The 141,474-nt window shown below is 46.3% G+C and overlaps 3 protein-coding genes, 2 long non-coding RNA genes and 1 pseudogene across 16 annotated transcripts; 4 read left to right on the plus strand and 2 right to left on the minus strand.

Moving 5' to 3' along the window:
• Positions 1-1,551: 1,551 nt before the first annotated feature.
• LOC129136882 (uncharacterized) lies at positions 1,552-4,458 on the minus strand. The gene is made up of 3 exons (XR_008538921.2): positions 4,211-4,458; positions 1,712-1,780; positions 1,552-1,621 (listed from the first exon to the last, which is right to left on the minus strand). It is a non-coding gene; the product is annotated as an uncharacterized LOC129136882 (long non-coding RNA).
• On the plus strand, positions 1,607-18,545 carry PROZ (protein Z, vitamin K dependent plasma glycoprotein). 8 transcript variants are annotated; one of them, XM_063792371.1, is made up of 12 exons: positions 1,607-2,073; positions 4,003-4,193; positions 4,662-4,727; positions 5,473-5,636; positions 7,232-7,256; positions 7,543-7,644; positions 8,699-8,812; positions 10,245-10,376; positions 10,785-10,852; positions 16,132-16,249; positions 17,753-17,884; positions 18,075-18,545. In XM_063792371.1, the coding sequence occupies exons 2-12, from the start codon at positions 4,124-4,126 to the stop codon at positions 18,188-18,190; spliced, it is 1,107 nt and encodes a 368-aa protein (XP_063648441.1). In that variant the 5' UTR covers positions 1,607-2,073; positions 4,003-4,123; the 3' UTR covers positions 18,191-18,545. The 8 variants fall into 8 exon arrangements, with proteins under 8 accessions (XP_063648441.1, XP_063648438.1, XP_054521594.1 ...); XM_063792368.1 differs by having other exon boundaries at positions 1,685-1,804; positions 1,993-2,073; positions 17,753-18,545; XM_063792370.1 differs by lacking the exon at positions 4,662-4,727 and having other exon boundaries at positions 1,753-2,073; positions 17,753-18,545.
• A 5,240-nt stretch (positions 18,546-23,785) lies between these two features.
• Positions 23,786-54,514, minus strand: PCID2 (PCI domain containing 2). Its single transcript, NM_001246477.1, is given in 14 exon segments — positions 23,786-24,463; positions 25,141-25,264; positions 26,093-26,218; positions 26,334-26,407; positions 27,305-27,405; positions 30,531-30,672; positions 31,669-31,744; positions 37,337-37,440; positions 41,520-41,574; positions 42,632-42,673; positions 43,625-43,690; positions 44,638-44,711; positions 46,932-47,021; positions 54,429-54,514. Coding segments are annotated over 14 exon segments (1,194 nt in total). The 5' UTR covers positions 54,459-54,514; the 3' UTR covers positions 23,786-24,373.
• Positions 54,515-54,907: 393 nt separating this feature from the next.
• CUL4A (cullin 4A) lies at positions 54,908-113,177 on the plus strand. Of its 5 annotated transcripts, none has more exons than XM_003314218.6 (20): positions 54,908-55,012; positions 56,378-56,493; positions 66,841-66,944; positions 75,919-75,988; positions 77,401-77,474; positions 80,953-81,115; positions 81,642-81,731; positions 82,872-82,954; positions 84,636-84,703; positions 87,246-87,364; positions 90,777-90,969; positions 92,217-92,321; positions 92,758-92,868; positions 92,961-93,046; positions 93,768-93,875; positions 101,034-101,147; positions 102,638-102,743; positions 102,895-103,067; positions 108,552-108,704; positions 112,119-113,177. In XM_003314218.6, the coding sequence occupies exons 3-20, from the start codon at positions 66,877-66,879 to the stop codon at positions 112,212-112,214; spliced, it is 1,980 nt and encodes a 659-aa protein (XP_003314266.1). In that variant the 5' UTR covers positions 54,908-55,012; positions 56,378-56,493; positions 66,841-66,876; the 3' UTR covers positions 112,215-113,177. The 5 variants fall into 5 exon arrangements, with proteins under 5 accessions (XP_003314266.1, XP_024204163.1, XP_024204165.1 ...); XM_003314217.6 differs by lacking the exon at positions 54,908-55,012 and adding an exon at positions 55,974-56,180; XM_024348395.3 differs by lacking the exons at positions 54,908-55,012; positions 92,217-92,321; positions 92,758-92,868; ... (5 more) ...; positions 108,552-108,704; positions 112,119-113,177 and adding exons at positions 55,947-56,180; positions 91,417-92,197.
• LOC134808170 (uncharacterized) lies at positions 93,882-100,950 on the plus strand. The gene is made up of 2 exons (XR_010150588.1): positions 93,882-94,494; positions 95,221-100,950. It is a non-coding gene; the product is annotated as an uncharacterized LOC134808170 (long non-coding RNA).
• A 12,795-nt stretch (positions 113,178-125,972) lies between the features above and the next one.
• Positions 125,973-129,586, plus strand: LOC112205230 (L-lactate dehydrogenase B chain-like; annotated as a pseudogene).
• Positions 129,587-141,474: the final 11,888 nt, after the last annotated feature.

A 141,474-nucleotide genomic window follows, 5' to 3' on the forward strand; every position in this document is an offset into this window, starting at 1 on the left:
AGACAGGTGGAAAAAAGAGAAACATGTCCAGATAGTGTCTTCCACATAATGGTCTCCCAAGCTCTGAGGAAGCCCAATGAGTTGAACAATTTCTCATAAGCTTGCGGGTCCCTGTCAGTGCTTCTGAGATGCTAAAAACGCCAGGCTGCGGGCTGCGTCACCATGTGTCTCCTCTTTAATTTCTTCAGGAGCTCCAGGTGATAAGCTGCCACCTCCATCCACAATGTGGACATCAGAGGATGCAGCATGCTGTGGTTTGAATGTGTCCCTATAGTGCACGTGTTGGAAACTTAATCCCAACGCAACAGTGTTGAGAGGTGGGACCTTTAAGACGCATTCATCGTCAGAGCCCGCGTGAATGAATTGATACCACTATTGTAGGAGTGGGTTCGTTATTTTGGAATAAAAGGATGAGTTTGGCCCCCTTCCTCTCTCCCCTTTCTCTCTCTCTCTCTCTCTCTCTCTCACGCGCATCCACCTTCCACCATGGGATGACTCAGCAAGAAGGCCCTCGCCAGATGGGGGCCCCTGGACCTTTGATGTCCCAGCCTCCAGAACTGTAAGAAATAAATTTCTGTTCTTTATAAATTACCCAGTCTCAGATATCCTGTTACAGCACCACAAAGTGGACTAGACCACACTCTACTCTGTGAATCTAAGACGCACCATTATTGATGAACCTGAAAGAAAGAGCATATACCCAAATTAGCTGTGGGTCAACTCAGCCTGGAGGCAAGAGGGGGAAGCTCAGATAATCTAAACCACAGGCCAGCCAGGAACCAGCTTTGCAATACGTTTACACTATTCACATGGGCTCCCAAAACTCACACAAAAAAATGTATTTAAAGGGATTGCAAAGTGGCAGTGCCCCCAGGGGGCAACATAAAGCACAACCCCTTTCAGGAAGAACTCGGCCTTGTCCAGGCTGACATTAGAACATTGGCTGTAGGGAACAGGCCAATTCAGAGATGTTGAAATCTAAAACATAGGTCCCAGAGTTGATTGAACAGGTATTTAAATAGGGACTGCGGCAAGATCTAAGTATTCAATGACCAGGTTCTCCATAGGCTGCTCATTTCAGGTTCCACACAAAGTTGTGGGGTCAGTTGATTTAAGCTGGGGACCCCCACAGAGGACACCCCAACATCTGAAGGACACGACAAAGACCCCAAAGGAAGGAAGATTCTCCTCAGGTATACAGAAGGAAAGTAAACCAGTCAATGGAAAAAGTGTCCCAATGTTGGTTGGTTTGTTTTTCAGAACAGAAGAGGGTGACAGAAGAACGATTATTCATATGAGAGATGAGGAAGATGAGTAGAACGAGGTGAATCTTAATGTTTGGACAATTTATTATTGTAGAATTGTTGGTCCAAAGGTGGTATCTTTGAGAAGACAGGTGAGAAAATTAAATCACCACATACAACACGGTCAGTCCACGTACAACACGGTCAGTCACAGCTGTGGCCTCGATGTTGATGCCTTCCTGTATTAGTCTGTTCTAATGCTGCTATGAAGAAATACTTGAGACTAGGTAACTTATAAAGAAAAGTGGTTTAATGAACTCACAGTTCCACATGGCTGGGGAGGCCTCAGGAAACATAATCATGGCAAGCAGGCACCTCTTCACAGGGTGGCAGGAGAGAGAAAATGCGTGTCAATCACAGGGGGAAGCCCCTTATAAAATCATCAGATCTCATGAGAATGCACTCACCATCACAAGAACAGCAGGGGGGAAACCACCTCCATGATTCAATCACCTCCACCTGGTCCTGCCCTTGACCTGTGGGGATTATTACAATTCAAGGTGAGATTTGGTTGGGGACACAGAGCCAAACCATATAATCCCCCAAAACTCACGTTGAAACCTAACCCCCTGTGCAATAGTACTAGGAGGTGGGGCCTCTGGGAGGCACTCTGCCTTCATGGATGGATGACTGCCCTCCCAAAAGAGGCTCCAGGGAGCACCCACATTCCTCCCTTCCACCATCCAAGGACACGTCTATGAATCATGGGCCGTCACCAGACACTGAGTCTACTGGAGCCTTGATCTTGGACTTCCCATCCTCCAGAACTGTGAGCACTACGTTTCTGTTTATCGTAAATTACCCACTCTAAGGTGTTTTGTTACAGCAGCCCCAACAGACTAAAATGGTCCATGAGGGAAGAGGTTGTAGCTCAGATACCCATGTCAGGCATATAGGATGTGCTTAATTAACACTTATTGATCAAATGTGTATGTCCCTGTCTGCTTTTCCATTTTTAGGCAGCTATTGATGGTTTTTAAACTATCCAGCAGAAGTATTTTTAATGTAAATTTCCATGTGGGAATACATTTTCACACAAAAAAAGGCACCTTTTCTTAAGTGAAGGCCACGTAGATTGCCAGGCTGGTGCAATTCACCCAAGATCTATCCTATACAATCAACTTCCGGCTTTCAAATTATTTTAACTCACTCACTAAAGATAAACTTTATTTTCTTTTCCCAGCTTTTTAAAGCAAACTTCACAACTTCAGTGTATTTGCGGGCATGCCCTCTTAATCAAGGGTGTCAGCTTCTTAGTTTTCTTCTGTTCCCACTTTAACAAAATTGTATTTAGAATCCTTTCATTGAGTTTTGCCACCTTTGAGTGTCATTCAATCGAACAATATCTATATGCTGACAATGCTGTCCTTTCATCTGTTACCACCTGAATCTCCACTGTGAGTCCCAGCTTCTCGGATGCCCACTCCTGTCTCCACCTGGACATCCCACAGACACCTCAAATTTGCCAAACCTCGCTTCCCTCTGCCCTTCTGGAGCTTGGCCGTCTCAGCACACGCACTGCCATCCTCCCAATCGCTCAGCCCAAACCTTGGAGCCATGCTGCCCGACACAATTCATCATGAATCCCATCAGCTTTCCCTTCCTGAAGCATCCAGACTGCAAACGTGCTTCCTGCTGCATGGCTGCACCCTCGCCCCCTCCTGGACTAGCCGGCAGCCTCCCTTTTGACTTCTCTGGAATGTTCTGTTCTCTACACAGCAGCCCAGTGATCCCTTCAGAGCACAAATCTTTCCATGTCAATTCCTGTTCCCTCCAATATCTTCCCAACACAGTGAAAATGAAACACCAGGTTCTTACCTCAGGCTTCAAGGGCTGATATGGTTTGGCTGTGTCCCCACCAAAATCTTATCTTGAATTGTAATCCCCATAGTCCCCACGTGTCCTGGGAGGGACCCGGTGGGAGGTAATTGAATCATGGGGGTGGTTTCCACCATGCTGCTCTTGGGATAGTGAGTGAGTCTCAAGAGATTTGATGGTTTTATAAGGATCTGGCATTTCCCCTGCTTGCAGTCATTCTCTCTGCTGCCACCCTGTGAAGAGGTGCCTTCTGCCATAATTATAAGTTTCCTGAGGCCTCCCCAGCCATGTGGAACTGGGAGTCAACTAAACCTCTTTTCTTAAATGACCCAGTCTTGGCTATTTCTTCATAACAGTGTAAGAAGGGACTAATACACAGGGCCTACATCTGAAAGCAGCAAACTACAACCCTGGGGCCAAATCTGCCCCTTAATAGCTCTTATAAATAAAGCTTTATTGGCACACAGCCAAGTGTTCATTCATGATTGTCTATGCTGCCTCTGCTACAATGGTGCTGAGCTGTAGTGACAGACACTATTTGGCCCTTCCCCGCTTTCTCCCTCCTCCCTCCCTCCCTTCCTTTTCTCCCCTTCCTTCTTTCAATCCTCCTGCTTTCCCTCCCTCACTCCCTCCTTTCTCTTTCCCTCGTTCTTTTCTGTGTATTCCACACACACCTAGAATGTAAGCTGCATGTGACTTTGTCTGTCCCGCCCAGTGCTGTGTCCCCAGGGCCTGTCTCACCTCCATTGACCACACACGGGCATGGGTGCCACCTTCCACCTTGCACCCGCTGCCTTTACCTTCTGTTCTCTGTCTCCCTAAATATCTCCCAGGGTCCTCTGAGCCTTCACCGTTCATTTCTCTGCCTGGCCTCAAACAGAAAACGTCAGGAGGGAAGCACACAGCTGCACAGGTCGTGCACCGAGACTCCTGCTGCCAGCACCTCCCCCAGCCTGGACTTTGGCTGTGTTTGTAGCCCTGTCCCAGCTCTCCGGGTGGGAATGGCAGGCTGCGTCCCTCTGCTCCAGGGCCTGGTCCTGGTCCTCGCCCTCCATCGTGCGGAGCCCTCAGGTAGGCATCTGGCTTACCTGTCTGTTGTGCCTGTGCTGTGTCTTTCTTGACTCGGTCCACGGTGGATTTGTAGATGAGGCTTTTTCCAGGAGCCAGAGGAGCCCTGAGTGCCCAGACTAGTCTTAATTCCCCTGAAAAAGCTGTTTGGATCTTTACCATTTGGTGACAAGTATTTGGGACATGATGGTGTCACTTGGGGTCCTCCCAAGAGATGCCCAAACAGAAAGAAGCCTGTGTGCAGGGGATTCAGCCGGGAAAGGTGGGGGAGAGGGGAGGGGGAAAGGCAGAGGAGTGGGGGGAGGCCTGGGTTGGGCATTGGACGAGGGGAGGGGGTGGGGCAGGCTGAGCCCAGACTGCAATGTGGGCAGAGAGAGCCTTGGCCAGGCCAGCCAGGAATGCCCAGTCTTGAGTCAGGAGACATAGCCAGGGAGCAGCCACCCTGCCTGCCTGCCACCCTTCTACCACCAGCCACTTCACTGAAGGAACGACATGGACTCCATTCTGACTCTGCCTGCACAGGCGTCCAGGAAAGCTGCAAGTCAAAACACCCAGCATCCCCGCTGGCCCCATGGTCTCCCGCTGGCCCCATGGTCTCCTGCCCTGAGAGGGTGATCCCCCCGCCCTGCCCTGCCCAGCACTTACCGTAGCCGGACTTAGCTGAGCCGCCCCTGCTGTAACCCTCAGCACCGAGAGAAAAGGAGGGAGGACGGGAAGGGCCTGGGCTTTGACCCTCCCGGAGAGGGAGAGAACATGCTTTGGGACCCTCAGGTGGGAAGAGGCTCCAGAGACCACTGCCGCGGGTCAACTCGTTTGCCTCCTCCTGGAAATCGCAGAGCCTGCTGCAATGTATACGTTTCTTCTTTATGTGTTTTATCAAGATGTTAAACGCTGCGCACAGAGGCAGCACAGGAGCTGATGGCTCTTGGTCCCCAGTTCTCAGTACGGTGACCTCTGACCCCAGCTCGGCCTTCCTTCGCACTCAGACCCAAAACCCAGTTGGAGCCCTCCCTCCTCCACTTTCCTGACCGAGGCCCGTGGCCTCTCTGCAGAACCTTAGTGTATCCGCACTGATCCTGGGGCTGGTCCATTCGCCCAGAGGATGAAGTGCTTGCCTACCTCAGGGGAGGGAGTAGCGGGGTGGCCCTGAGGCCCTCGCAGGCTGAGAGCCTGTGGGACGGACGGGGCTGGGGCTGGCGGCCGGCCGGGGAGGAAGCCAGGCAGCTCTGGAAAGCAGGGCCCTCGGTGCTCCCAGTCACCTGCCTTCTTGTCTCGTCTGTAGTATTTCTCCCGGCCTCCAAAGCAAACGACGTTCTGGTGAGGTGGAAGCGTGCGGGCTCCTATCTTCTGGAAGAACTCTTTGAGGGAAACTTGGAAAAAGAATGTTATGAAGAAATCTGTGTCTATGAAGAAGCAAGAGAAGTGTTTGAAAATGAAGTAGTCACTGTATGTACCCCCACCACAAACCACAGGCCTCCTCATTATTTATACTTCTGCTGGCCCAGGGAGCATCATTTCTCAGAGATTAAGCTTAATTAATTAGCCTATTTACTTACTGATGAGGTTGACACAATCCCAGTTTTACAGATGAGGAAACAATTTAGAGAATCGACTTAATCCACCCTTCCCTACAGCAGTGAGTGGGGCTGGAAGTCAGCTCAGAGCCCACTGGACTCATTTCTTCAGGTCAGGCAAGGCCCACACACTGATCAGACACCCAGCATACACGCCGCCCAGCCTGTGGTGGCTTTCAGAGAATTTCGTGCTTTTAATGGAGACTTAGTGGTTTCAATACCTTAAAAAAACTTGAAAACAGAAACGTCCTCTCTGGGATGCCACATAGGAAGAAAATCCTAATCCATGCTTGGGATTACATAAATGATTTTCTTCACATGTGACTGGGTGTGTGCTCTAAATAACACAAGTAACAATTTGCTATTTTATCTATTTATTTATTTATTTGTATTTTTTTGAGACGGAGTCTCACTCTGTCCCCCAGGCTGGAGTGCAGTGGTGTGATCTCAGCTCACTGCAAGCTCTGCTTCCCGGGTTCAAGTGATTCTCCTGCCTCAGCCTCCCAAGTAGCTGGGACTACAGGCACGCGCCACCACGCCTGGCTAATTTTTTTGTATTTTTAGTAGAGACGGGGTTTCACCATGTTGGCAGGATGGTCTCGATCTCTTGACCTTGCGATCCACCCGCCTCGGCCTCCCAGAGTGCTGGGATTACAGGCGTGAGCCACCGTTCCCAGCCTAAAGTTGATTCTTAATTAAATGTTGACCTGTTTCTCTAGTATAGTTAATGTTTTTAAAATTCTAGTTTCTTAAATACCTATCTATAAGAGAACTCTTATGAAATAGACCATTTTTAATATAACTCAGAGAAATCCCAAAGGCATGTGAAAAGTGTAAAAATTTTTCAAAGTATTTGGCCCTAAATTTCATTTTTCAAACTTCCTGGTAGAGAAAATTGTTTTTCATTTACTACTTAATGACATTATTCAAGTTGTTAGAAGTCCAAATACGATCTTGGGAGATACCATTTTTTATACATTTTCTTTCTAGGCTTCAAGTCTGAATAATTCTCCTAATTTTAGATACTCCTACCCCAAACTAAGCGTCCCCACTCCCTACACAGGTATATATCTTTAAAATTCAACTCGGTTTATAAAAAGTGAAAAGGTGATGTGACTTGTATATCATGTGCTTTTGTGGAGGGTGGCGTGGAGATTGGCCCTAGAAGGGAAGGGCCACGTTAGGGGCTGTGTGTGGTGGGTTTGTGCCACGTCATAGACTCTGGCCTTCCTCAAATAGGTGGTGGTAAGCACATGTTGAGTAATATATCTTACAGATACATTTAGTTACTATACATTTAACATAAACAAATAGGCTGTAAAACAGGAAAATTGTGCATTGTTTCAACCACTATTGTCCTATTAGGTGAATAAAATCAACATTTTCTTACCTTCAAGTTCATCTACAGGAAAGAATATAGAAAAACAAATATCCCATTTGTAACATTTTTATGTTTTAACTCTAAAGGATGAATTCTGGAGACGCTATAAGGGTAAGTGGTTTCCTTCGTCTCCTTGGAAGTATTAATTCCTCGGGATGAGGTGCGGGGTGGGCTTAGGACGCTTCACGACCCCAGCTCAGCGGATGCCGGGGTGGGCTTAGGACGCTTCACGACCCCAGCTCAGCGGATGCCGGGGTGGGCTTAGGACGCTTCACAACCCCAGCTCAGCGGATGCCGGGGTGGGCTTAGGACGCTTCATTACCCCAGCTCAGCGGATGCCGGGGTGGGCTTAGGACGCTTCATTACCCCAGCTCAGCGGATGCCGGGGTGGGCTTAGGACGCTTCACGACCCCAGCTCAGCGGATGCCAAACCTCTGGCTCCAGGACCCACGATGTCTCTCCAGGGAAGGGCGCAGCTCTGACTCTCCCCAAGGACCAGGTCAGGAAGCCCCCGGGCTCTGCCACCAGGGCCACAGGCAGTGCCTGGTTTGTCTTGCCCAGTGTCTGGGTAGTTTCTGGGCACTCTGGGACATGGGCCACAGGCCAGGAGGGCCCCCCCGAGCAGCTCCTCCAGCCGCCTGGCTCCTGGGCTCCTGGGAAGCCTCATGCTGCAGCAGGGTCAGAACTCGTCTCAAATTTTGGAAAGTCATGGCTCCCGAGGGAGGAGCTCTAGGTGGGCAACTGCAGAAGAGCATGGGACAGAAGTAACACAGATGGAGACCCACGGGGCTGGGGGAGGCCAGGGTAAGGACCCACCTGGGAATGAGTAAGCAAAGAGCTGCAGCCACCACCAGACAAGCACGGGGACAACTGGGCACAGAAGGAAGCGGGAGAGGCGGGGAAGGCCGGAGAAGGGCTGATGGGGCGGGACAGAGGGGACCGCGTGCGGACGAAGAAAGGGCGCCCAGCAGAGTGGGAGGCACTGGCAGCCAGGCCTTACATCCTGAGCGGGGAGCGTCCTGGGGGCCAGGCGATGGCATGGGGAGCAGCATGAGCAGGCTCAGTCGCCGTCCCTGCCACCCCCTGCCCCCCCGTCCTCCTCCTGCTCAGGTCCCCGTCCCTGCCACCCCCTGCCCCCCGGTCCTCCTCCTGCTCAGGTCCCCGTCCCTGCCATCCCCTGCCCCCCCATCCTCCTCCTGCTCAGGTCCCCGTCCCTGCCACCTCCCCACATCCTCCTCCTGCTCAGGTCCCCATCCCTGCTCCACTCTGTCCTCCTCCTGCTCAGGTCCCCGTCCCTGCCACCTCCCCCCATCCTCCTCCTGCTCAGGTCCCAGTCCCTGCCACCCCCTGCCCCCCCGTCCTCCTCCTGCTCAGGTCCCCATCCCTGCTCCACTCTGTCCTCCTCCTGCTCTGGTCCCTGTTCCTGTCACCCCACCCTCCTCCTGCTCAGGTGCTCAGGTCCCCATCCCTGCTGCCACCCCCCACTCCATCCTCCTCCTGCTCAGGTCCCCGTTCCTGTCACCACCACCCCAACCCCCATCCTCCTCCTGCAGGCGGCTCCCCGTGCATCTCCCAGCCCTGCCTCCACAATGGCTCTTGCCAGGACAGCATCTGGGGCTACACCTGCACCTGCTCCCCCGGCTATGAGGGCAGCAACTGCGAGCTGGGTGAGGCCCCGGCCGTCCCCTTCCCCCAAGGGCCTCCCTGGGCAGGTGGGCCTCACATCCTCGGCCAGAGTCCCAATGGGCCCCTCCTGGGGTGTAGCCACAAGGTGCCTGTGTGAACCGCGATTTGGCTCACCCCAGGGGATTCTTCTCATCCCAACCAGATTCTCCTCCAGAAACCACGCCGGGGGGCTGGCTGCATTCTGAGCTGCCCCTTCCAGACAGGCCCCCATACTTTTCATGGCAGGGGCCCCTCTCCTCCCCACCCCCACCTCAACCATTCACAATCTGCTCACAGGCTGGGGGGTCACACACAGGCGTCCTCAGTGCCAGACTCCCAGTGGGAGACTGCAGACAGGGAAGACGCAAAGCACATAAACAAATATCCTTAAATACCCGCCAAATGTCAGTGTCCATCATCGCCAACTACAGCAACAAGTGCGCTCTGTTCTCAGCACCACTGGTCAACTCGGAGCCCGTTTCTCTGGGGAAAACCTTCCTTCCAGCCCAGCCCTCTCCTCCGAAGTCCAGATTTCTGCTCCATCTGCCTCCTTGATGCCCCAGCTAATGCCTTCACAGACACCCCAAATTTACCACATACCAAAGGGGGCTTTGACCTTCACCCACCATGTGCCCCTTTCTTAATCTTCTCCCTCTTGGTGGAAAGCCCCCATCCCAGCTGCTCAGCCACCACCGATGTCACACTAACCCCCTCCCATCCCACGTCCCCTCCTTGAAGAAGCAGCAATTTAAAGGGAATAGCCAATGCAAGCCGGCAGACAAAACAGGCACGTGGATTACAGTCCATGTGGAAAAAGGACAAATAGAAGTGTCATCACTCACAGAGTCTTTTTTTTTTTTTAATTTTTATTTTATTTTTGAGATGGAGTCTCGCTCTGTCGCCAGGCTGGAGTGCAGTGACGCGATGTCAGCTCACTGCAACCTTTTGCCTCCTGGGTTCAAGTGATTCTCCTGCCTCAGCCTCCCGAGTAGCTGGGACTACAGGCGCGCGCCACCATGCCTGGCTAATTTTTGTATTTCTAGTAGAGATGGGGTTTCACCATGTTGGCCAGGCTGGGCTCGATCTCCTGACCTCGTGATCCACCCACCTCGGCCTCCCAAAGTGCTGGGATTACAGGCATGAGCCACCGCGCCCGGCCTCACTCACGGAGTCTTTGTTCTACATGCACATTCCTGAAATACGTACATGTGGGAAACACTGACACAGAGGACAACGATCTGAAGAGAATGAGAACACATGGACCAACACACCAGAACTCTTGTGTGCAAGGCTGTGATAAAATGAACATGGACCAACACACAGAACTGTGTGCAAGGCTGTGATAAAATGAACATGGACCAACAGAACTGTGTGCAAGGCTGTGATAAAATGACTATTCCCAAGCTAGCATTTCTGGTTTTTTTTCCTTTTCAGCTAAAAATGAATGTCACCCAGAGCGGACTGATGGGTGTCAACACTTCTGCCTCCCAGGACAGGAATCCTACACGTGCAGCTGTGCTCAGGGCTACAGGCTTGGTGAGGACCACAAACGGTGTGTGCCCCACGGTGAGTGCTCAGACCACAGCGGCCTCCAGCTTCCAATGCCAGCGACCCCGTCCACATCCTCCTTCCTTCTGTAGTACTGGGTGAAGCCCGCGGATCTGTGATAAGCAGTTGCCACGACTCCGAAGGTGGTCCGCGTCTCCACGCTGGAGCAATGGCCATGCTAGAAAGTGCAGTTTCTGTCACTAGTGCTTGCTCGGACCACTCTGAGCTAAACCATGAGTGCCGTGAGGGGTGGTTTAACTCCAGTCTGTGTGTCTGTGAATCACTGCACATTCATCAGCATTAAGGATAAGATTATAATGGTTAGTACCATAGATGGAATTATGCAACGGTTAACACCATAGACAGAGTCCGATATTCGCTGAGAAGGCGCTGATTTTCATTCTCATGTTGCTGCCGCAAATGCAGACCAGTGTGCCTGCGGGGTGCTGACCTCCGAGAAGCGTGCACCGGATCTACAGGACCTCCCGTGGCAGGTAACAGAGCGCTCTCTGCGTGCTTCAATTTATTGTTACGACTTTCACCTCACTTGTCATTTCCTAAATAGAAATGTTAACAACTAAGTGCATCGGGCATCCTGACTTTGATGGGCTACTGACTGCACTGACCAACCTCTATTCACACTTCCAACCATATTCTAATGCCGAGTTCGTAACTAATACAAAAGGACAGCATTATCTACAGCCCCCAAGACCTTTCCTCTGCAGTTCCAAACTGTTACCAATGTCATTTTCTCAGAACATAAGCATCTCAAAATCTCTGCTCTCGGCTGCTGGCCTGGCATTCTAGCTTTGTTACTTTGTTCACTAAATTTCTCTAGTTTGGCATTCATTTTTGTTCTCCTTTTCCCCTCCTTGGCTGGTTTAGAAGTTAACCATTCATTTGTTTTTGGTTTGTTTTTTTGAGATGGAGTCTCAATCTGTCACCCAGCCTGGAGTGCAGTGGTCCAGTCCCGGCTCACTGCAATCTCTGCCTCCTGGGCACAAGCGCTTTCCCTGCCTCCACCTCCTGAGTAGCTGGGATTACAGGAATGCGCCACCACGCCCGGCTGATTTTTATATTTTTAGTAGAGACAGGGTTTCGCCATGTTGGACAGGATGGTCTCAAACGCCTGACCTCAAGTGACCCACCCGCCTTGGCCTCCCAAAGTGCTGGGATTACAGGTGTGAGCCACCAGGCCTGGCCTCATCATTCACTTTCTGTTTACTTAATGGTCACTCTTGACACATAAACATCCATATTTAGCACAAGTAGTCAGCTATTTCTCCCTCCTCAGGCTAATTCCCAGCACCTCATTCTGGGTCCATTTGCTGTCTGGCCAGTATTTTATTCTTTTCTTGCTTTCTGTATATCTTCACAAAATAGATATTACGATTTTTGTTATTATGGTTTTATACCACCCACACTGGCTTTGATTTACTTACCTCATTTTCCACTTTCCTTGCCTTTCAGGCCTCTAACACAATTATCTCCTTCTGCCTGGGTATATCCTTCAGAACAGCCTTGTCCAATAGAAATGCAATGTAAACCACATAATTTAAAATTTTCTAGTAGCCACAATAATGTAAGTAAAAGCATGTGAAATTTTGATATTTTATTTAACCCAAATATGTGTCATTATTTCCCCATGTAATGAATATAAACATTATTGAGGTTATTTGCCTTTTTCCTTTACACTGAATCTTTGGAATCTGGTGTGAATTTACACTGAGGTGCAGCCCTCGTGTCCACAATGCTCCGTACCCGAGTGTGGCTGCCGTGTGGATGGCACAGCCTCAGGGGCCCCCCTTGTGAGTAATAAGCCCCTTCAGTTTCACCTGACTCTTACAAGACAGCTGTGCCCAGCCCACTCACTCTGGCAGTCGTGTGGACTGGCAGAGAACAGGATGGAGCTCAAGGACTTGAAGCCACCCAGCTCCAAGGTGGAAAGGAAGAAACCGAAGGGAGGCAAAGCAGACGGAGTGATAGAAGGCGGGGATGGAAGCGGGAATGGTCTATCACCAGCTTTGCAAACTTCCTCTCAATCTTTTATCACTTTTCCTGCCCAAGCTTTCTAAGACAGTTCTTCCTATTGCTGTCTGCCCCATGAGTGCGCTGAGGGTCGGTACTTGGGAGGCCCAGAGTGCAGTGGTCCTCCATAGGTAGGGACAGGGTCTGGCTCTACCACCTGCAGGCTGTCTCCAGCTTCCCAGCTTACCCAAGGGAAGACAGGGCGCGGTTCTAGTCTGCAACCGTAGCACTCATACCAGCAAGGCTAAGAGACATACAACCAGGGGGGAGGCATTCTCTAAACACAGCGGGTGTGTTTAAGACAGAGGACACTGACTTAGGCAGGCTACATACTATTAGATTTTTTACTTCAGTATTAGAAATTGTTCTGAAGTTATTTCACTGAATATATGGAATTTTCCTAAAACAAACTTTGAAAAGGAGAATGATTAAGTGACCTAGCAGGATATAGGGTTGAAGATTATCTTTAGAACTTCCTTGTTTCTTACATCCTAGGGAAGAGGTATTACTACAAGTCTGGCAGACTCTGATGGCGCAAGTGCCGTCTTCTCTCCAACTTGGTTTTATCCCCTTTAAAGTGAGGATCTCACCCCTAGAGTTGCAGTGAGGATTACAGATAATGTTCTTCACTTATGGTAGGTATTCAACAAGTGGCAGCTATTATTCATAAACACACGAGGAGTTCCAGGAACGACGCCACGGTAAAGTTGCAAAAACACTTTCTCACTTGGCTCAGCATTTTGCATTAGACGGTTGAAAACTGCAACACTTAACACTTCCAGAGCCAGTACCCGTGCTATGTGGGCACATGCTTTATTTCATTTAATCTTTCAAACAACTTCTCGTTTTCTCCTTTTGTATCCCTGGTAATATTATTTGCTCTAAAATCCCCTTTGTCTGATATTGATATAGACACTTTAGCTTTCCAATTATTAGTGTTAGCATGACTTATCTTTTTCCAATCTTCTACTTTTAACCTATTTGTATTTTTATAAAGTGCATGTTTAAAAAATAAATAAGGTACATGTTTTATAGGTAGTATATAATTGGCTTTCATTTTTATCCAGTGTGAAAAACCTCTGCCTTTTAATTGGGGTATTTAGGCCATTTTACATTTATTGTAATTGTTGATATGTTTATGGTTAAAGCTATCATCTTGCTATCTTTTATTTTTCTTATCTGTTCTTTTCCTCTTTTTCTGCCTTCTGTTAGATTAACTATATATTGTTATGATTCTGTTTTCTCTCCTTTGTTGGTTTATCATCTCTGGTTCTTTGTTGGCGGTTGCTTCACAGTTTGGAGAATACATCTTTACCCTATCACAGTCCACTCCACTTTCGCCGACGCCACATCCGCTCGCTGTAGCATGAGTCCTTACAGCAATCATGCCCCATTCCTCCCCTCCTGACCTGGGTGCTGGTTTTGGCATAGGTCTTACATCTACAGATGTTATAAATGCCACTCTATACTTCCATTATTTTTGTTTAAACAGTATCCTGTAAAGAAGTTTAAAGAATAAGGAAAAAAACCTTACATATATAGTGGAATGCGGATAAATATTTAATGGGATGTCATAACCTTTTCCAGTGTTCCTTGCTGCTTTGTGTAGATCCAAGCCTCCCTCTGGTATTGTTTTCCTCCTGCCTAAAGGGCCCCTTTGATATCTGCTGTGCTGTGAGGCGTCTGGGGAAGCAGCCTTCTTGCGTTTGTCTGGAGGAGTCTTTGTTCATCTTCATCTATGAAAGGCATTGCGTCTGGCGCAGAGCCCCAGGCTGGCAGCAGTCCTCTCCTCTCTGCACTTGGGCCTGCCCCACTGCCTTCCTGTCTGCCTCATGCCACAAGATGGCTCCCATCACCCTGCTGCTGTTCCTCACATGTCCTTACCTGTGGCACTTTTAAGATTTTAAATGCTTTTTAACTTTCTAAGATTTCCTCTATCATGGATTTTGAATTTAATTATACTGTGTATTGTTTTCATGTTTCTTGCACATAGGGTTTGTTGAGATTCTTGTATTTGTGGGCTACTAGCACTTGTCAAATTTGAAAAATATTTGGTCATAATTTTCTTTTTTTTTTTTTGAGACAGGGTCTCGCCCTATTGCCTGTGCTGGAGTGTAGTGGTGTGATCATGGCTCACTGCAGCCTCAACCTCCTGGGTTCAGGTGATCCTCCCACCTCAGCCTCTCGAGTAGCTGGGACCACAGGTGTGCACCACCACACACAGCTAATTTTTAAATTTCATGTAGAGATGGGGTCTTGCTATGTTGCTCAGGCTGGTCTCAAACTCCTGGGCTCAAGCAATCCTTCCACCTCAGCCTCCCAAAGTGCTGGGATTATAGGCGTGAGCCACCATGCCTGGCCCATTATTTTCAGATTTTTTTTTCTCTCCTCCTTCTCCCTGCTCTGTTTTGGGACTCTAATTACATGTATCTTAAGCTGTTTGAAATCCCATAGCTCAGAGATGGTCTGTTCATTTTTCAAAAATCTCCGTTCTCTCCGTGTTTTACTTTTGATAGTTTCTGTTGTGATGCCTTCAAGGTCATCAATCTGTTCTTCTGCAATGTCTAATCTGCCATTCATCCTGGCCGGTGGATGTTTAACCTCATACATTGTAGCTGTCATCCAAAAATTTAATTTAGGTTTTTAAAAGTACGTATTTTTGTCTCTACTTAACTTTTTGAACATTTGGACTACAGTTACAATCACTGTTTAATTGTCCTTGTCTACTAATATCTGTCAGTGCTGACTCAGTTTTGGGAGATTTTTCTTCTCATTATGGGTCACATTTTCCTGTTCGTATGCCGTAATGGATTTCCAGACATTGTGAATTTTATCCTGTTAGGTGCTGAATATTTTGTGCTCTATACATACACTTGGATATTGTCCTAGGACACAGTTAAGTTGGAAATACTTTCATCCTTTGGCACATTGCTCTTAAGATTTGTCAGTAGGACCAGGGCAGCGCTCAAGTCTAGAGCTAGTTATTCTGACTACTGAAGTGAAACCCTTCTATGCATCCTGCCCCGTGCCCCACTGAGTCAGGGATGTTTTAACTCAGCTGGTGGAAGCAATTGCTATTCCCAGCTTGTGCGAGTGTCTAGCACAGGTCCCTCTCACACTCTTGGGTGGTTCTTACCCAGCCATAATTAGTCTCCACGTACACGTGATCACCACTGCTCTGCTGAAAACTGCTAGGCATGTGGCCATCCTCCAGCATTCTCTACCAAGCTCTCTCCTCTGCTGGACTCTGTTCTGCAGGACTCTGTTCTGCAAACTCCAGCCACTGTGGCCTCCCTGGGCTCTCAGCTTTCTCTCTTCAATTTAGGGAGTCAGCGGGGCTCCAACTGAGATGCCCCGTCCTGCTCTACGCCATGGAAATTCTGGACAGTAGCTGAGACCGTTGTTTCTTGGGGATTACGATTCCTGAAAACCATCATTCCATAGATTTTGTCAATTTTTTGCTTCAGGTGGGAGGGTAAATCTGATCACTGTTACTTCACCTGGGCCGAAAGGGGAAGTGCCGGCCCCATTTAATCCCTAAGCAAATAAAAGCTTAGATTGTCAACAATTCGTTAACAATCCTGTAGCCATTTGAGTGCTGGGGCAAGAATCAAATACGGCTGTCTGCCTTTGGCTGTGGGCGGGGGGGGGGTCCATATCCCTATCCACCCTATCCAGTAGACTTTACTGCCCCTAATCCTGCAAATTGTCACCAGCTATTTATTGTCTGTTTTGATTTTTAAAGGTAAAGTTAACAAATTCCGAAGGAAAAGACTTCTGTGGTGGTGTTATAATCCGGGAAAATTTTGTACTGACAACAGCAAAATGTTCACTGTTACACAGGAATATTACTGTAAAAACATGTAAGTATTTTATCATGAGTTTTTATAAAACCACATTGGAAATACACTATCCTATGTAAGAATGAAATGAAAAATTTAAAACTGGACTGTTTCTAATGCAACATAGAACTGAATTTACTGTCAATAAAACTGAGATACTTATCAACTCAGGAAGCATATGTAAAATACCAGCAGAAGCCTGGGCCCAGGGACAGGCAAGTGCTAACTCACACTCAGCAAGGGAGGAAATCACAGCCTACATAAGGATGACTTCATTTCCCACTGAAATTGAGCAGTTGTGGCATAAGAGATGGATAATTGGCTAAAAATCGGAAGAATGGGGCTCGAATCCCCCAGCGGTTGAGACCTCAGGCTGAGGCAGTGGCCTTCTCATCGGCTTCTCTGTGCCTATTTCTTTTTTTTTTTTTTTGAGACAGAGTCTCACTCAATCCCTCAGGCTGGAGTGCAGTGGCATGATCCAGGCTCACTGCAACCTCTGCCTCCTGGGTTCAAGCGATTCTCATGCCTCAGCCTCCCAAGTAGCTGGGATTACAGGCGCCTGCCACCGTGGCCAGCTAATTTCTTTGTATTTTTGTAGAGATGGGGTTTCACCATGTTGGCCAGGCTGGTCTCGAACTCCTGACCACAGGTGATCCGCCTGCCTTGGCCTCCCAAAGGCTGGGATTACAGGCGTGAGTCACTGCACCCAGCCACGTGCCTATTTCCTTATCTGTCCAAACACACAATAGTTTCTACCCCATCGTGAGGCGGCAAAGTTCCATATTAACCTGTCAACATGCTCTATAATGACTCTGAAGAACCTCAAAATAAGTATGTTTTTACTCTTCATCCTTTTTTTTTTTTTCTTTGAGACAGAGTCTCACTCTGTCGCCAAGGCTGGAGTGCTGTGGCACGACCTCGGCTCACTGCAACCTCCACCTCCTGGTTTCAAGCGATTCTCCTGCCTCAGCCTCCCGAGTAGCTGGGACTACAGGCGTGCACCACCATATCCCACTAATTTTTTGTATTTTTAGTAGAAACGGGGTTTTGCTATGTTGGAAAAGCTGGTCTTTACTCCTGGCCTTAAGTGATCGACCTGCCTTGGCCTCCCAAAGCGCTGGGATTACAGATGTGAGCCACTGTGCCTGGCCCTTAAATATTTTTCAGTCAACAAAATAACGTGAAAACCACTTCTCAACAGCCAATGTTTGACTGGCCTGGAGAAGTTCCACATCACTGCTTCCTGCTTTTTAATCATTTCACCACACCCCACTGCACTCCAAAACAGAAGAACTAACCTTGACTGTTTTTAAAGGCTGTGGCACTTGGTTGCAATCGTGCAATCTGTGAGTGGCCTTTCTGTCCGCAGAAAGGCACAGTGTCCACACCACGGGGCAGTGAGCCTGTGGGTCCTCCAGGGCCGGTCTCTCCCTCCTCACGTGGCTCCCTGAGAAGCTCGTTTCTGAACATTATGTCCCCTTGAAAATCAGACTGTAAAGAACTGGCGATTGTTCATGATTTCAGATTTTAACAGAACGAGCCAAGACCCGCTGATGATCAAGATAACGCACGTCCATGTGCACATGCGGTACGACGCGGACTCGGAGGAGAATGACCTGTCACTGCTGGAGCTGGAGTGGCCCATCCAGTGCCCAGGTGCGGGGCTCCCCGTGTGCACCCCTGAGAAAGACTTCGCTGAGCACCTCCTCATCCCACGCACCAGGGGCCTCCTCAGCGGCTGGGCACGCAATGGCACTGACCTGGGCAACTCGCTGACCACGCGGCCTGTCACACTTGTGGAGGGGGAGGAGTGTGGGCAGGTCCTGAATGTGACTGTCACCACCAGGACCTACTGTGAGAGAAGCAGCGTGGCGGCCATGCACTGGATGGAGGGAAGTGTGGTCACCAGAGAACACAGAGGCTCCTGGTTCCTCACGGGGGTCCTGGGCTCGCAGCCAGTAGGAGGGGAGGCTCACATGGTCCTTGTCACCAAGGTCTCCAGGTACTCACTCTGGTTTAAACAGATCATGAACTAACTGAAACTCAGCTAGCCAGAATGAACAACACAACCGGAAGCGGGATTCCAAGCTGGCACTGCCACTGTGGAGGGCGCTGAAACTTCATCACACACTGAGAGGCCGTCACAGCCCCAGACCACCCGCTCGGCCCACGCAGCAGCAGAGCCGCTGTTTGCTGGGTTGTTTACCGAGCACTGTGACCTTTCTTTCCCTGGAACTCTTTATCTCAATAGAGACCTTAAAAGAAAACATGAGATACGTTAAATAATAAAATAAGATAATCTGTCAGTCATAAAGCAGCCTGGTTTCCAGAAATTCTTTCCTTCTCCAAGTCCAGTGTTCCCTGTGCTCAGGGAATAGCCACCCCAGCCTGCACACTGGTGAGTGTGTTCTGGTGCAGAAGCGACAACAATCTCCGGTTACAGCAGAAAGTGACCTCCTCTGTTGGTTTACCAATTGCCACTGTGACTGAGGACCATGGCTCAGTGCAGAAGCAGCCACTAGAAGCAGGTTGGCAATGGAGGAGAATGACCCTGTGGGTATCCCAGAGAGGCAGCATTAGAGGAAAGGGCCAGAGAGCATGAGAGAGGCTGAGGAGGAACGCCGGCGTCTCACGGGGTTGTGCACCCGCCCTTCTCTGGGAGGGTTCCCACGGAAGGTTCCGGGGCCCGAAGTCAGGTCTGAGCACTGAGACCCAGCTCTCTGCTCGTCCCACCAGGTGGCTCTTGGACAACTGTTCCACCTCTTCATGCCTCAGGGTCGCCCAGGGTAGAATCCCAGCACCTCACCAATGGGCTGATGGGCAGCTAGGGCAACGCCCAGCACTGTTGTGGCTGGAGTGTGTGTCCCTTCAAAACTCCAAAATTGGAACTTACCCCAAGATGATGATATGGGGAGGTGGGGCCCTTGGGAGGTGACTAGGCCATGAGGGCTCTGCCAGCCCCTTCCATCTCTTCTCCCATACGAGGACACTGCAGTGAGGTGCTACCCTGGAGACAGAGAGCCCTCAGCAGACACCAAATCTTCCGGCACCCAGATCTTGAACTTCCCAGCCCCCAGATCTGTGAGAAATGAGTTTCTGTTATCACCCAGTCCATGGTATTTTGTAGAACAGACCAGGACAGCACATGCTGAATCACAGTAAACACCTGCTGTCATGAAGGCTGCAGCTGCAATGCAAGTACCAAAGACAGAGCTGCAGTCCAGCCCCCAGTGAAACGTCCTTGGAGACTGGAGCTCCTAGCAGGGTCTGAATTTGCACGGAAATGGACAGAAATGGCATAAATGTTCACATTTTAACTCTGACTTAGTTAAGGAAGGGGCACAGCTGCTTCTCCACCAGTGTCCTTGAGTGACACAGAGCAGAGCATCGTTGAAGAGCAGAGAGGACTTTTAAAAAGAGGAATTAAAAATGTAGGTGGACAAATATTCTCTTGAGTTCAGAACAATTTACACATAACTTGGGTTTTTAAGCCTTACTGTTCTTCAGCACACTCTCTTTCATTTATGCTTTAACCCCAGAATTAAACTTTTCTCCAACCTGTAGATGAAATGGCCCATTTCTCTGAAAGGTCCTTGGCAAAAAGCAACACTGTAATTTAAGGCAAATTAATGGGGAAGGCAGTTTAAAATTCACTAGGGTGAATTTTAAAGTCTTAGTGAAGTTTGGTTGTATTATTCTCAAACTACAATAAGGTAAGTAAGTCACTGCTTTAAATGCCTACTAATGATTTTAAAATCAGCTAATGAACATGGCAGGCTTTCTTACATAATGCTGCAGAAATGTCTGCAATCTTGCTTCTGGTACTTCTATTACAAATTTGGATTTACTAGAGTGGAAGCCCTGCTTGAAAACTATTCCAGGCCAGGCGCAGTAGCTCACGCCCGTAATCCCAGCACTTTGGGAGGCTGAGGCGGGCGGATCACGAGGTCAGGAGTTCGAGACCAGCCTGACCAACATGGTGAAACTCCATCTCTACTAAAAATACAAAAAAAAAAAAAAATCTTTGCCAAGTGTGGTGGCTCACGCCTGTAATCCCAGCTACTCAGGAGGCTGAGGCAGGAGAATCACTTGAACCCGGGAGGCAGAGGTTGCAGTAAACCGAGATCATGCCACTGCACTCCAGCCTGGGCAACAGAGCGAGACTCCATCTCAAAACAAAAAACAAAACAAAACAAAAACCTATTTCAAACACAGCTGGGCAGAGGCAAAGCATATGAAGACCCTCCCTGCATAATGGTGAAATCTGTGAAATCAGGAACAATCAGAGAAAGCTACAGGCCCAGATTGTCAGCAGAGACATGAGGGGCCTTCAAAATGAAGTAACTACTCTACTGGCATTTAATGACATGCTTAGAAACTACACCATAAACAAATCTAACGAAACAGTAAAACTCAAGAAAAGGGAAGCTAGCTATGATGACTGTTTTTCTTGTTTTTTGAGACAGGGTCTCTGTCTGTCGCCCAAGGCTGGAGTGCAGGGCACGATCCTAGCTCATAGTGGGCTCAACTTCCTGGGCTCAATTGACCCTCCCACCTCAGCCTCCTGACTACAGGTGTGCACCACCATGCCCAGCTAATTTTTGCATTTTCTGCAGAGATGGATTTTGCCATATTGCCCAGGCTGGTCTCGAACTCCAGGGCTCAAGCAATCTACTGGCCTCAGCCTCCCAAAGTGCTGGTATCATAAATGTGAGCCACCACGTCCAGCCTGTGATGATGTTTTAAAAGGGCCAAACTAGTTCACACTTGGGCAGAGATTATTAAGTCCAATATTTGAATCCATGCAAACACACTGATACATGCCCATGTGTACGCCCGTGGACTTGAATGCTGCCATGCTGGACACAGGCCTTGACGCTGCGTCTCCACCCAAATTCCATCTTGCATTGTAATCCCCACGTGTGGAGAAGTGATTGGATCACGGGGGCGGTTCCCCCATGCTGTTCTCGTGATAGTGAGGGCGTCTAACGAGAGCTGATGGTTTTAAAAGTGGCAGTTTTGCTCATGCTCACTTCCCCTTCCGCCATGATTGTAAGTTTCCTGAGGCCCCCCGAGCCATGTGGAACTGTGAGTCCATTAAACCTCTTTCCTTTACATATTACCCAGTCTCGGGCAGTTCTTTATAGCAGCGTGAGAACGAACTGACAGAGGCCTGAACACCAAGAGGTAAACGTAAGGACACCTACACTGAGGTTGTTTCTTTCATCGCTAAGAATAACCATCCAATTACCTTAAAGTATCAATCCTTGACTTTAGGTGTCACTATGGACGGTTCAATACGTTACCCAGAAATGTTGACAAACCTGAGCTTTCCACCGCTATTACATCCAGAATGAAATTCAGGTATGCTGGCAGAAATTCCAATATTCAAATTACTGTAAGAAAATCATTTAAATCAAAAGTTGAAGGATGTTCAAGGCCCATGCAGAGCAGCAGGGAAGATCAGATTTCCGTACCCAACACTGCAAGAGAACGGGGCCCCACTGGACACATGGGTAGCTAGAAAACAGATGCAGCGCCCAAAGCCTCCGCCGGCATGAGTTTGCTCCGTGTCTGCCCCACAGGACATAGGAGGCACTTGTCACGACTGCCAGCGCTGAGGACCTTGCTGCTGCTGGGGAGCAGCTACGTAGGTCAAGAGGATCCTTGGCATGAACTCCACAGGCACAGGCGCTTGCCTTCGTGCATTCATCTCTCGTGTGTACGTGTGGCAGTCCACGGCTGGAATCCGGGTGTGACTTAGGAGAGCAGGGCATAAAAGAGATCTGGCTTCCCTGGCTCTACTGGGATCTGCGCTCCCAGAATCCAGCTCCCTACGTGTGGAGAGAAACAGGGGAGCCCACCCACAGCCCTGCTGAGCTCCAGGTGAGAGCCCGGGCCAATACGCGGGAATGAGTCACCTTCAAAGAGGCCCATTCGGGCCCCAGAAGAGCCCGCAAACTTCCCCGCCCAGCCCGGAAGAAACTGCAGACCTGCAGATGTAGGAGCGAGCTAAGGAGTGCTGCTGAAGCCCTGGGGCAGCTCCTGCATCCCGGGGAACCTGAGGAAGGAGCCACACAAAGTGAGTCCTGCGCTGCGCGGCCCGGAGAGAGAGAAAGAGGGATTCACACTTTGTAGAACAGCCTCTCCTTGAACAAGCAGCTTTCAAATGTAGTAACTTTGCAAAGATGAGCTCTTATAGTTTGTGTTCTTCTTTAGTAAATTTTTTATAAACGGGGAAATGTGCATACTCTGAAAAATGGCAGTGCTGGGGACTAAACTGTGTCCCCCAAATTTCTTACATTGAAGTCCTAGCCCCAATGTGACTGTATCTGGAGGTAAGGTGTTCAGGGGGTAACTAAGGCTAAATGTGGTCATAAGGGTGAGGTCCTAACCCGACAGAACTGTGGCCTTATAAGAGGAAGAGAGCCAGGTGTGGTAGCACATGCCTGTCATCCCAGCACTTTGGGAGGCCGAGGCGGGAGAATTGCTTTAGCCCAGGTGTTCCAGACCAGCCTGTGCAATACTAGCAAGACCCTGTCTCTACAAAAAATAAAAAAATTAGTTGGGTGTGGTGGCATGCACCTGTGGTCCCAGCTACTTGGGAGGCTGAGGAGGGAAGATCACTTGAGTCTCGGAGGTCGAGGCTGTAGTAAGCACTGACTGCACTGCCGCACTCCAGCCTGGGTGACAGAGCGAGGTCCTGTCTCAAAAAAGGAGGGAGAGAGTCATCTCTATGTGTACCATCTCTAGCACGGCAAGAATACCACCTTATTCTTAAGTGTGCAACTCAGAAGAGAGCCCTCCCCAGAAGCCGACCGTGCTGGCAACCCCATCTCAGTCAGACCTCCAGCCTCTAGAACTGTGAGGAAATACATTCCTGTTGCTTAAGCTGCCTGTGGTATTCTGTGATGGCAGCCCCAACAGCCCAATGTGAGTGGCCCAACTTAGCGACTGTCAACCTCGCCGTGGTGCCGAAGGGACGCACTCAGGGGCAGCCATGCCTCAGTGTCCACGCAGCCCTTCGGTTTCCACTCTCAGTGCAGCACTCGGTAAGCTACACGAGGTATTTACACTTTTATTTTTATTTATTTATTTTTTTGAGACAGAGTTTCGCTCTTGTTGCCCAGGCTGGAGTGCAATGGCATGATCTCGGCTCACTGCAACCTTTGCCTCCCGGGTTCAAGCGATTCTCCTGCCTCAGCCTCCTGAGTAGCTGGAATTACAGGTATGCACCACCACGCCCGGCTAATTTTGTATTTTTAGTAGAGACGGGGTTTCTCCATGTTGGTCAGGCTGGTCTCCAACTCTCAATCTCAGGTGATCTGCCTGCCTTGGCCTCCGAAAGTGCTGGGATTACAGGCGTGAGCCACTGCGCCCAGCATCTACACTTTATTATAAAATAAAATCAGCTTTGTGTTTGATTTTGCCTAAGTGGAGGCTTCTGAGTATGTTAAGGAAGGCTAGAGTGAGCCATAATGTTTAGTAGCAGGTGTATTAAATGTATTTTCAATTTAAGATGGTTTTTTAAAAGAAATTTTTTTTTTAACCAACAAAGCAAAGGCAAATAAAATAAGTTTATTGGGATGTAACCCCATCAAAAATTGAGGAGCATCCATACAGGCAAGCTATAAAATCTGGAAAACTTAAATCAAATTAAATTCTGCTTTTAAAAAGGTGCCTTAAGTTAACCAAGCATTTTGATAACACATTCAAATTTAATATATAAAAATAGATGTATCCTGGAAGATATAATGAAGAACATGCCATGTGTATAAATTCAGAATACCCTTTTTACACAAAGAACTACAAAAAGTTACAAAGACAGCCTTCAGGAACCACACTTAGGAAAAGTGAGCCGGAGCGGCCTTCACGCAAAGCCTCCTTCAAAGAAGTCTCACAAAGACTCCAGAACCAGCCGAGTTTGTGAAAAAGGAATTCCAGGTTTTCATCAGGCTGAAATTAGTTACAAATGAAGGAGATTAACTCAGGTGTGCTGAAAATCTCAGCCTCAGCATCCCTGGGAAAAGCGCCTCCAAGAGTTCCGGCTTCAGGGAGCCTTGTTGCAGTACCGGACCGGTCTCATCAGCACAACCAAAGTGGAAAGAAACAACTGCTCACTCGTCCTCGGGTCTCCGTGTACTTTCAACACACCGTGGACAGGGGAGGAAATGGGTTCTGCTTGCTGACCACCAGCTTCTGATGCTGATGCGATATGTAGCCTTTGACGTGTCCCTGCGGGACAGAAAGGGAGGAATGCGTTTACATTTTTGGATCTGAGTCATGTCAAAGATGCTGGGTGATCTAATTAATTTGGCATTAGCATTCTTCCCCAAGAGCGGCACAGTTCAGTTCAGCGGGAAGACAATGAGTAAAAATAAATACAATCAACCCTCTATATCCACGGTGGGTTTCATATCCATGAATCTAACCAACTGTGGACTGAAAATATTTGGGAAAAAAAATGCATCTGTGATGAACATGTACAGATGCTCTTCCCTTGCTGTGATTCCCTAAACAATACAGTACAACAGCTATCTACAGTGCACTGAGTATTTTAAGTAACCTAGAGATAATTTAAAGTATACAGCAGGACGTGCATAGCTCATATGCAAATACTACGTCCTATCAGTGACTGAAGCACCTGTGGATTTTGGTATCCGAGGGGGATCGGAGAATCGACAGATACCGAGGGATGTACCGCCAGTAAAGAATATGCAAACATACAAGAGTATCCGTCCCCTCGTGCTCCTAAGGCCCTGGTGAATGGTATTTCCTGGGCTAAAATTAGTTCTATCAAAAAAAAAGCAAAAGGCCTTTTAACAATTTTAACATCACCACACTGAAGCTTCAAATTCTGGGCTGAATCTTGCTGTGAGTAGCTGCTTAAATTAAAACCAGGACTCACACACCATGTATATCAAGTTAGCCAGAATACACTGAACTTCGTCAATGTCCACGTCCTCCACCTGCATGAACTTCAAGGCAACCAGAAAAGCATCCAGAGACAGCTGGTGTGTTTTCAGTAACAAATACCTGGAAGAGGGGAGGAGCAGGGCACTGTGGTTACCGACAGGATGCAATACTCCACAGCCAAGAAAAGGCACCTCTTAATAAGCCGGTGTTCTAAAGGAGTAAAAAAAATCCCACCTATTAGATAAACTCTAAACTACACTCTCAGAGCTATTAAATCTAATTTGACTTTTCAATCTTTAAAAAGTCACTAGTACAAATACAATTTTTAATTATTTTCTAAGTATTTCATTAAGGTTCGGTTTTTTTTTTCACATTTTAATCTCCCTGAAATCAGGAAGCACCTGACAATGGGCTGTGTCTCACAGACTCAGCGAAACAGGGTCCCTACTGCTTGTGACGTGCTACCCACAGCTCTATACAAAGTTGGCCTTTGCCTGAAGTTTACTGAACTGAGATCCTGCTGGGACGAGGCCTCAGAAGACGTGTGAGGAAAGGAATGATGATCTCTGCATCTGCCTTTGTGACAGGCAGGAGTGGCTGGGAGGGCTACTTGGTCAGCACTAAGGGAGGGGAGTGAGTGGTGAGTCCTGTGTGCTCTGATGAAATGTGGTACCGCGGCTCTCAGGGCTGATGTTCTCAAGTTGTCTTCTCACATAGAACCTGCTTACCTCCCCAACAAGTCCAGGCACAGCTTGTGCTACTCACGTGTCAAAGCGCAGGGTCCCCAGGAGGCAGTGGGCGGAGGCTTCATTTTATCCCACACAATGGAAGGAAGATAACGACCCCACCCACACGGTGGCCTGCTCTCTTAGCCTGCAACAGCCCTGGATGTCTGACTGCTCTGCCGAGAGCCACACTGGGAGCCCAATGTGCCGGGGAAACGCTTACACTTTCTTAAAGAGGTTCCTGTAGGTGATGATCTTCAGCTTCTCCAGGATGAGGAAGATTCCGCAGCGAATGAAGAAGGCCTCGTGCTTCGCCAGCGCCTCGTGCAGCAGCAGCAGGTTGCCCTCGCTGGTGAGGGGGGAGGCGCATCAGAAGGAGGGTGAGTTTCTCACACAGCGTGCACGTCAACTCTCATCAGGCTTGCATTTTTAAAACCCCAAACAGGAAGGATGGCATACTCTACCTCACAGCTCTGGTTACTTCCGCAAACTGCATCAGGTGATACTTTTTCAGGAGCTCCACAGTGGGCATGTGACCCTAAGAGTCAATTTTCCAGAATGAAAATGCTTTCATTTTTGACAAAATTGTCCTTGATAAATATTCATATCAAGGAATTAAGTTTTAAGAAAATTGCAACCTGAGTTTCTTAGAATGTCCATGGATTAAACACATCATAGTACACTAGGAAAACAATACAGGTCTAGAAATCAGAACACCTGGGTACAACACACTTTTGTCATTCCATGACACGTGACCTTGATCTTGACCTTCTCACATTTCTTTGAATTTCTATAACAGGAGAGTGATAACTGAAGAAATGCTAGTATAAGCATGAGATGTAGGCAACGGAAGTAGCTTCCAGAAGAATCAGCTAAGCATTTGAAACTGGCTGTCAGTTAAATGGGGTGAGAAGTGAGGAGGGCAAGGCCACAGCAGCGCTTCTCCATCACAATCCATTCAGAGCTACAGAAGCTTTAGCCACCTGTGTGCAATGCTTTTCTCATTAGTCAATTAACTTACCAGTTATTTCAAGTATCAAAAATACATTTTAGTAACTAAATGAAATACCCACAGAGAGGGTGAAATGACATTTTTCTTTCTTGGTGAATCCACTGCTTTTAACTTAGGTTTTAAGGGAGGAATACAAATGATACATACTTATTTTGTCACATGAACGTTAAACTCTTGAGTTAAATACTTTTAAGGGAAACAAGACACAGGGAGGGCTTTTCTAGAAGGACCTGGAGGCGTAAGGCATGAAGCTCTGTGTTTGGGCCACACACAATGCATGCTCCTTCTTTATTTTGGGGTGTGCTCATACACAGCTCAGGCTGTGATCAACTACAGACTGTCTGCTAGGTTTTAAAAAAACCTATCAGCTGTCAACTTTGTGAAAGCACCAGGATCTATAAACATGGAGTAACAATCACTCACCAATAGCATTTTTACTGGAAGCAAATAGATCAGAATCATCCTTTTGTTCTTCTGACTAGAACGGTGACAATGCTCAAAGGCAAATGACAGGTACTCCTCAGCTGCAAAGAAGGCAGAGCCAGCACGCGTGAGACCAACGCACCTGCTTCAGGCCCCTTCCTGCTCCATTTTCTACCACTATCTCCTGATTTAAAAGGCAAAAGCCCCCTCCCTTTATTATCTCAAAAAATATCATCCCAGTTTCATTTCTGTGATCAATGACTTTCCTTAAGTAAAATCCATACCCCAAATTCAACAGGAACTGCCTGGGAAGTCCTACTTAACAGAGGAAAACTGAAGAAAATGACTTTCACAGAGATTCTGATTTGCCTAAGGCCATCTGGCAAGCCATTATGATAACATTTTAAAAGTCTGACCCTGCTCAGATGATTTCTACATTCATGAAAAATATAAAGACATATTTAAAAATGTACCTCCACAATACATTTTAATCACCCATAATTAAACAATGAAAATAACTTAGTAAAACACCATCCTCCAGCTTAACATATAATTAGTGATCATATATCTTCCATTTTAAATGACCACATGCTTTAAAAAATTAACTTATTATTACTAACACACAACATATTAATTCTGTCCTGAGAGCAATATTAAAAAACAGATTTGAATTTAATAGATTTCAAAATACAAAAGTAATTCTATTTGTCAAGATTAATCCTACAAACTGCACGACAGGCCTGCAAAGAGTTCAGCCCATGCTAACAAGGAACTCTCAGAACAGGCAGGCAGGAGCTGAGCCTTGTCCTGAGGCTGGAAAGCTGAAGGGTCAGGGGTTTCTGGACAATGATTCCACATTCTCCCTAGGTGAAGAGAAGAGGCTTCGCTAAGGCTGAGTTTGGGTCAAGAATTAGGAAAGTGAGATGTTCCTGTTTATGTAAGTTCTTCCTGAACAGTGATATTAAGTCCCAAATATAAGAGAACAGAGATGCTCGGAGCTGCAGAGGCCCTCCCTTATGCAGAATGGGTCACCAGAAGCAGCAGGCCCTGGGGTCTGGGTCGAGGCCTAGGGAACCCACACTGAGACCACACACTGCCTCTGCTCCTAAACTATGTGGCCACATTGGCACAAAAAACATCCAGTCTTGCACAGTGAGCGTGAATGCTGTGGGGCCAGTGTCTCTTCCAAACCACAAAGCCATGACCCACGAGGAGCCCTGTGGGGCTGAGACCAAGGAACAAGGATTCACTGAGAGTCTGCAATATCCCACCAGCTGCCAGTTTGACTTTTGCAAACTAGCCTCTAAAAAGTGTACCTTTGCTACTGCCCAAGGTAATCTCAAATTCTCCTGGATGTACAAAAAATGCATTTTTTCTTTTTCTTTTTTTTTTTGAGATGGAGTCTCGCTCTGTCGCCAAGCTGGAGTGCAGTGGCGCGATCTCAGCTCACTGCAAGCTCCGCCTCCCGGGTTCACGTCATTCTCCTGCCTCAGCCTCCCAAGTAGCTGGGACTACAGGCACCCACGACCGTGCCCGGCTAATTTTTTGTATTTTTAGTAGAGACGGGGTTTCACCGTGGTCTCGATCTCCTGACCTTGTGATCCACCCACCTCAGCCTCCCAAAATGCTGGGATTACAGGCGTGAGCCACCGCACCCGGCCAAAAAATCCATTTTCTAATAGTTAATGCAAGCTGAGATTTTTCTGCTGTCTTTGAGGGAACCTAAGTCATTTTGCATCAAATAATATATTTCGGTTGGAGTCAAAAATCTCTAGGGGGTATAATCTCTGAAATTAATAAATTAATGAAAGTATACATACAACAACTGAGATACTCCAAATACTCTTTCTTACATAAATAATATAAAATCACAGGAAAGAAAATCACCACAATCTCTGCAGACATTTTATCCACTTAAATACAATCAGGGCTCTAGGAAGTCCTAGCAGTAAAATGGAAAACAAAATCTCTGCGAGCTACAAGGCAGAAGATCTATGGCCAGCGCTGGCTTTTTGGGGACACAGAATCACTCAGTAATCTCAGAGCATCACACTCTCATTGGCTTCCTATTTCTTTTACAGTCAAACGAAAGGGTTGGATGATACAGACTTAAACAAACTTTTTAGCCTAAAGATGTCAGAAACTATGACTATGTCGCATCAATATTAATAATAATTTCTGGCTATGTTAGGTATTCAAAAATACCACTTACTGAATCCTCAGAAGAAAAAAAATCAGTATCTTAATAAAATCCAATAGGATAGAATTTAAAAGCTTCTCTACCTTTATGCTTCATATTAAGAGAAAAAAAAAAGAGACAGATAAGAAAAGCCCTTCTTTAAAAGCCCTAGATCTACTAAAAACTGAAAGGAAATGAACAGTCAGTCCATACAAGCCCACAGAGTAAAAACTGTGAAAGGAAATGGTCTATACAAGCCTATAGAATAAAAAGCCAGAGCATCCTTATGAAAGGGCTATTATTTATCTTGCATTGCCTAAAGTTATGTTGCTTCATGTACTTGGGACTGTGTGCTCCACAAACAGCTGAAGAAGAGTTTAAAGTCTGGTTTGAGCACAAGAGAAGAGATCACCAAGAATGATGCCGTGACAGCCGATAAAAATTACAAAAAGAAGAAAAGACTAGTTTCCTGTTCTTGAGAAAGTTACCAACGTAAACTAATACAATAGTGTCAGGTGTGGCAGCGACACGCCGTGCGAGGCTGTTTAAACAGGAGCTCTGTGGTAGCGACACACTGCACGAGGCTGTTTAAACGAGAGCTCTGACACCAGGTCCAAGGGCATATCCCCTGCTTCTAAGTCATCTCCATGCGGGATTTGTAGGTCATGAAGTCAGTCGCTGAACTAAATGTTGTCCTAATCTCCATTTCCTATGTCAACATAACCAGCATCTATTACAGGGTCAAAAAGCAAATAAAGAAAACAATGATTTACATTCTATTCTGAGAACAGTCATGCTCAGTGAACTCAGAAACGATGTCTGTAATGCCTGTGAGACTCCAGCATGCACTTCAGAGACCCAGTGTGGATTAAGAATCTTCAATATAATTTCCATTTAATCAGCTTTAGTGTCAAATATGTATATATAACTTGGTCCACATTTAAAAATAAAATACAGTAATTGTGTTCTCTGAAACTATATTATTCAAAGTTGTTCAGAATGCAATGTCTTATTTAAAATACTGGGAAAAAAAGATTAGCAACATACCTTGCTTAAAATCGCTGTCAAACATAGCCTTGCGTCCAACGTAGTATTTGTATGTTACTCTCTGTGCAGTGCTGTAATCGTCTTTCAGGTTTGAGCTGTCAATTGCTCTAATTAGGGGTTTACATAAATGGAGTTTGTTGATCTATAATGAATAACAATCCATTTAAAATATTTAAAAACAACAAAAACAGGTGGCAAAACAAATTACTAAGCATGTCTCCTTAAAATGCAAATTACAAAACCTATTATATCATAAAAATTATTTATATAATAAAACCAAAACAGAGAGCAGCCAGCATGGATGGCATTCACCCTGGGAGGCTCTGCAAAGCCGTTCCAGGGGGCGCAGCCATGCAGGAGCCCATGCTAGTGGAGGCTCTGGGAAGCTGTTCCAGGGGGCGCAGCCCTGCAGTGGGAAGCCGTTCCAGGGGGCACAGCCCTGCAGGAGCCCGTGCTAGTGGAGGCTCTGGGAAGCCGTTCCAGGGGGCGCAGCCGTGCAGGAGCCTATGCTTGTGGAGGTTCTGGGAAGCCATTCCAGGGGGCGCAGCCCTGCAGGAGCCCGTGCTAGTGGACGCTCTGGGAAGCTGTTCCAGGGGACACAATCCTGCAGGAGCCTGTGCTTCCGCAGCACCGGCAGGAAGGTGGGGTGCTCTACAGGAGTGGAAGGCGCTGGACAGAAGGCACAAGTCCCAGCTGCTGACACGTGATGGGCTGCTCTTCACCTGACTGACTTTATGTGGCAATGGTTTCTTTATCCACCTATCCATCTATGTGCCTGCTTTTCCATAGTTAATTATGACCACAGAAGACAAAAGGCTCTGGAGTGAAACCGCCTGCACTGAAAGCCCAATTCCACCACACTGGGCCAGCTGCTTCACACACAGGGGCCTTCGTTTCCTCTGGGGCTGGGAGCGCTAACCTCAGAGGGCTGATTGTCAACAGGAAGACATTTGTAAAGCATTCAGAATAGTGCCTTGCACCTAGCAGGCATTCAACAAATGTTCGCTATTAGGACTAGGAATACGGTTATGATCATTTCACAAGCAACGCCAGGGAGGCTAGCTGATATATATGATATGTGGGAAGCCCAGGAGAATCGAAAATTGTAAAGACAGAAAGGATTCAAACAGAAGCGCACCTTGAAGTAGATTTTAAACAGCTGGTTCACCAGAAACAGCATGCCCCACTTCTTAGAGTCCTCTATACCAGCACGGCTATGGGGAAATAATTTTTTTTAAGTTACATAGGAAATAAAAATTTTATTTATAAATCACAAAATAAACTGCCTAAACAAATTAATATCTTGAGGTAAAGTCCCAAAGCTCAAGTCATATTCATATCAACTTATTCATATCAAGTCATATTCATCAAACAAAATAACATTATGAAAAAAGATGTCTTACCTGATGGGTAAAAATAAAAGAGAAAACAAACCAGGAAAATCCCAATTAACTACTTGAGTAACATCCTTCCTCCGCGGCACCAGCTAAAAACTGCCTCATTTGCAGCAACAATGTGTAAAAGTTAATTGTTATAAACCGTTTTTGAAAAATGGAAAAATAGGGCATGGTGGTGTGTGCCTGTAATCCCAGCCACTCAGGAGGCTGAGGCAGGAGAATCACTCGAACCCGGGCCAATGCACTTCAGCCTGGGTGACACAGCGTGACTCCGTCTCAAAAAACAAAAACAAAAGAAGAAAAGAAAAATGGAAAAATACTTCTCATCAGTACGACAAAACAAACCAGTAAAACACACAAAGAGGATGAGTCCCACCAAGGCAGACACAAAAAGTACACACTGTGGTCGTCCATTTACATGAAGTCACCGACAGGCAGGAAGCAACCCACAGTGGAACAAATCCAGACAGCAGAAAGGGCCTGCCCCACATGAGGGATGAGGGAAGTTTCCGGGGACAGGCAGGAAGCGACCCACAGTGGAACAAATCCAGACAGCAGTAAGGGCCTGCCCCACATGAGGGATGAGGGAAGTTTCCGGGGACAGGCAGGAAGCGACCCACAGTGGAACAAATCCAGACAGCAGAAAGGGCCTGCCCCACATGAGGGATGAGGGAAGTTTCCGGGGACAGGCAGGAAGCGACCCACAGTGGAACAAATCCAGACAGCAGAAAGGGCCTGCCCCACATGAGGGATGAGGGAAGTTTCTGGGGTGGCAATCATGTCCTATACCTCAGCAGCAAGCAGACAGATAATACTGTAGGTAGTTCACTGCATGCAAATTTTACCTCAAAAGACTGAAAAAACAGAAACTGAAGCACCTAGGGGAGGGTGTGCCTGGAAACAGTCACATGTTACACAACATTTCGGTCAACTACAGATGACCACATGTGAGATGGGGCCCTACAGAGTCTCACACTTGACCACATGTGAGATGGGGCCCTACAGAGTCTCACACTTGACCACATGTGAGATGGGGCCCTACAGAGTCTCACACTTGACCACATGTGAGATGGGGGCCTACAGAGTCTCACACTTGACCACATGTGAGATGGGGGCCTACAGAGTCTCACACTTGACCACATGTGAGATGGGGGCCTACAGAGTCTCACACTTGACCACATGTGAGATGGGGGCCTACAGAGTCTCACACTGTATTTTTACTGCATCTTTTCTGTGTTTAGATCTGTTTAGACACACAAATAATTCCCACTGTGTTTCAGTTGCCTACAGCATTTAGTGCAGCTCTTGCTCCTCGCAGCCTAGGACCCACAGGCTGCGCCACACAGCGGGGATGTGTAGTAGGCCACACCATCTCGGTTTACGAAGTACGCTCCGTGGTGATAACAAAATGATAAAATCACTCAAAGTCAAGGCACAAAAATACAAAAGTGCCCAGTACAGAAAACAAGCAGGTGGTTTACAAGCCACAGAACATAAAATTACTCTTAAAGACCAAAATGTGTCCATATAGAAACACTTAAAATAATGTAAAAATACAATTTTAAAATATCAAACCCTGTTTTATAACTGCCTGTGAGCTGCTCTAAGCAGGTCTATGACTTTTATCATTCCCTACGGGCATGACCTCAAACAAAAGTCTCTCAAGGTCTCGTTTTCCTCATCTGAAAACGGAGACAAATAATAATACTGTTCTATGACTTCAAAGAGCTATGGAAAAAACAAACAAAACACACAAGTACTCCGTAACTCACGTAAAACGCTACACGTATGGTAATATCGTAGCTGGTCTGGCACCAGGAATGATGACCTCTATTGGAGACTACGTGACAAAAGCAAACCCCAACGGGAAAGAGATGTCACTGGGGATCTGCCTCTGTCTTCTGAGTGTCCCCTCAGGGTGGAAATGCTGGGTCACATGGTAGCCCTACGTCCATCTTTGAGGAACTGTCTTCCCGTTTCTGCACAGCAGCTGCACTGTTTTTGTTCCCCTGGCAATGTGTACGAGGCTCCAGTCTCCCCGCATCCTCACTGGCGCTGCCCGTCTTTCTGATTACAGTCATCCCACTGGGTGTGGCCTGGCAGCTCTCAGAGGTTCTGATTTGCATTTCAAGTGACTGATGCATTAGTCATTGGTGACTAAGTCACTGGTGATTAATGACGTTGAGCATCTTTTCATGCACTTACTGGCCACTTGTGTATTTTGTTTGGAAGATTTTTCAAATTCTTTAAACATTTTAAAGAATTTGAATTGGATTGTCTTTTCACTGTTGAGTTGTAATAATTCTTTATATATTCTGGATATCAGGCCCTTATCAGATGTTATTATTTGCTAGGTTATGGTTGTTTTTTACTTTTTTGAGAATGTCCTTTGAAGTCTAAAGTTTTTAATTTTGGTGAAGTCCAATTTATTTTTTCCTTTGGTTGCTTATGCTTTTGTTGTCGTATCTGAGAAGCCACTGCCTAATCAAAGGTTGTGAAGATCACTGCTGTGCAAGAATATACGATCAAGCAAAATGTCAAGTATTCATTTAGGAAACACGGATTGAGCTCCTGGGGTGCAAGGAACGCTAGTGATGGAGAAGGCCCACGCCCTCACGCACTTCGCCATCAAATCGTTTGGTGAACGCAGTGAAAGAAATGTACAGTCTGCTATGAATGTTTATAAAAGGGAAATCTGATCCACCGTGAAGTCCAGCAGCGAGAGGCTTTAGAGAAGGCGGAAACCTTTAAATGAGTATAGACTGCCAGGAGTCGAGGAGAACCTTCCAGCAAAGGAAACGGCACCCATGGGAGGCCTCAGTGGGAAAGTGCCATGGCATAGGAAGGACTTTTCTACAGTCCAGCCTTGGTACGAAAGTTCTGAAGCGAGGCTGGGTAGGGAGGCCATGTTACCCCCACAGCACTATACATCTTGTAGGCTTGGCTGAACAGTTGCACAACTCAAACTCTGCTTATCTTCAGCAATAGGATGCCTGAGGTCAGAGGCTTCCCTCTTGGTTAAACCAGCTAAGACCAGCAGGATGCTAAGTGGAAGTCCACCTGGCCTTTGCGGGGCCTCCAACTTCATTACAACCTCATTTTCATGCTCCGTGACACTCCCACCAGTGCCACAGCGGCTGACAATCACCATGACAATGACGGGAAGATGCCATAAAAGGACAAAAAGATGGCAGTGCTTCAGCTCCCAGAAGTTCACCATCCATTTCCAGAAAAGCCATGAATATTCTTCCCCTTGCTTTCAATGTCCAACCCCTTCATTCAAGAAACCCTCTATTTCAATCCCCTCACCCCTCAGGAGTAGAGAAGTTGATTTGTGAGCCACACTCCTGCTTCTTCATTCCTTGGCCTTTACATACAGCTTGCTCTGCTCAACACTTACTTTCAGTTTCATGGATGGGATCTACAACACCCAAAAGGAAAAGTTCCCATCTTTTGAGGCTACGGAGTTTATTGGCAACAAACACAATGAGTGAAAAGAGAAGCTGGGCTACTGCTATGGTTTGGATGTGGTTTTTTGGCCACATCAAGCCTCATGTTAAAACCTGATCCCCGTTGTTGGAGGAGGAACCTAATGCGAGGTTTTTGGGTCATGGGGGTGGACCCCTCATGAATGGCTTGGTGCTGTCCTTGCCATAATGAATGAGTTCTCGCTCTGAGCTCCTGTGAGCGTTCCCAGACAGCTGGTTGTGGAAGAGCCTGGCGCCTCCCCTTCTATCTCCTGCCTCCTCTCTTGCCATGTAGTGGGCTGCTCTTCGTCTTTCAGCATGAGTGGAAGCAGCCTGAGGCCTCACCAGAAGCAGATACGAGCACCATGCTTCTTGTGCAACCTGCAGAACTGTGAGCCAAATAAACCTCTTTTCTTACATTCCCCAGCCTCAGGTATTCCCCTCTTTTCTTACATTCCCCAGCCTCAGGTATTCCCCTTTTCTTACATTCCCCAGCCTCAGGTATTCCTTTATAGCAACACAAGAGGACTAAAACAACTACTCTCTGGGAACAATAGTTTTTTGTTTATTTATATATGGATACCTTTGATAATCTTTCTTTGCTTTAAAATTTCCTAAATCTCATAAATAAATGTGATTATATAATTGGTGAAGAGATGGGAGTTTTAGAAGAAAAAATGGAAATTCTAAAGCAGAATCAGACGGAAAGTTGAGAATTTAAAAATAAATAATGGCAGAAAAGATCAGTCAACTTGTAAGCAGGTCAATACAAATTACCTAAAATGAAGGAGAGGAAAAAAAAAAAAGGATTGAGGCCAGGTGCAGTGGCTCACGCCTATAATCCCAGCACTTTGGGAGGCCGAGGAGGGTGGATCACTTGAGGTCAGAAATTCAAGACAAGCCTGGCCAACATGGTGAAACCCCATCTCTACTAAAAATACAAAAATTAGCCGGACGTGGTGGCATGCGCCTGTAATCCCAGCTATTCAGGAGGCTGAGACAGGAGAATGGCTTGAACCCAGGAGGCGGAGGTTGCAGTGAGCTGAGATGGCACCACTGCACTCCAGCCTGGGCGACAGAGCAAGAGTCTGTCTCAAAAAAAAAAAAAAGATTAAAAAATAAACAAAGACTAACAGCGGCCTGTGAGGGATAATATCATGCATTTCACACACATGCAGTTGAAATCCCAGAAAGAGAAGAGAAAAAATGGGGCCAAAAGTAGTTCAAGAATGTAAAACATTAAATTTTTAAAAACATCAACTTACAAATACAGGAAGCCCAATGAACCCTAAACAGGAGAAATTAAAGAAAAAAAAAAACCAACTATGCACATCAGAGCCAAATTACTGAATGCCAATGATAAAGAGAAAATCATAGCCAGAGGAAAAAGACCCATTCTATACAGGGAACGATGGCAAGGACTCATCAGAAGCAAAGGAAACCAGATGGAATGACATTTTTAAAGTGCCAAAAGGAAAAACTGTCAACCCACGAGACTCCATGTAGCAAATGGAGCCTTAAAAATGAAGGTGATCAGTGCTGCTTCCTCACTGGTAAAGAGAGAACATTTCTTAAAAAAAATAACGAGAGTTTCAGAAAAATGAAAGCTTAAAAGATTCACTGCCCTCAGACCCTCACCAAACGCAAATGTGGAAGAAAGTGCCTCAGGAAAGGGAAATGGCACTAGACGGAAACTGGTTCCTGCAGAGAGGAGCTCTAGGCATGGTCAAAGGTGGGCAAATGAAGACTCTTTTTTCCCTCAGCTCTTATTTCCTTTACAAAACAATCAACTTTTTAAAGCAAAAATAACAATGGTTGTGGGATTATAGCATGTGTAGAAATGAAATATGTGTCAACAATAAACACAGGCCAGAAAGGGTGAACGCTGCAATGAAAACACCACCAACAGCATCTGGTGGTCGGTCCTCAAGTCCTTACTCACGTGTCGCTGGCACAGACCCGGAAACAGCTCATCAGTAACTCTGCTGCTTTTTCCAACATGTCCCCAACTTTGCTTTTTCCTTTCTTTACCAACTGTTGATCTGCCTAATAAAATATAAGAACTTTTATTTCATTTTTCCGAAGCAAGATCTTGCTGTGTCGTCCAGGCTGGACTGCAGTGGCACAATCACACCTCACTGCAGCCTCAACCTCCTGGGCTCCACTGATCTTCCCATCTCAGCCTCCTGAGGAGCTGGAACCATGGAACCAGGTACTACCATGCCTGGCTAGTTTTGGGTTTTGTTTTTTTTTAATTTATTTTAATATTTTTTTCTTTTTTTTTTGTAGAGACAGGGTCTCACTTTGTTGCTCTGGCTGGTCCTGAACTTCTGACTCCAAGTAATCCTCCCATCCTGGCCTCCGGAAGTGTTGGGATTACAGGCATGACCCATTGTGCCCAGCCAAAACATTTATTTCTTGAAGCAAAAAATGGGTACAATTAAGACTCAAAGTCCCGAAAGATCCTGGAGAAATCAGCTAGCATGTACTATAATATTTTTAAAAATTGAGAAGTCTGTATTACTCCAATTATTTCACAAACCAAATCTTTCTTCAATTATTTCAAGTTAAGTCAGTCACCAATTTTTCAAACCTGCACTGCATATGTTCCTAAGCAACTAAGCTCTCTCTTACTTCAGTCCCTGAAGTTGGCTAGTCAAAACACTTGAAATAAAAACGTTGAACAAATATTAAAGTCATCACTGAGTTTGACTTTTCCCTCGCATTTGGGAGGATGGCCTTGGTTAAAGAAGAAAGAGTCTGTTTCTGCCACTTGTGTTCTCCACAAACCCGAGGCCTGCAACAGGCTTGCAGATGACCCACAGCTCAAACTATATTCACAACAACACTAAGCCATTATGGTCTTTTTTTACTGTATTAACGTTTGCACTGATGGTGCAAAAACAGCAATAGGTAAAATGCTGGAGTGCTCCCACCGGCACCAAACTACGCAAGTAATCACCACGTTCTTAAACACCAGACACTCTGCAATCAATCAATCAATCAACAAACCAGTAAAATTAGTTTCCTTTAAAAAATGTCCTCGATGAGCCAAGCACAGTGGTTCACACCTGTAATCCCAGCACTTTCGGGAGGCTGAGGTGGGAGAATCACTTGAGCCCAGGAGTTTGAGACCAGCCTGGGCAATATGGCAAGACTCTGTCTTAATTAAAAAAATTTAAATTAGCCCGGTAGCATGGTGTAGACCTGTAGTCCCAGCTACTCAGGAGGCTGAGGTGGGAGGCTTCAGCCCAGGAACTCAAGGCTGCAGTGAGCTATGACTGCACCATTGCACTTCAGCTTGGGTGACAGAGCAAGACCATCTCTAAATAAATAAATAAAATGTCCTTGATAATGCAGTAAATATGAATTTTCTTAAATCTTGGTCCTTGAGCACACGTTTTTTATATTCTTTGTGATGAAATGAAAAGCATACAGCACTTCTGTTGCACACGGGTGTCTCATGGCTGTTTACAGAAAAGCTCTGGGCAGCTGTCTGAGCTGTGAGCTGAACTAGCTGCTTCTTGCAGAACAGAAAACTGACAGGCAGACACAGCTACCCAGGCTTGGGCATCTGGCTGACCATATTCTCCAAAACGAATGGAACAAATCTGTCACTTACAGGCAAACAACTGATGGTACTCGTTGCCAATGACAACATTTGTGCTTTCAAGAAAAACCAGAATTCTGGAAAACTTTTATGAACTACTGTGAGCTTAGCAGCTTTTCCTTACTCCAAGGCTTTTCTGATGAGGCCCCTGGAGATGTTAAGGAAGGTAGGGGTTTGGGGGTTGGGTTTTTAACAGTGGTATATCAACACTTGGGAGGTGCTGCATGGCTCAGTAAGCCAATATACTCCAAATGGTCTGCTATGGTCTGAATGCTTGTGTCCCCTCCAAAACTCATGCTGAAATCCTAACCCTCAAAGTGACGGTGTTTGGAAGAGAGGCCTTTGGAAGGTGATGAGGTCATGAAGGTGAAGCTGTCATGAATGGGAAAGAGAGATCCCTTGCCCCATCTACCATGTGCAGACACAGCAAGATGCTATGAGCCAGGAAGCGGCCCTCTTCATCAGAAACTCAACTTGATCTGGACCTCCCTGACTTGATCTGGACCTCCCTGCCTCCAGAACTATGAGACATAAATGCTTGTTGGTTACAAGCCAACCCAGTTTATAGTATTTTCTTATAGCAGCCCAAATGGACTAAGACATGACTAACCCAAGATATTACGAAATCCATTCAGTGCTTTAGGCAAACCAGTGGATTTCAGTGTAAAGGTAGAAAAAGTTTATTGGTACACTTCAGAAGCCACATTGTAACTAACCTTTTAAAAAAAAAAAAAACTGCCTCTTGGAGTTTTCCTATATAGAGTCAAAGAATTATCTCAATGGTCTGGAAAGCCTATGAGAATATTCCTCTCTTTTCCATCTACAACTTTGTGATGTAGCCTTTCACCATCAGGCAGAGAAATACTTTACTCAAAACAGTGTACTGCAACAGAGTAAGTGCAGAAGCAGGCAAGGGGACCAGATTGCCTCTGCTGAACTAGACATCAAAGAGGTCAAAAGTGATGTGACACCACTTTTCTTAGTATTTTGTTTTGGAAATATAGTTATTTTTTATTTAAAAAGTCAGTTATGTTACATGTAAAAGGTTTATTATTGTTGCTTTAAAATGAATATTTTAAAATCTTTTCTAATTAAAATTTCTAATACAGTAAATATAAATAGATATAACAAAAATAAAAGCTCTCTGAGGTCTTCAGTATACTTTTCAGTTCTAAAATTTCCATTTGGTTCTTCTTTATATCGCCTATTTCCTTGTTGAGACTTTAAATGTTTTCATTTGTTTCAAGCATGTTCTAAATTGCTTGCTGAATCAAGAGGGCTGTTTAAAACTCTTGTCACATAATTCCAACATTTGTACAATCTCAGCCTTGGTGTCTTCTGCTGAATGTTTTTTCTCATTTGAAATCTCTGAAAGTTGAGATTTTCCTGGTAATCAGTGTCGATTAGATCCCGGACATTTGAGGCACTACCTGACGAGACTATGGACTTTATCTATCTTGTTTAGCAGGCCTCACCATGCAAGCAGAGAAACAGGTGCATCCCCTTAGCCACTGAGTCGGGGAGGTCTAGGTCCCCTGCTTAGCCTCTGACATCCACCTGGTGGGGAGGGGGACTAGCTCCTCATTACTGCTAGCCCAGGGTGGAGGTCCTGGGCCACCCCCAGCCCGCACCACTTTGCAGATGGGGCGGGACGGACCTGCTGACTTCTTTGCGCCTGGCACTGGAGTGAGGCAGTGACGGTCAGAGTTCTGTCTTGCTGGATTGGACTGTCTTCCCAGCCTCCTGGTTTCCTTGGGGCTTTTCGTCTCTGCCTGATGGTGAAAGGCTTCAGGTTTCTAACACGCCCAGTCCAGGACAGACAGGAGACAAAAAGGAAACCTGGAGACTCCCTACACGTGACTCTGAGCCCCATCCCCCTCTTCTCTCCACCTCCCATAGCCATGCCGGCCTGACAACTCCCAGGGTTTTAACTGTTTCTAGCAGGCACAATAGGGTGAAATCCATTGCATCCTGACTGGAACTGAAGTCAACAATCATTTCTAAAACTGTAAAGGGGTCGTCCTAAAACCAAAAGGTTGACAAATGCTGCTCCATAATGGGGACTTCCGTGGGTCCCCATGGGGACGTCGCCTCCATAAAACCCAGGATCTCCCTTCACCCCAGGGAAGCCCCCTCCTACTGCCCAAATCTATATGAAGCTGAATTCTTTTTGGCAGGGGAGCAGGCCACATCTTAAAGGTAGAAGAGATGCAGAATAGCTCATTTGTTGTTGTTCCACTCACTTCATAAAAATAACACATACCATAAATGGTTAACCACAAAATGGAACCTCTCCCTCTATCTGAACAGTGTGGAAATCTGAGCAAATGTTTATATAAATCTGTTGGTGTTAACCCAGAAAGAATAGTCAATATCTTTCTTTTGCTCCCTATACCAGACACATCTCAACTCCAATTTGCTCCTCAAAACTTCTGGGAAGAATGACATGAAATTAAACAACAGATAGTCACCAAGTTTTAGTTTTAAAACAATAATGACAGCAAATTAAACTTACATTATTGGCAAACACGCGAAGGTCAAGCGCTACTGCATACATGACAGGCAGAGCCCTGCAGGGCAAAAAAGTAAACAAGTGTGAGGGGCTACGTGGGCCAAGATTCCATCCCCAGAGGTGGGAAGAACACGGACACCCAGGGCTACTATCCAGAATGGAGTCCGCACTTATCCAAAACTCTGACAGTTGTCTGCTTCCTCACCTTCTGTCCAGGCAGGCTGCAGGCCTCAGACTTCCTGATCATCCTGGGGCCCCACAATGCGGTGCTCCACACCCCTGTCCCCAACCCTGTCAGAGGCCCCAGCCCTGCTTCAGTTCTGGGCTCCCAGGATACCCTCCTCCCCTCAGCTTCCCACCAGCATCCAAACGGCACCACTAAAAAAGAAGTGGTTTGATCAGATTTCCTAACAGGAACCAGAATATGTAATACACAAAATGTCACAAAACAACTTTTACAGCCAACTGGCAAAACTGGACTGTTTTCATGTGCAAGTTTTCACGTTAAAAGATAAAAGGGTGGCGGGAGGCAGAGGCTGCAGTGAGCCGAGACTGCGCCACTGCACTCCAGCCTCGGCGACTGAGCAAGACTCCTTCTCAAAAAAAAAAAAAAGATAAAAGGGCGGGTTTGTTTGCAAAAGGCCTTTGGTTATTTCAGTATAAACAAATTTCAGTATTAACCTATAGTTTGTTAATAAATCATAAAATTTAGTTTGGCAAGGCATTTAAAAATACCACCATTATTATGTATTAGAACACCCCAAATGAACTGTAGTTGGTCTACTTCTTTTATCTAAGGTTTAAAACCAAAAGTTCAAAATTGACAACTGAAGGAAAAAACAGTATTTAATAAATATCTGGGGAAATGGACATCTGAAATAAAAATAATACTATATTGACGTAGACACACTGCAAACAACGTGGCTGATCTACCATTTCAGTTTACTAGATTTGTAACTCCACTCATCTGTGTAGATATTACCATATGTCAACACACTGATTATCAAATATCCACATGGAAAATACAATACACATTTATTTAAAGCAAATTTGTAAAAAGATTCTGCTAAAAAAAATTGCCATTTGCTAATTCAGCTGTTTCTGTCCACACTTACCAGTTTTCTTCTTTGTGGGCCTGGAATGCTCGCAAGAATGATGTACTGTATTAAGGAAGATATGGCACACAAAGTTCAAATAATGCTACGGACGATAAAAGTAAAGAATAAGAATCTCAATTTTAAGCAATGTAGCTCACCCTTGAGCAGATTTATGTTGCAACAATAGTAAGTTCTTGAAGGAAAAAAGGTATAAGCTCACATTACAAATATCTGTATCTCATTAGGCTCAAGTATACTAAATACACTTATTTCATACATACTGTCTCCTAAATAAAAAAGACTTACAAGATTTTTTAAAATCAGCCCTTTCTGACATTTTATTTGGTTTCTCTGAGCCCAGATGATCATGAGTTATATTTAAGTGCTTTAGAATCTGTAGCATAAGGCTGATTTTATCAACTCTAGAATTCTTGAATTCTAAGGAGGCTGTGAGCAAATAGCCCAACTCTCTTCTGTGTATATTTAAACAAGGTGGTTAAAACGAAAAGACAAAATCTAGAGATACATACAAATCCTTAGCACACTCACTGACTCAGGCCATAACTAAAGATACCCTTTAAATGACTGAAGTATGAATTGGTTTGATTTAAGGTCTTCAGCTGCCACAATTCAATGCCGATGTACATCTGAGGCCACTCTTGTCCATCTCTGCCTGAATTCTGGATTTCTGATATTTCACCAACAGGACTTAACCAGTCCCTGTAAATATACTTACTACCTTACTAAAGGCAACAAAGCATTCTTCTTCTCAGCAGAGTAAGATCCTTCTTCCTAACTAGTGTTCTTCCTAAGTACTGCACGAGTCTTCAGATCCATGCTAAATTTAAGTACCCAAGTGAAAGAGCTGAAACGAGCTTCTGTTCCAAAACACTGTCATTCCTTTCTAACTGCAGAAATGAGCAACTGGCCCAGTGTTTCCGGGTCTCAAGTCCCAAGTAATCCACTGCATGTGTTCTATGCGGGACAGCTGCCATGAACGACAAAGGATATTGGACTATCACGGTCTGGCACTTGTATGCCTCTATGAAGTCATGATTCCCCACTGCGTAAGTGCACCTGGAGGAGAAACAGAAACATGCTGCCACACAATAAAAACCTAGCACTAGTTATGCAGCCCACACAGCTCACTTCACTGCACAAGTCCCAGTGGTCCTGGGATGAAAGGAGTGAAGGAAGAAACACACAAATGGCTGAACACAAACAGGTGAGGATAAGAGGAAGTCCCACAGTAAGCTTGGAGACTACTCTTTCAAGTCCCAGAAGGACCTAGCACCAGCAGGTTTATGAGTAACACATGTTGATAACATAGTATGACCCTTCCACTCTAGCAGGGGCTGACAATGACATTCAAACTAGATTCCCAGCTGGGTAATGTCAGTGTTAGTTCATCGCCAAATCTGGAACCTATCGCACACTGCACAGAGCTAGGAAATCACAGGTGCTTCGTACTACAAGGAACACGGTGGTGCCCCAACTCTTCCAAAGACCCTGTGGGGTTCACAGAACATTCCTGCTCACAGACCCCACACTGGTCCTGTAGCCCAGGCTGCTCTGAAAGACAGTAATCAAATCTCACATGGCTATAAGGACACAATCTTCTGCCTGAACTGATCCTTTAGAGATAAAACAGTAGATATGAAGTGTACATAAAAAGTAGCATTGTTTGCTTTGCTCAACTCTAGTTTCTTTCCCAGTAACGTAAAGAGCTTCAAAAACAGACATATTTCCACGAAAAGGGTAAGTGAACAGTTCGGCTCCAAACTCTACTAAAAAGACCACTAAGCAGGCACTCTGCTAAATACTGTGTGATGTTAAAAATAGCATTATATAACTGATGTTTACAGTTTTCACAGGCTTTACCAAACTGAAGTTACAAATGCACTTTCCCACTTTTTCAAAGTCAGTTATTCACTGCTTCAAGCATAAGATAATGCAAGATAAAATCCCCAGTTAATTCAGCAATTTCCAGATGTGTGTGTTTTTCTTCCTCCCCAACAGATTACCTTAAATGAGCTGCAAACATTTCATCATAAGGGGGTTCCAAGACTTGTTGACACTTCTCCTCTGGAGAGGCCATCTGATTTTAAAAAAGAAAAATAGCAAAAGTAAAATTAATAGGCACAGAAAGAATGCAACATATAGAAAGAGATTTAAACCTCTGTTTCAAGAGAATTTATGCTTTACAGTTCACAGTAACACTTTATATTTACCACTCTAAATAAAAGTTTCAGGCCGTGAGCACAGTGGCTCATGCCTGTAATCCCAGCACTTTGGGAGGGCGAGGTGGGCAGATCACTTGAGGCTAGAAGTTCAAGACCAGCCTGGCCAACATGGTGAAAGCCCGTCTCTACAAAAAAAATTACAAAAATTAGCTGGATGTGGTGGTACACGCTGGTAATCCTAGCTACTCAGGAGGCTGAGGCATGAGAATCGCTTGAACCTGGGTGGTGGAGGTTGCAGTAAGCCAAGATCGTGCCACTGCACTACAGCCTGGGTGACAGAGGGAGACTCTGTCTCATAAATAAATAAATAAATAAATAAATGGTTCATTACTTCAACAAATATTTATCAATATTTCAGGGGAACAAGAAGCCCATGAATATAATTTAGTCTCGCCTTCTGCAAGTCAGAAAATATTCTAGGCACTTTCATATACATTTTAGTATATTAGTATTCTTGACCAGTCAGTCAAGAAATACTTGTTAAGTAACTGTCATAGGTTTAGTAAGTGAGGTCTAATGAGTTACAGATGGTGCTATGTTAGGACTTGTTCTTCTCGGCTTCCTGCTGAGACCACCAGTCTCATCTCCTGGGCTAGTCTAGCTGACATTTCTTTCTAAGTTTTCCTTTCCTCCTAACAGTCAAATTTTAGATAATCTGAACATCTCAACAGGTGATGGTTAATTTTGCCAACTGACTAGCCATGGAGTCCCCAGACAATGTTATTTCTGGGAGTGTCTGTGAGGGTGTTTCTGGATGAGACTGGCAGTTGCACTAGTAGACTCAGGAAAGTAGATGGCCCTCCTCAGTGTGGACAGGCAATGGCCAATCTGATGAGGGCTTGAATAGAACAATGACCCTCAGTGTGGACGGGCAATGGCCAATCTGATGAGGGCTTGAATAGAACAAGAGGTCGAGGAAGAAAGAATTCCCTCCTTGTGTGGGATTTCTTGACCTCTACAATCACAGGACCCAGTTCCTCATACTAAATCTCTATAAATATTGATATATCCCACTGGCTTTGTTTCTCTGGAGAACCCAGACTAACACACAATGGATTATAAGCACACTGCGTTTTTTTGTTTTGTTTTGTTTTGTTTACAAAAGCAATGAGCCCATGCTGATATGGTGAGAGAGAAGAATGACAGTATCAGAAAAATCACCATTCTACAGTCCCTGGTGAATGAAACCACCGAAAGAAAGTTTACTGGGGAATTTTACAATGAAGGGATCCATCTCAGATTGCAAACAGGACAGCGTGTGTCCTCTCATGTCATACAATACAAAGCACAGGGCACCAGCCATGGGGTGTTCTGGCCAAGGCAAGCCTGAGTCTCATTGAGTCTCTAGCACTAACTCCTACTTAGAGCAATGGTTTTCAACACTGTCTACACATAGAATCACCTAGGTAACTTTATTAGAAAAACAAAAACAGGCCTGCTGCTACTTCAGAGACTGATTTACCTGGTCTGAGTTGCAAGTCTGTACACCACCAAACATAATCACCAATAGATAAGCCCATTTTTCTTCCAAAAGAAAAATGCTGCTTCCAGTAGGAACACACTCCAATATGATAAAGGGTGTCAATGAGGAAACAGGGCTTTACCAAATGTCCACAAGATTTTCTATAGAAAATACTGCCTCAACATCATCTACGCCACAGATGACATGGAAACTCCATGTACAACCCCAGGCTGGGCCTTGGCTTGCCAGCCTTTCTGACTAACAACTTAAATGGGAGACACCTGTGGTACATGACGTCTATGGGGCTTCGGGGACGCACAGGCCTAGACAGAATCTAAGCTCCACCGCCTCTCCACCATCTAACTTCTCTAAACCTCAGAGAGCTGTCTAGGAATCAAACACAAGGGCAGGAGGTCCACATCACCACAGTGTACGTACATAGTCAGTGCTCCACAAATGAATTGAAATTACATAAATCATAAAGAAACTTTAAAATTTGCAAATAAGAGTGACAATATTAGTTTTCTTCTTACTCAAACTCTACGCTTCTCTTAGGAAAGTGGTTACCCTGTAATTGTCTGCAGACACCTGTGTGCACAGCTCTTTCACCTACTTGAAGTCGTGGGTTTGCAACATGAGGATGTTTAAAAGACACCAACTCTGCACAAGATGCTCCATCTCTGCTGTCGATGGCTTCGTACACCTGAAACATTTGAAAGGGACACCTAAGTAGAAAATAAAATATTCTGTTCGAATAGAACCTACAACAATACACTGAATGCCACACAGGGGAAAATTCATTTTCCCCTACTTTGAAAGAAGACAGAACAATCAAAATGTAACAGATGGTCACTACTCTCTGCAGTGGGTAAACAACAATTTCATTTCAAAATAGGTTGTTCCTGGCTGGCTCAGGCCTGTAATCCCAGCACTTTGTGAGGCTGAGGAAGGATTGCTTGAGCCAGGAGTTCGAGACCATCCTGGACAACATAGCAAGACCCGTCTCTTTAAAACAGACCAAAAAAACAAAAACAAAAACAGATGTTCCTGAAGCAAAAAAACAGGTTAAGCAAATAAAAATAAGTCAGTGGTTTATCATGTAGCTCTTCATGAAGGTGAATTATTCTAATTTTACTCAATCACACTAATATATGTTTGAAAATCCAAATATACAGCTTATGAAAAAGAAATCAGTTTAAAAACCACATATATCCAAAATTCAAAAAGCTTCCACTCAACCTTAATATAAAATAAAAGGAAAATGGAAATAGCTAAATAGATGTCACATTCATACAATGCGATACTCGGCTGCTGTTAAAAAGAATAAAATAGATCTGTATGTAGTAACATGAGAAAATGTCCACAATATGATGATTAAATGAAAAAAAAAAGTTAACTGCAGGAAAACTGTATAACTTGATTTGGGAGAAAAAAGAAGAGAAAAATTACGTACAACATGCAGGCACAGGAAAGAATGCAGGGCCTGTACCATACCACACCAGCTGACTGCGCAGAACGTCGGGTGGAGACTAGGAGACCCGGGAGCCTTTTGCCCTATCTAGCGCCTGCCACAACAGACATTTTATAACTAGAAAACCAAATATGCTTTTAAATTATATTTACAAAAAAATTGCCGGGCACGGTGGCTCACGCCTGTAATCCCAGCACTTTGGGAGGCCGAGGCGGGCAGATCATGAGGTCAGGAGATCGAGACCCTCCTGGCTAACGCAATGAAATCCCATCTGTACTAAAAATACAAAAAAATTAGCCGGGTGTGGTGGTGGGCATCTGTAGTCCCAGGTACTCGGGAGGCTGAGGGAGGAGAATGGCGCGAACCCAGGAGGCGGAGCTTGCATGCAGTGAGCAGAAATCGCGTCACTGCACTCCAGCCTGGGCGACAGAGCAAGACTCCGTCTCAAAAAAAAAAAAAAAAAGGACATAAAAATTCTAACTAAGCAAAAAGGCAAGCACAAAGCTTTAGATACAGTATAATTTAACTATGATAAAATTAAATATTTACATTTTATGCTAACACAAGACTGACCGGGGATGTCATAACATGCATGTGCAAATGGCAAAAAAGCACAAGCAGATGAGATCCCTCTACACACCCACAAGAGTACTTACAACTAGGAAGGCTGATGACACCAAGTGTTGCCAGGAGCCTGAAGCAACTAGAAGGCTCACACATTGGTGATGGGGTAACTTGGGGTAAATTTTTAGAAAAAAATTGGTATTCTACTAAAGCAAGCAAACGCCTACTCTCTGACCCAGTAATCCTGTGCCCAGGTGTCCATACCCAGAAGAAAGGGAGGCACATGCCACCAGTTCAACACGCTGGAGCCCAACTCCTACTACCCCATTGTTCAACTCAGGGTATGACAGGGAGGCTGACACCACCTTCCTGAAGACTAACTTCCATGATAAGGAATTTCCCACCTGACTATTCCATACAACTACACATGCATTTACATTTTGAAACAGTAATCACACTGCCAGGAACTTACAACTAGAAACAGAAGGTATTTGTACTCGGCTACATGTCATCACAAAATACTGGACACAAACTAAATATCCATCCATAGAGACAGGCTGAATACTCTGTGAAACATCTATTTTAAGGCACACTATGCAACCATTTTTTGAAAATGAGGAAGATCTCTAGGAATTTACATGGAATAATTTCTAGGAAGATACAGTTAAGTGAAAAAAGCAAGTTGTAAAAGAGTATGTATAGAATGCTGCCTCTTGTATAAGAATGAAGGGAAACAAGAAAAATATGTGTGTTTATGTCTGTGTGTGTGTCACATGTACATCCCAAAAGGAAATACAGGATGGAGAAGGCAGAATCTAATGCAAATGATTATCTTTCTAGAGAGGGGGGTGGAATGAGGTGAGAGAGAGAAGGAAAGTTTCTGAGCACACCTTTAAATATAAGTTACTTACAACCCCATTCAAGAAATAAAACAGAAAGACAAACCTTAAAATTGAAACAAATAGAAAATACATACCTATATGAGTAACCTTTGAAAGCAGTAGTTTGTGGAATTTGACTGTCCTTATTCTAAGGACAAAAAGACTGCCAAAAACAAAAAAAAAATCCTGAATTTCAACATCACTGAGTAGAATGTTGTCGGTGGCACTAGGCCCTAATCCTGAACTGCTTGTGAGTGCAGTGGGTAGGGCGGTGTCGCCGGGACCACAGTCAGTGAGAAAGAGCAGCACTGGCACAGAGCAGGAGAAGGGAGAGTCCCATGGGATTTGGGTTGGAGGTGTAAGCAGGAACTTAACTTTATATTCAGCTGAAGCCATCTGAAGACTTGCAGGTTTTCTGCCTTCATAGGAAAACTACAGCCATTCAGAGGCAGCCCTCCTGCCCCAGTCCATGCAAGGTCACAGGCTGCTGCTCAACGTCACATCATAGCCTAGCTCCTGACATTTTCAAAGTCACAAATGGGTGCAAGACGATTTGGGCCCAAGTATTATGGAAACTAAGTTTCTCTTCATAGCCCTGGCCACAGGTTTAGGGATTTCATCTAAAAGGTAGACAGACGGATACTAAGATCCTCAGCTGTTTAGGGGAAAGGGTTAGGTTTCCTCTTTAAAATCACCATGCTACAGATCAGTATTTTGCAATTTACAACACTGCATTTGCCAATCATCATCAAGAAGCTGAAGGTGGCCCCAAGAAGACAACATTGGTATCTGCCCATCCTCTGCAGGAGGCTTTCCGGTGTCCCCTGCCCACGCCCTGCAAGAACTCACTGGTGCCCAGCTCCAAAGGGGCCTCCTCTGGCTCCCTCGAGACCATCTGACCAGGTGCAATGGAACAGCGCCCTCAAGGATGAGGGTGGCAACTGCCTTGGCCAGGCAGGCACACTGCGTCTTCCCCGTTTGCCCTCCCATCAGTAGTTGGCCCTGGGCTGGAAGGCAAAACAACCGATCCCACCCAGGTCTTGGTCTGCAAGTCCCCCAAGAAAACCATATTAGTCAGTTTAGCCCCAAAGAGGATATGCCTTCCAAAGTGGCCCTCCCTATGCCATGTGGGCAGGCCTAGCCACAGGAGCCCCAACAGACTCCAACCTTGCTCAACTAAGGCGCTTCTGGCTAGAAAGCGGTTCTGGAGCCTGCTGGCCAAGCCGTGCTCTCTTTGGTTCCACACAAACAGGAGGTTCAAGCTAAGAGTTCCCCACAGCCACCCCTGCTTATGGTTCCAGGCACTCCAGGCCCCGCACTGTGCGATCTCTTACACCACCCAGGGCCTTGCACTGGGCCCAGCCCCAGGAGCCTGAGAAGAGGAGTGTTCTGGTTAACATCAGTACTCTGGTGACCGGTCACACTTGAGCATGATGTTCTGATGTCGCCAAGGCCTCCAGAGCTCTCTGCAGAAGGAACCTATGGGTGACTGAAAGCTGAGAGTCCCAGACTTGGAGCAAGCACTGTGGAATGGAAGCATACTTCAATGACTAAACACAATGGGGACACAGTGGTCACGAAGGGATCAAACCCTGGAGTACAGACACCGGGGCCCTCCAAGTAGAGGCGGAGACCCCTGCTGGGGGGCACTCACTGGTAGCCCTCCTTTGCCTGTGACCTCCCAGGGTGGTCCCTGCACATATGCAGGGTGATGTCGCCACATCCTGGGCTCTGCTTGGCCACACCTACCTGGGCTGCACCCAGTGTCCCACGGGTGACCTGACCAGAGGAGGGCTCAGTGCCACAGGGCCTTGAGCCCAAGGAGGGCCCCAGCTTGCTTGGCAGGCATGAATGTGTCCCAAGGGTGGTCCTATCAATGCCCCTGCCTCAATGACTAAACTGTGAGAAGACTGGAGATGTGAAGAGGAAAAGCAGGGATGGCAACGGACGGTACCAGCAAGCCCTAAAGGTGCGACTGGCGCCGCAGTGGACACAGGACCCCTAGCAGCCCAGCCACCTGGCCAACTCTTAACAGCTCATGCTGCAGAGCCTTCAGCCCTCAATGGGACCACACAACCAGACTCCAAGTGAGCACCTTCTGAGCGGCACCCCCAGGCCTGGCTCACTAGGGGATGCTCCCTGGCTCTGGCCCCAGGAAGACTTCCTTGTGGTTGCTGCATGCCCCTCACGCCCTCCAGTCTGGTCCACAGGAGGTACCATCTACTCTTGGAACTCATAACTCTTTTAAAAATTCAAAATCATTACAGGTCATGAACCTCTGAAGTCACTTCTGAATAGTCAAACTTTCCAATTCCATAAACTCTTGAAAGACAATATGAAGAACTACTGAAGATTAAGGAGTAAAGTATCTAACTCAAAGCTGATTCCCTAAATAAAGGTGTTCACTACACCTGTAAAAAAGAGAGGTGTTCTTGGCAAAAGGAACATAATGAAGAAAATCTTTGGGACAAGAAAGATCATGGGGTGCCACAAGAAGATACCACTCCGCACCCAGCAGGATGGCCATAATAAAAAGAATGGAAAAAAACAAGCATTGACAAGAAAGTGAAGAAATTGCAACCCTCATACATTGCTGGTGAAAATGTAAAATGATGCAGCTAGCTGCTTTGGCATTTCTTTAACAAGTTAAACACAGAATTACCATATGACTCAGCAATTCCACTCTTAGGTATATGCCAAAAAGAATACAAAACCTGCGCATGAATGTTCACAGCAGCAGCACAATAGCCAAAAAGAGGAAACAACTGAAGTGGTCCATCAACTGATGAATGGATAAACAAAATACTCCATACAATGGAATATCATTGGCCATAAAAAAGAACGACACACTGACACATGCTCCAACATAGATGAACCCTGAAAACATTATGTAAGGAAAAGACACACAAAAGCCACATACTGAAATCACCAGAATCAGCAAATCCATACAGACAGAGTACATTAGCAGTTGACAAGGGCTCGGGAGGGAGGACCAGGGAGTGACTGCTTAATGCTTATGACATTTCCATTTGGGGTGACAAAAAATTCTGGATAATGGTGATGGTTGTGCAATATTGTGAATGTACTTAATTGTGTACTTTAAAATGGTTAAATGGTATATTTTAAGTTATGAGTACTTCGGTGGGGCAATGGTGCATTCAGCATAAGTGAAATAAACCTTCAGACTGGTGATGCCAAGTTAACAGGTAAACATGGACCAGATGATGTGCTAAAGCATTTGGACCTTTCCCTGGAGGAAACAGAGTCAATGAAGTTTTAGTAACAGAAGCAGATGCTCAACTCTTCTTCAATAAAATACCAGAACTATCATTTACTAAGTAAATGCATTTACTGTGAATTCATGGTCTTTTTAATTCTCACAACTTATGTGAAGCCTGTTTAGAGATGGAGAGTCACAGAAGTTAGATAACTTGTCATGGTCCCAGAATTAGTAAAAATGCCAGGATTTGGGCTGAAGTCTTATTGTCTTTAAAGTCTATGGTCTCTTTGCTGTGTTTCACTTGGAAAGGGCAAAGTAAAGGAAACCATCAACCAGTACCTGCAGCAGGGCGTCCTGGCTGGGGAGCATGTGGCAACAGATAAAGAAGGGATGGATCTGAGAGACTTCGGAGATACATCCAATTAGGTAAAGGACTATTTGCTGAGACTAAAGGAGGAGTCAATGATTTCCCCCAACTTCCTAGCTTTGATGAATGTGCAAATGATGGTTTTATTCCCAAAGAGATACAGTGACATTGGCACTTATGTTCCTATACAACAAATCAAACGTGTTACCATGTATAACCGGTTGCCATTCTGTATCGAAGAGGCACCTATTTTTTAAAAATATTCAAGAATCTGTTAATACATAAAACTTAGGTAACATGCCAGTTCAACCAGAAATATTTTCATCCATCAAAATTAGGAGGAAGCGGACTTTTTGCTGTCTCACCCCAGTGGCTACACTGCCCTTTGCGGAGAGGTAGGCATGCACATCTCCATAGAAGTCCATCCTGGGCCCAGCCCCTGTCTACTCTCTCTACTTGTTCCCTGGGTCACCCCTTCCCTTCTCAGTCTTTCCCATCATGTGACTACGAAGGAGTCTCAGGTTTGTATCTTTAACCCAAATCTGTCTGTTTAAACTTCAGTTTACACACATAGAGTAGAAGCTCGCTTATCAGTCTCACTTTAACTGACTTGACTTGGAAAAATGACTCTCTCCAATCCCTCCCTGAAATACACGAGCTGATGCCCAAGGCATGATGACGACTTTCAGCAAGTAGGCTTCACTCTAATACATCGCAAGCTTTTGCCAGCTAAGTTGTATGTGTTCTCATATCCAGATGTGTTTGTTCTCAAATCTATTTTTGCTACCCGAACCTGTTATGGTAGTTATGTACTTTTAAGCTCATCAATGAAATATGAATGCAAAAGGAAGCAGTTGTTTCTCTATAAGCTAAGTTGTATGTTTTTAAAAGGCTCACTTGAGTTTGTTAAAAAAATAATTAGGTATGGGGGAAAAATTGTAAAAGATTAAGAAAATTCTAAAGATAATCGTATCAAATTGGTTCTTAAATGCCTATATCCTTGTTTAACTTTAAATAAACTTATATTGGAAAATGTTAACTCTGCAAAAATTAGGCCAAAACAGACACAGCCTAAAGAAAAGGCCTTGGGCTTACATCAAAAGATTGGCAAGTATAGAACTTGAGGTAAGTGGTGTAAAAAAAAAATTGGCAAGTGAATGTATACTTTCATGTTTTAAGTTAAAAACATACATCCATTTTTTCGTGATTCCTGTTTTAACCAGTTTTCTCAATTAACCAAGCAACTGCTGGGCCCAATCATGTCAGACTTTTCAGCTATCAAGTACGTATCTTTACCCAGTTGTCAACAGACACCTCAAACTCAACATGCCCAAAACTTTATTTCTCCCTCCAAATCCACTCTATTCATCTTTTTCCCAGATTACAAGCCTGGGAATCATTCTTAACTCCTCCGTGTCCCTCAGCCCACCCATTCTTATTCACCATGTCCTGGTAATGTTTCCTTCAAATATTTTAAAAATCCATTCCCTATATTTCCTATCCCTGTTACCACAGTGCTGGTTCTGAAGACAGGCATAGTTTAGTGGAAAGAACATGCGTTGAATCTTTCCAAGTGTCCATCTTTTAACTGTGCTTCTGCTACTTACAAGCTGTTGAACAACATCTGTCACACGCATGTACCGAGCGATATGAAGTGTGCATTGTGCTCGGAGAGTGAAGGGCGTTAAACGACAGCGAGGACGAGGGGCACGAGCCCGGCCTGCAGCACGGCCACAGCCTCGCGCTTACTCCTCCATCGCCTCCTGGAGTCCCCGAATCCATCCTGCATCCTGCTGGGAAGCAGCGTCCATCCGACACAGCACCGCCCACAGCGGGCCCTCGGCGTGGCCCGCAGGCCCTTCGGACCGCCTGGGAGCGCGGCCACACATGCCAGCAAGTGAGGGCAGCGACCTGGGACCGCCGCGTCTACTTACACCGCGACGACTCCGCGATCCACGGACACCGCCCGGCCCCCACGGCGGCCCTGCAGGGGAGAACTCGGGCCGCCTTCCCGAGTCCCGGCCGCCGCTGTTCGGCTCGCGCGGCTGCCCGCCGGGGACCCGGACGGAGAAAGGGTGGCGAGGCGGGAAAGGAAAAGGCCTGAGGGTCCAAGGCAGGAGGGGACACACGGAGCACGCAGAGGGCCAACCACGCCGCCGCGCGCTCCCCGCCTAGGACCCACCTGCTGCAGGTACTGGTTAATGGTAATGTGCGCCATGGGAGCGCCGCCGAACGGAGAGCGCCACCCCCTACGCCTCAAGCGGGCCAGCTGGCGTCACTTCCGGCCCTCGGTCCGTCTGGGTCCTGGCGCCCCCGGCCCCGCCGCGGGTGCGCAGGTTGGTTCCGGAGGGAGAACCTGGGGACCGGCTCGGCGACGCGCTCGGGCTGAGGGGGCCCGGGGTCTTTCTGCCGGGGCCCCGTCCTCTCAGCCGGGACGCCAGCGGCTCTGATTGTGTGTTCGGGCCCGCCCGGGCTGAGGGGTTTGGGGTCCAGTGGCGAGGACAGCCCCACGGCTAAACTGCCTTTCACTGCGCTGACCCTTCGTCTGCCCCTTGTGAAAACCAGGCCGCGGAGGACCCTCCGCGCCTGGCTGGGCCGGGGCCTCGGGGCGCGCGCGCCCGAGGAGGGGGAGGGGGAGGGACATGGCGCGCGCTCCCGAGCTCTCATAAGGTGCCTCCGCCGCGCGCTCCCGAGCCTGCAGGAGTTAGGGCACGTCCCGGCGCGCACCCCTGAGCCCTCGAGGTGGTCTCACGCCCGGGGTGGGGGTGCCGAGCCCTCAGGAGGCGCGCGCTCCGGGGCCCTCAGGAGGGTGTCCCGGCTCCCGATCCCCTCAGGAGGGGTGCCCGTGGCACGCATCCCCAAGCCAGGAGGGGGTGCCCGGAGCCCTGGGGGCAGGGTCTCGGTGCGCCCCCCGGAGCCGGGGGTGAGGGTCCCGATCCCTCAGGACGGGAGTCCCGGCGCGCGCCCTCGAGCCAGAAGGGGGTGTCCGAATCTCTTAGGGGGTGTCCGATCCCTCAGGAGGGATTCCCGGCGCGCGTTCCTAAGCCCTCAGGAGTAGCCGGGCGCGGCGGCGGTTGGGCTCGGGCACGCGGGCGGGGCGGGGCGGGGCGCGCGAGGAGGACGGGGCGGAGGCCGCGCGGACCGGGGCGGGCGGAGCGGAGCTCGGCGGGCGGCGGCGCTCGGGGCGGGGCGCGGCGGTTCCGGCCCAGCCATGGCGGACGAGGCCCCGCGGAAGGGCAGCTTCTCGGCGCTCGTGGGCCGCACCAACGGCCTCACCAAGCCCGCGGCCCTGGCCGCCGCGCCCGCCAAGCCGGGGGGCGCGGGCGGCTCCAAGAAGCTGGTCATCAAGAACTTCCGAGGTGGGTGCGGCGGCCGGGTCGAGGGCCAGGCTCCCCGGGCGGGGACCCCACGAGACCCCGCCCGACTTGGGGGGAAGGCCCCGAGATCCGTGCGGGCCCCGGGAGCGGGGGCGCCGGGGCGCCGGCCGGGTCGGGGGAGGCTACGCGGGGCGCTTCGCGGCGCGCCCTGAGCCTCCCGCTCTCCCTCCGCCCTGCAGACAGACCCCGGCTGCCCGACAACTACACGCAGGACACGTGGCGGAAGCTGCACGAGGCGGTGCGGGCCGTGCAGAGCAGCACCTCCATCAGGTACAACCTCGAGGAGCTCTACCAGGTGAGGCGGCGGCCGGGGCTGGGGACGCCGCTCCTGCCCCGCGTGACGCAGACGCGGCCGGGCGGCCGCTCCGGGTGCCTCGCAGGCTGTCGCCGGGGAGCGGAAAGGCAGGGCGTTTGCCTCCACTGCAGGGCCGGGAGCCCCAGAGGCAACAAGTGGTTTTGTTTATTGCCGTGGTGGAATTTTTGTTTTCAGGCTTAAGCTGCTTAGAACGATATTTAAAGTTATCCCATTACGGAAGAGAAGGAGGTGTGTTTCTAGGAGCCACGTGACTCATATTTTGCAAGTATACGGCGAATTATTTTCTCGTTATATGTAAAACTCATGACTGTGTCACTTGCCACAGTAATAAGAGGGTCTTTTCTCTGTTGTGTTTTGTGATTAATGGTTGCCTTTAAGATACTCAAACAGATTTTGAAAAAATTCAAAATTCAAAAAAAGTGGTTTTGTTCTCTGTTGTGTTTTGTGATTACTGGTTGCCTTTAAGGTATTCAAACAGATTTGGTAGCATTTAATTCAAAGTGATGGTGTTCCGTTTCTGAAGTAACAAAAAAGTACATTTTACCGTACTTGGATATTTTATTTCTAAGCGACTTTTTTTTCTGGTGTCTTCTTTTTGTAAAGCAACATTCATTAAGTAGTCTCATATCTATATTTTAGGTCACGATGTGTCATACAATTATTTCTATTAAAAGGCTTGAATTAAAAAAACTTTTTTTCTGGGTATGCAAGTGACTGCATTGTAAAAATTATAAAAAATACAAAAAAGAAGACTTCAATCACCTATACTCCTAGCACCCAAAGAAAACTACTGTTGACAGTTTGGTGTACATACATCCATTCTTTGTCTGAAGTGTAAGTGGATGATGTTTTCTTACCAGCTTTGAGATAGAGTCTACGTATAATGTGCACTTCGGGAAGTTTTAACAGATGCGTGCAGTTATGTCACCGGCACCACGGTCAAGATGGAATCTTTCTTGGTAGAATGGTAGAATATTGCTACCACCCCCGAAATTGCCATGGCCACTTTTGCAGTCAGCCCTCTCCCCTGACTCCTAGCCCTTGGCGGTCCCCCATTTGCTTTCTGTTACTATATTTTGTGATTTCTAGAACCTTATCTAAATGCAGTCATGTATTTCATAGTCTTTTGTATCTGGCTTTCACTTAGGACAGTGCTTTTGAGATTCATGCACGCGCAGTGTGATTGTAATTTATTACCTAGTAGAATGGGTATACCACAGTTGTTTTATCCATTCACCAGTTAATGGACGTTTGGGTGTCCATGTTTGGGGTTTTTTGTTTGTTTGTTCTTTGAGACGGAGTTTCACTCTTGTGGCCCAGGCTGGAGTGCCATGGCACGATCTTGGCTCACTGCAACCTCCACCTCGCAGGTTCAAGCGATTCTCCTGCCTCAGCCTCCCGAGTCTCTGGGATTACAGGCACCTGCCACCACGCCTAGCTAATTTTTGTATTTTTAGTAGAGTCGGGGTTTTGCCATGTTGGGCAGGCTGGTCTCAAACTCCTGACCTCAGGTGATCCACCCACCTCGGTCTCTCAAAGTGCTGGGTTTACCAGCATAAGCCACCGCGCCTGGCCTTGGGTTGTTTTAAATAAAGCTGCTGTAAACATTTGTGAATAACCCTTTGTTTGGACATATATTCTTATTCCTCTCAGGTGAGTTCTGCTTACTTCTTTATCTTGAAGTAAGTTCTCAGGGTTATATGGAAAATGTATGTTTAACTTTGTACGAAATTTCTTGTTTTTGCAAGTGGCTGCCCCTTTTGCGTCTCTCCCAGCAGTGTATGGGAGTTCCAGTTCCACTCCGCCACCAGCGTGTGGTGTCCTCAGTCTGTAATTTTAGCTGTGCTTGTGGGTGTGTGGTGGAGTGTCATTGTGGTTTTAGTTTGCATTTCCCTCTGATGCTAAGCATCTTTGTATTTACTTGCCATTCTATGTATCTTCGTTGACGAAGTGTCTATTTAAATATTTTGCTCATTTTTATTGGGTTGGTTATTTTCTTGTTATTATTTGAGTTTATTATGTATTCTGGATACAAGTCCTGTATCAGATATTCGCCTTGCAAATACTTTCTGCCTAGTCTTCAACTTGTCTTTTGATTCTCTTAACTGTGCCATTTGAAGAGTAATCGTTTTAAGTTTTCAAGTCACATGTATCAGTTTGTTCTTCTATGGATTGTGCTTTTAGTATCCAAGAAATCTTGCTTAATCTGAGGTCACAAAGTTTTCTCTTATACTTTCTTCCAGACATTTTAGAGTTTTAGGTTTTACATCTAGGTCTACGATCTATGTAGAGTGAATTTTTGTATATATTGTGAAATACAAATCTAGAGTCAGAGTCGGGTGCAGTGGCTCATGCCTGTAATCCCAGCACTTTGGGAGGCCAAGGTGGGTGGATCGCCTGAGCGTCAGGAGTTTGAGACCAGCCTGGCCAACATGGTGAAACCCCATCTCTACTAAAAGTACAAAAAATTAGCCGGGCGTGGTGGCAGGCACCTGTAATCCCAGCTACTCGGGAGGCTTGAGGCCGGAGAATCGCTTGAACCCGGGAGGTGGAGGTTGCAGTGAGCTGAGGTTGTGCCACTGTACTCCAGCCTGAGCAACAGAGTGAGACTCCATTTCAAAAAAAAAACAAAGAAAAGTCTAGAGTCAGTGTTTTCCCTGCAAATGTCCAGTTGTTCAGTCTCTTTTCCCCTACTGAATTGCCTTTGCTCCTTTGTCAAAAACCACGTAGGAGTAGGTGGAGTGAGTTGTGAGATCGAGGTGTGTTGGCCCCCCAGCTTCATACATTTGCATAGGTTTCTGGCTATTCTTGGTCCCTTGTGTTTCCATGTGAATTTTAGAATCGGCCAATTTGTATAAGAAAGTGTGCTAAGATTTTGATTGACGGTATATAGAATCTACAGATCAATGTAGGAGAATTAAATTCTTAACAGTATTGAGAGTCTGGGCTCAGTGGCTCACACCTGTAATCCCAGCACTTTGGGGGGCTGAGGTGGCCTGATCGCTTGAGCCCAGGAGTTCGAGACCAGCCTAGGCAACATGGTGAAACCCCATCTCTACAAAAAATTTAAAAATTAGCCTAGTGGGGTGTTGCATGCCTGTAGTCCCAGCTACTCAGGGCCCCCACACCACAACCTGGAAGCTCTTCACGCAGGAAGCTGAGCAGTTGGGCCCTGTTTGTCTCCCATCTTTCTGAGATTCACTGTCTTTCATAGCCCAGTACTCAGTGCTTCGAAAACTGTTGCTTCGTATATTTTGCCTGATTTTGTGGTTATTTCAGGCAGAAAGTTAATACAGTTCTTGTACTGTGTCTTGACTAGAAACAAGAGTCCCACCTGAACTCTCAGAGGTCTTTGGTTTAATAAAATATGATACCTTACAGCTAAAGCTTCTTACTACTTTTTTCCTGGAGATTTGGCTGTCTGATATCTGCTGCCTCATTATTTTTACTTAAAATGGCGGAATTACTTTGCAACACCTTGTACACAGTGATATATCTTATAAAACAATCACTAGATATTATGAACAATGTTTGTAGGTGCCCTAGGTGTCTGTCTTGAAACCCTGAGAACTAGGAGTGCTTACCCCAAAATGACAGTCACTGGTTCCTCCTTGGAATGAGACATCGCAAATTCCAGGGGCATCTCTGGAGGTGCTGCCCCACCAGGGGATATGTGGAATCAGTTGATTCACTTACTTGTGATCATCTCTCCACGCACAGGTGGGCTTCTGGCCTCTCACACAGTCTGAAGCATGAGCTGCCTCAGATCTATTGGAAGCAAATGGGATAGAAATCTAAGAAAAGCAAATGTGAAATTACTGATGTCTGATCAAGCAGGCAATACATTTGACTTGGTGTTTCAAAATAAAGTCTCAGTTTTTGTATAGGTGGGGTGGTGTATACTTTGCCAAAGAATCTTATGTGAAAGGACCAATTCTCACCCAAGTTTGAAAGGTTTGGTTTCGTGTTTGGTTTTTGGTTTTGCTCACTCTCCCTCTATGTCTAAACACCTTAGGAGTCCTGTCACTTACACTGTTTGGGCCTCAGCTGGCCCGTTGTTTCTGTTTGTTACTTTGTTTTTATCATTTTCCTCCTGTAGTGTGTAGAGGAGAATGTTGTGAAGGCATGGATCTTTTCCATTGAACGACCTGAATTTCGGTCTGTAATAACTAACTCCTGAAGAAAGTGCATCTTCTGTGTCTTGTGTCTCTATGTTTTAGTCCTGCTTGTTGCTAAATGAGACAACAGAAAACTGAAGACTGCATTTCTAGAAAGGTTTCAGAGAAAGGCTGTGTTTTGATTTAGAACTGGTTTTTTTGTTTTTTGTTGCACAAAAACAAACCTCTCAGGCCCTTTAAAAAAAAAGAGAGAGAGAGGTGTGGCCTCCCTGTGTTGTCCAGGCTCCTTGGGAACTCCTGGACTCAAGCAGTCCTCCTGCCTTGGCCTCCCGAAGTGCTGGGATTCCAGGCGTGAGCCATTGCACCCGGCTGACATGCAAGTTCTGAGGAAAGCCAGGCTGTCTTTCTTGAGTCACGGAGTAGTTGTCTCCGTGACATGTTGATACCAGGTGATAATGGTCAGTGAAAGAGCGAGGTTAGTCCTTTGTATTAGGTGGCATCCTTCCCTCACACCCAAGCTGCAGGCCCAGCGGAGGAATGGGACCTCCACAGCCACACAGGTCTCTTCCTGTGTGGCTGTGAAGGTTGCTATATGACTCTGGAGGTAGCTATGTGACTATGGAGGTCTCATCCCGTGTGACTGTGGAGGTCGCTGTGTGACTGTGGAGGTCGCGTCCCATGTGGCTGTGGACATCTTGTCTGTGTGGCTGTGGAGGTTGCTGTGTGACTATGGAGGTCTCTATGTGACTATGGAGGTCTCGTCCTTTGTGGCTGTGGACGTCTTGTCTATGTGACTGTGGAGGTTGCTGTGTGACTGTGGAGGTTGCATCCTGTGTGACTGTGGAGGTCGCGTCCCGTGTGGCTGTGGAGGTCACTGTGTGACTATGGAGGTCACTATGTGACCATGGAAGTCGCGTTCCGTGTGGCTGTGGAGGTCGCTGTGTGACTATGGAGGTCTCTCTCGTCCGTGTGGCTATGGAGGTCTGTGTGGGAGTATGGAGGTCACATCCCGTGTGGCTGTGGAGGTCGCTGTGTGACTGTGGAGGTTGCTGTGTGACTATGGAGGTCACTATGTGACTATGGAGGTCGCTGTGTGACTGTGGAGGTCTCATCCATGTGGCTGTGGAGGTCTCTGTGACCATGGAGGTCACGTCCCATGTGGCCGTGGAGGTCGCTGTGTGACTATGGAGGTCGCGTCCCATGTGGCTGTGGAGGTCGCTGTGTGACCATGGAGGTTACTGTGTGACTATGGAGGTCGCTGTGTGACTATGGAGGTTGCTGTGTGACTATGGAGGTCTCGTCCATGTGGCCGTGGAGGTCTCTGTGTGACTATGGAGGTCGCATCCCGTGTGGCTGTGGAGGTCGCTGTGTGGCTATGGAGGTCGAGTCCCGTGTGGCTGTAGAGGTCGCTGTGTGACTATGGAGGTCTCGTCCATGTGGCTCTGAAGGTCGCTGTGTGGCTATGGAGGTCGAGTCCCGTGTGGCTGTAGAGGTCGCTGTGTGACTATGGAGGTCTCGTCTGTGTGGCTGTGGAGGTCGCTATGTGACTATGGAGGTTGCTGTGTGACTATGGAGGTCTCGTCCATGTGGCCGTGGAGGTCTCTGTGTGACTATGGAGGTCGCGTCCCATGGTCCCATGTGGCTGTGGAGGTCGTGTGTGACTATGGAGGTCTCGTCCACGTGGCTGTGGAGGTCTTTGTGTGACTATGGAGGTCATGTCCCATGTGGCTGTGGAGGTCTCTGTGTGACTATGGAGGTCGAGTCCCATGTGGCTGTAGAGGTCGCTGTGTGACTATGGAGGTCTCGTCTGTGTGGCTGTGGAGGTCGCTGTGTGACTATGGAGGTCATGTCCCATGTGGCTGTGGAGGTCTCTGTGTGACTATGGGGGTCACGTCCTGTGTGGCTGTGGAGGTCTCTGTGTGAGTATGGAGCTCATGTCCCATGTGACTGTGGAGGTCGCTGTGTGACTATGGAGGTCGCTGTGTGACTGTGGAGGTCTCGTCCATGTGGCTGTGGAGGTCTTTGTGTGACCATGGAGGTCACGTCCCGTGTGACTGTGGAGATCTCTGTGTGACTATGGAGGTCTCGTCCATGTGGCCGTGGAGGTCTCTGTGTGACTATGGAGGTCGCGTCCCGTGTGGCTGTGGAGGTCGCTGTGTGACTATGGAGGTCTCGTCTGTGTGGCTGTGGAGGTCGCTGTGTGACTATGGAGGTCGCGTCCCGTGTGGCTGTGGAGGTCGCTGTGTGACTATGGAGGTCTCGTCTGTGTGGCTGTGGAGGTCGCTGTGTGACTATGGAGGTCATGTCCCATGTGGCTGTGGAGGTCTCTGTATGACTATGGGGGTCACGTCCTGTGTGGCTGTGGAGGTCTCTGTGTGACTATGGAGGTTTCATCCATGTGGCTCTGAAGGTCTCTGTGTGATTATGGGGGTCACGTCCTGTGTGGCTGTGGAGGTCTCTGTGTGATTATGGAGCTCATGTCCCATGTGGCTGTGGAGGTCGCTGTGTGACTATGGAGGTCGCTGTGTGACTGTGGAGGTCTCGTCCATGTGGCTGTGGAGGTCTTTGTGTGACTATGGAGGTCACGTCCGTGTGGCTGTGGAGGTCTCTTTGTGACTATGGAGGTCACATCCCGTGTGACTGTGGAGATCTCTGTGTGACTATGGAGGTTTCATCCATGTGGCTCTGAAGGTCTCTGTGTGACTATGGAGGTTGCGTCCCATGTGGCTGTGGAGGTCGCTGTTTGACTATGGAGGTTTCATCCATGTGGCTCTGAAGGTCTCTGTGTGATTATGGGGGTCACGTCCTGTGTGGCTGTGGAGGTCTCTGTGTGATTATGGAGCTCATGTCCCATGTGGCTGTGGAGGTCGCTGTGTGACTATGGAGGTCGCTGTGTGACTGTGGAGGTCTCGTCCATGTGGCTGTGGAGGTCTTTGTGTGACTATGGAGGTCACGTCCGTGTGGCTGTGGAGGTCTCTTTGTGACTATGGAGGTCACATCCCGTGTGACTGTGGAGATCTCTGTGTGACTATGGAGGTTTCATCCATGTGGCTCTGAAGGTCTCTGTGTGACTATGGAGGTTGCGTCCCATGTGGCTGTGGAGGTCGCTGTTTGACTATGGAGGTCTCGTCCGTGTGGCTCTGGAGGTCGCGTGTGTGACTATGGAGGTCTCGTCCATGTGGCTGTGGCGGTCTCTATGTGACTATGGAGGTCTCGTCTGTGTGGCTATGGAGGTCTTTGGGTGACTATGGTGGTCACGTCCCATGGTCCCATGTGGCTGTGGAGGTCGTGTGTGACTATGGAGGTCTCGTCCACGTGGCTTTGGAGGTCTTCGTGTGACTATGGAGGTCACGTCGCATGTGGCTGTGGAGGTCGCTGTGTGACTATGGAGGTCTCATCTGTGACTATGGAGGTCTCATCTGTGTGGCTGTGGAGGTCTTTGTGTGACTATGGAGGTCACGTCCCATGTGGCTGTGGAGGTCTCTGTATGACTATGGAGGTCATGTCCCACAGCTCCATGGCCTTCCTTGTTCTGTCTTCCACATCTGAGAGCAGGGATTGCCCTTATCCGCAGTGAGCATTTTGTTTAAGTAGCAGTGAGTTCACTCCAGGCAATGCTTTGACACTATAAATAGACGTGTATTTGACATTCACACACGTGTCTGTTGAGCTAATACAGACAATCATTTGACGAACCTGCTAGTTAGGAAGTAGCTGTGATGTGAGAAGAGACAGTGCTGGGTGTAGATATACACCAAGTTTCCTCACTTGGCTGTTGATACAAGGAAAGCATCTTGATACTAATGGGAGTAGAATGCAAATGATACTTCTCTACCTCCGATCATTGGATTACATTCCTTTTCTCTGGGGTGAATCTTTAAAATGCTAATGGCCTGAGTGCACCAACATGAAGCGCACAGTACCATCTGATTAGTTGCTTTATGCATCCAGAGAGGGTATTTCTAAATCTCAAAGTATGATTGAGTGTCAAAAATCCATTTGGGGGAGGGGCAACTCCTGTGTTGTGCTGCTTCTGTAACAGCACAAAAAAGTCTTCCAGTATGTTCCTGCCAGCAAGGAGTTGGCAGGGCGGGGAGAAACAAAGGCTGTCGCCTTTCCAGTGATGAGTGCCTGTAATATGAAGCCGGGAGTCCTGACTCAGCACCTACAGCAAACCTGGGTTACCCAGGGCTTGCCATTTGTTTTGAGAGGTTCTTAAATTCTTCATTTTAAAAACAAAGTAAATTGCAGTATGACTCATATGAATAGTAAATGTGCACCAAATAGGACACATAGGAGGCAGAGTGGGTTATAAAATATTTAGTCATTTGCCACAACCAGGAAAAGATGGTTTTAAGGATATTGGTTCTTGGTCTAGGAATTAAAACATCCAGAAAATGGTCCTAAGTTACTGTTGATTTTTGCTGAAGAAAATACATTTTCTTCATGTGTTATATAAAAAACTTACTTTGTAATAATTATGTTTGTGGGATTCACTAATGTTTAACTACTGGAGCAAAACCTTTGTCGTAAAGTTCTCTTGGTTGTTTGAGGAGACAAAAGGATGGCAGATCTTTGACCAAATTATGAAGATATGGAATTCAAAGGGATGGAATTGAAGAGTTTGAGAAAGGAGTTAAAGTAAATACAGAATGTGGGTAGGAATTCCCTGTTTCTATAGTAAGACAAAATGTAGGGGGAAAGTTTGTATTTCTTTGTTATTATGCTGATAATAAGCTTGCTAGAAAACAGAATTATAATTATTCCACATCCTCTTTTGATCTTTGTAAATATGCATGTATTTTATATGGTAGTAATCACTGTATGTATTTAACTTTGGTTAATATGTAGCAGCTCTCCGATATTTAGTATTGGAATTATTAATACTTGTAAGTATTAGTAAAATGAATAGCTTTATAACTTTAATTTACCTTTTTTCCTAGGGGTATATTGTGTCCTAATTAAATTCAGATTATTTATCTAAAGTGTTTTTATTCTGTATATCCCCACATTTTTCGAACCCCACATTGGTTCAAAACTTGTTAGAAAAACCATATTTCTGTTTATAATATTTCATATTGGAATTGAATGAGTTTAAGTTTTTGTACCTAAGATTGGAAAGGAAATTTTATTAGAACTGGTAAGAATGTACAAGCATTGTTTCTTTGAGGTGGGTAAAAATATTGTGAGAAAAAATTTTCTGCTTCAAAAAATGGTGTCAACTGGGCACGGTGGCTCATGCCTGTAATCCCAGCACTGTGGGAGGCCGAGGCGGAAAAATCACCTGAGGTCAGGCGTTTGAGACCGGCCTGGCCAACATGGCGAAACCCCTCCTCTACTGAAAATACAAAAATTAACCTGTGCGTGGTGGCAGGCGCCTATAATCCCAGCTACTCGGGAGGCTGAGGCAGGAGAATCGCTTGAACCCGGGAGGTGGAGGTTGCAGTGAGCCAAGATCCTGCCATTGCACTCCAGCCTGGGTGACAGAGCAAGACTCCAACTCAAAAAAAAAAAGATTTCTTCTTGTATTAGGGATGTTCACAGAATAAAAAAGAAAGTTTATTAATTAAACAAACTGAAGTGAATTACACATCTAGCCTGCAGAAAAATAAATAGGAAACAATACAGTCTGGCCTGTGTCACCCAGAAAAAGCTCAGTTTGGACTGAATCACTGCCCTGGGGAGTGTGAGGGGAAGGCCCAGCCTGTTCTCCTTCCTGATGGGAAGGTGGTCACTGAGGGAAAAGATTTTCTTGGTTCTCTAGCCCTGATTTCACTTTGTAATCATCAAGGTGAACTTAAACACAAACACACTCCAGTGACCCCCACCTCAGACTGAGGAATCGGAGCACCCGGAAACAGGCCTGTGAGGATCAAACCTGTTGAGAAGTCCCAAGTGAGTGGGCACCATAGATGCTCAGGAGTGGTGCAGGCCAGCTGCCTGGGACCGGAGGTCCAGCAGGTGCAATGTGCCCACATTAACTGTTGTTACCTCTACCCCCATGCCAGCTATGACTGGACTGCAGTGTTCCAACGAGAAGTGCCCTAAACTTAGCCATAATAAATAATTTATTTGTAGATTCCTGAAGTACTGGGGTAGGGTGTGGGGTGCCTTTTTCTTATGATTACAGCTATGTTAACAGTAGGGTTTTTTTATGAACCAATCTGTTGTTCATACTGAAGAATTGATGTAGCCCTTTTGTTTGCAGGCTGTGGAAAATCTCTGTTCTCACAAAGTCTCCCCAATGCTCTACAAGCAACTGCGTCAGGCCTGTGAAGACCACGTCCAGGCACAGATCCTTCCGTTTAGAGAATATCCTTTTTTTGGTTCATAAAGTTTCTATTCATTATCTAAGTCTTTTAAAACTGAACATTATTATGATAAAGAACTAATGAGTATCCTTAATATTAAAACAACAGCTTTTAAAGTTCTCTTTTATTTGATAGGTTTGTAAGCGAAATTTACCATTTAAATTATTTTGCTGATTTGAATTAAAGGGAAACCGTGTTCATTTATTGGGTATGGTTGAAGTATTTAGGAAATGTTCTGAAAAATGTCTTCAAGTTTGAGTATCCTTTATTCTAATAAACACCATCTGCATTGGCTTTCTGTGATAGGCAACAAAGTCCCATCGACTTGGCGACTTATGGAGACACCCACTTATCAGCTCACAGTTGTGTCTGTCAGGAGGCCAGGCAGGATTCAGTGGATTCTATGCTCAGTCTCACGGGCAGAGTCAAGGTGTCAGCCAGGTTGGGGCCTCACCTGAGGTCTTTGCTAGCACGGGCAGGCAGTCGGCGGAAGCCAGTTCCTGTGGTAGTGGGACTGAGGGCCCTGCCTTCTGTCCCGTGTTGCTTGGTGTCACTCTCAGCTCCACATGCACAGGTCCTTGCCTCTCCTCTCACAGCACGACTCTTTTCTGCTTCTAGACCAGCAGGAGAATCTGCCTGTCTGACCTGCTGAGATAGGGCCTTATATGATGTAACCCGTAACCCAGTCAAGGAATGATGACCTTCGTATTCACAGCCTCGTTCACAGTTGGATGTGAGGCATCCTCCACGTGGGGACAGGGCAGGAGCATCTCAGAATTCTGCTGCCACACCAGCTGTGACTCAGACGTCTACAGGGGAGTCTCTGGGCTCCTTGGCATCCTATAGAAAATCCTTTAATCTGGACTCAATCTCATTTCCCAGCCTCCTCCCAGTACTGTAGCTGTCCATGTGTCTCATTGGGTAGGAATTAGAAAGTAGAGTTTATAATTGCAGAAAATCTACTTGTGGCTGTACTTTTCTAGGCCTCCGTTTCTTCATGTGTAAAATTAGGTGGTTTGTGTTTGCTTATTTCTAAGTGTTCTTCTAGTTCAAGGAAACTTCTGCTCCCCCATCTCCCTGATCTTGGGAAACTAAACCATTCTGAGTTCATTGGAAGGATCCTCAGGGAATCTGCAGCAGTTGGTGCTGCTGAAGTTGAAGCACGTGACAGGGAAGCTGAAATGCAGGGTGAGAGGTCTCTGTTTAGACAATCTCCACAGCACCCCGCACAGATGTGAGTGAAGTCAGTTCCAGCTCTGTTGTGCTGGCTTCTGTAAATACGCCTCTGCAGTGTTTTCCAGCAAAGCCCTTCCCTAAAGATCATGAGGTCGTTCAAGAGATCAGTGACCGCACACCACCTTTTGGAACCTGGCCAAAGTGCACCTTATCTCAGGAGGCGCCTGTGAGGGCGCACAGAAGCAGGCCCCGCCCCAGTGCCACGGCTCAGCAATGCGCTTCCAGGAACCTATGTTCCAGATGTTTCCATCCAAAAAGTGGCCTGACTCCTAGGCTTGGGGGAAGTCTTTAGCAGATGCCCAAGCCTTCTCCCAAAGACTTAGGCATTTATGAGAGTCAGTAGGCGATAATTGTTCCTACTCTAGTTGCTGTCCCAATTTACTTGAAAACGACTATTTGATTACCTGATCAAATGAATCTTTTGCCGGTTACTCCTACTCTGTGGGTTGACTAATGTGCCATCAGTTCACTCACTGCACAAGCACTTGCTTTCTACCTACTGCACTGGCACCGCAAAATGGAAAGTGACCCCCATGCCTGATTTCTACCCTCCAAGAAGTCGCAGGCTTATGGGAGAGGCAGGGGAATTACTGTATTTCCCTGGTGCAGTGGCAAAACTGTGATTACAAAAATTATCATTTGGTTCATTAAAGGCAAAAGAAAAAAAAACTACCATATTAAATGCCCTTATTAGTCATGAGACAAGATCTTGAGTTGAGAACTGTGCGTCAGGCCAGGAATGGTGGCATGTGAAGCATCTGGGGCAGAGCCTCCCAGAGGAGACCCTCCTGAAGGGATGGGGAGGATGCGCCCTCCTGTGGATGTGGCACCAGAAGCAGAGCGTGGAGGGTGCTCTGGAAACCCCGAGCAGCGGGCACAACTAGAACTCCAGAGACCTGGTGGCCCTTAGGCTGTGATGCTAAGTTGCAGATTGAATTTGAATCTTTGTGGATACTATCAAGGAGTCAGACTTCAGTCTGTGAGTATCCCAGAGTCCTCACAGGTTTTTTAAGCAAGAAACCAGAATTAGATTGTTCATGGAGGTCACTCTGGCAGAATGATGAGATAAGTTTACATATAGACCAGCACACCACAGCCTTCCATTGGGTCGGCACATGTTTTTAAGTATCTGTCATGTGCTAGGTATAATGCCAGGCCCTGGGAAAATAAATCTGAGCAGAATGGGATTCTGTCCCTTTGGAGCTTAAACCCGAATGGCAGTGGCAAAAGCATCAGGATAAGCATTTACGCAGTGCTGTGATAAGGGTTTTTTTTTTGTTTTTTTGTGTGTTTTTTATTTATTTATTTATTTTTGTGAGATGGAGTCTTGCTCTGTCACCCAGGCTAGAGTGCAGTGGCACGATCTCGGCTCACTGCACCTCTCCCTCCTGGGTTCAAGCCATTCTCCTGCCTCGGCCTTTCCAGTAGCTGGGATTACAGGCGCCCACCACCATGCCCGGCTAATTTTTGTATTTTTAGTAGAGATGGGGTTTCACCACATTGGCCAGGCTGGTCTGGAACTCCTGACCTCGTGATCTGCCTGCCTCAGCCTCCCAAAGTGCTGGGATTACAGGCGTGAGCCACCGCGTCTGGCCTGTGATAAGGGTTTTCAAAGGTTCAGATAAGCTCCTGGGACCTAAAGAAAGAGCAGCTAGCCCACCTGTGTAGGGGAGCATTGCAGGGGCGAAGCGATGTCTGGGCCATGTCCTAAAGGACGGATGAGGAAGTGGCAGGCGCTGTGGGATGCCAAGGTGGCACAGGCCAGGGAGCAGCGTGGGCAGCCTTGGCGCTGAGGAAGCTTACTGGGCAGAAGAGCCAGGTATGCTGCTGGGTGTGGGAGAGTTGACCACTGACAGGATCCCTAAAGGGGAAAATGAGAGGAAGGTGGATGCTGAATTGTGGAGGAGCCTTTGTTGAACCAAGAGGTTGAGGTTTATCTGAAGGTGGAGATTGAGCCAAGGTGTTCAGGCACAGCATGGCTGGGTTATGTTGGTAAGAAGTTAGTGTGCCTGTGTGTGTGCACTGTGGTGTGAGGGGTCACACCACAATGGTTTGACTGGGCAGCAAAACCACAGAGTGGAATGGTAGCATCCTGCCAGCAAACCTCTTACGGTTCAGAGGGAAAGGATCTGACTGCTGTGGAAGGATGAACCAGACACGGATTGAGGCAGGGAGGGTCTGTCGTGGTCATGTTGATTTGGAAGGAGGAGACACGGATTGAGGCGGGGAGGGTCTGTCGTTGTCACGTTGATTTGGAAGGAGGAGACACGGATTGAGGCGGGGAGGGTCTGTCATGGTCATGTTGATTTGGAAGGAGGTGAGAAGGCACTCAGGTAGAGATGCCTGTTGTGCATTTGGGGCTGGAGACACAGATCCAGTGGCTCCAGACATGGATGAGATGCCCAGGAAAAATGAGCAGAGTGGCCAGACACAGTGGCTCACGCCTCTAACCTTCGCACTGCATTTTGGGAGGCCAAGTTGGGAGGGTCAGTTGAGCCCAAGAGTTCAAGAGCAGCCTAGACAACAATTAGCCGGGTGTGTGGTTCACACCTGTGGTCCCAGCTACTCTGGAGGCTGAGGTGGGAGGATTGCACGAGCCCAAGGAGGCCAAGGCTGCAGTGAGCTGAGGTTGCGCCCCTGCACTCCACCTGAGCGGCAGAGCAAGACCCCCATCTCTAAAAAGAAAATGAGCAGAGCCATCAGAGGAGGTGGATGAGGGCTGGTGTCAGGAAGATGAGAGGAGAACCTGGAGAGTCATCTTGTGGGAATCGAGGGGTGAGTTTAATATGGCAGGTGGCTTAGTGACCAGTAAGTAGAGTCTGAAGGGATGATGAGACCAGGAAGTGGCTGGTTACTGTGATGAAGGCTTTTAGGCTACATTCGTACGTTAACCTAGTAAACATGGGGTGTTTCTGTCCAACTCAGCACTGTGCATTGGGGACCAGGGACAGGCATGAATGGCACGGGTCCTGCTCTCAAAAAGCTTGTTTTTGCTGGAAGAGAGTTCTGACCCAGCCCCGTCTCATATGGGGAAATGTTAATGTGATGGCAGGTGCTGAGATACTGTGTGGCAGGGAGTATTCCAAGGTCTGCAGATTCAGATTTCTTTTGCCTCTGGGATATTCCAGTACTTCAAGTAACTCTACTTTCTAAGATTTAAGTAATTTGTTGTTGTTGTTGTTTTGAGACGGAGTTTCGCTCTTAATTGCCCAGGCTAGAGTGCAATGGCGCAATCTTGGCTCACCGCAACAACCTCCACTCCTGGGTTCAAGCGATTCTCCTGTCTCAGCCTCCCGAGTAGCTGGGATTACAGGAATGCACCACCACGCCTGGCTAATTGTGTATTTTTAGTAGAAACGGGGTTTCTCCACGTTGGTCAGGCTGGTCTCGAATTTGCGATCTTGGATTATCTGCCTGCTTCGACCTCCCAAAGTGTTGGGATTACAGGCGTGAGCCACCATGCCCGGCCAGATTTAAGTAATGTTATGTACCGATTATATTTTGGTTGTATGCTGATATTAGGTTATAGATGAAACCCATCAGATGTGCAGGTAGAAAAAGGGCTTTTGTGGAATTGAGTCATTCACTACCATCTTCTTCGTTTACCACATCCGTTTTCTTGTCTCACATGTTTGATAAATTCTGCACTTAGCTGTCCGTTTCAAAATAGATACCTGCTCTTGGTGACGTCCCTTCCTCAAAATAAAGGCCATTTGTACCCATGCACTCATACACATGCTCAGCCACAGGCAGCTGCTGCAGAACCCACACCACATGCTGCAGGACCACGTGCCACCCAGCCAAGCTACGTAGGCAACAGGAGCTCTTCAAAAATGTCAAGCCCGCAGAGTGTGGTGGCTTACGCCTGTAATCCCAGCACTTTGGGAGGCCAAGGCGGGCGGATCACGAGGTCAGGAGATCGAGACCATCCTGGCTAACACGGTGAAACCCCGTCTCTACTGAAAATACAAAAAAATTAGCCGGGCGTGGTGGCGGGCACCTGTAGTCCCAGCTACTCGGGAGGCTGAGGCAGGAGAATGGCATGAACCTGGGAGGCAGATCTTGCAGTGAGCCGAGATCGCACCACTGCACTCCAGCCTGGGTGACAGAGCGAGACTCCATCTCAAAAAAAAAAAAAAAGTCAAGCCAACTGTCCTCAGAATCTAACCTGTAGATAACTATAGATGAAACTCACATTTTCCTTCCCCTGGTTCACCTTGACAGCATTGCAGCTCTGGTCAGCCACAGAATGCCAGGCAGTGGTGGACACCATGATAGCCGTGTGGTCAGAAGGGAAGGGCACGGGAGTGAGCTGGGAACCTTGGCTGTTGGGGAAGTTGCAAAGCTCCAGTTTCCTCTAAGTGTGCCTTTATGATCCGCACTGGCGACAGCAGGCTTTGTCTTTCCTTAGAAAGACTTTGTGCCTGTTCTCACTTGACCAGATATCGTGTACGGAGCACTTGCTGGCAGTAGGCCAAGCTCTGCACATTCATGAATTGCTTTGTCTCACAACACCCTGAACCGTAGGTACCTTTATTGACCATATTTTCCAGATGAAGAGACGAAAGCCCAAGAGAACCCTGTTAATGCTCGGCCAGATCAGAGGAGACAAAACAGCACCCCTGCCTTCATGGGTTGTGTGGATGAATGAGGGTCGGCCTAGGGCTGTCCCCTCACGGTCTGTCCGGTCTGTCGGTACAGGCAGCAGATGGGCCACTTGTTCCTGAAATTGCAGAAGCAGATAACCAAGTGTAGAAAATGTATGTATCCCTCTTCTACCCCAACAGAAGCACCGTCTTTTTGCTTTTTCTTTTTCTTTTTAGTTACAGATATGATAGGTAGGTTTTTTTCTATGGTGTAAGCATTTCTGCTGTTGGATTTTGTTTGCTGTTTGAAGACCTGCCTAACTCGTCTCAGTAGGCTGTATAAATCGTTTAATGAAGATTGGCCCTTTTCTGAAGTGAGAAAAAGGATGGTTGCTGAAGAACCTATCTCGAGAATACACTATTGACAGACTCACGGTGTCTGTGTGTCTCACATCCTGGAATTACTTGCACACCATTGTGGCTATGTGTTATATCCCACAATATGGACTTGATTTTGATGTTTAGAAGGCCAAAGCTTACTTAGTAAATGCCACACTGATTTTAGCTTACCATTTTGTAGTTTTTTCTGTGGGAAATAACAAATTATTGATTGAGGATCTATATTGATTTTACAGAGCTATTTTAGGGGAAGTATTTCTCATTTAATGAACACTTTACATTGGACTTTCCATCGTAACAAGACACTGCCCCAGGTGGAACTCTGTCTTCACAACACCTGAGCTGCCCAGTGGTGTCAGATTGACTGGCGTCAGTTTAACCCCATTAAGGTTAAAGGATCTGTGCACCCTCATCTGGAAGCAAAGCTCCGCCTTCGGCTGGTGTGGCCCGCCTGCCAGCAGAGAGACTTGCTGGGAGATCCAGGCCGCAGTTCCCGTTCAGCTCCTGGAGTCAGAGCTGCAGGATGGCTGTTGGGGGTCCTTGAAGCCTGTCCAGATGCACTTGGGACGGGTTTTTTTGTTTTGTCCAGACTGTTTCTGTAGATTCCTAATATAATGAGCCATTATAATTTTGAACAATTTGTAAAGAGTACTTCCAGAGGAACCTGTTAACCATTCAACCATTAGGTCTTTGCTGTAAGTGTCTATTTTTAATTTTCTGGCAGTGCTTCTGAGAATTCTGCAAAGCCTCAAGAAAAAATAGAGTAAGCTGTCTTAGCCAGGCCCCTGTAGCTTTGGTCACAGCACTTCCTGGTGTGACAAGGACTCAGACCCCCCGGGAGCCCTTGGCTATCCTCAGCACCGTTTATTCCTCCTCAGGCTCTGCCTGGCACCCTACCCTCCCTGGCACTCTTTCTTTGTCAGGCCACTCTTTGCCACCCTGAGACTCCAGCTCATGTCTGATTTGTGCATCCTACTTAACTGATGTGTTTTTCCTCCTCTCTGTGTGTGAGGATGTTGTCACCACCTCATGTTGGCTCTTGAGTGTGAAGTGTCTTGCTGCACGGCAGAAACAGACCTAGAGAAGTCCCTTGGTTTGGCCAGTATTGTGTTGCTGACAGGCGGTGGATCAAGAGTTAAAATGTAGGAAGTCCACGTTCTGTCCACTTTGACAAGCCATTTTCTTAATCTGTACAAAGGGAACAATGTCTGCACCACGAGGTTGGGGAGATTTTCAGTGAGAGTGGATGTGAAGAGTGTTTCGTAAACCATAAAGCAGTTTATTGTCATTTATGATTCTCAGCTTTGCATGAACCTGAGGGACACCAGACCACTTGCTCTAGGAGCCCATATTCTGGGTTCTTTGTCCTAAACTACTTTTTGGACCTTTTCCTAAAAATACACATTCTAAGAGTCAAGGTAAGAGTGTTCCTAATTTGGTGCATGGATGAGAGTTCATGTTAGTTTTCATTGAGGCTGGAAGTTAAACCTGAGCCATTTTCGTGTCCAGCTGCACTTTGCCACAGGCTGGGCACACTGGCTCATACCTGTAATCCTAGCACTTTGGGAGACTGAGGAGGATTACTTAAGACCACGTGTTCAAGACCAGCCTAGGAGTATAGTGAAGTGCCATCTCTTTTAATTTTTAAAAAATAGTCCTAGTGAGTCTTACCAGGCCAGTCACCATCTCCAGGAGCCCCCCTGTGGGAGTATGTTCAGTGTCTGCCCTTTGTGAAGTGGGGCCTTTTGTCCGGCCACCTACTCCCAGGGCACTTATGGCCTGAGTGTGTTTCTGCCGGCAGGGACTTGAAGGTGTCTGGCAGTGAAGGAAGGAGAGGATGAAGGGAGGCTGGAGAGGGAGTGGCGAGCGGCCAGAGGCAGGCGGGGCCGTGGGAAGGGAAAGCAGCACAGGCAAGCTGAGTGCACATTGGTGATGAGATACAGAGATCCATGATTGAACTTCTAGTGTATCTTAGCCCACTGGGGCTGCCATGACAAAACACCATAGAGTGTGGCTCATCAACAGCAGGAGTCTGTTGCTCACAGCTCTGGAGGCTGGAGGTCCAGGGTCAAGGCACTGGCAGATAGCATGTCTGGTGGGGCCCCGCTTCCTGGTCCATAGCCAGCACCTTCTCACTGCATCCTTATGTGGTGGAAGAGGCAGGGGAGCTCTCTGGGGTCTCTTTTGTAACCCCATTCTTGAGGCTTGTCCACTCTCATGACCTAATCACCTCCCAGAGGCCCTGCCTCCTAACACCATTACCGTAGAGTGAGAGCTTCAGCCTATGAATTTTGGGGGGACATGAACATTCAAGACTAATATTCTTTCAGTATTCCAGTTACTGAATGGTGTGTAGTATTCAGTGGAGAAGGTAGCTGAAATTAAGGGGTTAAAATTGTAATAATGGCCGGGTGCGGTGGCTCACGCCTGTAATCCCAGCACTTTGGGAGGCTGAGGCCAGTGGATCACAAGGTCAGGAGTTTGAGATCAGCCTGACCAACGTGGTGAAACCCCGTCTCTACTAAAAATACAAAAAATTAGCTGGGCGTGGTGGCACACGCCTGTAATCCCAGCTACTCAAGAGGCTGAGGCAGGAGAATCGCTTGAACCTGGGAGGCAGAGGCTGCACTGCTGAGCTAAGATCGTGCCACTGCACTCCAGCCTGGGCGACAGAGCGAGACTCCATCTCAAAAAAAAAAAAGGTAATAATTAAATTGGCCAGCGTTTTTAAAGTTTTCCTTAGCAGATCTGTACAGACTCACTAGATAGTGTTTTATTTTTAAAGAAGATTAACACGTGCTGGCAGGACCACTGCAGACAAATGGTAAGCTTGTTCACTTTTTCATCAAAACACGACCTCATCCATCTTCCCTCACCCACATGATTGAGAGCTGAGACATAGAAGTTCTGTTGAGGATTCTGTCTGTGTTCAGTGCTGTGGTTGAACAGCACAATGAGAAAAGCAGGGAAGGTGAACTCCTCAGCTCCTGTGAGAGGGCACCACTGACCCTCTTGGCCTTCAGGTCCACACTCACAGTCTGCAGTGGTGACAGGGTTCTTAGATGCCTGCATGGGTCTCTAAATGTCTCTTTAAGCACAATTTACTCCTCAGAATCTAGCCTGAATCCCAAGTCTTTGCTGCAGCTGCACAACCAGCGTCTTAGGCTTTGTAGATGTCTTGGCTTTGACTTGACGTCATGTATACATTTTTAGTGTGACCTGGCCGTTAATTACTTAAGTGAGAGGAAAGACCGTATTAATAGCTTTCCTAAGTAGGTTGAAATCTTCCGTTTTCTAAATGATATCAGTAGGAGACGATGGGTGTGTTTCTTTTCTGGGCCAGGTAGCTGGCAGCTGCTAGAGCTCGCTGAGGGTCTGTTGGGAAGGGTTTGGTGAGATGCGTTCACAAGTCTCCCCAGCCAGGTAGTGGGCTCGATGGTAGGAGCACAGGACAGGACCAGGGATCATCCTGCATCCCTCACTCTGCTCGCAACGCAGAGTCAGAGACACACGTCCAAGAGCCTCATCATGTAACAGGAACTCAGGTTTTAAAAGCTTAGTGCATCTCCCTAATCTAGTAAGAAGTAGCACATCAGTCAAAAAAATGACCAAATTTAGGCCGGGCGCGGTGGCTCACGCCTGTAATCCCAGCTCTTTGGGAGGCCGAGGCGGGCGGATCACGAGGTCAGTAGATCGAGACCATCCTGGCTAACACGGTGAAACCCCGTCTCTACTGAAAATACAAAAAAAAAAAAAAAATTAACCGGGTGGGGTGGCGGGCGCCTGTAGTCCCAGCTACTCGGGAGGCTGAGGCAGGAGAATGGTGTGAACCCAGGCGGCGGAGCTTGCATATTGCGCCACCGCACTCCAGCCTGGGCGACAGACCGAGACTCCGTCTCAAGAAAAAAAAAAGAAAAATGACCAAATTTAAAAGATATCCTTTAGGCCTTGGCTGAACACAGGATCTCTTTAAAAAAAAAAAAAGAAAGAAAAAAAGATACCATTTTAGGCTAAGTGCGTTAAAATTCCTACAGTCAGATTTACAATATTAAAGAGATGGAAATCACATACCAAGGGGACAAAATTAACTTTAGAAAAAAAAATCAAACATGAGGGCTGTGGTGGATAGGAAACAGCTGTTGGATTTGAGACAGCTAGCATGGAGTTAAAAGGCCTGATCTTTCACATTTTGCTAGTAGAATTCATAAGTAAATGGTTCTCCTTTCTGCTGGTCAGATCATGATCAGAAGCATCTTCCTGTTCTTGGACCGCACCTATGTGCTGCAGAACTCCACGCTGCCCTCCATCTGGTGAGTGTCCTCACAGCGCAGAGCTGCGTCTTCCCTGCGGCTGATGCTTTTCGTCCCGTTTGTGTCTTCCGCAGGCTAAGATGGTAAAGTGTGTGTGATTACTTGTGCCTTCCTTTCTTCAGCCAAAATCATTAACGTGAACGTAGGAGTCCAGGTGGGTCTTAGCCTTGAAACACCAGGTGTCTAGCCAGCAGCAAGGAGTGGAGCAGGAAGCTGGGACAGGCGGCTGACTTTGGTCATGAGGGTGAAGACAGAGGGTCTTGGTTTCTCTCTGACGACTGGAGGTTGAGCCTGGAGCAGCTCTTTCCAGTGCTGCAGTTGAAACTCTGAGAAAGACTGCCTGCTGCCCGTGGGGTCGCAGCCCTGAGGCTGTGCGTCCCCTGTGGAATGGCTTGCTCAGCCTCCCGGCCTCCTGAGCACATAGCACTCATCATCCGTCATCTTTCGGGGACTGTATACACTAGGGGTTCTGGGGCCTTTCCTCAGCAGCATTCACAGTCACTGACCCCTACATGTCCTCTGCTGACCCCTGTGTGTCCTCTGTGACCACCCCATGGTGCTGAGTCCTGTCGCCTCCTGCAAGCCGACTTTGGACAAAAGCTGTGTCCGGTCTCACCGTCTGATTTGTCTTGTTCTCTGTTAATGTAGTGTTTCATTCTTCTCACATTCATACATAAAAGTGATGTCATGCCTTCTCATGAGCTTTAAACCCAAGTTCTTTAAAATGTGCCTGCTTTTCCTACCCCACCCACTGGGCACGCTGACCCAAGGCAATGTGATTTCTGCTTTCGCCATGTAGAGATTGCTCTTGTCTGAGATGTCGGTGACCTGCCAGTTACCAAATCCAGCAAGCATTTTTGTCCTTATTTTATACAATATCTATACAATTTTGGACACCCTGTCCTTGTTGAAGCTCCCATTAATGCCATTTGCCCTTCTAACTTCCTCATGGAACTCCCACACATCTCCTAGCAGGCATCCATGTAGTCTACGAGAAGGCAAACGCTGCACAGAAAAGACAGCCTGTGTTCCAGGAAAGAATGGAGATGATAAAAGTGATCATAGCAGATTATTTAGCATTTGCTCTGTGCAAGGGACTGTTTCCTACTAATGTATTTAATCCCTAGAACAGCTCTGTGGCGTGGCCATTGTCACTCCTATTTTATACAAACTAAGGCACATAAGTTAAAATAACTTGCCCTACCTCAGTTGTCTGGCCCATAGTCTAAATGCTTTTCAAAAATAATAATAATTATTATTATTATTATTATTATTATTTTTAGAGACAGAGTCTCACTCTGTTACCCAGGCTGGAGTGCAGTGGCACAATCATAACTCACTGCAGCCTCAAACTCCTGGGCTCAAGCGATCTTCCTGCGTTGGCCTCCCCTGTAGCTGGGACTATAGGCACGCACCGCCACATTCGACTAACTTCTAAAAAATTTTTTGTAGTGCCAGGATCTTGCTATGTTGCCCAGGCTGGTCTCGAACCCCTGGCCTCAAGCGATCCTCCCACCTCAGCCTCCCAAAGTGCTGGAATTACAGGTGTGAACCACCATGCCCGACACTAAACTCTTAATTTATAAACATAGTTTATACCATAACTGTCATACAAACTATAAACATTGTTTATAAAATAGAATAAATGATACCACCTCCAGTCTACCACAAGAGGCTAAAAACCTGAACGTGAGCATCATTACAAGAAGAATCCTGGTTGAGGTGTGTGTGGGCAATGCATGGTGAGGAGATACTTTGTCCATCTCTGGGATGGGGAGGAGGGCTGAGGGTGAACCTTGGCCTGTGCTTTGAAGAATGAGCAAAGGTGCTCAGGCAGCTAAGAAAGAAAGAGTAGAAGGAAGCAGTAAGTTCAAAGCCGAGTATCTCCTGCTAGTGATGGCTAGGACGGCAGCATGACCAGAAGAAGCCTGTGTGGGGAGTGGGAGGTGGGGAGGGATAGAGCTGATGAGGGCCCTGAAGGGTTTTTCAGCTGAGGTTGATGTTTTAAAGAGAAGATCCCAGTGGCAGGGTAGAGAGTCACACAAGTGGAGACCTAAGCCTTCCTAAGCACTGGCTACCTGCCTGGCACTGCCCCAAGGGCTTCAGAGGCAGGAACTAATAACATTTGATCCCCATTTTAACAGTTCAGGAAGGAAAGGCACAGAGACATTAAGCTTCTCACCCAGGGTCACACAGCTAGCAAGTAGTAGGGCCAAGATTCAAACCCAGGCAGCTGCCTCGAGCCCACAAGTCTGGCCGCTGCACCTTCCTGCTCCAACTGTGGTGAAGTGCACAGAAGACCTGGTGTGCAGCACACCCGGGAGCAACAGGAGAGGCCCATGGTGATGTGGGCAGTCAAGGGAGGTGCACGTCTCCACCATTGAGGTGGCTCCCAGGGCCCTCTGCACACCTGTGTGGCACCCATCACTGCGGCTGCCGCCACCACTGCCACCATAATATTATTAATAATATTACTACCACCACCACCCGCCTACCACTGTTACTACTGCCACCACCACCACCACCATTACTGCTGCCACCACTACCTGCCCACCACCATTACTGTCACCACTACCTGCCCACCACCATTACTGCCACCACCACCACCACCATTACTGCTGCCACCACTACCTGCCCACCACTATTACTGCTGCTGCCACCACCAGTATTACTGTCACCGCCACCACCGCTATTACTGCTGCCACCACCACCACTATTACTATTACTGCCACCACCAGCACCACTCCTGCCCTGATGTGCCAATTCCAGATTTCTGGCTGGAGCCCAGCATCTGTATTTTTGGCCCCTCCTTAATGGAGTACTTGGCCACTGGGGACAGTAGGAGTGTTGAAGCAAAGCACAGAGCCCACAAGATGGGTTTTGTGGACAGCCACTGGCAGCTGAACCATCTTCCTAACATTCCTCAGGCCATGAGCTGAGGACTGCGATGAACTCTGAAAGCTGTGCGTCACCTTCTCTTCTCAGGGGAAAGCAGCAAACGTTTGGTAGGAGAGCTCCCGGGGCTTGGAGAAGGGAAGCTGCTGGGACGTGCTCAGCAGAGGACACTGGGAAGAGAGTGTACCCTGAGGGCTGTTGGAGACGGTGGTGGGAGGGGCAGGTGGGGCAGGCAGGGTCATGGTGCCCAACTGCCTGAGTGTCTCCCGTCGCTCAGCAGGAAGGTGGCGAGGACCCCGGGCTTCTGCCAGCAGCTTGTGTGATACCAGTTTTACTGTCAGTGGCATGCATGACCTAGCAGTGTCTCCAGGAACGTGGAGCAGCTCTGTTTAAGGAAGGAAATACAAGGCACGCTAGACTGGCCGAGAAACAGAAGTTTTTAAAAGGAATTCTTGGCACCTAGATGTAGAGAATTAGCAACTTCACATTTTTGGGATGATATTGAATAGCATAGCTGGAGATTCACCCATAACTTCTAAAAAGCGAAACTAAAATGTAGTCCTGTTTCTTACTGTCTATACAGGGATATGGGATTAGAACTGTTTAGAACCCATATTATTAGTGATAAAATGGTTCAGAGTAAAACCATTGATGGAATCCTACTGCTGATCGAGCGCGAGAGGAGCGGCGAGGCCGTGGACCGGAGCCTGTTGCGGAGCCTGCTGGGCATGCTGTCTGACCTGCAGGTGAGTGCTGCCTGTGCGGAAGATACCTGGGTACCTGCCCAGCTACTTGCACCAGAATAAATGGTTGTACCAAAGATGTTAAACAATGAAATCATAAAGGCATTTGTTGAAGATAGGAGAGTCTTTAAAATCCCTAGAAGGGGAATAGCGCTCAAGCTAACACCACACCAGGTGCCACAAAAGAGAAGATAGATCAGTATCACTACATAAAATGCACCTTTTTCATGGAAAATATAAACAGAGACAAAACCAGATGACACGCTGGGGGAAAATATTAGCAACACACACAAAAGACAAAGGGCGAAGTTCTTTAGAGCAATAGGACCCCAAGGCACTAGAGGAAGAGAGCAGAGGAGGGCCTGCCCGGCCGTTTTGGGAAGGACAGTGCAGCCGGCCGGCTGGGTGGCCACAGGCGCCTCCAAGTTCAGGTCATGGCAGCCTGCCCCGTCAGAAACTGGGATGTGTTAGCACTTGTGAAGATAGTTTCCTTTACTGAAATTGGTCAATAACTCTGCTCGTTTCTTAGGTGTATAAAGATTCATTTGAACTGAAATTTTTGGAAGAGACTAATTGCTTATATGCTGCCGAAGGCCAAAGGTTAATGCAGGAAAGAGAGGTGAGATGATGCGATGTTTCCGAATCCCCTGGCTTCGTTTCTGCAGATGAGCACCTAGGAGGACTTTCCTCATGTTTGCCTTTTCACACACATGCAAATGTTTCATTGAAAATCTTCTGAAAGCTGCAATCTTGCCAGAATCCCCAGTAATGAGCTTCGTTCTTAGTATACTAAGAATTTAGTTTATGTGAACTTAGAAACTATTGCACTCCCCCCACAAGTAAAAAGCTGTAAGATCATTTCTGAAATAATTAAAATAACTCAAATTTAAGCAAGATGATAAAAACATACATGAAAACTTAAAAATATAAATGTAAATGATAAAATTTTTCATTTGTGTGAAGCACTGCAAAAAATTTTCCCAAAAAAAAAGCTGTGCGAAAAAACATGTAGTAGTAATAGGAACCCAAAAAACTTAATCACCTTTCCAGATACCAGAGCAAAATCATAAAGGAACCTGCCCCATAGACTGTCACCCAAATGGTGCGTGCTGCTGCTAGAATGGACCCTAGCCATTGGTTCCTTCATTCTGGCTTTGGAGAGGAAGTTTCATGTCAGATACTGAGCCCAGCTGCAGCTACCCCAGCAGAGCCTCAGGCCTTTCCTGCACTGTCTTGGGAAACATGGGGGTACTTTGAGGTCCCCAGCAGAGCCTCAGGCCTTTCCCACATTGTCTTGGGAAACATGGGCGTACTTTGAAGTCTCCTGCAACCGTGTTGTTTGGTGTCCCCCAAATGAACAACCAACTTGTTGACTTGCTTTTGCTGACCCAGCTGTGCGGGACAGGGTTGCCATTTAGCACCTCACCCTCCTACCAAGTGAGGCTCAGCTCCCTGTGGGCCCTGGGGATGGGAGGAGGGTGTGCACATCCCCGAAACTTGGTGGTGAGCAGGGACGAAAGAGAAGTGCAGCCTGGGCCCTGTTGTAGGATGGATGTTAATATCAGGGTCCTTTCTCCATGTCCCCCCCACACACATTTCCGTCCTACCTCTCCCTCCCTGTTAATCTGTGTTAATATTTGGCTTGAATATGTATTCTGCTTTTTAAAAAAATTACATGTAAGGAAAACAAAATCTCAGTTTCTTGGATAGTGTCGACATTCTTTTTGTTACTGATACGTTTAATTGTTTTGTTTGTAAGGTTCCAGAATATCTTAACCATGTAAGTAAACGCTTAGAGGAAGAGGGAGACAGAGTAATCACTTACTTGGACCACAGCACACAGTAAGTACCGTTTGCTCGCTGAGCGTTCGTATCTTCACCGTGGCTGGAAGGTTCTCCTGGCTGGTTATTGAAATAAAGGGTGTCTTTGTCAATTCATTCAGTACTAAGAGTGTTTTTGCACCTAGCATATTTTACTTTGTTATTTGTCATTATTTGGCATTCACAAATTACAGTTTTTACCCAGTGCCTTGTCATGAGTTACGTCTAAACAGAGTAAATCTTGCTGAGATACTTGGCATCTTTGAGTTTTGAGACGGTCTATTTATGTTAATGGAGTATCACTGAATATTAGGTTATTTTGATTGTGCATTCTCTGTTACACATTTTATATCGCTTTAATTTTATTTATGGTGCTGTCACACAATTTTCTCTTTTCATCTTATGTTTTTTTCCTGCAAACCTGAGGTTGATGAGTAGCTAGGGAAACAAAAAGGGAGAGATTATGTGAGCGTGCGTGTCAGGCACAGAGTGTCCATATGATGGGAGGCAAGGACAGAGGCAGAGGGGACAGCAAGGGAGAGAAATGAAAATGATACAGTGTGCAGCTGGGCACGGTGTCTCACGCCTGTAATCCCAGCACTTTGGGAGGCTGAGGTGGGCAGATCACAAAGTCAGGAGATCGAGACCATCTTGACCAACATGGTGAAACCCCGTCTCTACTAACAATACAAAAAATTAGCCGGGCGTGGTGGCGGGAACCTATAGTCCCAGCTACTTGGGAGGCTGAGGCAGGAGAATGGCATGAGCCCGGGAGGCAGAGCTTGCAGTGAGCCGAGATCACGCCACTGCACTCCAGCCTGGGCGACAGAGCAAGACTCCGTCTCAAAAAAAAAAAAAAAAAGAAAGAAAATGATACAGTGTGCAGAACTGGACCCAGTAGGGAATGATAAAATGTACAGATGTGCAGAACAGGACTTGGTAGGACTCAGCAGAGAAAACAGGAGGAGAGATGAAAATGATACGGTGTGCAGAACTGGACTCAGTAAGGTACGGAAAGGGGCAGGATTATGACAGAATCCAGCACAAAAACAGAGAGGGTGCAGAAGAAGAGATTTGGTCACTTAGACGTGTGGAGTTGGAGGAGCCTGTGGGAAATCCAGGATCTCGAGCCAGGCCAGGGTGGCTCGGGGGCCATGTTGTGCTTCCTTCCAACTGGGAGCAGAAGAGCAGCCCCCGGGAGACTGGGAAGCAGCAGCCAGGGAAGTCCGGGGGAAATAGTGGAGAGAGCGGCAGCCACAGCGAAGCCCCACAACCAGGGTGTGCAGGTCACACACAGCTTCCCTGAGCCCTTTCTGCTCGTGTAGGAAGCAGAAGGCGGAATGTCGGCTCTGCCCTTCTCCGTAAGATGGTGCATTAAAACGTTCCTTATAAACTGGAAATGAAGGCTTGGGAAGATGGCTAAAATCAGCAATCCTTGGAATAACGCAGAAGCATCCCTGCTTCCCTGGGCCCGCCCGTGGGCCTGCTTGTGCTGTTCAGTAGGTGGTTTTTAGAAAGGGCTTCCTTCAGTGTCATTAGCAACAGGAGTCGTCGTCCGTTTGCATGAGGAAATGTTCTTAACCTTCCGTTTCTGATTGCCTCTAGACTGCATCTGTCATAGACAAATGCCCCCATCTTTTACAGAGAACCAGTCTCTTCTTTAAACTTTACTTCTAACGCTTATTCTTTTTACCTTATATAGGAAACCACTGATTGCTTGTGTGGAGAAACAGCTATTAGGAGAACATTTAACAGCAATTCTGCAGAAAGGTAGATTTCCTAACTCTTGTGCAAATTAAACTGAACAATTATCCTTAGTTCATTAGGAAAGTAAAGGGGGCATTACAAATAGCAATGTTAGGACGTTTGTTATTTTCATAAGACAGTCATTAAAAATCTTTTCTAATGAACATGTTAGCCATCCACGGGAGAAAAAAAAATCAGTAAGAGAAATAATGGAAGGCACCTAGTGGAACTACATTCACTGCTAAAACCCCAGTGGCAAGAAGGCCCGGCAGACCTTCTGTACCACACTCATGCTGAAACATGGGTGCAGTGAGCCTGTTGCAGCTCTCTGAGCAGACTCATTTCCTGTGTCCGGCCATTCTTCATGCACACTCGGATGTAGGGGACTCGGGGAGCTGTTCGGGCTGTTAGATTTTCGTGAGGCTTCCCTCACCTGCGGACTTCGTGCATCTTAGTGTCAGATGAACTACCGACTAGGTGGTCTGCTTAAGCAGAGTATACTTTTCTCCTGGTTTTCTGGAAGAGAAGAGCATGTGTTCTAGTGCTGACGGCGCGGCCTTCACGTCCGCTTCTCCCCAAGTGGTGGCAGTACCTGGCCACAGGAAGATGGCTTCTAGCAGCTTGCATCTTTAAAATTGATGCTGATGTCTTACCTCAATCTTTGTTTATTGCTGTTTTTTCTAGGCTTCAAAGTGTGCTAAATTCTGTGAAAATTACAATGAGCAGTCTAACCTTTGTAACACTTTAGTACTTACTGGGACATTTCACTGTTACCATTTGAAACAATGTTACCTTCTGAAAGTCATTTTAAATGTATTTGGAAAATACGAGACTTTTTTCAAGCCATTGGAAACCTTAAAGTTTAATTTTGAGAAGGCCCTAAATGGTATTCAAATATATTCTGCTTTGGGTTCTACATTGTCAGATAATAGTATTATGGCTAATGAGATACTTAAGTGAAACCAGAATAAAACCAAAAGGGAGGACAATTAACATGATTGAGCATCTCCTGTTACAAACAACTCCACTTGATGTGAATATCTTTTAAAACAATTCTGTGAAATCATTATCCCCATTCTACAAATAAGAAAACCAGGGCTTAAAACAGCCAGATGTTGGTGCCTGGAATCACATTGCTTGTGAGCTGAGAGTCACGGGTCCAATCTGGTTATGATGTTTCTGCTTATTCCACACTGAAACCTACACATCACCTATCCACCTAAAAACAAATGCATTCAGAATTTGTGTCAGGTGTTTTTATGAAAGGAGTCACTTTATAAGAAAAAAGGCCAGGCATAGTGGCCCATACCTGTGACATCAGCACTTTGGGAAGCCAAAGTATCACTTTGGATCACTTGAGCCCAAGAATTCACGACCAGCCTGGGCAACAAAGAGAGACCCTGTCTCTACCAAAAAAATAAAAATAAAAATTTTTTTTAAAGCCACAGGTGGTGCATGCCTAGGGTACCAGCTACTCAAGAGGATGAGGTGGGAGGATCACTTTGGCCCAGGGGGTTAAGGCTACAAAACTACAAAAACCTGGGTGACAAAGCAAGAGACCTGTCTCAAAAAAAAAAGAGAAAAAAGATTTCAAGTAAATAGTAGAAATTTGCATAAATTGTTCCAGTGCATACTTTGTTAAGCAAAATTATTTAAAGAAAATGGTAAATTATATATGTAAAAGCTTACCCTAAATTTTATTAGAAATATTTTAAAAATTAAAAAGATACTTTTGAATTCTTAAGACATGGGTTTTAGTAAAATAAAGTATAAAAAGTTTGTGTCAGTAGATCAGAATGTAATTGAGAGAAATAAACATTTGGAACTCTAGGTAAGGATTGTAATTATAGCCCCACCATGTGTTTGCACACAACTTGAAACCTCCTCGTTTGTGTGAACATCGTGCCCATTGTAGGCAGAATCTGAGACTTTGTGAATTGTATGACTGTTCACCATTTTATGCTTTAACCTGGCTGCCTCTCAGTAGTTATCATAAAGCAAGTATTTAGAAAATCTATGAGAGTTTTTCTAATTGAGGTATGGTTTTAGAAAACCGTTATAGATATTAAAAATCTAAAACACTGAAAACTTTTTTAAATGCTGTGTTAAACACTTCAAAATATCCGATGATGTTTTTCTCTTATAGTTTACTATAGGTGTGAATAAATTTAATCCACTATAAATTAGATTTGATAGCTTGTCCTTTTACATTGTCTGGCCGATGGACTAAATCAGAAGTAGATTGAGAACATGAACCTCCCAGGTTAAATAGTTGGTGTAAACTGGATTTTCTGACTTGCTAACTTAAGTGAAATAAGAGGGCTTCAATGACATGAAGAAGTAAATAATACATCTTCCAACATACTCAGAGAAAATGAGGTTCACCTAATAGGATCCATCTCAGATATTTAACCAGATCAACCTGCTCATGTAGAGGCAGCGATATGGAGACCCGCCCAATTTCTAAGCGGTGTATTGACGTTCTTATGGTGCACGCTGTATTCTAGTTGAGTTGTTGTTAATGCTGCCCATGCTGTACTCTGCTGACGTGTACTGCACATCTCAGGGCTCGACCACTTACTGGATGAGAACAGAGTGCCGGACCTTGCGCAGATGTACCAGCTGTTCAGCCGGGTGAGGGGCGGGCAGCAGGCGCTGCTGCAGCACTGGAGCGAGTACATCAAGGTACTGGCGGGGTTTTGAGGCCGCGGGCGTGGGCATTCCCTGCAGGGAGCAGAGCCCCTCCTGAGAACGCCTAGTGTGCCCTGGCAAAGGGAACTGGGCTGCTGGAGGGCCCGTCTGCATTTTCATCACAGATGATAGGGTGGACGGTAGGCTTCCATCTGCTTCCCAATCACCAGTGTGAATTTGCTTTTTAGGATAACACCAGCAGTGATTAGCACCATCAAGGTAGAAAGTATAACTTAAAGAACAACTGTTTTGCTCTTCTTCATCAGCATAAATATTGGTTTAATTCTAAATCATGATTTTTCCTAAAGTAATCATTTTTGTAAATCTGCTTGTCAGACATGATCTCCTCATGCCCTTTCCTCAGTGAGAAATATTATATATTTGGCATATCGGGTTGCTTTATAGACTTTATTTCTTAACGGTCCAAATTTAGGATTTATTACTTAAACTTTCACTTTCATGTTTCGAAAGCATTTCTTTGGCATCCCTAACAAGCCCAGTCCAACCCGTCGTAGAGTGGCTTCTTGGGCAGTACCCTGAGTTTTCACATGTCCTGCCCAGGAGAACGGCCCCTTGGTGCTGACATAGGACCTCCCTGAAGACTAGGGGCTCTCGGCCCAGGGCACCACCCCACCAAGGGGACATTTGTTGATGTCTGGAGACATTTGTGGCTGTCTGAACAGAGAGGGTGCTGCTTGCTTTGCTGGGCAGCACCAGGGGTGCTGCTGAATGCACAAGGCAGCCCTCACCACAAAGAATCACCTGCCCAGAGGGCCAGAGTTACCCAGCCCAAGAAACCTGCTGAAGACCCTCTAATGAGAAGCCATTCTCCAGATGCCCCTCACAGAAACAGGAGAACTGAGGCAGACATCAGGGCCCCTTCACAGATAGCTCGTGTTTTCAGGATGTGCCAGTTGCCTAGCATGAATTTTCCAGCTTAAATGGTGAACATTTAGCAAAAGTCTGTGTTTTTGCTTGCTGGTGACTATTCTTAAATCCCATAATGAAAAGATAAACAAAATTTCCAGAGAATTACGCTGAGAGGAAAAAAAGAAAAGCCAATCACAGATACTTAACATGTTATTGCATAACATTTTGGAAATGACAAAATTTAGAAATGGAGGATAGATGAAAAGTTACCAGGGTGCAGGGATGGGGCGGGGTGTGTGGTTATAAAAGGCCCCAGGAGGTAGCCTTCTGCGGGAACAGTCGGGGTTTTGGCCGAGGTCTAGATGTGCACACCCAGATGAGTTACGAGTAAACTGGGCCATGTGAAAAAGACTGGTGTGTTGTCAGTGTCAGAATCCCAGTTGAGATACTGTTGTGTAGTTTTGCAGACCGTTGCCATTGGAGGAAACTGTGGAAACAAAGATACTGGGATTGCTTTGCTATTTTTACTATTATGCAGATCTTTCATTATCTGAATAAAGATTTCCGTTAAATAAAAAAGATAAAGCTTACATGCTGCTTTCTGGAATAATCAGCCCTGAAGTCATGTATCAGTCCAGCTGTGGAAAGCCAGCACTCACAGCACCCCTCCCCACAAGGTCTCGTACAGTGATAGAACTGGAAGTTATAACTGAGTCACACTAAACTGGCCATAAAGCTACTGAAGATTTAGGTTTTTTGCCAGTGAGACAGTCTTCAGGGGATGGGAATGTGTGCTAAAAACTAGGAAAAGTTCACCTTTGCAGTTTCCAGTCTGGGTAATAAAAATCAGTGAGTGACCATCACCCCTGAGTGTCAGCAATAAGTAGTTATGCTGTAACAAAATAGTAGTTTATATTCAACTCCACATGCCGTTATCAAAATAAAGCTGGGCCTTGTAGTGTATGTGCATTATTTCAAAATGCAGTTAGCACCAAAGGGTGTAGAGTAAGAGGTAAGTCCCTCCCACACCTGCTAGCCACACACTGCCCCTCTCTGGGAGAGTCTGTGCCCTTTCTGTTGGCATCTTTTTTTTTTTTTTTTTTTTGAGGTGGAGTCTCACTCTGTCATCCAGGCTGGAGTGTAGTGGCGTGATCTCAGCTCACTGCAACCTCTGCCTCCTGGGTTCAAGCAGTTCCCTGCCTCAGCCTCCTGAGTAGCTGGGATTACAGGCTCCCGCCACCACACCTGGCCAATTTTTGTATTTTTAGTAGAGATGGGGTTTCACCATATTGTCCAAGCTGGTCTTGGAACTCCAGACCTTGTGATCCACCCACCTTAGCCTCCCAAAGTGCTGGGATTACAAGTGTGAGCCACTGTGCCCAGCCTTCTGTTGGCATCTTTCCACCAGCCAGCTACCTCGCGTGTGTGTGTGATGTGTGAGTGCACATGTGCATTCTATTGAGACGAATTTTTTAAATCCAGTCATTGTATTCAGTTCCTCTTCGGCATATATAGTTTATATCATCAAATGTTAACTGTTTATTAGTGCCCTACACAGACTTTTAGGAATGTTTAATATAACAGTTTTAAATTAAAAATACAAACTAGGCTAGGCACAGTGGCTCACGCTTGTAATCCCACCACTTTGGGAGGCCAAGGCAGGCAGATCATGAAGTCAAGAGATCAAGACCATCCTGGCCAACATGGTGAAACCCCGTCTCTAGCTGGGTGTGGTGGTGTGCACCTGTAGTCCCAGCTACATGGGAGGCGGAGGTTGCAGTGAGCCGAGATCACGCCACTGCACTCCAGCCTGGTGACAAAGCGAGACTCCATCTCAAAACAAAACAAAAAAAAGTACAAACTAAAAAAGTGATCATGGTTAGAAGTGATGGAGAAGGAAAACTAGCTAAGAAGTCCCAAGAGGTATATTGAATTAATAGGAATTAACTTGTCTTGGAGGAACTTACACATAAACATTCTTTAAAAAGCAACGGACATTTTCCAGTCGTTTGTAAGTTCTCTCAGAAACAGAATCGTAAGACCAATGCATTAATTGTGTATTTAATTGTATATTCACACCAAGCACAGGGGCTCATGCCTGTAAACCCAGCACTTTGGGAAATCACAGTGGGAGGATTGCTTGAGGCCAGGAGTTCGAGACCAGCCTGGGCAACATGACCCCGTCTCTACAAAACTTTAAAAAGATGGGCCAGATGTGGTGTCCTGAGCCTGTAGCACCAGCTACTCAGGAGGCTGAGGTGGGAGGATTGCTTGAGCTTGGGAGGTTGAGGCTGCAGTGAACCATGATTGCACCACCGCACTCCAGCCTCGGCCGCAGAGTGAGGGCCTGCCTCAAAAAAAAAGTGTATTCACTTAATTTTTGAAATGTGAATTCAATTTGTGAAACTTTTAAAGTTATTGAGTATTTACTACTAAGAGTAATTATGTTAAACTATCCTGATTATATGATAGCAGGAGAAGATACTGTTTGCTATTGTAAACATGTTGCTGAGTTGGTATTGATTTGCTTTTGTAGACTTTTGGAACAGCGATCGTAATCAATCCTGAGAAAGATAAAGACATGGTCCAAGACCTGTTGGACTTCAAGGACAAGGTGGACCACGTGATCGAGGTCTGCTTCCAGAAGAATGAGCGGTTCGTCAACCTGATGAAGGAGTCCTTTGAGACGTTCATCAACAAGAGACCCAACAAGCCTGCAGAACTGATCGGTAGAAAAATACTTGTTTTTTTTGTTTGTTTGTTTTTGAGACAGTCTCACCCATTTCTAGACAATTTTTTAATATGGGAAAATAAGGCAAAATCAACCAAAATGTTCAAGCTGCTCAAGGGGTGTGTGGAAAGCGTTTTTATCAAGTCTTATTAGGACACACATTTAAAAACCGACACACCTGCATGCATGGGTGGAGGAGGGCATTTCCATAAGGGAAGATGAGGTAAGAATTTAGAAAAGAAATGATGCTTCACTTCGCCAAAGAAGGGAGGGGTGATCACCATCTTTGTATCCTCTAATCCATATTAAAATAGGATAAAACCAGATGAGATCTCAAATGATAATACTATTTTTAAGCTGTACAATTTTTTCACAATAATATCAAAATATATTTCAGAATTCATAGGCTTTCTCTAGTCAGTAAAAATTTTTTTTTAATTCGAAGGAGAAAGGGGGCAAAGAGCTGAAATACGACGATACTAGATTGACTGTTGATTACTGCTGAAGATGTAAGATGGAACATGGAGCTCATTGTGCAATTGTCTGCTTTTCTGTGTGTTCAGAATATTCCATTACAAAATGTTTAAAAGAAAAAAACTAACAAAAACAGCAACAGAAGGAATTCAGGAGGCAGTTTACTTTGGCTTTTGTTCCTCTGTATCATTTGTGGTTTCTCTAAAGCAAAGGGATGTTGAGCTCTTGGGAGTTTGGGCTTCTGGAAGTCTTGGGTTCTCCCATCACATGGGGACTTTGGTCCTCCCTCCCAAGCCACCTGACGATGGCTTGTGCAGCCTCAGAAACAGGAAGCCCGAGTAGAAATGCTTTCACCCTGCGTTGCCACCTTGGATGCCCTGAGAAAGTCTTTCTCTTTGAGAATGTCTCCTCTGCATTCATGACACCAGATCCTAGAAATAGGCACTCCAGCGTCCGGGGCAGTCATGTCCTGAAACCTGAGCATGTATTTGCTGAAGTCATTTTATTTTGAAATTCAGAGATTGCATTTAAAGATAAGAAAGATATTTAAACCTGCTTTAAACATTCAGTCCTGGCTTCATTAAAATTTTGGTAAGTATTTACTCTCACTTGACTTGCGAAGTACTTACCATAGAAAATCAGATATTTGTTTTTTTGTCATATAGTCATTTTGGGAAGGTTCCAGAATGTTCCTGTACAATGTTGCTAATAGAAATTGAAGATGCTCTCTTTTTCTAGTTTAGAGTATTTACTATATGTTTATGCTCACAGCAAAGCATGTGGATTCAAAGTTAAGAGCAGGCAACAAAGAAGCCACAGACGAGGAGCTGGAGCGGACGTTGGACAAGATCATGATCCTGTTCAGGTTTATCCACGGTGAGACTTGGGCACTCAGAAAATGCTGCATAATCAAGAGGTGTAAACAGGCCCTGCTTTCTCAGAGGAGGTTTAGCATGAGAATGTCAGTATCAGTAGAGCCAGTTTGCATTAGAATGAACACTTTTCATCCTTGCTAACATGGTGAAACCCCGTCTCTACTAAAAATACAAAAAATTAGCCAGGCGTGGTGGCAGGCGCCTGTAGTCCCACCTACTTGGGAGGCTGAGGCAGAGAATGGCGTGAACGCGAGAGGCGGAGCTTGCAGTGAGCCGAGATTGCGCCACTGCACTCCAGCCTGGGCAACAGAGCAAGACTCCGTCTCAAAAAAAAAAAAAAAAACACTTTTAAGGGTTTTCAGCAGTTGAAGTTTGAAGTTTAACATTTGCTTATCAACTCTCTGATGTCTTGATTATTCTCATCTGGTTATAAATAGGTAAAGATGTCTTTGAAGCATTTTATAAAAAAGATTTGGCAAAAAGACTCCTTGTTGGGAAAAGTGCCTCAGTCGATGCTGAAAAGTCTATGTTGTCAAAGCTCAAGCATGGTAAGCATGTGGGGCCTGGGCTCCTCCCCTGTAACTGAGGGTTGCTGCCCCTTGTGTTACCCCGATCTCACTCCCTCCTTTGCTGTGTCCAGAGTGCGGTGCAGCCTTCACCAGCAAGCTGGAAGGCATGTTCAAGGACATGGAGCTTTCGAAGGACATCATGGTTCATTTCAAGCAGGTGAGTTGTGTTTCTTAGGTAAAGCGGCTTTTTAAAAAGTATCTGTTACTGTGGTGGCTCATGCCTGTAATCCCAGCACTTTGGGAGGCAGAGGCAAGAGGTGTTCTTGAGGCCAGAAGTTCAAAACTACCCTGATCAACATAGCAAGACCCAGTCTCTACAAAAGAAAAAATTTTTAAATGAACAGGTAGTCCTAGCTACTGGGGTAGGGCTGAAGTGAGAAGATCACTTGAGCCCAGGAGTTTGAGGCTGCAGTGAGCCGTGACTGCACCACTGCGCTCCAGCCTGGGCAACAGAGTGAGACCTTGTCGTGGATGGCTGGATAGATAGATAATACATAGACAGAGATAGCAGTACCTTGTCATAGATAGATAAATAGATAAGGTAGATAGATTCAATAGATTAGATAGAAAGAATGAATCTCACTCTGTAAGAAAAAAATTACACTATTAACGTTTCACAAGTAAATTTTAAAAGAAGAAAAAGAAGATCTAAACGTGTGGCAAGAATTTTATTTCAGTGAGTCTGGTGGTGACACCTGAAGAAGGGAAAAAGGCAGTCCTAGTGAGGCATTGGGTTTCATGGAATACATTCTGGGGACTGAGATAAATTCTAACACAGATGAAACTTTATATTGAAAATTACACGGTTTATTTTGTTTTAGGTTAATTATGTTTTATTACTTTCTCAAAATGATTGTCTTGGATTTCTCTGTTTTTAGCATATGCAGAATCAGAGTGACTCAGGCCCTATAGACCTCACAGTGAACATACTCACAATGGGCTACTGGCCAACGTACACGCCCATGGAAGTGCACTTAACCCCAGAAGTAAGTGTGCAGAAAGCATGCTGTCCGCTCCCGCTGTCATGCCCTTACCAGGCACAGATATGTTGCCTTCAAGAATTGTTGAATGCGGAGTTTTTAAAAATAGCCCACTCAGTCCAAAATCAAAGTGCTCTTGTGGTCTTTGGAAATCTGCTTGAGAAAGTGACCACTTTTGTCACCCTCTGTGGCTCCTCCCAGTGCAGCCTGTGTCCACCTGCTGACCTGCAGGGGGCCCATGAGCACAGGCACTTGTTTTGGAAGTTATGGCTTATTAAGCTGTGGTTCTTGTCTGGTTGTTCTTTCTTTCCATTGTAGACAGTGCTGAAGTCTTGGGAATGGCATTATTTAGGGCCTTCTTTGTCAGCCACTACTTCAGCTACACTAAACCCTTTAGTGGAGGGTTTGCACGCCGGAGGTAGAATTCTGTGCTCAATGAAGTTAAAATCAGCAGGAGATACAATACATGCACCATTCATTTAATACCAGGCAAAGGGAAAGGGCTGAGACCAGCCTGGAATCATGGAAGACTTCCTGGAAAAGGCGTCCCTTAAGCCTGATCTCAAGTAAAGATGAATGATGATTTCGTCAGCTGAGAAGGGAAGAAAGACACACAGCTACAGTGGTAGGACAGTGTGATTCCTTTCCTTATCCATCATGAGGGTCATGGCCAATGCTCCTTTAACAAAAGACAAATTAGGAGGAGAAAACTGTAACAAATTTATTTAATCAAAGTTTTATTTAACACATCAGGCTTCAGAAACGAAGACCAAAGACCCAGGGAAGACTGTCCATTGTTATGCTTAGGTTTGATAAAGAATGGGCAGCCATGTAGAAATAGGTGTGTGAGTCTGTTTTGCATTGCTGTAAAGGAATACCTGGGGCTGGGTAATTTGTAAAGAAAAGAGTTTTCATTGGCTCATGGTTCTGCAGGCTGTACAAGCATGGCACCTGTGTCTGTGCAACTTCTGATGAGGTCCCAGGAAGCTTTTACTCAAGGTTGAAGGCAAAGGGGGAGTAGGCGAGAGAGAGGGTGCAACAGGTGGGAGTCTGGGGAAGGTCCCAGACTCCTTAACAATCAGATCTCGTGGTAACTCATTACCACAGGGAGGGCGCCAGGCCATTCATGAGGGATCCACCCCCATGACCCAAACACCTCCCACCAGGCCCCACCTCCAGCACTGCAGATCACAGTTCACTGTGAGATTTAGAGGGGACAGACCCCCAAACTCTTATCAATGTGACTGGACAGAAGGGTACCATCTAACAGTAGTAGAGTAGCGGGGAAACCAGTAAGGCCTGTCTGTTCAGATTCTTCTTGGCCTCACTGGGCAATGTTCTTTCCTCCCAGGTGTAGGGCAGGACACCTCTGGAACAAGAGTCTTATGACTTAACTATCAGCAAGGTAGGTCAGAGAACTTCTTAATATCTAGATCCTACACAAAAGGGCAGGGGAAGCATCGAGTAGTATCTCCAGGCTTTATGGCTGGCTTTGGGCAGGAGGGGTTTGAGTTTTCTCTGGCCTGCCTTGGGGAAGAAGAGTTCTCATTCCAGGAGAACTTTGGGGGAGAAGGTGGGGTGGGAGAAGGTGAGTGAGAGATCTTGCTTCTGAGGCGTCCTAGCCAGACTTAGAGACATGTGCGGGATGCTCAAAGAAAGCCAGGCAGCCTGCTTTCCCTGCTGGCCACGTGGTGCTGTCCCTTCCTGTCTCCACAGTTGTTTGCGCTTCTGCACCATTCCCTTTCCCCTTAATATTCTAGTGGCTATTTCCCAAGAACATAAGCACCTGTCAAATGAGGGCATTCACTCTGATGTAATACTTTCACCCCATTTCTGTTGGTTGTCTCAGATATGTCCTTTGTGGTGTTTTTCCGGTACCCAGCTGAGCCCAAGACCCAGGCGGCCTTCGATGCTCCCTGTGAGTAGGTTCAGGTTGGGCAGGTCCAGCCAGATGCCCCGTGTCCCCATCAGGATCCCGGCGGGAGGTGTGCACTATCACGTGCCCCAGTGTCTTGGTGACATTCGATAGGATCCTCCTGTGAAGGTGCTGGCTGGTTTCTCCACCGTATCGTTAGTGTTTTTCCTTTTGTAATCACTAAATAATCTGTGAGGAGACATTTCAAGACTACTTAAACCTCTTAATCCTCATCCAGCTGTCACCTGTGTGGCGATTCCTGGCTGAATTGATTTTTACCTGGTGAATGGGGATTTTTTTCCAGCTCTATCATTTCTCTGTATTTAGAAGTTGGCATTCTAAGGAAGAGCCCTTCTTTCCACCCCCTTTATTTACTTATTTATTTCTCTCTCTTTATATCATTATGAACTCAGGGATTCTTAATTTATGTACTTATTTTGATGCTTAAATTGTCCCATATGTGGTCTGTGAGCCACCCTTAACACTGGTTCCTTTGCTCTTTGATATGCCTACATCATTTTTTTAGTACTTTTTTGTTTTCTAGCAAAAGTTGTTTGAAGCTTACCATACTGTATTTTTTTATTGTGGTAAAATATACTTTAACATTCAAGTTACCTTTTTAAAGCGTGTGGTTCAGTAACATCAAGTGCAGTTGTTCCTCAGTATCCACGGGCTATTGGCTCCAGGACTCCCACAGATACTAAAATTCACACTCAAGTCCGTTATTTTATATAAGTGTGAGATCTTATATAACCTATGCATACCCTCCCATATACTGTAAATAATCTCTAGATGATTTATAATACTTAACAAATGGTGTGTAAATAGTTGTTACGCTGTATTGTTAACAGTACAGTAACAGACCTGTCCAGATTCTTCCTGGCCTTTTAGGGGATCACTGACGAAAAAACTTAGTGCATGTTCAGTACAGACAACCATCCTTTTTTTGCTTTCAAATATTTTTGACCTGAGATTGGTTGAATCCATGGCTGTGGAACCCATGGACACAGAAGGCCAGTGGTACATTTACAGTGTTACAGAGCTGTCACCCCTGTCGATTCCAGAATTTCTCCATCATTCCATTAGCAGCTCCTCCCCAGCCTGCTCTCCTCCGGACCCCGGCAGCCACTATCTGCTTCCTGTCTCTGTGGATTTGTCTACATTAGATAGTTCACAGAAATGGAATCACAATATGTGAGCTTTTGTGTCTGGCTTCTTTCACTTAGCGTGCTGTTTTCAAAGTCCATCCGTGCTGCACCATACATCAGCGCTTTATTCCATCCGTGCCGCGCCACACGAGCGCTCTATCCCATGCGTGCCGCGCCACGCATCAGCGCTCTATCCCATGCGTGCCGCGCCACGCATCAGCGCTCTATCCCATGCGTGCCGCGCCACGCATCAGCGCTCTATCCCATGCGTGCCGCGCCACGCATCAGCGCTCTATCCCATCCGTGGCGCGCCACGCATCAGCGCTCTATCCCATCCGTGCCGCGCCACGCATCAGCGCTCTATCCCATGCGTGCCGCGCCACGCATCAGCGCTCTATCCCATGCGTGCCGCGCCACGCATCAGCGCTCTATTCCATGCGTGCTGCGCCATACATCAGCGCTTTATTCCTTTTCTGGCTGAATAACATCGCATTGTATCGATAGGTCACATCTGGTTTCTCCATTCACCAAACATTGGGCATTTGGGTTATTTCCACCTTTTGGCCGCTGTGAATAATGCTGCTATGAACATGGGTGTACAAGTTTTAGTTTGAACACCTGCGGTCACTTCTTTTGGGGTATATACCTGGGAGTGGAACTGCTGGGTCATGCAGTAACTTGAAGTTTAAGTTACTGAGGAATTGCCGGACTGTTTCCCACAGTGGCTGCAGCAGCTTTTATTCCAGTTAGCAATCACGAGAGCTTCCCACCTTCTCACGTACACCTGTGATCTGCCTCTTTCGTTGTAGCCATCCTTGTCCATATGAGCTGGTCTCTCATCTTGCCTTGATTTGCATTTCCTTGATGACTGTTGATGTTGAGCATCTTTTCATGTCCTGATTGACCATTTGCGTATCTTCTTTGGAGAAATGTCTGTTCACGTGCTTTGCCTAGTTTTTAACCGGGCTGTTTATCTTTTGTTATTAAGCTATAAGAGCTCTTTATATTCCAAATGCTAGACCCTTATCAGATCTGTGATTTGCAAGTATTTTCTCCCATTCTGTGGGCTGTCTTTTTACTTTCTTGATAGTGTGCTTTCTACAAAAGTTTTTAATTATGGTAAAATCACATTTATTTTCTCTTTTGTAACTTTTGGTGTCATGTCTGAGAAACCATTGCCAAATCAACATCACAAAAAATTGACGAGGCCAGGTGCACTGCCTCACACCTGTAATCTCAGCACTTTGGGAAGCCAAAGATCACTTGAGCCCAGGAGTTAGGAACAGCCTAGACGACATGGTAAAGCCCCGTCTCTACAAAAAATAGATTAGCTGCATGTGGTGGTGCCTGCCTACAGACCCAGCCACTCAGGAGGTTGAGGTGGCAGGATTGCTTGAGTCTGGGAGGTTAAGGCTGCAGTGAGCTGTGATCAAGCCGCTGTACTCCATCCTGGGCAACAGAGTGAGATCCGAGACCGTGTCTCAAAAAAAGAAAATAAAATAGCACTATGTATTCTCCCAAAAGTTTTATAGTTTTAGCTCATATGTTTCAGTCTTTGACCCATTTTGGGCCTGGACTGGTAGCTAGCACATAGTACCCGAACGATAACATTATGATGATAACTATCCTCATTAATACCAATCCAGTCCTAGGAATGAATCCCAAGGAGATGGTTTTTAGGAAAGATATGCACTAAGAGGTTTATCACAAACCATGGTACTTCTCAAGGCAAAAAGAAAGAAGAGGCTTATCACATTATTGACTTTTATTTAGGTATGGTAATGGCATAGTAGATACATTTCCTAAAAGAGTTCCTGTCCTTTAGAGATACAGAAATACCTACAAATGAAATGAAATCGATGATATCGCGCCTGGGATTTGGTGTCATTGAAGATGGGGAGTAGGTGCAGCAGGTGATGTATACATGTGGTTTCATAGAAAGGTGACTCTTGGGCTGAGTTTTGAAGCATTAAGAGGAGATTGCCAAGCAGATGTGAGGTCAGCAGGAATTTCTGACAGGGCACAGCTTAGACAGAAACACAGAGAAACTAAAAGGGCACGTCAAGTCTAGAGAGCAGCAGGCATTTATGCAGCACCTGCTGGTGCCATGTACAGTGCTGCAATGGGGAGTCAGAGAGCCAGAGGCCCTGCCCTGTGAGCCCCTGTCCGGAGTCCACATTCACACTGTGCTATAGATGCTGGTAGAGCTAAGAGGGTGTCAGAGAAGACCTCTCTGAGGAGGCAGTTCTGGAAATGAGTAGGTTTCATGAGGGAGATGGGATATGGGATCCAGCAGAAGAAACCACGTGTGTGAAAGTCTGAGGGGATGAGAATGTATGAAAGACAGTGGAATGATCGACTGAACTGGGCCTGGGGGATGGGAGGGGCACAGGCCAGGTCTGTGAGATCAGAGGTTAGAATTTCATGCTTTCTTTGTCCCAAGATTTTTGGAAGCCATCCAGAGACACAGGGAATGGTGAGCGTGTGGGAGAGGAGGGATTGGTTTGGATTTGTGTTCCTGCCCAAATCTCATATTGAATTGTAATCACCACTGCTGGGGGAGGGCCCGGGTGGGAAGCGACTGGATCATGGGGGCAGATTTCCCCCTTGCTGTGCTCATGGTAGTGAGTGAGTTCTCATGAGATCTGGTTGTTTAAAAGTATGTAGCACCTCCCCCTTCTCTCTCTTCCCTGCTCCCGTCATGTGAAGACGTGCCTGCTTTTTTCCCCTTACCTTCTGCCATGATTAAAAGTTTCCTGAGGCCTCCACAGCCAAGCTACTTGTACAGCCTGCAGAACTGTGAGCCAATTAAACTTTCCTTCTTTATAAATTACCCAGTGTCAGGTATTTCTTTATAGCAGTGAAAGAATGGACCCATACAAGACGTATAGGTGGATGCTGAGTCCCGGAGCATTGGCATTTGTGGAGTGGACGAGAGCAGGGGGAGGCCACGCCCTGGGCTGTCCAGAGATGGTCTCCTGAGGCGAAACTGCTGAGCCCTCGCATGCGCAGCACAGACGCGTCGGAGATCCCGGGTGCAGTGGACACCAGACAGGATCAAGCTGAAGAGTGGAGGGTATGACGGACCAGGAAGGGCATGCAGAAGTCAGGGAAAGCACCGCGCATGGGAGAGTCACGCACAGCCTGCCCCTGAGAGGCATCCGGGAAACACGAGCAGGATCCGGGCGATGGGAAAGGCTGGTGCACTGAACGCTGGGAACTTGAAAATGCAGCAACCACAATTTTAAGATCAGTAGAAAGTTTGGAAAATGTAAGAAATTCACTCAAGGCCAGGCACAGTCTAATTCCAGCGTTTTGGGAGGCCGAGGCAGGAGGAGCGCTTGGGCCCAGGATTTCAAGACCAGCCTGGGCAGCATGAGAAGACCCATCTCTACAAAAAATAAAAAATAAATCAACGGGCTTGGTGTCATGTACCTGTAGTCCCAGCTGCTCGGGACACTGAGGCAGGTGGATCACTTGCACCTGGGAGATCCAGCCTGCAGTAAGCTAGGATCACACCACAACCTGGCTGACAGAGCAAGCCTGTGTTCCAAAAAAGAAAAGAAATTCACCCAGAAACTAATCATAGAAACAACTAACTCGTGCTGCACTTTCTGTGCAGGCCCTGATGGAGGTGTTTGCCATCAGCCCCTGCACAGTGCAACGCAAGGGGTTGTGGTGTCACCCTTCACAGATGAGGAAGCAGGAGCCCCGCTCATTGCAGGGAACACCAGCCGAGGCCAGGGCCGGGCATGGCCGGGCTGAGACACAGGATCTGGCCTCAGACACCTTTTTCTTGACGGCTCCAGTCTTCACTCTGTGCCATTGGCCCCAGCAAGCCCTGGTATGTACAGAGACCACGGAATACAGCTGGTCTGTACTATGAAACACCAGTGCAGGCATTATCTCGTTGACACTGAGAAGCCCCAAAGTTCAAGGATTGAGGACATTTTTACAAATAATGGAATCCAGAAAGTATCAGAATATAGAGCTGACCTTTTAATTCAGCCGTGAAAAATTGTAAAACTCTGTGCATCGAATGGGGGGCTATTGAGATGGATGGTGTGTAGCATAATTTTGTTGTTCTTCTATGCTTGACAGATGATTAAACTTCAGGAAGTATTTAAGGCATTTTATCTTGGAAAGCACAGTGGTCGAAAACTTCAATGGCAAACTACTTTGGGACATGCTGTTTTAAAAGCGGAGTTTAAAGAAGTAAGTTGTATGTTTCATTTATTTTTTATTATTTGTAAATATGTTAATATAATTTTTTTGTTACTGGACTTTAGTAGCAAAAAAGGAGTGTTTCACTTTAATTCACTAGCTTTTATAAGTCAATAAAATTTATAACAGTTAAAGGGTTAATATTCCAATCAATAAAAATTCTTAAGAAATCAATCCATAGAAAACCATTTACCTATTGAAAAAGCAGAGAATGTGAAGAGGCAGCTCATAAAAGCAAAATTGAAAAAAATATCTGTGAAGATGCATTACACTTCTCTGCTAAACAGAGGGCTTCAAAGTAAAATACAGTAAGATGCCACTTTTTGACTAAGAGATTTGATGAAGCCTAAAAAATAAAAAAAATTAAAAAAAACGGACTCTTGCCCACTACTGGAAGAAGCATAAACTGTAGTGGGCTTTTGGAAGGGCAGTTTGGCATCGTGAACTTTGGCAACCCTGCTGCCGAACTGTTGCCTTAGTTTCAACTCTAGGAACTCATCTTAATAAGACATTTTCACGGATTAATGAATGAGAATAGTGGTTGCAGTGCTGTTATTATGAGCGATTATTTAAGAGGGGAGAATGCATACAATGCACTGATCAATGAAAGGCGCTTATGAAACAGGGCAATTATATACACTAAGCAAAAACATAAAATTCCTATTTTGTATAGCTGTTATATTAATAATAAACTTATCTGTACATTATCAAATAAGTTATACATACCTACTTTATTATTGTAGAGAGTCATATACATGAAACCATATATACTCTTCCTTAAGGTATTAGGAAAGTTAATTTCTATTATCCCCAGTTTTTGCCCTACTTGCTGACTTTAGTTGAACTTGACCTCCACAGGGTCTGTACCAGCACCGCCAACTGCAGCTCTCTCCAGGTGTGCAGGAAGGGCTTGTTATGGGCTTGTGATGAGTCCGGGCTGGGTCCGCAGAGGGAGCCACCAACTGTCACCCGAACTCTCATGTGCCTCTCGCGGGTCTGACCTGGAGGCATGTGGCAAGTTGCTGCAGCACTAACTCCTGAATAGAAAAGGAGATCATCCTGGGATATATAAGGCCAAATTGCATTCACCCCTACGTTACAGTCAGTCCCGTATAAAAGAAAGCTGGACTGTAATCCCAGTACTTGGGGAGGCCGAGGTGGGTGGATCACAAGGTCAGGAGATCGAGACCATCCTGGCTAACACAGTGAAACTCCATTTCTACTAAAAATACAAAAAATTAGCCGGGCTTGGTAGGCACCAGTAGTCCCAGCTACTCGGGAGGCTGAGGCAGGAGAATGGCGTGATTCCGGGAGGTGGGGCTTGCAGTGAGCTGAGATTGTGCCACTGCACTCCAGCCTGGGTGACAGAGCGAGACTCCTTCTCAAAAAAAAAAAGTTTGAGAGCAAAAAGAAGCTTCTTTTAATTTTTCAAAGATTGTACATGCACAGCTTCAGAGGTGTGATGAGGCCTTCTCTTCCAGGGGAAGAAGGAATTCCAGGTGTCCCTCTTCCAGACACTGGTGCTCCTCATGTTCAACGAGGGAGATGGCTTCAGCTTTGAGGAGATAAAAATGGCCACGGGGATAGGTACGAAAACTGCAGAGTGCATAGCTCCATGAGTTGTTCTTAAAGCATGTATTTGTTTTAAGATAAGACATAGACTTGGTATGATTCGTTTACTGTTGTTGAGTCTGATTCGTTTAACACCAGCCTTTGCCTGCATTTGCTTCCCATTCAGAGGATAGTGAATTGCGCAGAACGCTGCAGTCACTGGCCTGTGGCAAAGCACGTGTGCTGATTAAAAGTCCCAAAGGAAAGGAAGTGGAAGATGGAGACAAGTTCATTTTTAATGGAGAGTTCAAGCACAAGTTGTTTAGAATAAAGATCAATCAAATTCAGATGAAGGAAACTGTATGTATAAACTTTCTCTTTTTACTTATAGGGGGTTTAGCAGGGAATCATTTGTTTTTGTAGTAATGTTTTTGGCTGTTAGAGGCCTGAAGCACATTTCTAAAATAATCCAATTTCACTATGTAATGTTTATAAGAGTACTCATCTTCATGTCGCTTTCATTAACTTCACATTCTCAGTAGGAAAGAAAATCAGAAAAAAAGCCACTTAATGTTATTCCTATTCACAAAAAAGTTGTGTGCTAAGCCAGAACTCCCCGTGGTCATAGGGTTTCGAAAATTATCCACACTTTCTATGGTAATAGAATCTGATATGGTTCACTCTTGGTGTTGTACATTCTGTGGGTCTGGGTAAATGTATAATGTTATGTATCCACCATTATAGGATCATACAGGACAGTTTCATTGCCCTAAAAATTCTCTTATGTTCTGTCACTGTATCCCTGTCTCCCTCCGAGCCCCTGGCAACCCCTGACCCTGTTACTGTCACCATAGTTTTGCCCTTTCCTGAATGCCATACAGTTGGAGTCATAGTGTATATAGCCTTTTCAGATTGGCTTCTTTATTTATTAGAACGCATTTAAGGTTCACCATGTCTTTTCATGGCTGGGTAACTCTGCTTTTTGCACTGAAGGATTCTCCATTGTCTGGATGCATCACAACTTATCCCTTCACCTACTGAAGGACATCTGGTTGTTTCCAGGTTTTGGTGATGATGACTAAAGCTGCTATAAACATTTCTGTGCAGGTTTTTATGTGGACTTAAGTTTTTAACTCCTTTGAGGGTGCACCTTTTATAGTGGGCAAAAGTGAGAAGGTCTATCAGTTCTTTCTCCCGAAGGTAACCACTATTGCCCTTTTTGTTTGTGGTCACAGCCTTTTTCTGTGGTGTGAGTGTATGTAAACTTTTTTTTTAGTGGGATCACTAAGCCAGGCACAGTGACATGCACCCATAGTCTCAGCTACTCGGGAGCGTCGCTTGATCCCGGGAGTTTGAGGCCAGCCTGAGCAATGCAGTGAGACCCCAAACTCTACAAAAGAAAAAACACCTGGGATCACTGTACATATGGCACCTGTCAGGGCCCTCCTGTAGCCAGTTTTCATTGCTGATCACAGTCTTCTCCTGGCCAGGACTTGTTGGAGGAGCACAGTGCCGGTTGTGTAGACCCACCAGGGCTGGCAGTGCCCTCGGCCACAGGCACTAACATTCCTCCACTGCCCCTCCTGAAAATAAGATTACGTTCAACACCCTGGCACAGACATTTCTGTGCACTTGTTAGATTGTTTCTTTAGTGTGATTCTTGCTCTGGAGCTGCTGGGTAAAATAATGTGTACTTGTCTTAGTTTGCTCTTTTCCAAGTTGAAGTCTGGCAGATTTCACCAGAGCACAGTGTCTGCCCCCACCTCCACCTGTCCTTTGCTCACCCTGTTCTGAGCAGCCCAAAGATAGTTTGTTGCAGTTTTCATTTTGATTTCTGATTCTTTACAGCATCTTTCTACCACTCAGTAGTTTATACAAATTATATAATCTTTCTAATGCTCAGTTTCTCATATTTAAAATAGACATACTACTACCTCAAGTTGTGAGAATTAAATGAATCGTTTAGAAAGCTCTTTGCCACACACCTGTAAGCACTTCATACATGTTGATGCTGCTCTTTTTATGCTTAGCCATTTGTATTTTTCTTTTTCTAATTGCTTTTCAAGTCATATGCATTCATTATAATGTTTTTTCTCTTACTGATTAGTAGGTTTTCTTTATATATTAAGGATATTAATGCTTTGTCCCTTTTTTTTTTCGTGTTTTTTTTTGTTTGTTGTTTTTGCATTTCACTCTTGTCGTCCAGGCTGGAGTGCAGTGGTACAATCTCACTCACCGCAACCTCCGTCCTCCGGGTTCAAGAGATTCTCCTGTCTCAGCCTCTCGAGTAGCTGGGACTACAGGCGTGTGCCACCACACTCAACTAAGTTTTCTATTTTTAGTAGAGACGGGGTTTCACCATGTTGGCCAGGCTGGTCTCAAACTCCTGACCTCAGGTGAGTCACCCATCTCGGCCTCCCAAAATGCTGAGATTACAGGCGTGAGCCACCATGCCCAGCCTGCTTTGTCATTTTTGACAGATAATTTTGTTGTTTTTATTGGGTTTTTTTTCACATAACAGTTTTTAAGTTCTCAAATATAGTCTCCTTTTCTTTTATGGTTTCTGACTTAACGTGTAATGCTGTATTAGGCCATTCTTGTATTGCTATAAGGAAATACCTGAAACTGGGTAATTTATAAAGAAGAGAAGTTTAATTGGCTCACGGTTCTGCAGGCTGTACAGGAAGCATGGCGCCAGCATCACCTCAGCTTCTGACGAGGCCTCAGGAAGTTTCCAGTCATGCAAGGGGAGCAGGTGTCTCACATGGCAAAAGCATGAGCAAGAACAGGGAGGGAGGTGCCCCACATGTTTAAACGACCAGATCTCATCACCAAGGGGAGGGCCCAAGCCATTCATGAGGGACCTGCCCCCACCCACCTGGTCCCATCTCCAACACTGGAGACCACATTTCAGCATGAGATTTTGAGGGGACACATATTCAAAACCATATCATTGGCCTAAGAGACAAATTCCCTTAACCAGAGTTTTAAAAAACATTTATAGTATGTTATTTTTCTAGAAGTTTTTACATTTAAATCTTTCTTTTCATGTTGCAGAAATTATTTTAGTATCTGAAAACAGTCTAACTGCCCCCATCCTTTCCAAAACCAAATTTAAAATATCATCCTTGAACAAGTTATTTGAATTATCACCTTATTATGTATCAAATTCCTATAGGTCAGTTTCTCAGTTCTCTTCTATAAATTCTGTATCTATTTCATAGCCAGCCATTTTTTTTGTTTTGTTTTGTTTTGTTTTTTGAGACAGTGTTGCCCAGGCTGGAGTACAGTGGTGTGATCATAGCTCACTGCAGCCTCAACCTCTTGGGCTCAAGCAATCCTCCCACCTCAGCCTCAGGCATATGCCACCACGCCCAGCTAATTTTTTGTATTTTTTGTAGAGATGAGGCCTTGCCATGTTACCCAGGCTGGTCTTGAACTCCTGGGCTCAATCAGTCTTCCTACCTTGACCCCCCCAAAGTGCTGGGATTACAGCCGTGAGCCACCATGCCTGGCACCAGGTTCTTTTAATTAATGTAGCTATTCCTATAACTTTATTCTTCCAATGAACTTGACAATAATTGTATCACACCTTTGCTCCCCCAAATAAGAACATTGACATTTTTAATCCATATTGCATTAATTTGCAGAGCTTTTATCTTTATCGTATTAAATCTTGTGATTCATACATATGTGTATATATGTAAATACATACAAATCTTTTTCTCAGAGCTTTCTAGTTTTCTTCTGTAAGTCTTGCATATTTCTTGCTAGTCATAAATTTTCATTCATTCAACAAATACTTATTGAGCATCTGTGGTGGCCCAGGTCCTCTGTGAAGCACTGAGAATTCATCCATTAACAATAAAGAATAAGTCCTTGTTTCTAGGAGTGTTCAGTTTTTTCCAGCAGAGAGGTAGCAGAGGATCACACACATTGACTAACTTGTAAGAGTGGAGGAAAATGTTAGGGTAGAGAAGTGCAGGAGAGTCTAATTAAATACTGTCGTCAGCCAATGCTTTCCTGAAGAAGTGACTAGCTTTGCTCAGGAACTGAAAGAAGGCCTCTGGCTGCAGCATCGTTGCCAAAAGGGGAAGCTGAGCCAGACAGGCCTGATCAGGGAGCCACAGCTGGACCCTCTGAAGATGGCTCAGATCCGTGAAGCATTTGGAAAACCACTAGAGTTTTAAGCAAGACAGGCTAATGAAATGCTGATCTCTTATAAAGGGGACCTTTTTTCTTTACATTTCTGACGGTTTTTATCAGAATGTATGTATTAATGCTATTTGTCTTTGTATATTTATTTTATTTCCAGCCACTTTACAAAACTCTTTAGCTTTGAAAGTTTTTCTGTTGATTTTCTTGGATTTTCCAGCTCATCTACAAATAATGATCGTTTTGTCTGCACCTTTTCAATATACCTCTTTAGTCTGTTCCTGTATTGCATAGTTAGAACCTCTAAAGTAATGTTTTTAAGGAATAGCAGTGCAGCTGAGCTTCCTAATTTTATCTCTAGTTCAGAGGATGTTAACTTTTTGGGGGTCATGGATCCTGTTGAAAATGTGATGAAAGCTTGGAGTCTCTCCCATCCTGAAGCATACTTGCCTCATGTGTATGCACAGACCTTCCCCCAGCCCTCATTTCAACTGCAGATCCCCATCAGGTTCCTGTTGGACTAAGGTTAAGTTGTCTCTAGTATTTGCTGTTTGTTTCTGATAACCATGTTTTATCATGTTCAGATTCTTTTTTATTCATCCTTGTATGCTAATGTTTGTTTTAAATCAAAAAATCCATTTTCAGTTTTATCATGCCTTTTCAGCATCTATCAAGATGGTCATATAATCTAACCTTTCAACTGCTACAATGCTCTCACTTATATTCACAGATTTCCTAATGTTGATCAACACTTAACATTTCTGGAATATATCCTGATGGTCATTATGTTTTGTTTACTGTGCTGCTAGTTTTAATCTACATCACACATAGAGTTGTTGCAGCTTTCTTATAAGGAAAATAACTTTTAAAAATATTTTTTAAGTTTTGGTTTTGGAGTTTTGCTATTCTCGGAAGGTACCTTTTACTACAACAAATAAACATGCATAATAAAGTAGGATTCATCCAATGTCTGACCTTTCTTTGCATCAAAAGAACATTTCCGGCCGGGCACGGTGGCTCACGCCTGTAATCCCAGCACTTTGGGAGGCCGAGCCAGGTGGATCACGAGGTCAGGAGATCGAGACCAGCCTGGCTAACATGGTGAAACCCTGTCTCTACTAAAAATACAAAAATGAGCCGGGCGTGGTGGGGGGGGCGCCGTAGTCCCAGCTACTTGAGAGGCTGAGACAGGAGAAGGGCGTGAACCCGGGGGGCGGAGCTTGTAGTGAGCCGAGATCGCGCCACTGCACTCCAGCCTGGGTGACAGAGCGAGACTCCGTCTCAAAAAAAAAAAAAAAAAAACCATTTCCCATCAAATTCGGTAACATCAAGTCATTAATATTGAAATATAGGCCAGGTGTGGTGGCTCACACCTGTAATCCCAGCACTTTGGGAGGCCAAGGTGGGCGGATCATCTGAGGTCAGGAGTTCAAAACCAGCCTGGCCAACATAGTGAAACCCTGCCTGTACAAAAATACAAAAAGTAGCCGGGCATGACAGCGGGTGCCTGTGATCCCAGCTACTCGGGAGGCTGAGGCGAGAGAATCGCTTGATCCTGGGAGGCGGAGGTTGCAGTGAGCCGAGATCACACCATTGCACTCTAGCCCAGGCGACTGAGTGAGACTCCATCTCAAAAAATAAAAAGAAAATACAGTTTTACACTTAACTTTTTTTTTCTTTTTTGTACAGGTTGAGGAACAGGTTAGCACCACTGAGAGAGTGTTTCAGGATAGACAATATCAGATTGATGCTGCTATCGTCAGAATAATGAAGATGAGAAAGACTCTTGGTCATAATCTTCTAGTTTCTGAATTATATAATCAGCTGAAATTTCCAGTAAAGGTAAATGTAACATTAGCATAATTAAATTTGTAGTATTTGCTAAACAATTGACAAAGCATGTTTAATTCTATGTTCAGTCATATCATTTGACCTGCATTATTCATGGTGCTTTGTGTATACACTGAATGTAGAAAAACTGGCAAATGTGAAGCTCTTTATTCCAGGTGTTGCTCATCGCCACTGCAGAAATGATAGAGCCCTAAAACTCTCCTTCCCAGGGATGGTGCGCGCTTGTTCATATTTTCAGGAAGGGAAGAGGTAGATGGGACATGGAAAGCTGAACACTTTTCTCATAGTAGTAGCGGTCAAGGTTACATCACAAGATTTTAAGGAAATGATAACAATAACTAACTTACTCAGCGTTTACAGGCTACACCACGTTTTCCACCACGGTAATAGTCTACTGTTGCTGTTTCTTATGAAAGTCAGCCCAGGCCTGTCAACCCGCGTTGTGTTTTCAGAACTGAGATTTACTGTCCTGCCACGTGTGGGATGCAGGATAAGCCGGGAAAGTATTATGAAACGTTTTTTACATGTATTTATCAACCCAGGAAACACTGAACTCTGATGACGCCTGGCCTCTCAGGGACAGGACCGGCCACACGTGCTTTGGAGGGAAAGTCCCCAGATTCCATGTTGTGCAGTTTGAGCCTCCCATTCCATCAAGGGAATAAAGTTGAGATGCACTAAATAGTCGAACACTTAAGAGTCTGGTGGAAGTGCCACTGTCCATCAGCCCGCATTTGCCCCCTTCCCTGCAGAGGTGAGGTGCCGTCCTCAGGGCCCTGGGAAGCTCCAAAAGCACCATCAGGTTCACTGCCCCTTCCTCCCACCAGCTGGAGCAAGTCTCCTGTTGCCACTGCAAACAATCAGGCCCAGCGCAAAGCAGAAGCGAGCAAGGGTGGGGTGTGGCAGACCAGGGCGCCTGCTCTGCTCTCGGGTAGAGAGTGGCAGACCAGGGCGCCCACTCTGCTCTCAGGGGTAGAGTGTGGCAGACCAGGGCGCCCGCTCTGCTCTCAGGGGTAGTTGGGTTTTTTTTTTTCTTTGAGATGGAGTCTTGCTGTCCCCCAGGATGGAGTGCAGTGGCACGATCTCGGCTCACTGTAACCTCTGCCTCCCGGGTTCAAGCAATTCTCCTGCCTCAGCCTCCTGAGTAGCTGGGCTTACAGGCACGTGCCACCACACCCAGCTAGTTTTTGTATTTTTAGTAGAGACAGGGTTTCACCGTGTGGTCAGGCTGGTCTCAAACTCCTGACCTCGTGATCCGCCTGCCTCAACCTCCCAAAGTGCTGGGATTACAGGCGTGAGCCACCGCGCCCAGCCTCAGCCACATCTTGTAAAATGTGTGGCTTATCACTGAATAGAAGGTGAAGTTTGTTTGGAAAATAGAGGGTCTCTCTTGTATAGGGAGAGCCTTGCACGTAAGTGCTCACACAGATTTTCTTCCTAATACAGCAGAGCTGGAGTGGCTGTTCCCTCTGGGCAGAGACAGGCTGTGGCTGTGGATTCGTCTCCTCAGTCACCTACTCTTAGTGCAGGAACACTGGGGATTGTAGTTTCACTTACGTGGACATGGCATGCAATAACTATGTAAATAAACGAGAATAAAAATACAGGCCAGGCGCACTGCCTCACGCCAGCGATCCCAGCACTTTGGGAGCTGAGGCAGGCGGATTGATTGAGCCCAGGAATTTGAGACCAGCCTGGGCAACATAGTGAGACCCCTTCTCTACAAAAAATAAAATTAGCCAGGCATGGTGGTGTGCAGCCTGTGGTCCCAGCTACTGGGGAGGCTGAAGCATGAAGATTGCTTGAGTCCAGGAGGTGGAGGCTGCAGTGAGCTGAGATCGCACCACTGCACTCCAGCCTGGGCGACAAAATGAGACCCCATCTCAAAATAAATAAAAAAAATAAAATACAGTACTTAGGCAGAAGCATCCTTTCAAAGGATAAAAGTGCCCCAGTAAGACATGTTGAGATGTTCCTTTCAAATAAAAATGTGTCACGTGATCGGGTCTGCCTCGCTTATGTGCTCTTACTGATGGCAGATGTCGGGTCTGCCTTGCTTATATGCTCTTACTGATGGCAGATGTGGGGTCTGCCTCGCTTATACGTGCCCTTACTGATGGCAGATGTCGGATCTGCCTCGCTTATACGTGCCCTTACTGATGGCAGATGTCGGGTCAGCCTCGCTTATACGTGCCCTTACTGATGGCAGATGTCGGGTCTGCCTTGCTTATATGCTCTTACTGATGGCAGATGTGGGGTCTGCCTCGCTTATACGTGCCCTTACTGATGGCAGATGTCGGATCTGCCTCGCTTATACGTGCCCTTACTGATGGCAGATGTCGGGTCAGCCTCGCTTATACGTGCCCTTACTGATGGCAGATGTCGGGTCTGCCTCGCTTATACGTGCCCTTACTGATGGCAGATGTCGGATCTGCCTCGCTTATACGTGCCCTTACTGATGGCAGATGTCGGGTCTGCCTCGCTTATACGTGCCCTTACTGATGGCAGATGTCGGATCTGCCTCGCTTATATGTGCCCTTACTGATGGCAGATGTCGGGTCTGACTCGCTTCTATGTGCCCTTACTGATGGCAGATGTTGGGTCTGCCTTGCTTATATGCTCTTACTGATGGCAGATGTCGGATCTGCCTCGCTTATACGTGCCCTTACTGATGGCAGATGTCGGATCTGCCTCGCTTATACGTGCCCTTACTGATGGCAGATGTCGGGTCTGCCTCGCTTATATGTGCCCTTGCTGATGGCAGATGTCGGGTCTGCCTCGCTTATACGTGCCCTTGCTGATGGCAGATGTCAGATCTGCCTCGCTTATTATATGTGCCCTTACTGATGGCAGATGTCGGGTCTGCCTCGCTTATACGTGCCCTTGCTGATGGCAGATGTCGGATCTGCCTCGCTTATACGTGCCCTTGCTGATGGCAGATGTTGGATCTGCCTCGCTTATACGTGCCCTTGCTGATGGCAGATGTCGGGTCTGCCTTGCTTATACGTGCCCTTGCTGATGGCAGATGTCGGGTCTGCCTTGCTTATACGTGCCCTTACTGATGGCAGATGTCGGGTCTGCCTCGCTTATATGTGCCCTTACTGATGGCAGATGATGTATGTACATTTCACAAGTTTCACGTTTCCCTCAGGAAGCCACGCTCTGACCATAAACTCACATGGACGCTTTTTTTATCAAGAGATAATGTTAACTTTGTCTTTAAAATAGAAAGTTTTGTTCATTTCATAAATATGTGTATAATTATAAATGATTTTCATATAAATATCTATTTGTATATATATTTCTATAAGTATAGTTACATACTTCATGCATATACCCCTTGTATGTAAATGTTTGTAAATTTAATGCCACTGTAATTAGGGGAGTTTTATTCTTCTTTTTTAGCCTGGAGATTTGAAAAAGAGAATTGAATCTCTGATAGACAGAGACTATATGGAGAGAGACAAAGACAATCCGAATCAGTACCACTACGTGGCCTGACGCATCTGCAGACGGTTCCCCTTCATGAAACACTAGAATGTACCCTCAGAGCAGGAAGCACACCTGTGCCATTTCTGGGACTCTGATTGATCCAGCTGTGGACATTGGAAGGCGAAGGAAGGGAGGTGGCTCCTGGGTCGTCTTTCACAAGGCTCAAGACTTCAACCTGCAGATGTATCTTTTTCCCTCCAGTTTTTCCTCTAGTTCTTTTAGGCATTTAAATTGTTTCTGTTACTCTGTGCAAAATAACTTTGAGATTGGACAAGAAGATGTTACTAAAGAGAAGTTCCTTTAAAAGGTCTTGTTCTTGTGTCAAAAAGCTGCAAGTTTGGTTTATTCTCGTGTGTGATCATGAGTGCACAATGAAGAAGACCCTAGATGCTGCATTTTTTAGCTCTGAAGATTCCTTAGGTATCCCTGAAGACAGCTCGCTCAGATGATCAGCATTTAGAGTGAAAACAAGGGCCCTTCGTGGGTGAACATTAGAAAGAGCCAGGGTTCAAAGCTGGTGAATGGATGACGCACCCTAGCCACTGGCCCCTCTCTGTTTCATGTATTTCCAAAAGTTGTAAACTTTGATGGCTGATTTTTCGTAAGTCAGGTTTCTAAGTGAGCTCCCTGAGGTGCCAAGGCCATGGTGTCCGCCCTGCTGCGTCTGTTCGTTTCAGCTGAGTTCCTTGTGAATCTCTGTTTTAGGGTTTGGGGCTAGTGTGTTTGTGTTTCCATTCTAAGATTGAGTCTGGCAGTCCCTGTTTTTTTGCATTGGGGTAACTGCTCTTTGATTTTTTTTAATTGCAGTATTTGTGTGATTGCAATAATAAAGTTTGGTTTGGTTTTTACAGTCATGCGCAGGGACGATCCTTGTTCTCTGCTGTAAACTGTAAAAAGTTTGTGGAGACTTAAAGTCTTGATGTTGTGAAGCAGAGGTTATTTTGTGGAAAGATTAAAAGGATTTTGTTGGTACCTGGTTTTGTGTTGTGTATATATACATGAGGTTGAACAGTGAAAGGAAAGTTCAGTAGTGATGTTAGAAGGGTAACTATGACAAAGATACTTTTGAGATAACATTTAAAAGTACTTTATATTTTACATAATAGCATGTTTCATTTTGATTAAAAGCTACCAAAGGAATTTTGATCATGGCATAAGTGTTTAAAGCAATATTTTCTGGAATATACCAAGTTTATATAATTTGATTTTGTGCTAAATTATTAAGAGTCTCTTTTTGAAACATGCGGGTTTGAAATATGACACCTTGTGGGTTTCCATATTAAAATCCTCACTCTTTACTTGTCATTTCTATCTTTGAAAATTTTCATTTATGAGTTCCATGATATGTGGTCTAAGAAAGACCAAACAGATTTCTATTTTTTTTTCTTATAAGTTCGTTGTGTCTAGAGATTGTTAATATTGTAATTTAATGTAGACTTACTTTGAATAAAATTAGTTTAATTGGCCTTAAAATTACATTAATAAAACTTTGTGATATGCAAATGACACATTCTTCATAACTCTTTAGCAGCTTTGACTACTAGTGCACTAGACAGAAGTCAGAGCAGGGAGCACCTGTCCCCTCTCAAGTGATTATTCTTTCCTGGCCACCTCTACCACAAAATACCAGTGGGGCCAGGTAGTGACAAGTGGGTCTTTTTTACTTGGACGATTCGTTGTGCTGTGCCTTTGTTTCATTCGAGCACAGTGGCTCACGCCTGTAGTCCCAGCTATGGGAGGGCAAGGTGGGAGGATCGTTTGAGCCCGAGTTCCAGACCATCCTGGGCACCATAGGGAGATCCTGTTTCCATTTTAGTTTATTTATTTTTAATTGAGGTGGAGTCTTGCTCTGTTGCCCAAGCTGGAGTGCAGTGGTGCAATCTCAGCTCACTGCACCCTCTGCCTCCTGGGTTCAAGCAGTTCTCCCACCTCAGTCTCCCAAGTAGCTGGGATTACAGGCACCCGCCATCATGCCCAGCTAATATTTGTATTTTTGTAGAGACGGAGTTTCACCATGTTGGCCAGACTGGTCTTGAACTCCTAACCTCAGGTGATCTGCCCGCCTTGGCCTCCCAAAGTGCTGGGATTACAGGCATGAGCCACCATGCCCGGCCTGCCTGTTTCTGTTTTATAAAAGAAAGGAAAATCTATTTATATCTATTCTCTTATTTAGCAATATTTAATGTTTTATTGTTAAAGGTCAGTGTGGTAAAACAAATAGTATAGAAGAAATCATTGAAAAAGAAACAGCACTTAGACAGAAATGCTGTAAAAGTGGAAAGGAGAAGGTGAAATTACTTGCAGGTTAGATGGTTGCATACCCAGGTCATCTAAGGAGCAAATGAAAAGCTGTGACTGAAGAAAGAATTCACCAAGTTAACCAGACACAAAATTAACAAAAACAAACATCAGTAGCTTTCCTATAAATACAGGCTATAATGGAGGGTCATTTTTTATTTTTATTTAGAGACAGGGTCTTAACTGTCACCTGGACTGGAGTGCAGTGGCATGATCATGTCTCACGGCAGCCTCTACCTTCTGGGCTCAAGCAATCCTCTCTTCTCAGCCTCCTGAGTAGCTGGGCCTACAGGTGTACATCACCACGCCCAGATAATTTTTATTGTATTTTTTATAGAGGCAGTGTCTTGCTATGTTGCCAAGGCTGTTTGTACTCCTGGCCTCAAGCCAACCTCCCACCTCAGCCTCCCCAAATGCTGGGATTACAGGCATGAGACACTGCACCTGACCAGAAGTCATTTTTTCAATAGCAACCCCAAAAAAAGATAAAATACCTAGTAACAAATAGGGAAACACCTATGTGAAAGGTATTATAACATTACTAAGGAACACAGGCCCTGAATAAGTGAAAGTTCTGTTTATTCTCACATTTTGCTATACAGTATCTTAAGATGTAAAACCTTCCTTTAAAACACAAGCGGATTCTGAAGTTAAAACAGAAAAGCAAATATGCCAGACTAGTCAAATTGTTTTAAATTCTGCTGTTTTTAGAACATTGTAATTGAAACAGCATGATGCTGGCCCTTTAAAAAGATTCCTGGAACAAGAAAGTCCACAAGTAAGCCAAATACACAGGAATTCGGCGTGGCACAAAGGGGCCGTGTGTGATCAGGAACTGGAACTTTGCAACAAGTACCCATGCTCGGAAGTTTGGGCCACCTTGAAAAGAGAAAAGTTGGATTAGACTCCTTTTTATACTAAGGGAAGTTCCAAGTGGTCAAGTATTTATGTGTAAAAAAAAATACATATATGAAACCATAATCATAAGATACTTTTTTTGTAAATTGACTATTATTGTATAAATTTATAGAGTATAAAGTGATCTTATAAATTATGCATACAATGTGGACTAGTCAAGCTAGTTACATCCATCACCTCAAATACTTAACATTTTTGTAGTGAGAACATCTGAAATTTTCTCTTAGCAATTTTGAAATGTACAATACTCAATTTTTGACTGTATTCACCATGCTGTACAATAGAACTCAGAAAAAGAAAAATATAGTCCTCCTTTCTAAGATTTTTGTACCCGTTGCCCCTTTATTTGTGTTTTTCCACTAAGTGATCTAGTGAATTCACATCGATTTTTTTTAAAAAGGATTGACATTAAATGACATCTTTTAAAGTCAACATGGGGGAAAACAAGGTTAAAAAAACGGGAACCCTTGCCGGGCACGGTGGCTCATGCCTGTAATCCCAGCACTTTGGGAGGCTGAGGCGGGCAGATCACGAGGTCAGGAGATCGAGACCATCCTGGCTAACACAGTGAAACCCCGTCTGTACTGAAAATACAAAAAAAAGCGCCCAACGTGGCGGCAGGCGTCTGTAGTCCCAGTTGCTGGGGAGGCTGAGGCAGGAGAATGGCGTGAACCCGGGAGGCGGAGCTTACAGTGAGCTGAGATTGCGCCACTGCACTCCAGCCTGGATGACAGAGCAAAACTCCATCTCAAAAAAAAAAAAAAAACTGGAACCATCTTGGATAAAATGTACGACAAAGTACTGATGAGTTTAATGTTAACAGACTAGAAGTCAGCAAGAAGACCAGCAACAAGCCTTTGGATAAGTGAGTTCTTCATTAGCTTTAAGAGAGTGGGAGCAGAGGAAACGGGTACCGTGAGGGCAGACCTGCTTTCAAGAACAGATGAACAGCGGCTGAGAATGACTCCGAGAGGTCGCAGGAGCAGAGCTGCATTTCAGTGGCAGGTGACTGGGCATCGTCCTGCAGCAAGGCCCTAATATCCCAGGAGAGGGCGGGATCGAGGGCACAGGGAGTGGGGGCAGGTGAGGGCTGGCCATAGGTGTGGTGCCGGGGGAGACATTGGTTGTGACGGTGACCATGGCCCTAGGCTGGAGGGTGGGGGGTCATGTAACATGAAGATTTAGGAGGTAAGCTTGGAGGGCGCAGCTGTTGGCAATGATGATCTGGGTGAGGACAGACGGGGAACTGGGGCCAGAGCATGGGAGACAAGACCTGATGGTCGTCCAGCAGTCAGGGACGGTGACAGGAGCCGGTGATGGAGGCCCTGAGTGCAGGACAGCCCTGGGGCCTGGAGGTGGGCCAGCCAGTGAGAAGGGCGCACCCCCGCCGGGGTGTCCAGCAGCATGGAAGGAGCATGGCCTGGAAGCAGCAATGGGCAGAAGGGAGGGCCTCGCCCCAGAGGCAGCCCCAGGGGGAGGGTCACGAAGTGAGCAGCGGGCCTCTGCCCCCTCCACGGAGGCACGGGCACCCTGTGGTGGGTTTGGAAGGAGAAACCAGGCAGTGGCCAGGCCCAGGCCTCATGCAGCAGCCCGGGAAGTTCAGGGGAAGAGGAGTGCAGGTGTTAGGACCGCCTAGCAAGAACGTTTAGGAGATGGAGGTTTTGTCAACCACAGACTGAATTCAGAAAGGGCTGGAGGGGGCAGAGGTGACAGTTGGGCCATGTGAGAGTGAGAGGCCCAGCAGTGATGGGGGACAGGCTGGTGGGCTCTGGTGAGGGAGGTCAGCTCGAGGGATCTGAGACATTGTGAAATGATGGTCTCTCAGGTAAATTTGTGAGGGTATATTAAATTTGAAAATGCCCACACCTTTGACCCAGTAAGTTCCATTCACTCACGTAGAATGATTTCTAGTACTGTTCTCGCACACATAGAAAATACTTTAAATGTCCTTCAATAAGGAAACAGACCATGTGCTAAGTCCATGCATATGTGATATTCTGACCATGCAGCTTGAACCAAGATCTAGATGTCCATTTGGAGTGAGTGTCAAGAGATACCACGTAAGAAAAGAGAGCAGTGCCGTCCTGCCACCACTGTGTGTGCGGCCCGTGTACGTGTGAATAACGACGGCTCAACTCCAGAATGGAAGGCTGCGAGCAGGTATGCGAGAATCTTTTCTATGCATATACCATTTTGTATTTTTTTAATTTTGTGTCAAAAGAATGTTTAAAAGTAATGACAAATTATTAAGAAAACAAAATGGCCCCACCCACTGTGTTGTTTCTTTACCATAAAACACAAGGAATCAGCCAACCCAAAGTAATTGCACTTCCCCGCCCGCTCTCCTCCCAACCTAATCCACTGTTGTCATCAGTTATTTTATGGGTTACCTTTGTAATTGTAATGGACATATTGAAACCCTATTCTCTCGATCCATGAATATACTCAGTTTCTCATGAATACCTCCTGTATTGGCAGGCCAGGCACAGTGGCTCACACCTGTAATCCCAGCACTTTGGGAGGCCGAGGCGGTGGATCACGAGGTCAGAAGATCAAGACCATCCTGGCTAACACAGTGAAACCCGTCTCTACCAAACAAAAAATTAGCCAGGCGTGGTGGCGCACGCCTGTAGTCCCAGCTACTCGGGAGGCTGAGGCAGGAAAATCACTTGAACCTGGGGGGCAGAGTTTGCAGTGAGCCAAGATCGCACCACTGCACTCCAGCCTGGGCGACAGAGCGAGACTCTGTCTCAAAAAAAAGAGAAATGTAATCCTTTGTGCAGCTCAAAGAATATTCTAAGCATCAAAGACAAGCTATTTCTTTCCACATTCCATTAAAGCTGAAAATGTATGTCATGTTTTAACTTGCTTTATATTTGCACTATGGCATTTTTGTCCAGCTTTTTTTTTCCTGGAGTTTTTAATTGCTACTGATGACCAAAAAAAAAAAAAAAAAAAAAGGTGCCTTTTGTCTTATCACTAAGATAATTTCCTTGTCACAGTTTGCAAAAACCCAATTTTTTTCTTAAAACACACATTTCGGAGCTGGTCACGGTGGCTCACGCCTGTAATCCCAACACTAGGAGGCCAAGGCAGGAGGATCATGAGGTCAGGAATTCCAGACCAGCCTGTCCAACATGGTGAAACCCCATCTCTACAAAAAATACAAAAATTAGCTGGGCGTAGTGGCTCGTGCCTGTAGTCCCAGCTACTTGGGAGGCTGAGGCAGGAGAATCGCTTGAACCCAGGAGGCTGAGCTTGCAGTGAGCCGAGATTGCACCATTGCACTCCAGCCTGGGCGACAGAGCGAGACTCTGTCTCAAAAAAAAAAAAATCATTTATCAGAATCCTCTAATAGTGGTTTTCTTGTTGTTTTGGGGTTTTCGTGGTTTTTTTTTTATATGGAGTCTCACTCTGTCATTCAGGCTCGGGTACAGTGGTGCAATCTCAGCTCACTGCAACCTCCGCTTCCCAGGTTCAAGTGATTCTCCTGCCTTAGCCTCTGGAGTAGCTGGGATTACAGGTGTGTGCAACCACACCTGGCTAATTTTTGTATTTTTAGTAGAGACAGGGTTTCACTGTGTTGTCCAGGCTGGTCTCAAACTCCTGACCTCAAGTGATCTGCACGCCTCAGCCTCCCAAAGTGACAGGATTACAGCTGTAAGCCACGGCACCTGGCCCTCTGATAAGTAGTTTGGTTTTGGTTTTGAGACGGGAGTGCAGTGGCGCAATCTCGGCTCACTGCAACCTCAGCCTCCTGGGTTCAAGCGATTCTCCTGCCTCAGCCTCCTGAGAAGCTGGGGTTACAAGCGTGTGCCACCATGCCTGGCTAATTTTGTTTGTATTTTTAGTAGAGATGGGGTTTCACCATATTGGTCAGGCTGATTTCAAACTCCTGACCTTGTGATCCGCCTGCCGTGGCCTCCAAAAGTACTGGGATTACAGGCGTGAGCCACCGCGCCTGGCCTAATAATGTTTTAAATTGAACTATGGGCCAGGCATGGTGGCTAACACCTATAATCCCAGTACTTTGGGAGGCTGAGGTGGAAGGATGGCTGGAGGCCAGGAGTTTGAGACCAGCCTGGATAACAGACCTCAGCTCTACAAAAAAATTTAACAATTAGCCAGGCATGCTGGTGCTTGCCTGTAGTACCAGCTTCTCAGGAGGCTGAGGTGGCAGGATCACTTGAGCCTGTGAAGTTGAGGCTGCAGTGAGCTATGATCGCACCACTGCACTCCAGCCTGGGCGACAGAGTGAGACCCTGTCTCAAAAAATAAATTAATAACTAAAAATAATATAAATAATACAATGAATCGGCTGGGCGCAGTAGCTCACGCCTGTAATCCCAGCACTTTGGGAGGCCGAGGCAGGCGGATCACGAGGTCAGGAGATCGAGACCATCCTGGGTAACATAGTTAAACCCCATCTCTACTAAAAATACAAATAATAATAATAATAATAATAATACAATGAATCATTTGCCTCTTTTTTTTTAAGAGACGAGGTCTCACTGTGTTTCCCAGGCCGGAGTAGAGTGCCCTGGCCATTCCCAGGCACGATTCGATGCACCCCCACTTCCGGCCGCATCATTTGCTTTTGAGCCCCTGCATAGCTGTGATCCTGGAACCCATTTTCTCTGCATTCCTGTGTAGGTCCACTCCTTGGATCTCAGTCTTCTCTTTTTCTTGTCTTCTGGTTTTATTAAGTAGATTCTTTTTTTTTTTTTGAGACAGTCTCACTCTGTTTCCCAGGCTGGAGAGTACAGTGGCACGATCTCAGCTCACTACAATCTCTGCTTCTTGGGTTCAAGCGATTCTCCTGCCTCAGCTTCCCGAGTAACTGGGATTACAGGTACACCACCACGCCCAGCTAATTTTTGTATTTTCAGTAGACATGGGGTGTTGCCATTTAGCCAGGCTGGTCTCAAACTCCTAACCTGCCTCAGCCTCCTGAGTAGCTGGGATTACAGGCACACGCCACCACGCCCAGCTAATTTTTGTATTTTCAGTAGAGAAAAAGCCAGGCTGGTCTCGAACTTCTGACCTCAGGTGATCCACCCACCTCAGCCTCCCAAAGTGCTGATTATAGGCGTGAGCCACTGTGCCGGGCCTCATTAGGTAGATTCTTAAATGATCTTCTCAGAAAGAATGCCTGGGAGACAAATTTCCTGAATCCTGGCTGGACTGTTTTTATTTCACACTTGTGTTTGATTGTTTGTCTACATAAAAACTCTAGGCTCAAAATCACTTTCCCTCAGAACTTTGAAGGGATTGCACTGCCATAGTCTTCTATTTTCTAGCTCTAAAGTCTGATGCCATTTTGTTAACTAACCTGTAGTTCTTTCATGTCACTTTTGGAATCTTCTGTTCCTGGAGTTTTGGTATCTCACAAGAGTGTCTCGGTGTGTGTCCACTTTCATTTGGCCTCTGCCAGTCACCCACTGAGCCTTCAGACTGGAAGACTCCGGACTTCTGTTCCAGGAAGTGTTCTTTTTTGACATTCTACATTGCCTCTTCCCCTTCAACTTCTTTGCTGTCACTTTCCTTAGCACTAATCTTTCTAAGTAAACCAACTGGAAGGTCTAATGAGAAGGGCTGGCCTCACCCCTCCCCACTCATAGTTCACTGTCCATCTTTGTTTCTGGTTAGCTTTTCTCTTGGTGGCCTCTATTATCAGATTATTGTTTCTTGGTTTTCTTTTTAATAAAAGATTGTTTTATGTTTTTATATTATTTCTTATTTTTCTTTTTAATAAAAAATTGTTTTTATTTTATTTCTAGAATATCTTCTTGAACCTCAAACTGTCCTCACTGGGTTAGCAGGAATTACACGCCGGGTTCTGGGCAGAAATGGAGTCATAACTAAGCATGAATCAGGCTGCACTTTGGCCCACTTCCTTGTAACTGGAAGTCTTGTAGCCCTGGATACTGATCATTTGCACCCCCATTATTCTCATAGATAGGACCACTGACGTTAGAACCATAAGGCTTTAAACATTGCTTAATATGTTTTTCAGATCCTCAATTCCAGCAGAACAGCTGACATCAACCAGTCAAAGGCTCCCACAGGGCGCTGAGGCGGCATGAGAATGCAGTTTCTTCATCCCCCCATCCCATGATTTTAGCCTGCACTCTTCAACCCATCAGCAACTCCCACACCTCGGCCACTCCGAAACCCTTAAAATCCCCAGCCCCAAACTCCTCTGAGAGGCGCGTTCAAGGCTTCCTCTGTCTCTTGTTCAGTTCCCCTCTGGGTGTTAAGCTCCGTCTCTGCTGCAATCCCCAGTGTCTCAGTGTACTGACTTCCTGCACATCAGGCAAATGATGTTAGGATTAAAATTACACACCAGTGGGGCGCGGTGGCTCAAGCCTATAATCCCAGCCCTTTGGGAGGCCAAGGTGGGCAGATTGTTTGAGCCTAGGAGCTCAAGACCAGCCTGGGCAACATGGTGAAAACCCATCTCTACAAAAAAATACAAAAATTAGCCAGGTGTGGTGGCACATGCCTATACTCCTGGCTGCTCAGAAGGCAGAGGTGGGAGGATTGCTTGAGCCCAGGAAGTCAAGGCTGCAGTGAGCCGTGATGGCACCACTGCACTCCAGCCTGGGTACAGAGCTAGATGCCGTCAAGAAAAAAATTGAACTAGTGCCTCAGAGAGTTGTCAATTTTTTTTCTTTAAGACAGGTCTCAAGCTCAAGCACGTGTGTTGTGATCTGGGCCCCCATTCGTCAGGCTTCTGAAGTCGTGTTTTTAGGCACAAGCCTGTCCCCAAGTCTATAGCATCTGGTGCACAGTGCTCAGTAAACGCTGAGGAGTGAATGAAGCAGGGCCAGTGGAAGGAACAAAGACCAGCAAGATAAGAATGGGGAGAAGTACGGGTGTGACAGAACAAAAGAAGGGAGTTTTAAGGTACGGTGAGAATCAGAAACGGACCATCACGGTGGCATCTCGGGCCATTCAGTTTGTGTGCTGGGCCCGACGGGTGGTGGGTGCGGCGAGATGTGGCTGGAGGCCAGGCAGAGGCCAGGGAGAGCTGCTCTCGGGTAATGAGAATTGAGCAAGCATCCAACTGAGCAAGCAAGAGAGAAAAGGGGAGAATCTGAGCATCCGGAAAGGAGAAATAACTGCGGGCAGGTTTCCCAAACAGCAGGGGAAACCACATCCCCGCGCAGCGAGCTCCCCCCCAGGGAACAGAACAGGGAAACCACATCCCCGCGCAGTGTGTTCCCCCCCAGGGAACAGAACAGGGAAACCACATCCCCGCGCAGCGAGCTCCCCCCCCAGGGAACAGAACAGGGAAACCACATCCCCGCGCAGCGAGCTCCCCCCCAGGGAACAGAACAGGGAAACCACATCCCCGCGCAGCGAGCTCCCCCCCCAGGGAACAGAACAGGGAAACCACATCCCTGCCCAGTGTGCTCCCCCGGCAGAGGTCCTAAGGAAGCCGAGGGGCGGACAGCCGAGCAGAGGTAAGGCTTTCTGTGGTCCGTGATGGAGGAACCAAGGCCAACTGCAGCACAAGTTGAGGGAGCATTGTACTGAGAAGTGGACGCCTGCCAGGAGTCCACTCTTCACAGAATGAACAGCACCTTCAAGGCACTGGGATCAGCAGAGAAGCTTTAACACTGGCCAGGTCCCCCCTCTGCCAGGTCCTCCCTCTGTCACTGTCCAGGTGCCCCTGAGCAAATTCCTGCAATTCTTTAAACCTTGGTTTTCTTATAAGTGGAGATGATAATCTACTTACCTCATGGGGTGGTTCCGAGTGAACACACACAAAGCTGCTTAGGACACGTACTACACACCAGCAAAGAGGAATGAGTCGCAGTCACACACAAGCACAGTGCCTCTTCATCAGGAAAACCCAGTTCCATACAAATCTAAGTGGCTTATCTTCAGAAACGTTAATGAAGAGCTGAAGCAAACACTGCCAGCTGGGAAGTCTGTATTCAGTGAACATACATTTCTGAATGGAGGCAAAGTATGCCTTTTCAGACAGAGACCTCTAGTAGGAGAAGTGCAGGAAGAAGGAGCTTCAGCTGCTGCAAAGCAAAGCCAGATAGAAGCCAGGGTCTGCCAAAGGCCTGGGGAGCGCCCGCACTTGCAAGCATTTGGGTAGACACACACACAAATTAGCTTCACAATCATTATTTTCTTTAAAAACAACTGATGAAAGCAAAAATAATATATGTTGGCATTAATACCATATGTAGAAGTAAAACGTATGACACGACACAAAGAATGGGGAAAGAGATGGTCTGGTGAGTGTGATGAGCTGGAGATGCATGTGGCAACCCTGGGGGAAAAGGGGAGATGGTCTAGTGTGATGAGCCCAGAGATGCGTGTGGCAGCCCTGGGGGAAAGGGGAGATGGTCTAGTGTGATGAGTCCAGAGATGCGTGTGGCAGCCCTGGGGGAAAGGGGAGATGGTCTAGTGTGATGAGTCCAGAGATGCGTGTGGCAGCCCTGGGGGAAAGGGGAGATGGTCTAGTGAGTGTGATGAGTCCAGAGATGCATGTGGCAGCCCTGGGGGAAAGGGGAGATGGTCTAGTGACTGTGATGAGCCCAGAGATGCATGTGACAGCCCTGGGGGAAAGGAGAGATGGTCTAGTGTGATGAGTCCAGAGATGCGTGTGACAGCCCTGGGGGAAAGGGGAGATGGTCTAGTGAGCGTGATGAGCCCAGAGATGCATGTGACAGCCCTGGGGGAAAGGAGAGATGGTCTAGTGTGATGAGCCCAGAGATGCGTGTGGCAGCCCTGGGGGAAAGGGGAGATGGTCTAGTGAGTGTGATGAGCCCAGAGATGCATGTGGCAGCCCTGGGGGAAAGGGGAGATGGTCTAGTGAGTGTGATGAGCTAGAGATGCATGTGACAGCCCTGGGGGAAAGGGGAGATGGTCTAGTGTGATGAGCCCAGAGATGCGTGTGGCAGCCCTGGGGGAAAGGGGAGATGATCTAGTGAGTGTGATGAGCCAGAGATGCGTGTGGCAGCCCTGGGGGAAAGGGGAGATGATCTAGTGAGTGTGATGAGCCAGAGATGTGTGTGGTAACCCTGGGGCAGCCACTAACAATACCAGAGAGAGAGGCAAAGAGAGAAAGAACAAGCCAACAGAGGAGACAAAGTATAATTTGAAAGAACACTCAATCCAAAGTGTTGACAAAGAGTCAAACTGTGAAATATTTGAAGAGATTTATTCTGAGCCAAGTATGAGTGACCAATGGCTTATGACGCAGCCTCAGGAGGTCCTGAGAACATGTGGCCAGGGTGGTCAGGACACAGACTAATTTATTTTTAGGGAGACATGAGACATCAATCAAATACATGTAAGATGTACGTTAGTTTGGTCTGGAACAGGGGCTGCGGGAGGCTTCCAGGTTATAGGTAGATCTAAAATGTTTCTGATTGGCAATTGGTTGAAAGAGTTATTATCTAAAGACCTGGAATCAACAGAAAGGAATGTCTGGGTTATAATAAGGGGCTGTGGAGACCAAACTTTCACCTTGCAGATGCAGCCTCCAGGTGGCCGGCTTCAGAGGGAACAGATTCTCATGAGGCTTAAAGAGTCTGTTCTATCAATAATTCCAAAAGGCGGTATCATGAGGCATGTCTGACCCCTGCCCCCATCATGGCCGGAGCCGCCCTTCAGGTTAGCCTTGGAAATGCCCTCCCTGATACAGGGGTCCATTCAGATGGTCTGAGGGGGCTTTGAATTTTATTTTTGTTTTACAAAAGGCAGACAGGAAATTCATTTTTTTTTTTTTTCAGATGGAGTCTTGCTCTGCCACCAGGCTGGAGTGCAGTCACGTGATCTTGGCTCACTGCAGCCTCTGTCTCCTGGGTTCAAGCAATTCTCCTGCCTCAGCTTCCCGAGTAGCTGGGCTACAGGTACCCGCCACCATGCCCAGCTAATTTTTATATTTTTAGTAGAGACAGCATTTCAACATGTTGGCCAGGCTTGTCTCGAACTCTTGACCTCATGATCTGCCTGCCTCTGCCTCCCAAATTGCTGGGATTACAGGCGTGAGCCACTGCACCTGGCCTGGAAATTCACTTTTAAAAGGGAATAAAGAACAGATAGGACAAATGAAAATGGAAAGAGGGTGGACTTGAACCTGACCATCTCATTAATTTATTGGTAACAATGACATAAACAACACTCCAGTTAAATGCCAAAGACTTTCAAGCTGTATAGAAAATTAAGACCAAAGTATATGCTGTCTACTACAAAGGCACTGTTATTTCAAGAGAGAGGATCTCACTGTGTCACCCAGGCTGGAGTGCAGTGGCACAATCACGGCTCACTGCAGCTTCAATCTGCCGGGCTCCAGCAATCCTCCCACCTCAGCCTCCTGAGTAGCAAGTGTGCGCCACCACAACTGGCCAATTGTTTATATTTTGTAGAGATGACATCTCACCGTGTTGCCCAGCCTGGTCTCAAATTCCTGGGCTCAAGTGGATCCTCTGCCTCAGCCTCCAGAACTGCTGGGATGACAGGCGTGCGTCACCATGCCCAGCCCAGAGAGTCATTTTAATAAAGACACAGATGAGTTAAAGGATGAAGAAAGACCACGAGACGCACGCAGCTGGCATTGTCTTCTCTGTACAACTGTTACAGCAGTTTCCAGAGCCTTCTCTCTCCTGGGCACAAGGGCATTTCTTAAGGAAAGACTCCTTGCACCAGCTGCAGAAGGGGCAACAGGTCCCAAACAAGCAGATCACTGTGGGCGTGTTGGAGAAGCTGGTGAGGCGCGTGCTGCCTGCCTCTGGGAAGGTCTCTGATGAGCTTGCTCTTGTGCGTGCTACGGAAGATCAGTGTAAAGGTGGCATGGTGGATCTGCAGATGGCAGCTTATTTCTTCAGACACCTAAAATTATGGCAGATAAGATGACTCTGTGACCACTGGGCTCGCACCTGTAATCCCAGCACTTTGGGAGGCCGAAGTGGGAGGATCACAAGGTCAGGAGTTCGAGACCAGCCTGGCCAATATGGTGAAACCCCATCTCTACTAAAAATACAAAAAAAATTAGCCAGGTGTTGTGGCGCGTTCCTGTAATCCCAGCTACTCAGGAGGCTAAGGCAGGAGAATTGCTTGAACCCAGGAGGCGGAGGTTGCAGTGAGCCGAGATCACGCCACTGCACTCCAGCCTGGGCAACAGAGCGAGACTCCGTCTAAAAACAAAAGAGTGAGACAGTCATCTCAACCTGGTACAGAGAGAGCCTGGTTGCATCATAATTGAGGTTTCCAATGCAGTGCACATTCTTACATATGTTGGATTACCCAAGCACTGTGTGATTGGAAGTGGGTGTGATCTGGATTCTGCCACGGATGGATTTGGGGAGAACACAGTGACTCAAGTGTGGCTGTGTGGAGTAGTGTGAACGTGGCAGGTGTTTCTCTCCAGGAATTGAATCCAGAAATGGGAACTAATGATGATCAGGAAACTTGGAAGGAAGTGTATAAGATAGTGGTTGAAAGTGCCTGTGGTCATCAAGCTAAAGGGATATACCGACTGGGCTCCTGGGTGAAGTGTAGCTGATCTTATTGAATCCATGTTGAAAAATCTGTCCAGGGCTCACCCAGTATCAACAACTACAGTGAAGGGGATGCAGGGCACCAAGAATGAAGCCCCCTGGAGCCTCCCATGTACCCTCACTGCTCAGGGATTAACCAGTGTTACCAACCACAGCTAAGGGATAATGAGGTTGTTCTGCTCAAGAAAAGTGCAGATACCCCGTGGGACATCCAGAAGGACCTCAAAGACCTGTGACTCCTAAGCTGTAGAAATTTAAAACCACAGTGAGAAAAACCCTGAGCCTTCAGTGTTCATCCATATACATGCATCACCGTTTGCTTTTATCTTCTTCAGTATGTGAATTTGGGCTCACAGAATCAAATCCCATGCTTGATTTCATGCTTGCAATCGAGTCCTTGAATAAATACAATGAACCAAATGAACCATGGTAGCGTGCTTCTTAACAAAAAGAAGAGAAGGCTGGGCGCGGTGGCTCATGCCTGCAGTCCCAGCACTTTGGGAGGCCAAGGCGGGCAGATTGCTTGAGCTCGTGAGTATGAGACCAGCCTGGACAACATGGCAAGACCCCATCTCTACAAAAAAATACAAGAATTAGCCGGGCATGGTGGTGCATACCTATAGTCCAAGCTACCTGGGAGGCTGAGGGGAGGCTGAGGTAGGAGGATGGCTTGAGCCTGGAGGCAGAGATTGCTGTGAGCCAAGATCACGCCACTGCACTCCAGCCTGGGCAAGATAGAGCCTTTTTTTTTCCTTGAGATGGAATCTTGCTCTTTTGCCCAGGCTGGAGTGCAGTAGTGCGATCTTGGCTCACTGCAGCCCCCGCCTCCCGGGTTCAAGCAATTCTCATGCCTCAGCCTCCCAAGTAGCTGGGATTACAAGTGCCCGCCACCCACCACACCTGGCTAATTTTTGTATTTTTAGTAGAGATGGGATTAGGGCAGGCTGGTCTCGAACTTCTGACCTGAAGTGATCCACCCACCTCAGCCTCCCAAAATGCTGGGATTACAGGCGTGAGCCACGGCACCTGGCTGAGACTTTGTCTAAAGAAGATGAAGAAAGACATACCATGAAGACGAATGAGAAAGATAGAGTGGCTACATTCAGATCAAAGTAGACTTCAGGACAAGGAATCTCACCAGAGATAAGAGGTACCTTTCATAACGGTAAAACACCGACGTTCATCCCAAGACTTAACCCTAACTGGGCAGGCCTCTATTCACAGACCTCAAAATATGTAAAGCAAAAGCTGATGGGCAGACAAGAGCAACAGGAAACAGGCCTACCCATGGGTACAGCAGGAGTGCTGACCCTCTTCTTTCAGTAACTGAGAGGAGATAGAAGAAAATCAAGAGGGATAGAAAAGACTTGAAAAACACTCTTTGCTAATTGGAGCCAGTTGAGAGTCGTGTATCAGTACACTCAACAATGACAGTCATGTAGCATTACACCCAACAACAGTCACATAGCATTACACCCAACAATGACAGTCACATAGAATTACACCCAACGATGACAGTCACGTAGCATTACACCCAGCAATGACAGGTAGCATTACACCCAGCAACAACAGTCACATAGCATACACCCAACAATGACAGTCACATAGAATTACACCCAACAACAACAGTCATGTAGCATACACCCAACAATGACAGTCACGTAGAATTACACCCAACGACGGTCACATAGCATTACACCCAACGACAGTCACATAGAATTACACCCAACGATGACAGTCACGTAGCATTACACCCAGCAACGACAGTCACATAGCATACACCCAACAATGACAGTCACATAGAATTACACCCAACGACGACAGGTAGCATTACACCCAGCAATGACAGTCACATAGCATACACCCAACGACAGTCACATAGAATTACACCCAGCGGCAGTCACTTAGCATTACACCCAACAACAGTCATGTAGCATACACCCAACAATGACAGTCACATAGCATTACACCCAACGACAGTCACATAGCATTACACCCAACGACAGTCACGTAGCATTATACCCAACAACGACAGTCATGTAGAATTACACCCAACAACAACAGTCACATAGCATTACACCCAACAACAGTCACATAGCATTACACCCAACAACGGCAGTCACATAGAATTACACCCAACAATGACAGTCAGGTAGCATTACACCCAACAACAGCCACACACACCAGGATGAGCACGGGTGGCTCATGAAACAAGGGTTAATATATTTAAAGGATTAAAATTATACAGAATGCATCCTCTGACCACAATGAGGTTAGATATCTAACAGAAAGATAACTGTAAATAACTAAACGGTTAGAAATTCAGCATAGGCTGGGTGCAGTGGCTCATGCCTGTAATCCTAGCACTTTGGGAGGCCAAGGCAGGTGGATCACAAAGTCAGGAGTTCAAGACCACCCTGGCCAAGATGGTGAAACCCTATCTCTAATAAAAATACAAAAAATTAGCCAGGCATGGTAGTGGGTGCCTGTAGTCCCAGCTACTCAGGAGGCTGAGGCAGGAGAATCACTTGAACCCGGGAGGCGAAGGTTGCAGTGAGCCAAGATCGTGCCACTGCACTGCAGCCTGGGTGACAGAGCGAGACTCCGTCTCAAAAAAAAAAAAAAAAAAAAAAGAAATTAAGCAATATATTTTTGAATAAATCTAATATAAAGAGAAAATTCTAAATAAATAACACACTTGTAAATCAGTAATCCACGAGTCAAAGAAAAATCACAAAGAACATTAGAAAATGTTTTGAATTTGATGAGTATGAAAATAATTGACCAAAAATTTGTCCGATGCACTAGAGCGTGTTTAGAGAGACATTTGTGGATTCAGATGGTTATATGATGCTGTAGCCTAGTGTGTACCCCCAAAACTTGTGTGTTGAAATCCTCACCCCCAAGGTGACGGTATCAGGAGGTAGGGCCTTTGGGACGTGATGAGGTCGTGCAGGTGGAATCTGTGAATGGGATTCGTGCCCTTTTAAGAGCCCAGAGAACTAGCCAGTCCCTTCCGCCATGCGAGGACACAGCAAGAAGGCACCATCAAAGATCCAGGAAGCAGCCCTCACCAAACAATGAGTCTGCCAGCGCCTCAATCTTGGGCTTCCCAGCCTCCAGAGCTGTGGGAAATAAATTTCCAGTGTTTATGAGTCACCCAATGTACAGTATTTTGTTATAGCAGCCAAAATGATCTAACACAACTGAAAACTACAAAACATGGTTGAAAAAAAAGTTGAAGACTAAAATAAATAGAGATGTATACCACATTGTTGTCTAACCCAATATTAAGATGTCAGTCTCCTCCAAATTGATAATAGATTCAATCCAGAGCCCAGCAAAATTCTGGCTTTCTTTATAGAAAAATGACAAGCTGATTCTAAAATGTATATGGAAGTGCAAATAGTCAAAACAAATTTTAAAAGAACAAAGTTGGAAGACTTACTCTACCTAATACCAAAGACTTACTATAAATCAAGACATTGTGATATTAGCAAAAGGGGAGACATAGAGATCAACTGAGTTACACAGAGAGAATAAAACTTCATCCACTTACATCAGGTCAAGTTATTTTCAACAACAATGCCAGGCCGGGTACAGCGGCTCACACCTGTAATACCAGTACTTTGGGAGGCCGAGGCAGGTGGATCACTTGAGCTCAGGAATTCAAGACCAGCCTGGGCAACATGGTGAAACCCCATCTTTGCTAAAAATACAAATATTATCTGAGTGTGGTGGCACGCACCCGTAGTCCCAGCTACTCGGGAGGCCGTGGTGGGAGAATCACCCGCCCTGGGAAGTCGAGGCTGCAGTGAGCAGTGATGGCACCACTGCACTCCAGCCTGGGTCATGAGAGTGAGATCCTGTCTCAAAAAAGCAAAAACCAAATAAACAAAAAAATAAAGATGCCGAGGCAATTTTGACGAAAAAGCCAAACTTGTAAAATATTGAAAGAGGTTTACCCTTGAGCCCAGGAGTTTGAGGCTGCATGAGCCTATGATTGTGCCACTGCACTCCAGCCTGGGGGACAGAGCAAGATCCCATCTCAAAAAAAAAAGAAAGAAAGAAAGAGAAAGACAGCAAGAAAGAAAGAAAAGAGAGAAAGAAAGGGAAAGAAAGAAAAGAGAAAGAAAAGAAAGAAAAAGAAAGAAAGAGAAAGAGAAAGAAAGAAAGAGGTTTATTCTGAGCCAATACAAGTGACCATGGCCCAGGGAACAGTTTCAGGAGGTCCTGAGAATGCGCGTGAGGCGGCTGGGTTCCAGTTTGGTTTTACACATTTTAGGGAGGCAGAAGTTGTGGGCAAAGGCGTAAACGGATGCAGGTTAGTATACTTTGGTTTGGCCTGGAAAGGCAGAGCATCTTGAAGTGAAGGTTGGAAGGGGCTTACAGGTCATGGATGGAGTCAAAGATTTTCTGATTGGCAACTGGTTGAAAGAATTAAAGACTTGAGGTCAGTAGAAAGAAATGCTTGAGATAGGATAAGGGGGTGTTGGGCTGGACGGGGTGGCTCATGCCTGGAGTCCCAGCACTTTGGGAGGCCAAGGCGGGTGGATTCGTTTGAGCCCAGGAGTTTGAGACCAGCCTGGGCAACACAGTGGATCTTGTCTCCACCAAAAAACTCAGAAAATTTGCTGGGCGTGGTGGCACATTCCTGTAGTCCCGGCTACTCAGGAGGCTGAGGCAGGAGGATCACTTGAGCCTGGGAGGTCAAGGCCACAGTGAGCCCTGATTGTGCCACTGCCCTCCAGCCTGGGTGACAGAGCAAGACCCTGTCTCAAAATAAAATAAAATACATTTAAAAAACTGAAAGCTTGCTCTTTGATAGATACCATTAAGAAAACAAAAAGGTGGCTGGGCACGGTGGCTCACGCCTGTAATTCCAGCACTTTGGGGGGCTGAGACAGGCAGATCATGAGGTCAGCAGATTGAGACCATCCTGGCTAACACGGTGAAACCGTGTCCCAACTAAAAATACAACAAAAAAAAAATTAGCCAGGTGTGGTGGCAGGTGCCTGTGGTCCCAGCTACTCGGGAGGCTGAGGCAGGAGAATGGCATGACCCCGGGAGGCAGAGCTTGCAGTGAGCCAAGATCGTGCCGCTGCATTCCAGCCTGACAGAGCAAGACTCTGTCTCAAAAAAAAAAAAAAAAAAAAAAAAAAAAGGCAAGGCATAGAATGGGAGAAAATATTTACAATACATAGCGCTGACAAAGGATCTGTGTCCAAAATATGTAAAGAACACTCAGAATTCAACAATAAGAAAATAAACCATTCTTAAAAATATGCCAAACATTCTATAAATAGACACTTCACTGAAAAAGATACAAATGGACATCAGACACATGGAAGGACCCTCCATGCCATTAGTTGTCAGTAAAATGCAAATGACAATCACAATGAGACACTATTACAAAGCTATTATAATTTTTTTAATTAAAAAGACAAATTGGGAGTGGTGGTGCACACCTGTAATCCCAGCTATTTGAGAGGCTGAGGTGGCAGGATCGCTTGAGGCCAGGACTTGAGAGCAACCTGGGCAACATAGCAAGACTCTGTTGCAAAAGACAAAAAAGAAAAATAAAAAATTAGAAAAGAAAAAGACTGACAATACCAAGTTTTGGCAGAGATGTGGAGACGCTGTTGTGGGGAACATGCAATGGTGCAGCCACTTTGGAGAAACAGGTAGCAGTTTCTCCGGAAGCTAAACACGCACCTACCACACGCCCCAGCCATTCCACTCCCAGGTATTTACTGAAGGGAAAGCACGGGTCCACAAAAGACCTGTACACAAACATTCACGGCAGCTTTATTTGTAACTACCAAAACAATGAAAACAACAACCCAAATGTCCTTCAACAGGAGAATGAGCAAACGATTATGGTAGAGCCAAACAACAGGATGTGCCTTTGCACTAAAAAGGGTGAAGGCATGCTGCGTACAGCAACATGTGCAAGCCTCAAAAACATCACCCAAAGAGAAAGAACCTAGACATAATGAAGTACACACTCTGTGCTTCCAACAAAGTGAAATGCTGTGATACAAAACTCATCTCTTGCGACAAAGCAGACCGGTGGCCGTGTGGGTTTAGGGGTCGGGTGAACCGCAGAGGCCATGCGGGAGCCTTCTGGATTGAAGAAAATGTTTCCTATCTTGATTGGGGTGGTGGTTTCATGGGTATACATACTTGTAAAAATTCTTCAAACTGAGCACCTAAAATGGGTTTATTTTATGTAAACTAACCTCAATGAAGTTGATTTTAAAAGTTAAAAGAGGCCAGGTGCAGTGGCTCACGCCTGTAATCTCAGCACTTTGGGAGGCAGAGGCAGGCAGACCACTTGAGGCCAGGAGTTCAAGACCAGCCTGTCCAACATGCCGAAACCTCATCTCTACTAAAAATACAAAATTAGCCTAGCTTGGTGGCACATGCCTGTAATCCCAGCTACTTGGGAGGCTGAGGCAGAAGAAACACTTGAATCTGGAAGGCGGAGGTTGCAGTGAGCCAAGATCATGCCTCTACACTCTAGCCTGGGCAACAGAGCAAGACTTTCTCAAAATAAAATAAAAATTAAAAGAAAAAATGGAAAACAAACGAGGCATTTTTACTTAGCTCTACTTAGATAAACTAATAGTTCCTCATTGAGGATCTTTTTCAAAGTCAGTGCCATGGTCATCGTGATCTTTCTTAATGCTCTTGTCTGGATCCTAAAGTTTTCTTCTTATGAAACAGAAACAGACAATGGCCAGATTAACTGATGACTGATGCCTCCAGGTAGCCTTCCTAACAGATACCACCTGGAGACCACAGATGGACATATGTCTGCAGGTCTTTCGTCACACCCTTCCTCTCATCACCATCTCCTCAGGCATGACGTGAACACGGTTCTGACATGTCTGTCCCGTGATGCTCAGTTCTGCTGCATGGCAACAGTAACATAGAGCCTTTTTTTTCTTTTTTTTTCTTTTTATTTTTTTTGAGACAGTCTCGCTCTGTCGCTAGGCTGGAATGCAGTGGTACGATCTCAGCTCACTGCAACCTCCACCTCCCAGGTTCAAGTGATTTGCCTACCTTAGCCTGCCGAGTAGCTGGTATTACAGGTGACTGCCACCACGCCCAGCTAATATTTGTATTTTTAGTAGAGACGGGGTTTCACCATGTTGGCCAGGCTGGTCTCGATCTCCTGACCTCGTGATCCACCCGCCTCGGCCTCCCAAAGTGCTGGGATTACAGGCGTGAGAAAACGCGCCGGGCCTCACAGAGCCATTTTTAAATCCCCCTTTGAGGTTAGTCATGAGTTCAGAGGGAGAAGTGACTTCATGTGGATTTCAGTTCCCATTCTGTGTTTTTCATTATTAGGAATAGGCTCTGGTTAGCAGGATTTCATTCTTAAATAAAAACAGGCTCTAATTAAGCACACCTTGGATCCCAGGGCTCTCAGGAGACAGCATTCCAGTGAGTCTGTAATGGGCACTTGAGCATTATTGCAGTTACCGAATTTCTCTTGCTGCAAATGACTTTGAACTATTTTTTTAAACCCACTTTCAAAGAAGGTAAAAGTTTTGGTTCTTTTTCGTGAGAGGGTTCCGTTTCATAACCTTCTAAAAACAAGACTACCATGGTTTAAGTACTTCAAGGAAATTGGTAAACCTTGCCCGTTTTAAGAGGCTTAAGTCACGGCACCTAACACTCAGGACAGTATTAAGGCCTTCTCATGAGCAGCTCCTGGAAAGCAACAGAAGCCGAAAGGCTGACACCCTCTGACCCAGCCATTCTCCAAGGAGTCTCTCAAAAGGAAACTATCCAAGATGAACCAACACATAGGTATAAAAGATGCTCCCAAAGGCATTATTTTTTTAAAATTTTATTATTATTATTATTATTTGAGATGGAGTCTCACTCTGTTGTCCAGACTGGAGTGCAGTGGCACCATCTTGGCTCACTGCAACCTCCGCCTGCCAGATTCAAGCAATTCTCCTGCCTCAGCCTCCCAAGTAGGTGGGACTACAGGTGCCCACCACCATGCCTGGCTAATTTTTGTATTTTTTAGTAGAGACAGGATTTCACTATATATTGGCTAGGCTGGTCTCGAACTCCTGACCTTGTAATCTGCCCACCTCGACCTCCCAAAGTGCTGGGATTACAAGTGTGAGCCACGACGCCCGGTCCATTTTATTATTTTTGAGACAAGGTGTTGCTCTGTTGCCCAGGCTGGAGTTCAGTTGTACAATCACAGCTCACTGCAGCCTTGACCTCCCGAGTTCAAGCAATCCTCCCACCTCAATTTCCCAGTAGCTGAGATCACAAGCGTGCACCATCACACTCAGCTAATTTTTGTATTTTTTGTAGAGATGGGGTCTCCCTATGTTGCCCAGGCTAATCTCAAACTCCTGGAATCAAGCAATCCTCCCACGTCGGCCTCCCAAAGTGCGGGGATTATAGGCGTGAGCCACTCTGCCTGGCCCCAAAGGCATTATTTTAAACAGAAAAAAGTAGGCTAAATTCCCATAGAAGGGGCTCATTTACAAAATTATCACATCATGGGAGTTTTGCTTCTCTTTTCTGCTTATTAGCATATATTTTACTTTAACACTTCCTGTTTTGCATTTTTCTGACATGTCATTTGTTAACTCTAATTGTACACTGATCAGCATGATCAGTCGCCCTCTCATTCATTAACCCTAACCATACACTGATCAGCAAGATCGTTGCCTCTCCTTGGTTAACCCTAACCGTACACTCATCAGCACGATCGTTGCCTCTCCTTGGTTAACCCTAACCGTACACTCATCAGCACATTGCCTCTCCTTGGTTAACCCTAACCGTACACTCATCAGCACGATCCATTGCCTCTCATTGGTTAACCCTAACCGTACACCCATCAGCATGATCAGTTGCCTCTCCTGTCATTAATGGACCAACAGGAAATGCTGCTGAGGTAAGTGTGCACGAGCACGGTAAAGAAGTGAAAATCAAGGACCCCAGTGACGAGTGACAGACAGCAGCTTCAAGCTCAGGTCCGCCTGGTGCCAAAGCCCACATTCTGAGTAGCCTCAACAGAGCTCAGCTCTGATGCAACCCCAGGGAGAATGGAAGGCTCGAGGGAGGAAGACCCCTGGCAACCTGTCCTCCCCCCAGGTCCAGTGCTAGAAATTCTGATCACCACAACAGTAGTCTCTTCCGATATGGGACGATTTGCTGATTCTTGGGAAAAGAAAACAATCATGGATAGGGAGAGATTTGCTAAAGGATACAAAATTACAGAAGAAACAAGTTCCAGTGTTCTACAGCACTGGAGGGGGACTACAGTTTCAAATAGCTAGAGGGAGGATGCGGAATGACCCCAATACCAAGAAATGATGTTTGATTTGACAGAAGTGTTAATTACCTTGATCTGATCACTACACGTTATATGGATCCAAACATCACTACGTACTCCATAAACATGTGCAATTATTACATGTCAATTAAAAAATAAAATAAGGCAGGGCTCATGCCTGTAATCCCAGCACTTTGGGAGACTGAGGCAGGAAGATGGCTTGAGAGCCGGGTGCGGTGGCTCACGCCTGTAATCCCAGCACTTTGGGAGGCTGAGGCGGGCAGATAACGAGGTCAGGAGTTCAAGACCAATCTGGCCAACACAGTGAAACCCTGTCTCTACTAAAAATACAAAAAATTAGCCAGGCATGGTGGCGGGCACCTATAATCCCAGCTACTCGGGAGGCTGAGGCAGGAGAATCGTGTGAACCCGGGAGGCGGAGGTTGCAGTGAGCTCAGATTGTGTCACTGCACTCCAGCCTGGGCAACAGAATGAGACTCCTTCTCAAAAATAAATAAATAAATAAATAAATAATAAAAAAAACAAATAAAAATACAAAAATCAGCTGGGCATGGTGGCAGGTGCCTGTAATCCCAGCTACTCAGGAGGCTGAGGCAGGAGAATCGCTTGAACCCAGGAGGCGGAGGTTGCAGTGAGCCGAGATTGTGCCACCGCACTCAAGCCTGGGTGACAGAGTGAGACTCCTTCTCAAAAATAAATAAATAAATAAGTAACTTAAGCTAGACTTGGACAAATGTAAGTGCCCTTGGGTAAGAAGGTGCAACACCACAAAGATGTCAACCTCCCTCAGTGAACTTGTACATGCAACGTGATCCAGTGAAAACGCCATTGGCTGTAGACATAAGAGTGGCAGAAGCCTGATACCTTCATCCAGTCCCATGTTAACTCCTTACAGAACCGTGGTGCACCCATCAAAAACAAAAGATGAATTTTGGTGCACTGCCATTAGCTAAAGTACAAAGCTCTTTTGAATGTTACCAATTTTTGACAAATGCCCTATCTCTATTCTAGCAGCTGGTCCAGGGTCCCACGCTGCATTGGTCCTCATGTCTCCTTGGTGTCTTTGTCTGTGACAGTTCATTTTTCTTTCACAGTCTGTTATGACCTTGAGGTTTTGAGGAGTACTGGTCAGGTACCTGGTAGACCTGCCTTCCATCTGCGCTGGTCTGTTTTCTGAAGGCCAGCACCAAGGGGGGGCTGGGCATGTACAGCGGCCTGTCAGGAGGCACATGGTGCCAGCAGATCCTGCCACAGGGGATACCAGCCTCCATCAGCGGACTCAGCTCGTGGCAGCCGGGAGGCTTCAAGGCGATGCAAATACTTGTTTCTCCTTAAACATTCCTGTTCAGGTCTGCCAGTGGACACAGCCTGCAGCAATCGTTATGACGGTGGAAATGCTAATTTTCCACTTCCCTCCTCCTTTCTGCATTGAATGATGGGAATTTCTGTAAGAAAGATTTGTTTCTTCTCCTCTACTTATTCAGTTTTTTCCATCCGAAGGGATTCAGGGACTGCCGAGACCAGCTCGGTCGGGGAGACCCTAACCGAGCGGCGCTAGAGGAATTAAAGACGCACACACAGAAATACAGAGGTGTGAAGTGGGAAATCAGGGGTCTCACAGCCTTCAGAGCTGAGAGCCCTGAACAGAGATTTACCCACATATTTACTAACAGCAAACCAGTCATTAGCATTGTTTCTATAGATATTAAATTAACTAAAAGTGTCCCTTATGGGAAACGAAGGGATGGGCCAAATTAAAGGAATAGGTTGGGCTAGTTAACTGCAGCAGGAGCATGTCCTTAAGGCACAGATCGCTCATGCTATTGTTTGTGGCTTAAGAATGCCTTTAAGCAGTTTTCCGCCCTGGGCGGGCTAGGTGTTCCTTGCCCTCATTCCCGTAAACCCACAACCTTCCAGTTTGGGCATCAGGGCCATTATGAACATGTTACAGTGCTGCAGAGATTTTGTTTATGGCCAGTTTTGGGGCCAGTTTATGGCCAGATTTTGGGGGGCCTGCTCCCAACAAGAGACATTTATTCTTTCGCTCATACACCAAAGCTATTATTCTTTACTTTCCTACTCAAACTCTTCCAGCTTTGGCCATTGGGAATGTTTTTTGGGGTGGCATCTGGGTCCTTTTATCACACCTAGTTTGCTTTTCAAGTACATCCTAATTTCCTGGAGCCACAAGATGCTCCAGGCTCATTTTGCATTTTCCCTACCAGTCTTGGATCAACCATTCTCCAAGGAGCCCAGATTCCTTTACTGGAGAACAGTGTTGAGAGACCAGGATGTGGCCACGGCCTGTGCTTGCTGTCGCTGAAGCTGCAGCTTCAGCTCTGTCAGCAGCTGGAGCCAGGAGTGGAGAGGAGGGTCCGTGACTCACGTGTGCATGCTCGTGCAGGTCTGCTTATTTCTGTAACTATGCAGCTGTATCTATTTAAAGACACCTGGGTTCATCCTGAGGCCTCAGGGCCTGCCCATCCAGTGCCACAGAACTCATTCTCACCTGTACCTTTCCTTACTCATAACTTCTGTCTTCCACAGGGAGGACCTGCAAATCATCATCTGCAGAATATCCACTGGTTCCACACTGGCAAACACATAGTTTGCTAATCCACACCCCTGTGGGAAACAAATTTACCAACTAGAGTGTGGTGTTTCTGAACAGCTCTTGCGCCTTTAACCTCACAGTATTAAAGGAAACCAGAATGCGTCACCGTAAAATATGCCTCTTTGACATAAAACTTATTGTGAGCTAAAAGCAATTTAGCAGCAAATGGAGGAAAAGCTCTTCTACACCAAGACAGGATATAAATTCTCCTTTACTGGAGACAACTCTGGATGCTCACCAGCCCAGAGAAGATACCAGGGAAATCTGCAAGCAAACCTTACCCCATTCGTTTCCTCCCATATATTTTAGCTTCCCACAATTTCCCGCCTTTGGAAGCCCAAAACTGCTTTCCTTTGCCCTCTGTCTGCAAATGTATTGTTCTTTCCTGAAGTTGCTGTAAGCCAGAGTTGTGAGCCACTGCTTTGTTATTTTCACTGAGTGAGGTGGTTTGGATGTTTGTCCCTCCAAATCTCATGTTGAAATACATAATCTCCAGTGTTGGAGGTGGGGCCTGGTGGGAGATGTGTGGGTCATGGGGGCGGATTCCTCGTGAATGGCTTGGTTCTCTCCTCGTGGTACCAAGCGAGAACCTGTTCTGGGTTCATGAGAGCTGGTGGTTTCAGGCGGCCTGGCGTCTCTCTCTTGCCAGGTGATGCGCCTGCTCCTCCTTCGCCTTCTGCCACGATTGGAAGCTCCCTGAGGCCTTCCTAGAAGCAGATGCCAGCACCATGCATTCTGTGCAGCCTGCAGAACCATGAGCCAAAATAAACCTCTTATTTGTAAATTACCCAGCCTCAAGTATGCCTTTCTAGCGATGCAAACAGCTAACAAACTGAGATTCCTCCCATTGATGCACACCGTGTGTGTTTATCAACCGTTTGCTTTTCTCTTGTTAACCTGTCTTTTGTCACAGGACTCTGTCCCAACTCAGAAGTCATGGAGGTTGAGGAAGATCATATTTCCTCCCCAGAAGCATCCTGTGAAGCCTTCAAGTCACTTAGACCAGCTCCTTTCTTCCTCACGTCCTTCAGTGTGGCTGCGGGACTCGCTCCCATGCACCGTCTTTGCCGGTCACAGCCTGCATTCTGTCTTGGGTCTTCCCCCATCCCTACCTCCGGGTAGATTTGCAACATTAATGTATAGTAAAGTTTAGTCTGTGATGTGCATCTCTATGGGTTTGACAAATATTCAGAATGTCCTCCACCACCATATTCCTTACAGAACTGTCTTGTCATCCTGGAACCCCCATGGCCCCAGCCCAACCCCAGAATTTTCCTGTCATCCCAGAACCCCCACGGCCCCCTGACCCCAGAACTGTCCCGTCATGCTGGAATGCTGGGGCCGGCTCCCCGCCGGGCCCCAGAACTGTCCCGTCATCCTGGAATGCTGGGGCCGGCTCCCCGCCGGGCCCCAGAACTGTCCCGTCATCCTGGAATGCTGGGGCCGGCTCCCCTCCGGCCCCAGAACTGTCCCGTCATGCTGGAATGCTGGGGCCGGCTCCCCTCCGGCCCCAGAACTGTCCCGTCATCCTGGAATGCTGGGGCCGGCTCCCCGCCGTCCCAGCAGTCCCTAGTGCTTTGCTTTTTCCAGAATGTCATGTGCACGGAATCCCACTTGTGACCTTTTGGGGCTTGTTTTTGTTTTGTTTTGTTGCTTTGTTTTGTTTTGTTTTGCTTCACAAAATGCATTTATGGTTCAGGCTGGGCGTGGTGGCTCACGCCTATAATCCCCACACATTGGGAGGCTGAGGTGGGAAGATCACTTGAGCTCAGGAGTTCAAGACCAGCTCGTAGTCCCAGCACTTTGAGAGGCTAAGGCAGGAGGTTCGCTTGAGCCCAGGAGATCAAGACCAGCCTGGGTAACACAGCAAGACCCCGTCTCTATAAAAAGTTCAAAAAATTAGCCATGTGTGGTAGCACGCACCTGTGGTCCCAGCTACTCGGGAGGCTGAGGAGGGAGGATCACTTGAGCTCAGGAGTCCGAGGTTGCAGTGAGCCAAGATTGTGCCACTGCACTCCAGCCTAGGTGACAGAGCAAGACCCTGTCTCAAAAAAAGAAAAAAAAAAAACAGGAAAAAAAAAGAAAAAAGGAACAAAAAGCACTCCTTAAAACTTGGAAAGAAATGAAGTCAATGAACCTAACTGTATAGACAGTGGGTGGCACAACCACACAAAGAAGATGCCTTGAGTGACTTTTACACAGAGCACCAGCTGCTGCCCTGGGAGGACATGCCCAAAAGACGAAAAAGAGCTGTGGACAGACCCTCAAGGCACCCAGCAGTCCTGGTGGTGACCTGGGTGCTGCCCCACAAAGCAACCACTCACGGATTGTAGGAGAAAGCAAATTATGGGACCCTTGTCAGGGGTCAAGATTGTCAGCGTAAGAAAACACAGGTGCAAATACAGACATAAACAAGAAGTTAGGCCGGGTGCAGTGGCTCACACCTGTAATCCCAGCACTTTGGGAGGCTGAGGCGGGAGGATCACCTAAGGTCGAGAGTTTGACACCGGCCAAGCCAACATGGAGAAACCCCGTCTCTATTAAAAATACAAAAAATTTAGCCGGGCATGGTGG

The sequence above is a fragment of the Pan troglodytes genome, chromosome 14, assembly GCF_028858775.2.
Source record: "Pan troglodytes isolate AG18354 chromosome 14, NHGRI_mPanTro3-v2.0_pri, whole genome shotgun sequence".
Taxonomy (NCBI): Eukaryota; Metazoa; Chordata; class Mammalia; order Primates; family Hominidae; genus Pan; species Pan troglodytes.

What these genes read in the sequence shown, in the direction of transcription:
- PROZ (XM_063792368.1), top strand. Translation starts at nt 4,124, where the DNA reads ATGGCAGGCTGCGTCCCTCTGCTCCAGGGCCTGGTCCTGGTCCTCGCC. An exon ending in CCATCGTGCGGAGCCCTCAG is followed by an intron (nt 4,194 to 4,661) that starts GTAGGCATCTGG and finishes TTCTACCACCAG; the next exon opens with CCACTTCACTGAAGGAACGA. An exon ending in TTGAAAATGAAGTAGTCACT is followed by an intron (nt 5,637 to 7,231) that starts GTATGTACCCCC and finishes TTAACTCTAAAG; the next exon opens with GATGAATTCTGGAGACGCTA.
- CUL4A (XM_003314217.6), top strand. Translation starts at nt 56,033, where the DNA reads ATGGCGGACGAGGCCCCGCGGAAGGGCAGCTTCTCGGCGCTCGTGGGC. An exon ending in AGGACCACTGCAGACAAATG is followed by an intron (nt 75,989 to 77,400) that starts GTAAGCTTGTTC and finishes TCTGCTGGTCAG; the next exon opens with ATCATGATCAGAAGCATCTT. An exon ending in CCTGTTCAGGTTTATCCACG is followed by an intron (nt 92,322 to 92,757) that starts GTGAGACTTGGG and finishes GGTTATAAATAG; the next exon opens with GTAAAGATGTCTTTGAAGCA.